At 39.6% G+C, this 124,800-nt stretch overlaps 10 protein-coding genes across 14 annotated transcripts; 3 read left to right on the forward strand and 7 right to left on the reverse strand.

The window, feature by feature from the left end:
- Positions 1–1,336: 1,336 nt before the first annotated feature.
- Positions 1,337–5,131, forward strand: LOC120794305 (potassium voltage-gated channel subfamily A member 7-like). Its single transcript, XM_040135248.1, has 2 exons — positions 1,337–2,023; positions 4,226–5,131. The coding sequence occupies exons 1-2, from the start codon at positions 1,337–1,339 to the stop codon at positions 5,129–5,131; spliced, it is 1,593 nt and encodes a 530-aa protein (XP_039991182.1).
- A 1,941-nt stretch (positions 5,132–7,072) lies between these two features.
- On the reverse strand, positions 7,073–9,117 carry fgf21 (fibroblast growth factor 21). The gene is made up of 4 exons (XM_040135249.1): positions 8,856–9,117; positions 8,643–8,720; positions 8,380–8,483; positions 7,073–8,292 (listed from the first exon to the last, which is right to left on the reverse strand). Exons 1-4 carry the CDS (start codon positions 9,001–9,003, stop codon positions 8,002–8,004), a joined length of 621 nt encoding a protein of 206 aa, XP_039991183.1. The 5' UTR covers positions 9,004–9,117; the 3' UTR covers positions 7,073–8,001.
- Positions 9,118–12,199: 3,082 nt separating this feature from the next.
- LOC120794689 (liprin-alpha-3-like) lies at positions 12,200–32,080 on the reverse strand. The gene is made up of 32 exons (XM_040135942.1): positions 32,000–32,080; positions 31,729–31,912; positions 29,084–29,185; positions 28,447–28,611; positions 26,917–26,991; positions 26,734–26,793; positions 26,387–26,515; positions 24,982–25,074; positions 24,532–24,584; positions 23,819–23,912; positions 23,514–23,648; positions 23,197–23,280; positions 22,942–23,073; positions 22,785–22,847; positions 22,440–22,519; positions 21,863–22,007; positions 21,559–21,752; positions 21,139–21,382; positions 20,859–20,998; positions 20,594–20,742; positions 20,352–20,448; positions 19,952–20,033; positions 19,509–19,709; positions 19,307–19,369; positions 18,809–18,835; positions 17,329–17,504; positions 17,020–17,117; positions 16,727–16,902; positions 16,454–16,522; positions 15,782–15,944; positions 13,202–13,270; positions 12,200–13,074 (listed from the first exon to the last, which is right to left on the reverse strand). The coding sequence occupies exons 1-31, from the start codon at positions 32,062–32,064 to the stop codon at positions 13,218–13,220; spliced, it is 3,591 nt and encodes a 1,196-aa protein (XP_039991876.1). The 5' UTR covers positions 32,065–32,080; the 3' UTR covers positions 12,200–13,074; positions 13,202–13,217.
- Positions 32,081–38,716: 6,636 nt separating this feature from the next.
- On the reverse strand, positions 38,717–53,874 carry LOC120793945 (pleckstrin homology domain-containing family A member 4-like). Of its 5 annotated transcripts, none has more exons than XM_040134405.1 (24): positions 52,771–53,874; positions 49,822–49,891; positions 49,615–49,713; positions 49,425–49,497; positions 49,213–49,313; positions 48,684–48,802; positions 48,366–48,578; positions 47,924–48,236; positions 47,318–47,377; positions 46,930–47,076; positions 46,045–46,104; positions 45,844–45,924; positions 45,554–45,706; positions 45,279–45,377; positions 44,890–44,998; positions 43,862–43,935; positions 43,307–43,411; positions 43,136–43,226; positions 42,788–42,843; positions 42,173–42,301; positions 41,657–42,061; positions 40,938–41,059; positions 40,705–40,814; positions 38,717–40,472 (listed from the first exon to the last, which is right to left on the reverse strand). In XM_040134405.1, the coding sequence occupies exons 1-24, from the start codon at positions 52,809–52,811 to the stop codon at positions 39,232–39,234; spliced, it is 4,071 nt and encodes a 1,356-aa protein (XP_039990339.1). In that variant the 5' UTR covers positions 52,812–53,874; the 3' UTR covers positions 38,717–39,231. The 5 variants fall into 5 exon arrangements, with proteins under 5 accessions (XP_039990339.1, XP_039990338.1, XP_039990340.1 ...); XM_040134404.1 differs by having other exon boundaries at positions 40,938–41,071; XM_040134406.1 differs by lacking the exon at positions 52,771–53,874 and adding an exon at positions 50,386–50,569 and having other exon boundaries at positions 40,938–41,071.
- Positions 53,875–58,975: 5,101 nt separating this feature from the next.
- On the reverse strand, positions 58,976–60,718 carry LOC120794690 (stonustoxin subunit beta-like). The gene is made up of 4 exons (XM_040135944.1): positions 60,667–60,718; positions 59,731–59,793; positions 59,482–59,621; positions 58,976–59,386 (listed from the first exon to the last, which is right to left on the reverse strand). The coding sequence occupies exons 1-4, from the start codon at positions 60,716–60,718 to the stop codon at positions 58,976–58,978; spliced, it is 666 nt and encodes a 221-aa protein (XP_039991878.1).
- Positions 60,719–62,222: 1,504 nt separating this feature from the next.
- LOC120794691 (stonustoxin subunit beta-like) lies at positions 62,223–65,511 on the reverse strand. Its single transcript, XM_040135945.1, has 5 exons — positions 65,463–65,511; positions 63,458–63,490; positions 63,260–63,322; positions 63,011–63,153; positions 62,223–62,651 (listed from the first exon to the last, which is right to left on the reverse strand). The coding sequence occupies exons 1-5, from the start codon at positions 65,509–65,511 to the stop codon at positions 62,223–62,225; spliced, it is 717 nt and encodes a 238-aa protein (XP_039991879.1).
- Positions 65,512–67,848: 2,337 nt separating this feature from the next.
- Positions 67,849–69,295, forward strand: LOC120794692 (tripartite motif-containing protein 16-like protein). Its single transcript, XM_040135946.1, has 4 exons — positions 67,849–67,900; positions 68,475–68,537; positions 68,639–68,781; positions 68,867–69,295. The coding sequence occupies exons 1-4, from the start codon at positions 67,849–67,851 to the stop codon at positions 69,293–69,295; spliced, it is 687 nt and encodes a 228-aa protein (XP_039991880.1).
- Positions 69,296–76,189: 6,894 nt separating this feature from the next.
- LOC120794295 (myosin-binding protein C, fast-type-like) lies at positions 76,190–98,358 on the forward strand. The gene is made up of 28 exons (XM_040135226.1): positions 76,190–76,229; positions 80,706–80,723; positions 88,546–88,614; positions 88,735–88,883; positions 89,000–89,117; positions 89,229–89,277; positions 89,627–89,686; positions 89,814–89,980; positions 90,222–90,354; positions 90,977–91,101; positions 91,247–91,352; positions 92,409–92,575; positions 92,986–93,151; positions 93,267–93,373; positions 93,466–93,495; positions 93,619–93,761; positions 94,094–94,253; positions 94,361–94,465; positions 94,634–94,822; positions 94,948–95,082; positions 95,331–95,498; positions 95,697–95,785; positions 96,379–96,574; positions 96,733–96,872; positions 97,067–97,238; positions 97,388–97,524; positions 97,770–97,956; positions 98,285–98,358. Exons 1-28 carry the CDS (start codon positions 76,208–76,210, stop codon positions 98,308–98,310), a joined length of 3,333 nt encoding a protein of 1,110 aa, XP_039991160.1. The 5' UTR covers positions 76,190–76,207; the 3' UTR covers positions 98,311–98,358.
- Positions 98,359–98,639: 281 nt separating this feature from the next.
- On the reverse strand, positions 98,640–105,565 carry LOC120794596 (testicular acid phosphatase homolog). Its single transcript, XM_040135804.1, has 11 exons — positions 105,476–105,565; positions 104,019–104,114; positions 103,294–103,380; positions 102,057–102,212; positions 101,709–101,807; positions 100,584–100,679; positions 99,975–100,107; positions 99,631–99,713; positions 99,435–99,541; positions 98,987–99,168; positions 98,640–98,749 (listed from the first exon to the last, which is right to left on the reverse strand). Exons 1-11 carry the CDS (start codon positions 105,563–105,565, stop codon positions 98,640–98,642), a joined length of 1,239 nt encoding a protein of 412 aa, XP_039991738.1.
- Positions 105,566–118,118: 12,553 nt separating this feature from the next.
- Positions 118,119–120,470, reverse strand: lrrc4bb (leucine rich repeat containing 4Bb). The gene is made up of 2 exons (XM_040135598.1): positions 120,228–120,470; positions 118,119–120,116 (listed from the first exon to the last, which is right to left on the reverse strand). The coding sequence occupies exons 1-2, from the start codon at positions 120,468–120,470 to the stop codon at positions 118,119–118,121; spliced, it is 2,241 nt and encodes a 746-aa protein (XP_039991532.1).
- Positions 120,471–124,800: the final 4,330 nt, after the last annotated feature.

Raw genomic sequence — 124,800 nt, forward strand, 5'->3', positions numbered from 1 at the left:
TTCTTGATTTGTCTTAATGCAATGTCATGTTCTCATGGATTTGTGATTGTTTTGATCTAGATAACAGATATTATAAATTATAGCTATAGAAAAAAGGACTAAAATATTTGTCCTTTATCTTACATAATATTAAAATATTATTAACCCAAACCATGCCAGTATAGATCCGCCATAATAATGTAAATTAGTTTCAGGTAATACTATATATATATACTAGTCATTTAATAAAATAAGCAATTAAATGTAGTAATCTAATATTAAATATTTTATGCTTATGACTATTGCGAGAGTATAAGTTCCATTGGTTTTTGTTTTTAAATAATACACCTTCAAATCAAATAATTTTGAGTCAGTGAAGTACAGTGAGGGACCTCTGTCTGTCAGAGTACCATGCTTGTTAGAGGGGGTCACACCACACAGTGCCAGGCAGGGGTGACATTTGATAGGGAGGTTGAAGGTTGTCTTGCCCCATAGCTAAAATGGAGGGAAAGGACAGGGAGGGGTTGGAGGGGTCTAGTAGAGATTGAATTTCAACACGACAGCATTCCCAAAAAAATTTTAAGGCAGACAACGTGAGGCAGCAAGGGACTGGGCATGATCGTGGATGTTCCTTGAGCAAACAACTGGAAGAACAAGTTGTGTATAACGTGGTCAGAGAGTTTGGCTGGACTGGCATTGGACCTGTGTGTGTGTGTGTGTGTGTGTGTGTGTGTGTGTGTGTGTGTGAGTGTGTGTGTGTTGTGTGTGTGTGTGTGTGTGTGCGTGACTGTGCGTGTGTATGTCAGTTGAAGGTAAGAGACAAAGAACGACTTTGTGTACATGACAGATGGAAACGATGACAGAGAGAAAGACGGACAACCTGATGAGCCATGAGACGGACAATGTGATTTTTCATGCTGCCATTTGTATCTGTCAGCAGCTGTTTTACATTTAGTGAGTAAATACTTTCATCTCATTTACTGGGCACTAACATGGCTTGTTGTTTGTAATTTTTATCCACAGTAATCCACAGATCACCTTTTAAATAAGTAATTATTATTATTATTATGATTATTATTATTATTTCAAAGAGTTTTTAGCAAATGTTGGAGTGAGTGAGTATATTTAACTGTGATTAAATCTGTCATGGAAATTGTAAACAACCAGACACTGCTACAGTATCTTCCCTTAAGCCATTTGCTTCTATTGCCATCTGTAATTCTTATCAACTGAAAACCAAATCCACTGATGGAACTATCACTCAGGTTTCAGACCCGGTTTGCTTTTAAGTCCAGTTGTTCTCCAAATTCTCAGGAGAGTGGTTTGCCACATTCCCTGGTCTGGGGTACTTCAAAGGATGGACAGCAGTGACCCACAGGAGGATGAAAGAGGAGGCAGAAGGAAAAAGAAAGATGGAGAGAAAGATAAACAGCTGAAGAACCAGCTCAACAGTGAGGAAAAAGGAGAGAAGGAGATCAAAGGGAATGAAAAGGAGAAGAAGAAAGAAAGTCGACGTTCTGGGTCTCTATGGAGGAGTGGATGGGCGTTGAGTGAAAGACTCGCCATCAATGTCTCAGGGATGCGTTATGAAACTCAGCTTCGCACCTTAGCCCAGTTCCCTGACTCCATGCTTGGTGACCCCACGCGTAGGTCACGGTACTTTGACCCGCTTCGCAATGAGCTGTTCCTGGACCGCAATCGGGCCTGCTTTGATGCCATTCTGTATTTTTACCAGTCAGGTGGGAGGCTTCGGAGGCCAGCGAACATACCCCTGGACATCTTCATGGATGAGCTGATGTTCTATGAGCTGGGAGAGGAAATCATGAACCGCTTCAAGGAGGATGAAGGTTTTCCCAAAGAGGAGGAAAGGCCTCTGCCGTCCAATGCAATCCAGAAAAGACTGTGGATGCTGTTTGAGCACCCTGAGTCCTCATCCGGCGCACGTATCATAGCCATTATCAGTGTTATGGTCATTGTGGTGTCCATCCTCATATTCTGCCTGGAGACACTGCCTGACTTCAGGAATGAGAAAGAGACACGAGAGGTAGGAGATTTGAATGAAGTGTTGCTGTATGTTCGAGAGGCATAATGATATATAGACTTTTTAAGGGTATTAAAGTCTCCAAATCTCAGGAAAGTCAGGTGAATGGTGCTATGAGGAGGGACGATGGTAAGTATTCTTCATTTAAACAAATTATTTAGTCACCTTGAAGGCATTTATTTGGGTGAGAGAATGGGTGGCAGTATAAAAAGAACTGGGAATGCTATAGACAGAGGAAACTGTGGATTAGATTAAATCAAATCTAAAATTTGTGCCGAGTATGGGATGGGTAGGTTGAAGGTAAAGAATTTGACATTAGAGAAGATATTGTTGGTAGGTCTCTCTCTAGAAAATAAGTCTACTTCTCAATCTTTTTCATATTTTTATATCATGGTTTTATGTTCAATATCACACCAATTAATTCAGTACTATTTGTTAAAAAGGAGACAGTAACACTGCTCAAAGTTTTTAATTTAGCCTGAATCAAACCACCAGGGTATAAGGTCTTTAATGGGATGTGTGTGACTGCTTGGGTGAAAAGGAAACATGATATCATTGGAAGCAGGTGTTTAAGTAAACACACACGTGGTGAGTACTACAGTGTGTTAGAGGAAAAATACTGACATGGCTAGAACTATTGGCCAATATGTCTGGAAGCAGACCAGAGAGAGAGTGACAGAAAGAGAGAGACAGACTGAGAGAAGCTTATGGTGTGATTATTTTAGTCGGCTGTTAAATTTGATACAGGGTACAGGGAGGGTACAGGGAGTAACGGGTGGGGCCTGATATACAAATAAAGGGAGAGAAAAGAAAGACGTAGTGAAGAGACAGGTGTGTTAATGAAAGGTCACACTAGTGACAAAAACACAGACAAAGGTGAACCAAGGCCTTTCAGTGGCTCAGAACCTGAGACTAAAAGGTATCACAGGATGAGTAGCATATGTGGGGTCATGTTAACACTTTTGTCCAGGACTGCTGTGCTAGGCCGGACAAGTGAGCTGCCAGGAAAGTACTGTAACTTGCTCCCGTCCAAAGTCAGCGGTAGACCCACTGAACTCCATTAGCAATGTTACACGGCTGCAGTGGTCAGGGAGATGGGATAGCGACGAAGGTGGAGATGGATGAGGAGCGGTACACCAAAACTCTCTCTCATGTTTCTCTTCAGAGATCTCACAGGGTTATATTTAGTCTTAGGAGAGCCCTGGGAGCAGATTGACACATAGATGTCCACCTTTAGCAATAAACACTGTCACTGACCTGCTACTGAAAGTCATAAGGATTACGCTAGGTTTCTTTATACTGCCCTGCAGCTTTACATGTTACACACCGCCCATTACAGCATGCTGAACTGATCCTTTCATATCCATATCATCTATTTTCATGCTTCTAGCTCGATGTTTTAAATGGCTACCATCTAATGCTTGAATGTAATGCTAACTGACACGGAAGATGGAATGACAGGTGGACTGAAAAAGAGATTGGTAACATTATGATCGAAGCATAAAGCTGCAGTTGTCGGACGCTTTTATGATGCTTCCAAAAGTGAGAACCAATGAGATAGTGGGCAACTTACTAAAATTCAGTGTAGTTCCTTAGGACACCACGAAAGCAGAAGCTCAGCAGTAGTTTGTTAACTACTTTTTATTCAATGTCTTGCTGAGACTTTGATGAGATGGTACTGCTCATGTCTATATGGTAAATACATAATTGGAGCCACTAGCGTGTTAGCCTAGCTCAGCAGACTGGTAGGAGAGGGAAACACCTAGCTTGGCTTTGTCCAAAGTTAAAAAAAAATATTTTCTTTTCTAGCCAGTACATGTCAATTCAGCCTTTTATCAAGGGTTATGTGCCACACAATATATTTTTACATGTTTGGTTTTTGTACAGATTGAAGAAATGAGATATCATGTATTAATTAGAGAACTTTAGAGGTGCTTGTAGGTGGATTTTAAGCTAACTGCCGGTTTTAGGTTCATAATGACCATACAGACTTGAGAGAGGTACAGTATAAATCTTCTTTAAATAAGCGAATAAGCATATTTCCGTAAATGTTGAGCTTTTCCTTTGAGTGGGATTTTATCATTTATTATTTGAAGAACAATTTGCAAAATTGAATTTTTTTTAGTTGTGTATTTTCATTCTTGTTATGGTGATACTGCTATATTTAACATATGTTTTATATTTTTCCTGTCTTCTCCACTTCAGGAATATTTTTACAAGTACCACTCCCAAGCAAAGAATATATCTGAGAACATGCCTCCTCCATACAGTGTATTCCACGACCCCTTCTTCATAGTGGAGACCATGTGTATATGCTGGTTCTCCTTCGAGCTCCTCATGCGCTTCACTTGCTCGCCCAGCAAGATGCACTTCTTCAAGGATATCATGAACATCATCGATTTCAGTGCCATCCTGCCCTATTTTGTCACTCTGGGAACAGAGCTGGCCAAGGATAATGACGCCAGTCCAGCAACATCTTTGGCTATCATAAGAGTCATCAGGTTAGTGAGGGTTTTCAGGATCTTCAAGTTGTCTCGACACTCTAAGGGCCTCCAGATCCTTGGTCAGACACTGAGGGCCAGCATGCGTGAGCTGGGCCTGCTTATCTTTTTCCTCTTTATTGGTGTCATTCTCTTCTCCAGTGCCATCTATTTTGCTGAGGCTGACCACACCAACACAGCCTTTATCAGTATACCACATGCCTTCTGGTGGGCAGTTGTCACCATGACCACAGTGGGCTATGGTGACATGTACCCAGAAACAGTGTGGGGTAAGCTGGTGGGCTCAATGTGCGCCATTGCTGGCGTGCTTACCATCTCACTGCCAGTGCCTGTCATAGTATCCAATTTTAGCTACTTCTACCATCGGGAGACTGAATGTGAGGATCAAACTGAATACACCCATGTCAAGACAACACTGTGGGAGGACGAGGAGCCAGAATGGGAGGAAATAGATGAAGGGGATAGGGATCCTGAGGGAGATTATTATGCCATTGAAGGCATCTGTAACCCTCTGAATGGGACTCTGCTGGGTGGACTGTGTACAGGGCAGAGCACTGAGTTCAGAAGGGGAAATATGTATCTGAGGGAGCCACTGGTCACTCAGGTTTAGGGAGGGTGAGTGTGTTTTGTACACTTGTCAAGACATAGTAGGATGAGACTGTAAGGGAAATAGTGAATAAAAAAGCAAAATGAAGCACAAGTGAATAAAGATGAGTTCACAGATCAGCAGTACAGGTCCTGGAGAGAGAAACTAGCAAAAAGAAAATGACAAACAGAAACTGCTGAATTGTTTCAACCATAATTTTAACACTAATGTAGCTACTAATAACCTTTTATTGCCTTTTCTTGTTCATTTATAGTTATTTACTGCAACACCAGCCAACTAAATGTCACTGAAAAGCAACTTTTGTATAATAGAGCTTCACAAAAGCAAGAAAAAGACAGTTAGTAAATTTTACATTCTCAGGGTCATAATATAAATATAGTATGAGTTGTTTTATTTATTAATGCTATCGGCTTGTGTTTGAGATGAAAATAACTTTCTGAATGTCTGTGCCTTCAAACTATGATGTCTTAGTACTGTCACTTTGTGCCTTAATGTTTGGAGTGGAAGCAGATAGATTATTGGCGATATAGATGTCATGTCTCATCAAAACTCAACCAAACACCAGCAGAGCTGTCATTGAAGACAGACTGATATCTCTTGTAATCCAACCCCACATTCTCAACATTCTTCTGTATGTTATGTACAAAGTTCACACTTGTGTAGTTTTGGCTTATGTGACCTGAAGCGACTGACATGACCTTTATCATAGTGTAATACAACACTGTAGCATTACTTAATGACTCAGTGTTACCTACTGTATTAGTGTTGAAGAGGCATGTTTTGATTGCTATGGCACGAGTTCTCTATTTATCTGCTTATTTATGCGCTCAGTGTTTTTAATAAAGATTATATTTTATTAATTTTCTTAAAATTAGTTGTGTTATTTATGGTTGCTTGTGGTATGGAGTAATTGTTTAGAGAAAAGATTTAACTGGTGCCACTGAAAAAGAAAAAAATTCCCAATCAGATATAGCTGTGTTGTTTCAGTATATGAAATATAAAAAACTAGAGAAACACAATTATACCTAATCCTTCGCTGCTAAGGCTACTGCATCTCTAAGCACAGCATGTAATCAGTGAGGTCTGCCAGACTGAATCTGTGTTTCACTTTTTCTATGGCCATGACCGACCTTTTCCATAGCTACTAAGCCGCTATAAGCAGTAGCTTCCAATAACATTGCTCTCAATTTCAAAGGAACACATAAGTCTTTCCACAACATCACAGTAATGACCCATGAAAGGTATGTAACAATAGCATCGCTAGAGTAAACTGCATCAATAATGTGTTTTAGTTTGTGTTATAGATGTTGGTTTAACAGTCAGTAAAGGGAAGATACATTGAAATAAACTTAACTGTGGGATAAAAATGTGATCAATCAGTGAAGCAACACTGAGAGAAAAAACAAACAAAAAATGCCTGCAGCATTTTCAACCATATTACAAGCAAATTGCCTGTTTTTGTCTATAAAAAGGGCTAAAAGGATGCAGTTATTAGTGTTTGAATTTTTATGTCGAACCTGTTCCTGCTAAACCAAATTGAAAGTTGTCATAATGCAGGAAAAAACAAACACACAAAAAAAATACAAATAGTAGCTACAGCAATTACATCTGCTGCTAATTTTACATCAGAAACATTCATATGAAAACAATATTCACGACAGAAATATCTACAGCCCTCCTCCTCTAACCCTCCTTTTTCAGTGCTATGGAGAAAATAAATAAAAGACCAGTGAGGGTTTTATTTTAAAGTGAGGGTATTTATTTTGAACAGAATTAAGGAAATATGTGGAGGCCTTGACTGAAACACATTTTGGACCCAAGTTAACTCCAGTTCAAAGATCAACTTCAAGTCAAGTCAATTTTATTTATATTGCCCAAAATGTAAAATCATAAATTTGATTCAAAGGGCTTTACAATCCGTTTTTCGACCCTCGTTTCAGTAAAAAATAAAAAAAATATTTGTTGAGTTGTAGCCCTGCCTCTCTTACTAAGTGCAGTGGCTGTATAACTCGCAATAAAGACAATTAAAAAATGAAGACAATTTATGACTGTGGTCCAGAACTATAGAGTTGCAGAATGCAACATACATAGTAGGGAAATACCAGTACATACAATCAATACATATACACTAAATTGTATATATACTGAATAACAACTAAGAAATTTTTTTGTAGGTTTGCCCAACTCAAAGACACAAGACTCAGATGATCACCAGAGCCCATAAGCAAATTGGTTTAGAGAGCATGGCCCGCTTTCCCACATTACTTATTTGTCCAGTAGAGAGCGCTCCTGCTCTCACAATAATCAGCTCATTTCCTCACTCCTCCACCACAAAAGCTGTGATCATTGGTCAGAATGACCATTCTGTAAATATATACTTCCTGGTTTGTTTGTTTCATTGAACTGCTGTGTCGTTGCATGACAGAGGTAGAAAAACGAAAGTGAAATTTATGTAATGTTTATTTTCATTCCAAACCTCTCTCCAGTCTGTCTGATAAACACTTCTTGAATAATACAAACATGAGCTTACTGGACTTTCCAGATTTTCCTCACATACCAAAACATATCGAAACGATGTTGCAATATGGAACATTTCTTCCTCACACACAAACATGCTTTCAAACTACTAACCATGAAATCTCACAACCTGTAGTCAAATTTCTTTAAATAATCACTACAAATACAACACACCCAAACAATAAATAAATAAGTTACAATTCTATTGCCCTCGTAGAAAGCTGTTGAGAACCAAAAAGACCAAGCTGCTCATCTCATAACAAAATCAAGCCTGCAGCTTGTACCTGGTCATTAAAAAGATATGTTTTTAGAGGGTATATATATATATAGTTAAAGATCAGTGCAGTTCATTTTCTTTACTTTTCCATTGAGAACTGAGGACTGACCATAGAATTCAGGCCCATTCCGAGAAGGTCATCAGAGTCCACGTTGAAATATCTCGGACTGTTTGTTGGTTGTTCAGACACACTCTCCCCTGTCAGAGTATTCCTAAGTGGTAGGAATCGAGTGAAGGGGACTGTGTGTCGCTCCGGGGAAAGTTTTGATGCCAGAGACACAGGGAATCCATGGTGCGAGGAAAGGAGACGGGTGTATCCATCTGCCAGCAGCAGCTCTCGGAAGGTGCAGTCAACCTCTGTGTATTGCCTCTGAAAGTGACAAAAGATGTAAACTGTCCGTGAATGACTAGACGGACAAAGATTTTAGGATATTAAAGTTTTCTTTGCTTACTGTACCTGCCCAGTCAAACGGCCTCCACTGTCCGCACAGAGATACAGGGATGATGACTGTCCTTTGATGACTATATGGCCTGGTTTAACTGACTTCAGCTCCAGCACACCTGGAAAAACAGAAACATAAATACATTCTTCTTCATAAATCTCCTGCTGGTCTCAATTTTCTGGGCCTCAAATTATCCAGTATATTGTGTGGATGTATTTGAAAGAACACTATGCTAAATTGGGCCCCGAATGTGCTGTCTGTTACTAAAAATACTCACTGTAAGGTGTCTGAACATCACTTCCTGAAACTCTCCCATCCAGGGTCATTTGCAGATACATGCCTCTCCTGTGGTTATCTGCATCAAGAGGAAAGAAAGAAATCAGCTTAATGAAGAATTCAAGGTGTTAAAGAGCAACATTATCTCATCAATACTCCCATATTTGCATTGTATCTATTCCTAAATTACTAAATTGAAAAATATTATAAATACCTGTGTAGAGATGCCCTTCTCTGACTTGATTATTAAGGGTTAACAGTGGGTTGGAGTCAGTGAGATAAAATGACAGAGAGAAAGGAAGTGGAAGGATTAAGAGAAAAGAAGACAGGTAAGAGAAAGATGTGTGTGGAGATAAATACATTTGGAAAAGAGATTAAGGAACTCTTTAAAGAAGATAAATAAGGAATAAATAAAAATATATAGCTAGATAAGAATATAAAAAAAATAAATAATAAATAGAAAATATATGGCTCTGTACGAACAAGTTCTTTTTGATCAAATTCTGAACAGGAGCGAGTTTTGTGCCCTTATAAAGGAGCTAGGAGAAGGAGGTCCTACTTCATGAGAATAAGGTATGAGTCAGACATTTCTACATAAGTAAACTGTGGTTTAATGCTGAGAGGAACCCCTCTGTTCTCGCACTATGTATGGGCTTCTTCCGTGTCCTATACAGTAAGCGTTGCTTGTGAGGTCGGGTTTATGGACTCTCACAAGTTCAGGTGGGCTTGAATTCTTCCGAAACAAGTGCATAAGAAATGGGTATATATAAGTATGGATTTTATGTTTCCCAGTGATTCCATTATTTACCCTCTTATAGCGAGTGATTTCACATTGCTCAAGGAACTCAGAATAATAGTATGTATATTGTATGTGCAATGTATGAAAACTGATTTCCTTGCTTAGCTATACACAAGCACCTGGGTCCGGTTTCTTGTCAAAAAAGGTCAATAATATCCCTCCTTTAATTGAATTCTCACATTGCACTATTAATTACCTTTTTATCTGAAATATCTTGGTACAGTAACACACCTCATTTTGACTTGTGATTTGTTCACACTGACAAATATCAGTAATTATGTTTTATCATGTATGGACAAAAACAGTAACAGTAAGCTTATAGTAAGCCAGGAATCTTTTCCATCCAGATTTCCGCTTCAAAAAAATATACACATTTCACAACTGCAAGAAGATGTAACCCAAACATATCTCTCTGCGTCATTTGCTGAATATATTTTAACAATAATTGGAAGTGTTAGTGACGTGCTGTTTTGGGGTTTTATGTTGTTTATGTTATTTTGATGTGTGTGTGTGTGTTTGTGTGTGTGTGTGTATGTGTGTGTGTTTGTGGGAGAGAATGATGGAAACAGTGGGTGAAACTGATTTATAAGCGGAAGACAAATGTTTACAGGACTGCAGCTGTGCAGTCACCAGAGAAGCTGTACGTCAGCGTGTGGACTTAAGAATCATGGTGAATCGACAAGAAGCTTTACTTTCTCTTCAAAGTGCATCAGCCCCTTTGTTTTATTTCATTGTGATGCTACAAAAGGGAGCAGTTCATACAAATAACTTTCTCACTTGCTCGCTCATCAATCATAACAGAGTCTATAGAGAGCAACATTCTTTAGGTCAAATAAATTACTCATGATTCTGTTGGGAGAAATTTAAAAATGATGAGAAAAAAAACTTAAAATATCTTCTTAATCTTTCAGGAGTCTAGGATCCAAAGGCCTTTTTGTGCTTATCGTTCACACCGATAAAGGACTGGCATACTCCTTCAAGGTCCAGTCTGTCCAGTTTCTCTGTTTCATAATGAAATAAAGAAACTGGACAGTGTTTGACATTGATTGTATCTACCCACAGTGTTTATGCAACGGCCTCTGCTTGGGTATGGCAGCACTGCTTGGACAAACCACAGGCAAAACTGCAATTCATTGAAATACTAGAACCAGTTGTAACAATAATGGCAATCTTTTAAGTTTAGTTATGATTATGATTACATTACATTGCTTATGATTACTTTGGACGGAGGTACATGGTTGCCTGTCGTAGCATAGCTAATTTTTTTTTTAAATATTTTTTATATCAAAATATTGGAGGGAACATTTTGAGTATATTGAATATTGGGGTTGGTGATGTCCCCCCCAGTATATATATTTTAATTAAGGCCTTGGATCATTGATATATTTCCCAATGTTGTAAGTGAAATACAAACAGAAATATAAACAGAATTGCAGTCATAAACATTTAAAAATATTCCTCCATGTTTATGTTGTGTTTATTATATAATTATGACTGACATGATGTAGCAGAAGTGAAACTGAACAAAAACGTTATTATTCAGCTTGTAAAAGCAAATAAATTCCATGCGATGAATGAAAATGGGATACAGTTCTAAAGATGTAACTGAGCCAGAAGATGGCACTCTCCTGATTATTTTTTCAGCCTCCATGAGCATAGTTGCACAGGAAGTTCCAGCATTGCCACCACCATTGTGCTCTCGTCAAAAACACTTGGCAGAAAATGCCATCTTACACTGAACTCAGGAAAGATTGACATACTCCATTTCATATGCAGTATGACTTCATACATTGAGGATGCGTATGAGAATATGTACAGATAAATTTAAATATTAAAAAATTCCATGTTAAAAATTAATTCAGGTTGCAAAATTACAACTGAATAAATAATTAAAAAAAAAATCCTTCACCTATTCTTCTTCACCTGTTTAGGATAAAAACACCAGTACTATTTATAACCTTTGCCATGCCTAAAAGGCATTGGGGTTTCCTCTTCCTGTTTTGGCTCGTTTCCAGTCCTGTGGTGAACAATTCACCCTTGACTGAGCAAAATCCTGTAGTATACATTGCTTTGCCAATTTCGTTGCCATAATAATAAAGAGCTGAAACTGCCAACAAAGACGCTGAGTTTTTGTCCTCTATATGTCTATTTCCGTGTTTCATATATAGATTCCATTTCATTTTGAGTGAAATAAATATATTCTTACACTTTAGCATAATACAGCATAATAATAATAGTATACACAACACTGCCAACCTAAACTACTGCATACACACTATTAGGAGACCGAATTAGAGGTAAACCAAGAGTGTACCACCTCTCTAAGCCCCCCTCCCCACCTCAATCTCTACATGCCCTGTCTTTTGGTATTTTTGCAGGCCTTAGTTGCGCCCCTTAGCGCAAAGCCTTCAAGCTACTGTAAAACTGACACTTCAAGGACAAACTACGCATCTATGCTCATATTCTTCTAAAAGAAGACTTACAGCCACTTACCTGTGAGCAGTCAGTGTGAGGGGAAATTGCAAAATAACTCCTTCAGTAGCCTTTTACAGGTATGTTTTTTAATTACAGCTTTTACAATCATTATCATTATTGTTATCATATTCAATTATCATCACTACTCTCCAATAATATGAATTTAAATCATAACACAATTCGTTTTTTTTTCTCAAAATGTACACATACAAGTAGCATATCTTAAATGTCCATAATTTAAAACATATATCCTTTTTCAACCTAAAATGAAATTACAGTCAGTCTTAAAACAAGGTATGAAATGAACTTACATTTTAATACACACACATACATACTGTACATACATACAATAGCAGTTATCATAAAAAAATGATAAAAATAAAATACACACATTTTACAAAGTCCTTACCCAAGCTTTCACATCAGTAGATGATTGATATCATGACGTTCACTCTAAAATGGTTGATTTTGGCATGCATATTAACACAAATGCTTAACTCTTTTTTTCCCACTTTGAACAGGATTTTGTCATAAAGCACTTTGCTAATTGTCTCATTGTCTGACCTATTCACATTTGTGCATCTCATGTCTGTTATGGCTTAAGAACATACATTTCATTTACCCTTTATACACTTATATTCTCCCTGTGAACCTCCCTCTCTCCAGACTCTACTGTATTGTTATGTTTCTAGGCAGAGTATGTTCTATTATCAGTCTAAATTGCAGTAGGATCACCTGAGAGGATGTTTGTCGGGGTATCCTTCTCTTGATCTGAACAGGATTGCATTTTCCAATTTAAAAACTATAAATTCATTGTGTCAATATTGCCATCTCACACTCAAAAACAGAAGATGAATTCACGATAGGCGATGGTCACTTTCTACAGAATCAAACAGCATCATGCCACAACTATGGATCAAGATGGAGTGAGAGAGAGAGAGAGAAAGAGAGAGAGAGAGAGAGAAAGAGAGATGAATAAACAGACATTCACTCCTTATTTTTTAATCTTTTCAGAAATCATTCACTCAGTGTCTTTGATTCTTCGAGGCGTCTAGCTCGAACATTGTTTGTCATCTTCTAGTGTCCATTTTTGATTTTGACCCTCAGTTTTTTTCTTGAAAAATTTGGGTTTTCCTTGGGTTAGGATGGAGGTGGGGTCCTGCAAAGTGGAAAAAAACACACTTGACAAACTGTAATAGCTCCAGCTGAGATGTGATCTTTGATTTAGTGCTCACGTAAGCTATTTTTAGCTACTGATACAATTTTCTCTGAAGGTGTTTTCTCACCTGGTGTGCTTTTCTTTTAGCAGGAATATGTTCTCACGGACCCTGACTCTCCTCTTGGACCAGAGTTTACTGAAAGAGAGAAGAAGGTAATTTGTCGATATACTGTATATATGTGGTTCTATGAGACACACAGACCTAAATCAGTGCAGTAGATAAAACTGAAACAAGTAAAACCGAAAAAAAAGGAGGAGTGGAATTCTCAATGAAGATATTTTGCTGCAAATCTGAGAGGCGTCAGAGCTTGAATTCTCACTGTTATGAGTGATAGTGCTGGCATTTGCCTCTGTAAGGTCATGATATGCCTGCTGAGGAAATTAATTTTAGTAAGTTTGTATGAATAAAATGAAAGGAAAACAAGAAACACTGCTATACCTTTGGAGGCTGTGTTGGCACTGGCAACTAACCCTCTAGTTTAATGTTATGGGAAATAGGCTTATTTGCTTTTTTACCAAGAGTTAGATGAGAGTATATATGAAGCTAAAGCCAGTAGCCGATAAGCTCAGCACAAAGACTGGAAACAAGTGGAAACAGCAGGTCTGGCTCTGTCCAAAGGTCACAAAATCCTCTTTAAAGCTCAATAATTAACACGTTATATCTCATTTGATTAATCCGTATTAAAAAAAAAAACAGTGTATAAAACAACAAGCGATGGCTTGTTATCTTAGCTTAGCTTAAACAGACATAGGTTGCTAGCCTGGCTGTCCCCAAAAGTACAATCAGCACATTGTACCAGCACTTCTAAAGCTAGTGAGCTAACAAGACGAGCTGTTTTCCCGTTTCCAGTTTTATGCTAGGCTAAGCTACCCGGCTGCTGGTGGTAGCCTCATATTTATGGTACAGACCTAACTCTGCAACTGGAGCCAATCCCAGTTGACAATCGGCAAGACGCAGGGTACAACCTGGACAGGTTGCCAGTCTATCAAAAGGCTGACATATAGAAACAAACAACCAGTCACACTCACATTCACACCTATGGTCAGTTTAGAGTCGCCATTTTAACCTGCATGTCTCGGACTGTCCTGGACATGAACTGTGGGAGCAAGTTGGAGCCCCCGGACCAAACCCATGTAAACACAGGGAGAACATGCAAACACCACACAGAGCATTTTACCAAAATTGTCAAACATTTCTGTAGGACTGTCAAAAATTTAACTTTAACATTTGGTAGCCAAATGATTACAATCAACTCCTCTTTGATACTCCTCTCTCTCCCCTTATTTTCAGCCTCTTCAACTGTCCAACAAAGGCAAGAACTGCCAAAGAATACTCTTTAAAAAAACATATTTTCCACCCTTGCTGTCACCCTGGTATGTCATTGACAGTTTCCTCGTATTTAACTGAATGTTTACATTAGACTGACTCACTGAATTTGCCAGGCCGGATTACTGAAAGCACCCAGTACCACGCGAATTTCATCAGTCTATTTTACAAACTCCAAAAGACTTGGGAAAATCTGACATTAAAAAAAGCTGTGGGGATGAGAGTTAACTGTATTTCCTATATTTCCTCATACCAAATAGACCAGCCTTTCAGGGTCAAGGCGTCCAAAAAAGTCAGATGATACAGATACACAAGATAGCTGAATGACATACAGTACCATTGCTCCAAATTCAGAGTTTCCTTTTCACAACATTCATGTTTGTATGTTGTTTTTGTCCTGGGTTTAATATTCGCACAACATACGTAGTTCGTGAATACAAAATGGCTGAAATCTCTGACACTGGAGCACCCCACAATTCATAGGAGAGAAAGTTTTCAAAACAGCCCATCTCAGACTCTAAACTCTTACCAGATGATGATAACACAACCACAAAAAGTTCATGTTGATGGATTACATATCCCAATCACAATTTTTAATCCTCGAAAAGCTGGATTTACTAAAACAGATATTGACTTAAGCCAATATGGCAGCCTGGAAGGTAGAAAATGAAAAATATGCTTTGAAAAATGGTTATCAGTATTGTAAATGACATGCAATTTAAAACTAAGCCAATATGGTTGATTAAAAAGTAATAGAATCACCACTGCTCTGCACACTGGGCACCACTGCCTGGTCTAAAATAGTGCACGATCAGGTGTGTTGCCTTGCGGAAAATCGTTTCTTATTAGTTTTTTGATTTTTTGGCTTTATTTCCACGCTAAATCTTGACATCAGCTCTTTAAAATTCAATTATCAAACGCTTTTGACCTTGTTAGAGGATTTATACAGCTTTATAACCAAATGGCTGCTAAGTCGACCATATTGCCATGACCACCTTTCTCACTTTTTCTGTCGCATTTCCTTTGCTGACTTTTCATCACCACTATTTTCACTCGTGTGGAGTGGAAATAAGCAAAGAACATCAGGCTGAAGTAACACAAATTTGCATGCAGCACCATGTTCTAGTGCATTTCTGTGCCACAATTTTGTAATGTAAGTATGTCTGACTAAGTTTGTTAGTATGTCTGGTTTAACATTTCCTAATGCACTTTGTTTTTTTTCTTGCAAATGTTTAAACAGGAAGAAAAAACTGTATACTGCCTGATCCTGCCAGCGCTGCTGTCATGCTCACTGAGCCGCTGTGAACCGCGACTCCTCACCTTCACTCTGGACTTTTCTCAGGGTGACAGAGGGGGTCGAGATGGCGGAGGCACGGAAGTTGGCAGGTAATGTTTCTGAGGAGTCGGAGGTCACGCCGCGGAGGTCCTTCTCTCTGAACATCTTTCTCCATGATGGTGACCGTGTAAATGTTTTCGTGCCATCCTGTAGAGACAGTTATATAACATCAGTGATAAAAAAACAAAACAACGTTCAGAGTAGAGCGTCTTTTTCAGGGTACTATTCATTATGCATTCGTGGGGCTTAACAAAGTAGTATTTGACAAAGCAGGATATGTTGTGACAATATACCACAGTTGCACAGTTTTTAGTCCTACACGCTGTAACTAAGCAATTAGCACTGGTGTAAACACAGCTGAACCACTTTGGCATGCTAAAAATTTGCCAGCAGTGAATGCACTAATGCCATAAAGGCATTAGTGCCTTTATGGCACTTAGAGAGATATTTCAGTCTGCTATTTTACCAGTGGAAAGGAAATTATTCTGTTATGACAGCCGTTCAACAAAGGGCAAAAATTGAAAAGTCTGGATCAAAGGCCCTATTGTTAAGTAAAATAGTCTTAGTTCGGATGGTTACAATCGACACACATTCCCACCTCCTGGCAGGAGTGATTATCTTGATTGATTTTCTATTGACAGTCTGCTTTGTCGTACCTCATCTGGCCTCCTCTCTGTTCCCATGGAGATGAGAGCATTGTACTCCTTCTCTAGGAGCTGCCTCGCCTGCAATAGATAGACAAACAGAGTTTTAAGATCATTATAAGGATAACTTAAGAGTTGAAGATTAGGACTATCTTGGCGACAGGCAAACAGAAGGTTTTGCAATGTGAATTTTTGACAATATTTGTGAGATAAGAGCTCTACGGAGATGCTTTTCTACCTCCAGCTTCTACAAGTTGACAGTAAATGTGGTGTACTGTGGGGTACCTGTGTGTTCTGATTGGGTATCTGGAGGAGGAGGGCTAAGTCAGTGTAGTCAAAGGTGTCATCTAGCGCCAGGAGGGCCCCGTGCACCCCGCTTTCTAGTAGGTTGTCAGCAAACTCTTTCAGACCGATTGACTGCACCCAACACATCACTCGCTCATTGGACCATACCATCACATCTGTGGAGAAGGACAGGTATCTCCGGTTCAATATAGTCCTAGAAATATGTGTAAATGTACTGTATGCTTTGACATCATCTCTGAAGAGAAGATTTGCCCATTAACCATAGAGCTCACCTTGATTCTGATGTTGACTGTCATCCCTCCTCCTCTCCAGCTCCTTCCTGTCGTAGTTCAAGCGCTTCAAGCACATGATACCATAGTGAAGACTCACCCTGTAAGTGAAAATGACACATTACTTTAATTTTCAGTAAAGCCGGTATACACACACACACACACACACACACACACACACACACACACACACACACACACACACACACACACACACCCATGAAGACAGTGCAAAGAAAAAGTAGAGAGAAACAAATAGATCTAATAAGGTGGATAAATGTCACGAGTAACCCGTGAATCTCTCTGTCAGACCTGTGGAAACTGTCCACCATTTTCAGCTGACCCCTCAGCTCTTTCTTGGTCAGATGATCCAGCATGCGGGCATCCACCAGTGACTCCATGAAGTAGGAGCGGTACTGGGGTAGACCCAGGCTGGGCAGCCATTCATTTCCCACCCACTCGTGGTTCATGTCTCCATAGGCCAGGATCTGGAGGACGGAGGGGTTGATGGAGATGAAGACAGACAAGGTGTATGATTTAGTTTACTGATGTTTTGCCAGTTTCCCTATAATATAATTGGTATCATCTATGACAATTGCCCAAATTTGAAACAAAAAATAAAATACATAAAATTTGCAGTTTAGTCTACCATACATAGTAAAAATTGTAAGATATTTGGACTAAAGATACTTTGTCAGTCCTTATTACATTATCTGAGCCTTTGTTATGAAGAATGACATCATGGTTTTTATGTATTTTGTTGCCCTTTAATGTGTCAGACAAGCGGTTTAAAAAGTCCTACCTAATATTGTAGATAGGGTGCTCAAAAAATTTCATGAAAAATGTTTTTTCACAACACAAGTTACACAAAGGATATAAATCAGGCTGTGCAACAGTAAAGTCTGAAGAAAACACAAAGTCCCTCTGTCTACAGGGTTTTCCTCTGCTGTCTCTCCTTTCCTGGACACTGCATATGCACTACTGGCCAGTCTGCCGTCATGCAAAACATCTCTTAGCTGTGCCAGTTGAGTCATCACAGGTAAAAGGAAACATGGGAATTGTAGGAGAAAATGGCAAAGATAACTATCTATAGTGGTACCTTTACAGGGATGTCCAAGAGCTCAGTATGTTAGAGTTAGGGTGGACTTTTGAGTTTAAGATTAAGCACCATTGTCTAGCAAGTCACCCTTTATAAAGGGTTTATGAGCTTTAAGTTTATTCATTGTATTATTTATTAATAAATAAATCATTTAGAGATGCATCAGGAAGACCTGGCTTCAAATTGACTGTTCCATTATTTACAGTTCATAAACCTTTGTAAATTGTGCCTTATTAGAAAGTAATAATTTAAGACTCAAATGATTCTGAAATTTTCCACTTAATACTCAGCTGTAGCCTTATAACTAAAATTTTGGTGATTTTTCCTCAGTTGTACTCTGTGCTGGTGCTTGTGCTGAAGTTTACAACCCATGGCTCTTTATAAACAAGACTAGGTCAAATTTTCGTATATGGCTGGACCACCCTTTATCTGTTTTGCTTCTCTTCTACTGTCTGTGCTCACATACGCAGAAATTTAATACTGTGCTTAGTTAAATGGTGTTTATAGCTCAGGATATTATGATTGTGATTAAAAACATCTTAGGTAGTTTTAATATTTCGTCATTTCCCAAAGTGCCCTGATTAATGAATCTCGTTTTCTCTTGACGTAACACCACTGGTTAAGCCATTCAGTAATAAAGATCCCATTATGCTGTATTATGCAATGGTCACCTGTGTATTGACAGAAACTCACCTGGTCCCAGCTGAACTCCTTCTGCTCCTTGTCGTTCAGGCAGAGAAGAAATGAAAGAAAAGAAAACGGACAGCAAGTTGCAAAGAGAGGGAAAGATCAGGGGGATGAGTGTGTTTGTGTTTGTGTTTGTGTTATGGTGAATGTGTGTCAGGACAGAATGAGAGGAGGAGACGGAAAGCAGAAGGAGGAAGAGTTTTGTTAGTGAGTGAAAATTAGTTGGAAAAACACTACATCAAAACAGATTTTGAGGGAACAGTAAGGGAAAGGTGTAGCCAAACATGCCTAATCAGAGACAAAGAAAAAGAAAAGAGCTTATCAGTATTGGAACTTTGGTCATATTGCTAACTGTTAAGAGGCCAAAACCTGAACCAATTCATTATATTACATGCCCATATACAGAAAATAGTGAAATAGGGTTATGTAAGAACTGTGAACACAAAGTCGATAAATATCCTAAATTCTAAATAAATTTGATATGTAATATAATATCAGTCTTACTGGCTTGGTGGCAGCAGTTAGAGACTCCATCTCAGCATGTGTCATCCAAATATTACTGGTTGACTGTAATGACAGTAAACATATACAACATCTGTCTCCTTTCTTGACATATCTTTATGAATTTCTTAATGTCCCACCTATCTGCACATGCAGTTTGCACACTCATGTTTAGAGTTACATCAAGCATTTTATTGAGCCTTACAGAGCGCGTGCTTGCAGGTGCAGACGGACTAGTGAGGGAGACCATTTCCTGGATGGCCAGGCGGAGTTTGAGCCTGTGTAGAGGGTTGCTGATGCCAATCTCCCTCTGGATCTCTGTGTCCGAGAGGTTGGCCATAATGGCGCCGCTCTTCACGTTGGCACGACACGCTGCCACATACCATGCTGGCATCCCAACCCACAGCTGGGTAAACAGAGAGAGGGCGCGGTACATAATTAATGGCAACACTCAAATGATCAGGTGACAAAAACCAATCTTTCAATGTCACTTTTGTATTTATTGAGTACAGATTGTATAGCCCTAACCCTTACCTGACACTGTTATTAAATTCAACAGGGATGCTGGATACCTATAGTTTACTTTTCACATAAGTATGAGTTCTGGATCTGAACTGAATTGATCCTACCTTTTGTGCCATGACATACCTCAAGCCATGTAACAACAGTTGGGCCGTCCCATGAGGCGAAAGGCAGACCCTGACGACAGGCTTCCTCTAACAGGTCATGCCTGGCAAGGAGAGTGGAAAACAAAAGTTTGACAGAGATTAATTTCTTCATATCTCACCTTACTACCATATCCTTTTATAAATAGAAAATTACACTGAACTTGAGATACAATGACATTTGTGCCTTGCAGCACCACAAGGGCATACATTTTTTAAATGAATGGCACCAGGGGAATAAAAAGACCCAGCCAAGGCCTGGTTAGTGTCATGCTCTACCAACGGCACCTGACTGTGCCATTTACTAAAACACTGTAGCATACGGGAGGGTTCAAAGATCTCTGTATGACACGAGAAGTGTGTGAGAAGATGACTGATCTCACTTCTTTTTGCTGCGGCGGTCTTTTTCCACTGTTCCAGTCCCAAGTTTAGCCAGACCCAGGGGGTCAGCAGAACCAAGGTCATCAGAGGGTGTGGAGGCTGAAAAAGGTCAGAGGTTGAGCATGATAATTAATTCATGAATTGACCTCACTGCGGATAATTCTCTCAATGTCTGCAGATAAAACTGTCAGTGGGACAAAAGAAATGGCTTTGTGAATGAGTAATTTCCGATCGGTTCACTAACCCAAAGAGGCAGATTCGCGGCCAGGTGCACCGATCCTCCCCTTTTCCTTTTTGCCAAAGAGACGACCAATTGACGACTTAATGCTTTTCTTTTTGCTGGCTTTGTGGAGGGAATCCTGGCTAGCAGTGGTGGCACCATCAGCAGAGAGACTAGACAGACAGAGAGAAGAGAAACAACATGAACAGCAAAATCAACAAAGATGCTCATTTAGATGCCAGTTTACGAACCAAACAAGCTATTCATGAATAAATGTTCTTGAAAGTACCTGCGAAATTCACGGTGGTCATCAAGGCCTGCGCCTGGGTGGGTGTGTGTCATTCGGTCCAATCGTAGGGCTCGGGGAACAGGGGGAGGGGTGGAGTCAATCAGGGCAAGTGCTCTGCATTCTTCTCCATCTTTGCTGTTCTGCAGGGTGGAAAAAATTCAGTAGACTTACAGAGTGTTCGTCAGTTTAACTTTGCCTTGCCACGGGTCTTATCTAAATCACCCACATTTAAAGTGCATCTGTAGCTCATATCACAGCTTTGACACCCTCGACATAGTACCTGTCTGTCAGTCTCCCTGGCAGGGGAATGTGGCAGGCGGGGGGTGGAATGTCCAGAACTGGGTGGTGAGGGAGATGCTAACGTGGAGGAGGTGATGGAGGGAGTCATGTAGCCCCTCCCGACACTGTCCCGTCCTCCCAATGATGAAGGAGGAAGAGGTGGGGCATCAAGAGCCACGCTGCTGACCCGGCTTTCAATCTCCTCTGCCCTCAGCTCTGTGCTCTCCTTTTCCTCCTGAATCAGCCTGAGAGAAGTGGAAAAGAAGAAAAGATGATTTGTAAATGGTTTTGGGTCTATAATCCTATTATTATCTCAGGCTCTTGGGTCTTTTAAACAGTTTGTTCAGGGTGATTCCGGCCAACATTTCTGTGGGTGAGACAGACACAAAAAAATCAAAACTGTAACAGACACAGGACTTACTTAATCTCCTTGTTAATGGCCTCCAGTTGCTCCTGTAGCATGATGGCCAAAGTCTGTACATCTGTCTGTCCGCTGGGAGAGAGAAGCTCTGATCCAAAAAGAGTCTCCCTGTCCTCCTCATCATCCGAGCAGCTTCCCTCCACACCGCCCTCAAACCCGGGACCCAGCATAGTGCCACTGTCCCACTCTCCATACTGGAAAGAGGGAAAAATGGTGGGAAGGATGCAGGAAATGATGTCATCTTAATGGAAAATTCAACATCATCATCACAGTCATCAACATGATCTCGGCTTGAGCTCAGCACCTTGTTACTATCATCTCTAGGAGGCCCCCACCGGCCGCGGTGCGCCCGCCTGACCACCACCCCACTAGCGGAGCTGCCGTAGCCTGCCGGGAGCGAACCTCCACCCTGGGGGTACCGGAGCTCTGAAGCGCTCCCTGGAAGAGATCTTCGAAAAAGGGTGGAGGGAAGTGAGCTCACGCTGCCCGCCCTATGGTGAGATCCAGAAATCATTTGTTATGCCACAGTACTTGAAAATTACAGTGTCCCCATTTTCTGGGTGTAAAATTACATCAAAAAAGTCTCTTTAAAAACATATCATATTAACAGAATTGCATCCATATGAATTAAGGGCATACATATTATTTGCATATTTATCAGCCAGAACAATACCCTGTAGGTACAGTATCAATAATTACTATTTAAAATAAATTTTAGTGGAAGTATATTAAAACTAAACAGGGGAGTAAACAAAAATTTGAAGAAGGGGCATGTACACATAGTATCCCTTGGGAGATTTTGTTTTTGTGTGGGCAATCATAAAATGTAGGACATACTGTACTATATAAATAAATTGCCTTAAAGGTTCTCTGTAGCTAACCTGGAATAAGAAGAGCCAGGCCTGCCTCTCAGCTGATCCAGCTCCAGTTGGATTCGCTCCAGCTCAGCAAGCAGCTGCTCCTAAAGTACAGAGGAGAAAGGCTATAATCTGCCTTTTTTTCAAGGGGAAAACTACCCCTATTTGTTAAACATCACGCCTCTTGTTTGTAGGGAAAAGTGCAACAAATCTGTTTCGAAAAACTGGAAGTTTTATAACCCTTTTAGAACTGAATGTTGAGCAAAAATGTATTTTCCATATTTTCACAACATGAACAAACTGCCTTGACTCTTCACACACAGAACATGTGAATAAAATAATAAAGTCTGTGAAAAGGGGAATGAATACCTTATTAGCTAGAAGATCATCCTGGATTTTCTTCATATTGGCGAGTTCCTCTGAAAGAGCATTCTAGCAGAGCAGAAAAATAAATATATTTTTAAAAAATTCTTATTTTCCATTCTGTCCCAAAATATACTGCACCACTGGTTATTCTTCCCCTTACTTTCTCCTCTAGTGCTGCCATCCTCTCTTTGAGGTGGAGCTGAAGTCTCTCATTGGACTCAGACAGAAGCTTGTCCACTGTATCTGAGAGACGCTTGTTGTGTTCGTCATTCATCTTCTCCCTCTGCCTCGCCTAAAATGATGAAGGCCACAAGAGAGGTGCTCAAGGTGCTCAAGGTAGAAATGAATAAAATAAAGTTTTAATTTCTCTAATAAAGCAGAATGTAGCCAAGTAGAGCAAGATAAATGATGTTACCCTCTGTAGTTCTTGGTTCTTCTCCTCAAGTTGGGCTTCCATTTGCCGTAGTCGCTCCTCAAAGTTTCCGTGGCGCTCCTCTGCCTACATCACAAGGAACACCAGAATATTTCCAAATGCTCCAACAAGTCTGTTGTAAGAATTATAGACGCAAAAAAAAGCTAGAGGATTTTAGTTCAAAAGAGCCATGATGATCTGATTATTGGATCAACTGATAGCAGCTATGACAGTGTTAAGGCCCCTTTAAAAGGAATCCAACCTTTAAATGTAACATTTAGTACATTAAACAGTATTTTATTGCCCCAAACTCAAAGTACCTTGTTGAGAGCAGCAACTCTTTGGGCAAGCTGGGCCTCAATCTCAGGCAATGTCTCTGCCCTCTGTAGGGTCTGCTGGAGCTTCTGCTTGGCTTCATCCAGACGTTCCTGAAGCTGTCTGTTCTTCTCTTCACTCTGGACACACAGACGAAAACACATGTGCATAAGAGCTGCAGCCGGAGAAGTCAGTCTACACACCAAATGCATTGACATATTTCTAAATACTACCACAACGCCATCAAGCTTAGCAAAAGCTGAAAATTTCAACTGTAGGTAAATATGAGATCATTGCAGACATTCCTTACCTGTCTGTGCAGGGACTCCTTGCTGGCCAGCTCATTTTCCAGCTTGTCTTTGATATCATGGAGAGAAGTCGCCTCCCTCTGGGCACTGAGGTACCTGCACGCAATACAAAGCCACCGTCGAATGTAAGATTGGTGCTGCAGTTCTTGATATGTCTGATTACATGATTGAGGTTGTCTGATACATAAGAAACAGATGACTAATCTAAAAATAAAAAATGCAAGCCAAGATTGTTCAGCAATGGCAGGAATTTTAGACAAATGGATATTTTTTAAGGACATAGATACCTTTTGGTTGATTACATTTTACACCAGTTGGTAAAAGAGAAAAATGTGACAGGAGCTGATCTCAACTTCTTAAGAAACAGTTTAAAGTATACTGGTCCAACTTTAAGCACTGATGATAAATGTTTATATTATACATTTGACTGGAGGGGTAGGACATCCACAATCAGTTACTTTCAATCTTTCACACACACCTGAATTCTTAATAAGAATCAAATTGCAAATCTCATTATGTAAAGCAACCTTAGACTGTATCAAGAGGCTTCAGGACACCATTGCAAAACAACGCCAGCCAACAGGTGAAACATATGGTCGTTCTGCAATTTTCAATACAGCTGATGTAGGAAATTCAGGTTCACAAAAAAAAAAGAAAAAGACAAAAAAAAAAGAAAAAACATGCGAGTCTTCACTAAAACTACCGCAAAGGTTACCTGCGTTCTAGAGTTGTAATCCTTTCTTCCATGTCCTCCCTTTGGCAAAGAGCCTGAAGGAGACAGCGATATATCACAAAACAGGATCATAAACAGGCAAATCTTTCATAAAATACATGATACAACAGTTTGTATCACACAATTATGTGATAATGGCCAGGGAAGAGAAAATATTCATTTGTGTATGGCCTGCATAAGCAGTAAATTTTAATGCCATGGTAGTCTGTTTACAATTAATTCTGCATTAATTTTAAACTTCCAAATCTACAGTAGAAGCAACAAGCAAAAATCCACCTCATGACTGTTTAATTTATCTTAATGTACCTCTCCTTACAAAATAATACATATTAGTACTTCGACAACATATGCCCAAATATAGCAAATATGTAGCCCCGGGAGTTGAGGGAGCTCAGGGTCTTGGCCAGGAAGAGACAGATTGGCCCGACAGACCTCTTTCACTTCCCTTTGGAGCTTCTGATTGGCCTCCTCTGACTTCGTCACCTCCCTCCTGGCGGCCGCAAGCTGTTCCTCTATTTCCCCAACCTGACGTGACAACGCGAAGGGACACAAGATGACACAGATTGAACCTATGTGAGTCAGTGTTGACTGACAGCACCAAGTGTAAATAGACACGACAGTGATAGATTACAAATGTCTGTCTGGTCAATGTAAGACATAAGTGTAACATGCTGACTTGAGAGTCTGACACAGCTAACACACAGAAAGTGCCTCTTAATGTGTTTCTCTTATCTCTTCAGTCCTTTTATTCTCTCACCAGGCATTCCGGGTTTTGTACAGTAAAACATTTTGTCATAGTCATCTTCATCTAAATACTTTTGACAAAAGTTTACACAAAACATTACACAAAAGTTTACTGCACAAGGCCAGATACAGTAGGTCTACGATTAAATTCAAAAGCTGTCTTATTGTGCGCTACACATTATAGTTATGGCTTTTCAAAGCAGCTGTAATAGTCTGATTGGCCACAAGAGGGAACAGTGAGACCAGTAGACATACTATACATTCCCCTCCTCCTTGGGATATACTGTTGGAAATGCTTGTGGAGTAGATTGGCACTACTTAAATCAGTACAGTGAAGGAATTTTTTTACGAGAGCCAGTGTTCATTATATTAATTTAATTAGAAGACAAAATAGGAACACAAATGCACAGACAAAGTACAAATACGCTTGTATTCCTATACTTGTGACGACCCTTATTGACTAAATCCAGTATGCTGCTAACCAACCCTATAATCTTAACAATCGGCACTAACCTCAACCCTTACATTACCCCTTACCTTAACCTTAACCTAATCCTTATACCAACCTTAAAAATGGAGCATAGCATTAGTTCAGGCAGAATGCTAAAGTGGAGATTGGCTACCAGCTGACTAGTAGCATCCACTTATATTCCTACGGCTGTACAGCGTGGCCAATATAACCTGACACTTCTCAATATTGCGCTGCTGATATGCTCAGGCCAATGTGGTTTACTGCTGCAGCTTCTTTCACCACCATAACCTCATTTCTAATATGCTAAGGTTTTGGTATTAATAATTTAACTAAGATTTAATGTTCAAAACAGATTTTTCACAGTCAGCTTCTTACTATGAGCAATGAGGCCATACATGAACACATAATTTTGTATGCCCAGGTTAGAACAATATATTTAACTTGTTCTACCTAAACTAAACTTTAACTAAAACATTTCAACAGTGATTTCAGCTTAAACCCTGGAGTCAAATGCTGGCTGTGGTAAAAATGTCTTTGCTTTTGAAAATGATCATCACTCTAAAGTTCAAAACCTCATATCGGTCTTCACCACGACAGACATACAGAATCACACGCACTCACCTGCCGGCACATGAGGGCCAGCCTCTCTCTCAGCTGGGAGAGTTCAGCTCTCTGTCGCTCTATCTCTCCCTCTCTCTGTCTTTCCAGCTCGCCATCCTCCAGGCCAGAAGAGGGACCATTGGGTAGTCGCTGGAATGATGACAATGTAGAAAAAAATAAGAGTGATGATGAAAAATAATCAGTTAGAATCTGTTAAGTTTTTGCAGCTAAATATAAATGAGCTGTAGATGAGATGAAATCACACTGATACACCATGGAACCCGTACATCTAATATCTACGGACAATCTGGACGCTAACACATACACAAACACAAACTGGAACCAACATGCATATAACCCTCCCTTACATCTTTCCCGCCGTCCACCCCTTGTTGACGTCTTTTAATTTGGTCTCTTAAAGAGATTACCTGGAAAGAGAGAGACATAATGGGCGAATGGGTGATACAAATGAATGTTTTCTTCAGTTCTTGGCATTCTGCACACAGAGCTTAAGTATCACACGCAGATAAATCATTTTCATTGGACTTTACCTCTTGAGAAGATGCTGCAAGTTGATCCTCTAACATGGACACCCTCTCAAGGGCCACACGGAGCCTCTCTCGCACCTATGCGGTAAAGCAGCAAGGAGTGATATGACTTGACTGGCTATTGTGGGGTTTGCAAATTAAGATTCAAGCTGCATTTGTATTGCTAAAATGGATTTGCCCTTTTAATCCCCTAAAGTAACTACATCTTCTGACCTTTTTGATGAGCCTTTTAGAAGGAGCAAGAAAAAGTTTGAGGCAGTACAGCCCATTAAACAGCTCATGAGAGGCTAAAACACTCACACCATAACAGAACTTCTCCACAAAAGGTATTTCCGTGCACTGCATTGCCATTCTCTTAATCTGATAGGATTTATTTTCCTTTATCAAACTTCTAGGAATGCTCTAAAGTGCGAACTTAAATGTTCTTCAGTAAGAGCAAAAAGTAAGAGACATTCATAAAGTAACCTACTTCTACTTGCAACGAATTGTGGGAGAAATGTCTTAGAGCATCTGTCAGGTTATCTCATGATCAGTCACTTGCATGTGCAGAGCAGGAAAAGCAAATTAGATGCAAGGATTTACCCATCATCTGCCCCATTGTTAATTTTTTAAATTTTGTTCAAATATGATTTTGAGTTGTGTAACAAGCAAGAGCTTCAACTTGTGAGCTAAAACTAGCCTATTCAAATTTATACATATCACTTAAACGTGACCAATGATATATTGTACAATCAATCCTGTCAACATGTGCTAAAACGTGCATGTGCATGTCTGTACTGCAGCCATCTAGGACCCTAACAGGTTACAAACATGGAGATCTCTTAAATTTAAGGGTCAAAAGAAGCTGTATAAAAAGCCTTTCTTCCTAAAGCTCCAATAACTGATTTGTTGGCCAATTGGGGGCAGGACCAAGTTGTAAACACAACACAGACATATTAACAACATTTAAAACAAAATGGCTAACTTGTTAGCAAACACCGTATTTACACAACCAGTAGTTATGGAGCAACATTAGCATTAATTTAGTGTTGTGTTTCTGGTCACCTGATGAACATAAATCCAATATTTACTCTCTGTTTAGCTCAGTTTTTTGGTCTCAACCAAGTCCTGAGTGAAAAATAAGCTCTTTAGCTGCTAAATGCTCTACTACACTCATCGGATAGCCGCTAACTTTGTCTGTCTGCTGTTTGGTTTTAGCGCTTTTTCAAACAACAAAACAGCTTTGCGGGCCAGAAAACCTAGAAAACCTAAAAAAAAAAAAATAAAAAAAAAACTGAGCTAAATGTTGCTAAAAGCTCTGTAGAGTTGATGGTAACTGTAAAGTTGTGTGATCATTCTGTTTGGGTTTGTCAGAATGTGAGAGCCCTTTCACATACAAGCTGTCATGTGATCCATTGAAAATATAATATTGTTAATAGCCACTTTAAGTTTGTGAGTAGGACTAAAAGTGAAGCATTTTTACCTTTTGGCTTTTATCAAGTTTAATACATACAGGGATTGATCTACAGTTCAAAGGAAAACAGTTTGACCAACCTTTTCATCTAGGGCCTTGTGGTGCTCAAACAGAGACTTTAGGGCCTTAAGGACTTCCACCTCACTGGAGACCCCTGCGGGGGACTGGGCCTGTCTTTTCACCACCGTCATCCTCAGACTACGCTCATGGCGAGACACCAGACACTCCAGGTGTTCCAGCAACAACTACAGGAATGATTGGTTTGAAGGGGAATGAGATTGGGAGGTGACGGGAGAATGCAAAGGGGTGAACAGACAGAGGCAAGAAAGGGAGTTTGAAGGACGGGGACACAAAGGATGAGGAAGGGAAAGAGAATATGAGACAGAAATAGAGAGAGCGGGGGGGGGGGGGACAGAGAAGGCTCAGAGGATATGCAGAGGAGTGAAGGGTTTTAAGAGTGACAATGAGATGATATGTATTGGTGAGAAGAGTGCAGGGTAGCAAAAAGGGACGAAGAGTGAGTGGGTGAGATAAGGAAAGCAGATACGGACAGAAAAGGAGTCACGAGAAAAAAGAATGTGGAAGAGAAAAAGGAAGAGAAGGAGGGGAAAAATAGCAAATGAAACGGTGTCATACCCACACAACCACAATGGGTGAGGAAGATAACACAGAGGCGGTTACAGTGCTAATAAGCAAAATGGCCGCTAAACATCTTACACGTGTGTTGTTTCTCTCCGCCTTGAGCTCAGCAATCTCCTCCTCCCTCTCCAGAAGCTGCTCCCGGCAAACGTTCAGCTCTTTAGTCAACACAGCAAACTCCTGTGGAACACACAAGCTGCGTTCAGGGGCAAAGCAAACAAACTGTTTAAAATTATGGTTTTAGTAGTTTAAGTGGTCTCCGCGCAGCCACTTGAGCTGCAATGATAGTTTAAAGGAACAAATACTAATTCAAGCCAGACATAGCCAAATCTAGTAACCCTGAAAATGAAATAGAATTGACTGCTCTCAGCACACACACACACACACACACACACACACACACACACACACACACACACACACACACACACACACACACACACACACACACACACACACACACACACACAATGCTAAAAATAGCTATACATAGCTAAAGCCCTCCAGAAACACACTTTGTGAAACACCTGAGACCAGGGACAAAGGAAGACGCACATGATGTAAAACTACATAATAATCCTGTAAATCACTGACACAGTTTCCACTACCACTCTCTCTTGTGAACTCGCTTTCATCGATGGATTACATCACACTGTTACACAATGGCTCTGCACTGCAATGCACGAGAGAGTCCCCCAAAAACACAGCATCGATATGTTATTTACGACACTGCTGGCGATACATTTGCAAATCGTGCGCTCTCCAGGAGAGCTGATTTTATTTAAAAAATTAAACAGCGAACAAAACCCGTAGAATCAACGGCCAATGATTTCTTTATGTCTCCCTAAAACACATCCTAGGCTTCAGCCTAGAGGCAATTGCTGTTTATGAGAATGACGATGCGCAGATGTTTACAGTCAGGATTACCTGCTTTATGATTCGAAAACAGTTGAAACTGGACACGTGAAACGGGTCTGTGTTTGCATGGAGGAGGGAAGAGAGAAAGAGCCAGAGAGAGATCTATACAGATGGTGACACAGTGGGTCCATTGGTTTCTGGCCTTATGGGTTTGTTTCTTGTTTGGATAAGGGTCAGCTTCTCAGTTGGCTTCCCTTGTCCCCTTGTCATTTCGTTTTCATTTCATCTCACCCTATCTCTATAGGCTATGGCCCCCATTCATTTAAGTGAAATTGCAGTGACAGTCTATGACTTGGATGGAAACTGAGTTATACAAATAGGAAATACAAATTTGAAAATGCTTTTGCCTTGCATCTCATGTATAATGTTGTACAGGTTCTAGACACAACTCCAGTACATTAAAATACAATCCAATAATGTACTGCAGCTCTTGAACAAGTACTAACAGTGTGAATCTTATCATTTGTCGTTGTGTTTCAAGACTGTGTCAGAGAATTTTTTTGGGCTGCAACTGACAGTTATTCTTATTATCACTTAATCTGTTGATTATTTCTTGTGTAATCGATTAATCATTTAGTCTATGAAATATCTGAAAATAGTGAAAAATACCCATTACCAACCAACTGTTTCAGCTCTAGAGGTGATAACTATATAATACTGTAGTTTCGGTGTTGTTTTTTCATTACCTTGTAATATGTAGCATATTTAGAGAGAAATAGGAAAAATATACTAAAAATATACTAAACTGTATTGTATTCCAGAAGTTTTTATTTAATTGTATGACATTGTATCCACTCCCTGTACACTCCTCTTTTGCACATGTTCGGTTTTTACCAAGCGTGAAAATATTATGTGCTGTACAGGAATAATGACAGTAGGGAAGAACTGGGGACTAAATATGTTCAATATGATTTAAAAACACAGCAAAAATACCCTTATGATTCTCCTTCAAAAGTTGAAGTAATGACAATGACTAGGCTATATCTCTTGATTATAGATCGATATAAGATCAGATGAGTCAGAGCCGATATTTAAAGCACAACATGAGCACAAGGAGTCTGAAAGTGATAAATTTGTGCAAGCACATCACAAGCTGGAGAAAACATAAGGGGGCCTGACATATTGTGCTGAAAGGACAGAAAAGTGTGACAGCAAAATATACATACTGTAAACACAATACATAGGTTCAGAGTTTGGGGTTTGTCCCGGTGGAAAAATAAAAGCTGTTCATATTATAACTGTAGGATAAATTCTTACAATTCCAGTCATTATTAATAAGCAATTTCACCCTGTAAACTGATGAGAATTCCTAGAATATCAAGTATTCCTTTAAGTTAAGATGAAGCCATTAACAAATATTACCTTCCAGTGTCATTAATCATCCACCAACAACATGGTCAACAAACATAATAAAGCCTGATTATACAATAAGGGGAAAATTGCGGATGCAACTTAGACTAAACAGCCAGAAGATGATAGGAACATAAACCCACTGCATTAGTGAGGAAAACTGAAGAGGCAGAGTGGGAAGTATTTAACATCCAGTTTCTAGCTGTGTCTCTCTGCATGAACTGTCACAGCAAAGGCTTACTGTCTCATGAGCTCGCTTCACAATGACACACACTACGAAAAACACACTCATACATAACTAGACTCTGATAGCACAGGGGTGTAACAATGTTACCTCACAAGGAGAAGTGTTCCTTAACAGATTTGCATTGCCAAAACACATACTTTCACTTTCAAACCAGACTCCATATACATATGCATAGATTGTGAATACAGCCATACACACACAGTTGTACCTGTGGCAGAGCAATAGATAGCTGCCTCTGAAGTGACTCCTTTTCATGGCCAAGCTCACGGAGGCGGAGCTGAGCCGTGCCCAGGCTCTCCTGTGTCTCCCTCAGGTTCTCCAGCAGCCGCTCCCTCTCTGTCAGCATGTTGACCATTAAGGACTCCAGGTTCCCCGTGCTGCCTCCTTCATCTCCTCCGCCTCTGGGCTCCCTCCCGCTGAAGCCTCCTCCTCCCATCGCACCTCCGGGGCCTCCGACTCCTGCCCCGGCAGGTGAGGAGGGGCCCCCGCCAGTCCCACTTCGCCCATCCTCAGAAATGGTGGGCATCACTTCACACATCATCATGAGACCGTGGTGTGTGTGTCAAGTTAACAAAAAAAACTATACGCGTGATTGTATGTGCAAAATGTCTGTCTCAGTGCCTTGCGTTTTTTTGAGCTCGTACTAAAAGTTTGATGTACAAAATATAAATCTTTACATCTTCAGATTTCCAAAAATATCATTCCTTTGGTCATGTCTACGTATCTTCCTGTGTTTATTGCCTTTGCGTTTTTCTACAGCACTTCCTTCTGTATGTCTTTTCTCACTTGTCTTCCTTCACAAAGTCCCAAACTGCATGGTAAATGATCAGAATTCTTATGTGTTCCTGTGTTATGCAAGAAGTATCTACAGGGGGATTCCGTTCCGTGGGTGGCTAGGATTGGCGGAGGGTGAGGAAGGGAAGGGGGTAATGGATAAGGAAGGGATAAAGGAGATTTGATACTCCTAAATTGTGTCCACGAGTCAGAGCTCCTCACAGCACCACAGGTAAGAGCTGAAAAAGATAGCAGGCATTGCATTAGATCCCCCTCAATAAACTTCACTGTGCACATAATAAATACGAAAGTTCGCTGCAAGCAAGAGTTGTAGACAAAAAAACAATACAGACTAATGTAACTTTATGGAGATGTGACAGTAATATGAACTGATGGTTTGTAATTAGCATTTTGACAAAATAAAGAACATGTTGACTTACTGCATAATAATGTGATGACAACTCCAAAATCCCTGAACCTTTAGAATCTCAATTTACAGTGAGTGACATGAAAGATGTATTTAGGTAGCATACACACTGAGCTGTGCAATTTGAGGAACATCTTGAGGAGAGAGGAATTAAATCATTACTGTTCAACTCAGTGATGGTCCAAATAACACAGAATGATACTCAAAAATCAGTTTGTTGAAGTAGTAGTCTGACATTTTGGGAAATATGCTCTTTCCCTTTTTTGCCTAGAGTTAGATGAGAAAATTGACACCGTTTTCATATCTGTCCATGAAATCTAAAGCTACATCCATTAGTTAGCTAAGCGTAGCATAAAGACTGAAAACAGGGGGCAACAGCTAGCTTGGCAGCGTGGCTCTATCCAAAGGAATCACAATTCACCAAAACCTGTAGTTTTCACATCAAAAAAAAAAAGAAGATTACTCCATGTTAATTAGTGAGCCTTTAGAAGTGATGTTAGTTGGATTTAGTTGCCTTCGGAGAGAGACAGTTTTTATGCTAAGCTAAGCTATTAGGCTGCTGACTATTCTCATATTCAACGCACAGACATTAGAAAGGTATCAATCGTTATGCTCTTGATCAAATCAGTGTGACTCTAGCATTCATAAACGTGTTAAATTGCTAATCTCAGTGATTAGCAATTACAACTTGTTGACATTCTCAGTTTTTCAAAAAAACAAAAAACAAAGTGAGCAACTGTGATTCAAAGATGTGATGTTATCTTTCTTTAATCAGTTTTGTTGTTGTAAATTTTCCGCACATCTTAAATGATCTTTTTTTTTTTCTTTTTACGGAACAAGGGCCTCTGTCTCACCCTGCTAACTGTGGGACAAAATTGTTTGGATTCAGGCAATCAACATTATTATAGCGCCTCGTGTCCCTCTCTATTTTTTCCTACCATAATCTTCACTGTCTAGTCTACAATACTCAAGGGCTTACACTGGCCTTTATACTTTTAAGTGGTTTGGACTGATTTAGTGCCCCATGCAGGCTTCTTTACGTCAGTGAGACTGGGCAGCACAATAAGGAATTTCTTTGTCCAACCAAAATCATCCATTTTGTGAATCAAAGATATTTAGCACAAGTGATCCTCAGCACTGGTGAAAATAAGTCTCTGCCAGTGGTCTTATTATTATTATAAGGATGTCCAAGACCAAAGATGTGGACTTCTAGCTGGTACCTGGAGGCCTGATAAAGCTCTGCTTTAGCTCCTCATGCTGGTAAGCTGGCTAGAGCACTTGGCATCCTCACTGTGTGTCCCACTAAAAACCAACTTACTTCCTTTCTTGCTCTACTGATGGATAATCACTGATGCAAGACTGAACTGGCATTCAACGCATTTCCTTCAAATTTCTGTTCTAGAGTTCAAAATGAAATCAGTTATAAGAACCGTTTTAAACTTCTCTGCCACATTGATGGCTGCATATATAGTAGTAAATCATGTCAACTTAACCGTTTGCAAATTAACAAAGGGGTAGACTTGAAAGGTTGAGGCCCTGGCATCATCAAACATCATGAAGTGAACATAAAATTTAGTGATAACCTGCTATATAGTTGAAAAGGATCTGTGAGTCTTTAACAGTCACATGGAGGATACTTGAATTAGACCATGCTAAAGGTCTGCTTAGCACTGAGGCAACTGATGCTGATAATAGCTGATTTTGATTAATAACATTTTTTGGTGTCTGTTATTATTGCTCTCAAGAGGTGATTTTTCACCACGGGGAGAATGGTGCAAAAATGTACTGAAATTCACTTTTTGGATTGTCCAGAATCAGGATGATATGTATTTTTTTTTGCCTTTCAAAAGCATTCTGCAAGTATTTTATACAAACCAAAGTTGTTCATTAGATCTATACCTTTTTATAGGGCAAGAATATCTTTGTGGTGGAACAAATTTGCCCTTGTGTGCACTGCTCTGAGTGGTTGACTTGAATGTGTCAACTAATGTGCCTCTTTTAAAAAACACTCTGTTGATCAAACTATGTCAAGTAGCTCTGATGTTTACTCAGACTGCTTCCCGAGGGTTCTCGTAGACCAAAGACTACAACAGCTTCTGATTGTTACTTTGTGATCCAAACTACCCAAAATATCCTCCCTAAATTAATTGGAGTTGGTACAGGACCTTGAAACACCTTGAAATACTCTTGCCAAAGTATAGGGTGACCTGTAAGCAAAACTTTCTACCATTCATCTCGGGATAATCTTGGAATTGCTCATCGTCATTGCCAGCAGCTCATCATTAGCAAAGCAGGGCAACAGAAAATAGGGTAATGTAATAACTGCAGACCATTGTATATATTGCAACAATCACTGCACAGCTCACAGTAATAGTTCCCTGTATTCCTACTGTGTCATTATGTTAAATCTGCGCTGTAAAAACAAAGGATTCATTGCTGGAGTCCTGATTCAGTGCTGGCAAAACATAACTGTGCAGCCCGCAGTTTTGACTGAAGCGTCAGCTGTGAGGTCACTGGGCCTCAGGACCTGTGTGTTTGTGAGTGTGCGGAAGAGAGAGAGAGCGAAAGACAACTTGAGAGCAAGAGAGAGCACTCCATGTCTGGTGCACTGTAGACATCATGCCATAAAATTACAGCTTTGCGAGCATTATCAAGACATCTTCATTGAATTAACTGCTATTCTTACTGCCAGAGAAGTGAGAGCATGGGGATTGAATGAGAGGCAGCATGGAAACAATGAGCAGGTGGTAACATTTTTCTATAAAGCAGAGCTATAGTACTGCTACATTATCAAGTAGATACATTAGATTAATTGGTTTGATGGGTGAGCTCGTGCCACATTGTCACCACACTGAAATCGATCAAGTCGGTGTGCATGTGTCTCCGTGTGTGCAAATTCTCTGTGTTCATATTATGATTGCCCACATCATCATCATCATCATCATCATCATCATATTCGTCATCATCACAGTCACAATGAATCCTGCTTGTACGCTGGATTGGACAGACTGTCTTTACAGTATCTGCTTGCTAGATGACCAATTAGGATTTGGCCCCCAGTTAGGTGGTGTATCATGTTACTAAATATTCCCTGCCCCCGAAAAATGGGCAAAGGCAAAATATCGTATCCTTGTGTGTGTTGTGTGTGTGTGCGTGTGTGTGTGTGTGTGTGTGTGTGTGTGTGTTTGTGGGTGTGTGTGAGACAGAGAGAGAGAGAGAGAGCAGCAAAAACAGCTCTCCTCCACCAGACACTGGGGCGGGGAGAGGGGTTTGCAGGCCCCCACAGCCGCCGACAATGAGAACTAAAGAAAGAGGGGTCTCTGCGATCGGTTTTACATTCAGTTAAGCGTTAAATTGCGGTCTCAACGAAAGACTGCATGCGCGTCGGATGCATTCTTGGCATTTCAATAAAAGCAGAGCTTATAGCGACTAATAATGAACGACCCCCCCCCCCCCCTTCCTCCTCCTCCTAATACCATGAAACGGTACCCCCTGGGCAAGAAACGCATCATTGGAATCGATAAATGACTGTCTTCAGCTGGGTAGAGGGGATGAAAAAAGCACAGGGATTCGGACTAACACGCTTTTATTTGCATTGGCATCCGCGCTGCATACCGTGCTATTTGGAAAATGACGCGGCTCTCCGGATGACAGGTCGACTCGTCTGTGGCTACCTCCATTTCTGGATGTATGGAGGAAAGACCATTCCATGACAGACGCACGAGTGCGCGCGAGCACGCACGCACATATCTACGTTCGTACAGTAAAAAGCTTGGTGGTTGTGCATTGGAGTGGTCTCGAAATCGGCCCTTTGAGCGTCGAAATGCCCACTAAAGCAAACAGGGGGGAGATACACCCGCGTCTGCTCTTTAGAGAGCTTGGTCGACTGAGGCTGTGGAAAGCATCACGTCAGAAGGATGGCCCAAAAAATGCACATCGCACATTTTCAGCAGTGGGCCTGCCCTCTCCGGACATTATAGAATTATAAGCAACTCCACAGGCCCGGTAACAGCAGTGAGACGAACTGGGAGGTTTGACTACAAAGCTCCCAACGGCAAAGGGCTTAGTTACAGCCATGATTAATTACTAGCAACACATAGTAGGCCAGTATACAGTAGCATCTTATGACCCCCCCCCTCTCAAGAAGCTGTCCTCTCACCTAACTGTATGGAGCGCGTCCTAAATAAATCGTGCTGTGTGCTGCCAACACACCTGTCAATGCGTTACAGTGACATAGGCTCCGAGCGTTGCATAGTCTATCTAAAAAAAGCCATTTGCTTCTATTCAGATAGTACCTCCCTCCCTCCCCTTCTACACACACACACACACACACACACACACACACACACACACACACACACACACACACACCACCCTCAATCCTTCACAACACAATGTTAGGTAGCCTACTTGTTATCACGCGCGCGCGCACGCGCACACGCACGCATTTATCGTTACATTGGTGCTTGTATATGTCTCCTCTGCGCCTTCCACTGAATATTATTTCCCCTTCCAGCGGACACTGGGGTGCGACGGGGCGGTGTGAAGTTGCATCCTTACCACAGTCATCGCGGGGAGCCTGTAGTGTCCATGCTAGATGTTAAATATTCCTTAGGTCCATCTCCGCGGATCGTGCCTCGGTGTCCGTGCCCCTCATCCGAAACCCGAGTAAAGCTCCCAGTACGTGTTTTTTTTCTTTCTGCCTCTCTTTCCCACATGTAGACGGCGAGGAGGGGACGCGGAGAGAGACGATACGCCACCTTACCACAGACTCCCCCTCTGTCGGATGGGAAGGTAATGGGTCTTAAAGAAACATTCTCTCAGCATTCTCCGCATCTCTGTGATTTACGCGCGCGCCACGCACTCACGCGCACTCACAGGCCAATCAAACAGCTGATTAATTATACAGTGTGTATGAATATCAGAGACAAGTGCAAACTAACTGACAGACATTTTACTTGCAACGATCCCGTATTGTCTTTTTAGCTGCAGGTTGGGCCCAAATTCACTAATTAAAAAAAAATATATATATATGATAAACAACAAGCACAGAAATTTATGTGTAAATGATAAACCACTGTTATATCTGCAGCGCATTCGTGCAGAAGAAGGCTCGAGATGTGTGGGATGATGCTCTGCGGGCCCAACTTCAGACCATCAGAAAAACTCACGTGAGTACCAGACATGATATCCAGTATTGAGCTATAACTGTTAAAATGTGTCAGTCATCCACTTCAATGTGAGACAATATTAAGGAAGCAGTCTCCATAAATCACAGTTGCTCACATATTTTGGGATCACATTGCCTCCATTCTGTTACTCACATACAGTATGTTTAATGTATGGATACTGTATTTCAACAAAAGACACATGCTCGTATTTAAAGTCTATGCAGGAATTAATTTACTGTCTCAGGTGTGGTAGAGAAAACATGCCACTACTATTCAATCATGGCAGGAATGTGTTGAAAATGATTATTATTTCATTTAATTGCCAACTTTTAATACGTCTATGGAAATGGGCAAATCTATGGAGACTGTCCTTACTGTAATTAGCATCCATACAAAATGAATTCACCAGTCCACGCATAGAATTTGATCTCATAAAGGCCGTTACTAATATGCATGTTGATACTGATATCACATTTGTAAACAGATATGCAGGTCTCTCTGTGAGTGTGTATGTGTGCATATGTATGTGTGTGTAGCTCAGTAAACATAAGGTGGTGCTGTCTTTAAGAGAGAGAGCCTGGAAAGGGGGTGATGTAATGTGTTCTCAGACAATGATGTCATCGACTGAGACACGGCAAGGATTTAAAGTGACAAAGGCATTTTCAGTGGCTCCATGTAATTCTGCACCAGGTCTGGCCAGAGAGCAGCACCCAAGCACCCCGGGGACCTTCATTGAGGAAAAAAAGGATGCACGAAATGAGGGGGAAACATAAATGTGTATCTTGCACATAAAAAGCAGGAGTCGTCTCGATGTAGCACACAGCATTTTTATTAATCAGGATATTTGAGATACAAAACACATTTTATTACAGTAGCAATAGCAGGGTTATGTTGCCTTCCATACGCAGCCATCATCTATAGTTTCTTTGTTATGTTAGATGTATATTTGGAGAGGAATGAAAGTGTTAACCTCAAATTCTGGGCATGTATTTGACTGCAACTATACATAAGATATTTGATGTCTACCAACTTTAAGAACAACACTATACTTGAGTACATAGTTTATGTTTGGATGAAATTTTCTTAAGACTGTTTTATTTGCATCCATTTCAATCCACATACTATGATTAATGGAAATGTTGAAGTTTACCAAAGATTATGTCCATTTCTGATATTTAATGTTCCCATTTTAACACTTCTAATTCAACTTAGGAAAGTTTCTTTCCATCATTCTAAGTCCGCCTCCTGGGGCATTTTCCTTTACCATAAATCCCTTAACTGTTCTTGTCCTTCCCAAGTTCGTTCATTTAAGCTCCTTAAGCCACCACTGTTCTTGCTCCTACAAACTTGTCCTTAATACCGTTACTCGTGCCTTCCCAAAAGACGCACGCCGAATCATGCTTCCGGCCTCATACACAGACCTGAGCGGCGTGACGGAGTTGTTTTCGCCTCGTTTTTGGACTGTCTCTTTGTTCTCCTCACTTGAACTACTAGATTTCTTCAACTCCTCAGATCTCCCTTGGTCCACCTTGCTCTCTTCTGACTCTTTCACCCAACTGTGTTCTCCTTTTGTCTTTGCACATTCGTCCAGGGCCTGGCTAGAATCAGCATCTTGGGCAGGAGTTCCATGATTAGTTTCTTTCACTTTCAACAGGCTCTCTTGCCTTGAGGTGGCCTCACATTCTTTATGTTTGATCTCTACATAAACACGTGTTTCTTTTGCTGGACTGGCTGAGGTATTTAACGCTACTTTGTCCCGGGTTTCCAGGGTTGAATCTTGGAGTTTGTTATCAGTTGAGAAGGTGTTTTGATCAACATCTGATGGCAAACGTAGGCTGGAATCCTTGCTCTCTTGGTCAGGAGATCTCCCAGCATTACTGGTTGCATCATCACGTGCAGATTCAGCGATCAACAGTTTTTCTTCCTCTTCTGGCCTACATGACATTTGGACATCGGTATTCCCATCATTCTTTGTTATGTCTGTGTCTGAGATACTGATGTCGCATGCAATCTTATAAAAGAGTGAATGGTTCTCTTTCATTTTCTCCAAGCTTTCACACACTGTGGGTGACATTTCAGTGGAATCAGTCCCGTCATCAGTGCATGTTGGTAGTTGCTCGATGTCTCTTATCTCCTCATTGCACAACGAGTCTATGCCAGGTTTCTGCAAAGGTATGAACCCCTGCCACTGGTTGGTGGAGAGGAACCATTTGGTTCTCAGATTGGAGGATGGAAAATTACTTTCACTGTCATCAGCAGCAGGTTCTTCAAGCTTTTTCTCCTCTTTAACCTTGTAACTTACAAATCCTTTGCCTCCATCTTTTTGGTAGACAGTCATAGATGAGATATGATATGGTGAAGCTGGGCATTTGATTTTAGTTCTGGCAACCCCTGTTCTTCCACTGTGATCTTTGTGTTGTGTTTTGTCCCCAAACTTGACTTGACTTTGAGATTTTTTCACATGTCCATCTCTTTGTTCTTCATCCTGAGATGTCCCAATGGAAAGCCGAGGTTCTGCAGGACTTCTCGTGTTATCCTCACAGTCTCCGCAGCCATCGTAAGATGGCTTGTTTTCATTGTCTGAAAACATGAACAGAGCAGAATTTGCCAATAAGTTAGTGCATAAGTAGCCAGCAGCAGGTACTTCTACTGATATAGAATTCTACAGTAAAAGCTAGCTTTCCTGAGCAAAAAAAGGAACTTATCATACAAATACAACTGAAATCAGTTAAACTCTAGTCTCATTTGAGCAACTTGATCTCAGTTCCAATCATTGACTTACGGATTTTGCATTGGGAAATATCGTACATACCTGATTTCATCCTTTGTTTTCTAGCTGTGTTAGGGGGCACCTGGTGAACTTCCTGCCCCTCCCCCCTGATTGGTAGTTGATTGTGTGTAGTAACACTCTCTCTGGCTGCGCTAATAGATAGATAGGTAGATAGATAGAAAATAGATAAATAGAACAACCAGTTTCTGAGTTGAGAGATGCACATAAAGCATATATACATACATTTAAATATAAAATGACACAAAGTATCCCACCTTCGTATGACTCTCTCCCGTATTCGTTCCACACGTCGGAGTTTGGCCTCTCTCTGCTCAGGGGTCAGACAGAGGTCAGGGTCCATGTCAGGGGTCAGGAGGGCAGGGGGTTGTTCCTCCACCTGCTCAGGCAGCTTCGCGTTAGAATGCGCATTACACCACAATGAACTTATCTTATGGGATGACTCAGTGCAATTAATCCTTTTTAATACAGTAATGATAAACAGCAAATGATGTGATGGAATTAACATTATAACTGATGTCATGACAGTTAAGGCTGTTAAGGTTCTGTTAAGGGTTGTGGAGAACCTCTTTAACAGCTAAAAAAAACCAGACTTAACTTATTGTTTTATTCGCTTGTTACTTAATGGTTTTTCTTAATTTGTATGAGAGTTGCTTAAAAATGATTTTGAACTGATGGCAATTTTCAGAAATCCGCTGCAGAAAATGATAAGGTATATAACGATAAAGTCAGAAGAAAAGCAAAAACATGTTTTTTGAATTATTAGTGTTATTTTCACACGTACAGAAGTTGGGTCTGTGGGGCCCTAAACACTGAGGAGGTAAAGCCAATGACAACAGTACACTTGGGTTAAGTTAGAATGAGATAATATCAACTATACTGGACAAGAAAATCAGTTGTATGGTATCATCTCTCTGACTATGTTGTGCTCTAATCGTGTAAATCTTTTATTTAATTTCATGTCATTTTTTCTTACCCTAATGTCCGAGCTCAATCTTCCATTTCCTAATCCTGCATGGTCTCGAACTTGATTCCGTGAGGTCTCTGTAGACTCTCCTCTGCTCATGTCCGGCCGTGACTCTTTCATGGAAGACCTCAATACTCCCAGATGCTGCTGTCTGCTTGTCCTTTTAACGGGCTGATTCTGGTGCATTTCTGCCCAAGACCGGTTTTGATCAGGGCTCTCCGGCAGCAGACGCCTAGGTGGCTTATTCAACATTTTACTCTGCTCAGCCAGTCTTTGCTGCATCTCAGGTGGGATTTGCTCAGGCAGTGGAGTGTCAAGCTCAGCTGGAGGATCCTCAACAGAAACCCGTCGGGCCACAAGGGATGACGGCAGTACGGCTGTAACAACTCGTGTCACCCTTAAAGGAAAGGGGGCCTGAGGAAATACCAAGATAGATAATTAAGTAAGTACAATGAGTATGAGTGTATTGGTATATAATATCATGTAGTGATTCAGTCAGTTATAGCGATTAATGATTTGGCGAACCTCCTCTCTCGTTTCTGAACTTTGACTCTGGGCACCAGGGGTGGGTATGGGAGGTTTCTTCCTATTAGTCAACCTCTCTTGATTTCTCTTCATCCTCTCGATCTGCTCTTCTTCACTCATCTTCATTTTCTAGAGAAGATATAGGCTGTTTAGAATATGAGTCATTTATGAATTCTCAGCAATACGCATATAGAAAAGGTAAATCAAGTAGCAAAATCTCCCGATTTGCATATCAAAAACACGGCTAAAAAAAACCATTCGATTATTATTAGGGCTGTGTGTTCTGTCTGTGCAGAGACGTATGTGTGCAAGAGTCTTGCATCTGTGTGTTCCTATGTGTGTGTGCATGTGAGAAAGGGGGGTTGGGTGGCAGAAGTGAGAGGACTGAGCTACTGTAGGGAGACATGAGCCTCTGCCTCCCCCTCTCGCCTACAACAGTCACTGCAACGTGCCCTAATTGCACGGAAGATGAGAGAATCAAAGAATCGGAATTTGGCTGTGATTGCAATGAGGGAAAAATCAGCTTTGACTGCTTCTATATTTGGAGCATTTGGATCATACTGCATACACCCAGATATAGTTAACCAGCAAACATAAAATTATGAAGAATCAAACCTTGGTTGATTGGTTGGTTGTGTCCGGTGGGTTCCACTTTGAACCAGATTGAGATTCTAAAGATGAAATGAAAATATAGGAAAGAGGAGGAGAAGGATATAAGGAGAGAGAGAGAGGATGGGTGGGAGGAAATGGTGACAGGAAGAAAGAGAAACAGGATTTATGAGGGTGGAAGCCAAAACAAAGCCACTGGGGACTAATAAAATGATTTAGCATTTTGCACAAAACACCTATTAAAGCTGTTTAATATTAGATGAGTCAGAAAATATTAATCTGCTGGCCACTGTATAAATATCACTCTTTTCATGTACTCATGTATTTGTAACGAGTATATCTGAGCCAACCAACCGGATGCGTCTCTCTGTGCTTTCACATTAAGGAGGTCAGGCTGGCTGCTCCCCCTTCTATGTGTAGGATCAATAGTGTGGCTGTAGATTCCCTGAAATATAAGCATAGAAAAACATGAAAACATGTTCAAACCTGATGATATTCGACATAAATACTGTCAATATTCCCAACCTCATATGGTGACTCTGTATAGCCATGGCCCTGGTCCCTGCTCTGTTGGCTTTCCTGTAGCTCCTGGGGTAACGCTGGGCGAACTGGTGGCTCTTGTGCCGCATCCTGTTGGGATCATAGTCAAAAGGAATGTAATAAAAACTGTGAAGCAATGATGGGAGATCCTTTTGTATCCATACCAGACTGATACTACATGTCTCAACATATTTTAGGGATGTAGAAGCAGTGTTTAACGAGACGACAACATTAATTGGAGGCAGAAAATCTTGTAGGTAATTTCTGTCCTGTGCAGCTCCTGCCGTTCTGTTGATACAGTGCGATAGATTTTTACTGATTCAAGGGCTAATATCATGAATGCTCCAAAGACATACAGTATATCACAAATGCTGTCGGCATACTGTAAGCAAACGCCTGTAGAACTCGAGATCTAGTCATCAGAGACCAGTAGATTGATTTAACCTTTAACTTGAGGGGACAACAATTCCATGTTTGTTCTTAAGCAGACAACAAACATCATGGGGTCACTGACAAAGGAACAATGGGCAGGAGTCATACCATTGGCAGTCCACTCTGCAGCCTCTCTGTGGGAGAGCCAGGGGATCCAGGATGTGGGGCTGCCGGCTGGAACACTGAGGGGGAGACAGAAAAGGTCACAGTGTTTACACTGTTCTTCTGTTGTCAGGTTTCATGTGCATAATCAAGATGAATTGGGCAACTTTGCACGTTGGCGGCCCCAAATGGCAGCAAGGAGTGAAGTTTTTTCAAAGACTTCAAAGGCAAAACCAAGATACACTGTACAGTATGCAGTGCGACATTCGTACACTGTTCAGTCCTTAGGCTTTGATTTCTTAATGGCTAGTGGAGGTGAAGGGGATGAAGAGATTTCGATTTTTCTAAGTTTTGATTCACCATTTCCTGTTTGAAGAGACTATTCTTTTGCAGTTTGCTTAGCTGAGAGACTCTTCGGTAATGAAGCCCTGTGCATTAGGCTGATAGGATGGCTGTTTTTGCATATAATATGGCCTGGTGTAGCTTGTATTAATTTACTTAACTGCACCTTTTCACCCATCCAGGAATTCTTGAGCGATAGATCTAGTCATCCATGTGTATATATGAAATATTCATAGATCTTAGTAATAGTAGGAGTGTGTTGTACAATACTTTGTTGTTTAATAGAAGATACTCAATTCAAAACAAAGGATAAATAAAACATTTCACTTTGTACTATACATTTATAAGATGTATAGAACTATGTAGAATTTCGGTTTTTGATCTGCCACCACACCAGTTTTTTTTTTTTTTATAAGGTAAAGTTCTGCTTTTGTTTTGTGTTAAATATGGCAGGTAAGGCACTCTGAAATAAGGAGACAAAGCTCGGCTAAAAACAGAAAGGTACATTAAAACACATCACCATATTTCCACTGGTTTAAGGATGTGTTGGTAAATGATGACACCACCTCCGCTGCAACACACTGAATCAAAACCTGTGTTTTGTAAATGGTCATAACCCTGCGGGCATATACAGTATTAACGCCTTTATGAGTCACACACTAAACATTACGGTAGGAGTAGCTGATCCTTACTGTGGTGCCTCTGTGGTCCCAGCAAGAAGCGGAAATGTTCCCTGTTCACCTTCAGTCCAGCGAGGATGTCCTCCATCATCCAAAGCTCCCTCTGAGCCTGAGACTGCTCCTGATAAGAAAGAAACAAAGGATTTTACTCATGAAATACAGAAGGACACTTTTGACTTCAGGGTGAATGCTTAAACACTGTGAACACAAGCACAGACAAACGGAGATGCCCTTAGTTAGACTTAAAAGAAATGTTTTCAAAATTCTTATCTCCTTTAAGGGAAAGCATTCACAAAAGTACGAAGCTTTGTGACAGATATATATATATATTTGATACTGTAAACATGCATATTTTTTATTTTTATTTTTTTAAAGTATACATTTTGTAATTTATAAAATACCTGTGGTATTCCAAAGTTACAGATGTGCTGAAGGTGTGAGCGTATAACAGACAGTTCACTTTCCATTCTCTCATATTGACTCCACACCCTCTCCATTTCCTGAAAAAAAATATAGAGACAGATTTATAAACAATAATCCATTATCAATACAAAAAACCCCAAAGATCCCTGATTTCTGCTATTAAATTAGAAAGATTGGCAATTGCAGCAGTCCTACTCGTGTAGTGCCATTGCTTGTCTCATTTGGGTTCACTGCCACCTGAGTCCTTACATACCAATGATACGTCACACATTCTGGCCCGGATTGTGACCAGCTCTTCCTGGAGCAAAGCCTTCTGGGTCAATGCCTCTTCCTGGGCCCGGGGCCCCTGGCTCTGCCAGTCCTCCAGCTGCAGTCTGGACACCTCTAACGCACACTGGACACTATCCTGTAAAAGCACACAGGTATTTCAATTTGAGAAGCAGTCACAATATTTACCAGAACAGACAGAATACAGGGTTATAAATAAGTAATTAAAGTGTGTTTTCATGGGATGGTTGGAACTATAACCATTCAATTACCGACCTTATCCATTTGCAGCTGTGCCAGTTCAACAGACAGTGACTGTAGCAGCTTGTCACACCCGCACAACCTTGTCAACACAGCCTGAGGAGGGAAAATCAAAATCTAACTGATGTCTAGTCAGAGAGAAACATTTAATGATAGATGGCTGCATCATACTCTGGTGACTGTTATGAGCCGCATGGAAAGGTTGTGAACACTCACATCTGCACCACTTTGAAGAGGTCTGATTGGTGGGGTTTCCCTTGAGTCAGGCTTTGAGGCCTGAAAAGAATCAAGGTCATAATTTTGTTAAATAGTACTTAAAAAAAAAAAAAACGGCAATATTGGATATATATTTTTCCTGTTCACAAGCATTTAATATATGAGTAGAAATCTGTGTCTTCACTAAATATTTTTAAAAATCTTTCTAAATGAAATCCTTTGTGCTCTCCACAGTTAACACATATTTATGGTATTGTGTGTGGGTTATTGCTGCTGCTGAATGCAGCACAAGCTTCAGCGCTCTGGGTGAGACAAACTGAGACACTACGGCCAAGTATTATAAGGTTGGTCGTGAATCTGAGTGAAAATTATTCAAAATGTACTTACATAATATGCATTTGTGATTTAGCAAACAGCAGCTTCATGCAATAGTCATTACACGAAGCAAAATTATGGTAGTACTCAGCATAATGCAGACGAAACACACAGATATATAGATTTAATGTCAACAGATATAACAGCACAATTAAACACAATAACAATAATAATAATAATAATAATGAGTGCAATATATATTTTATTAGTAACAAATAAAAATTGACACTGCAAATATTAGTGACAATACAAAACAGTGACATGGACATAAAACAAGTCAGTGACATACACATAACAGTACAGAACAATATCACAGGATCCTAAAAATATTGTTGCTAATATTGTTATTGAGTCCTTTTGGTAAAAGCCTACTCAGTTAGACAACGCTACAACACCAACACAGTTTTTAAAGGCGACATAACACAAATTTAAAACACCATGACACCACTAACAGTTCTGAAGTTGTTCCACACAAGACGCCACAAGAACACACAGCAGAGTGGGCTGTACCGTAGCTGGCGGTAGAACACAAACAGATAAATGGTTGCGGTGATGGTGATGATGGTGGTGGTGGTGTGGGTGGTGGGGAGCATGTGTGGCTCTCGACAAGGGGGGCAAAGGGGGCAGTAAGTCTGCATGTGCCCCTGTAGCGTAGCTCTGAAGGAAAAGACAGCATGTAGATGACATCAAGTGAGAAAAGTAGTGAAAACGTGGTATTACAAGTACAAGAGTAGAATCCAACTTACTTCAAGAATTTCTTTTAGTAGGTTTTACTAAACAATAGTGGGAAGTTATTACTTTAAACAATAGGTGCGATGTGCTGCACACTTGTCTGGATGTTTTGCTTTAACTTTGTTTTTCATTACAGTGCTACACTAAATGACACTATAATGATCACCTTTCCTAAAGGTCTTCTCTCGCACGGGATATGATGAACTGAACCATATGTAGGTGTAGGCTGCAAACAATGAAAAAGATAAGATGTGAGAAACAAAGCTCCCCACAGAAGTTATACAACAGTTTTCAAGTACACAGAATTTCATGTGTAAAACTGTTGTTTTCGTGCTGCTGTGTAAAGTGCCCCTTTAGCTGAAACCCTCAAATTCTCATCCTTGAGTAAATGGAAAAGGAGTATTTGAATATTTTGTTTTTAAATAACAGTAATATTAATAAACAGGCACACATAAGACATTGCTTAATTTTAGCGAAATTAACATATTTAATTACATTTTCCTGATTATGTTTCATGTTTGTATATATTTAAACACGCAGACATAATAAAAGGAAATTATTTTTTGACCTAAGTGTTTTGTGATTGTTAAAATGGAAGTAAATCAGAACTGTACCTCTCATTTTCTTGCCCTTAAGACACATTATTATTGACAAATTCTCTTGAACACTACTTATTACACAATAACGAGAGCTATGGTAGCCGTTGTATCACATAGTGTACCCAAACTATTTTAATTTTGCCAGTTTCAAGACAAACTAAACATGTCCTGACCTTGCTTAGGTTCTGCCACCTTTCTGAGACAGGGGTATTGGGAGTGGATTTGAACTCCAGCTTAGGTGAGGGAGGTGCATAGTATAGGGTCTGTGGCACTATGACTGGGTCATCGTGAGGTCGAATGTCAACCCTTCCCACTGGTGTATGAGGTCGTGACCCCAGCTGACCTCTGGAGGACAAATAACCTGTTCCCATAATTTCAGTTTGCGTGGGTGGTGTGTTTTGGCCAGGAAGGGAATCTTCCTCTTGATCTGGACCACAAGTTCTTCTTCGGCTGAATTCAGGGGGACTGGGTGTTCTGTTTGAAGGGCTGTGAAGACATCAGAGAAAACAGAACAAAATGTCAAAGCTGGGACTTTCTCAGATGATATTTCCCCCCTTTAAATAAACCACTTGGATTTAAATATGTCCTATTCATACACTGAGATTACTTGACAACCTGCTGTTTCTCTGACGCACACTCCGCCTCCCCCTCTGCTCTGAGTGCGACGTCCCCATCCTCCCACCAGAGAGCTGACCTGGTTCACTCAGAGTCCTGCTGACGTGCCTGTGTTTTTGGGAGGGACCCTCTCCATCAGAGGGGGATTTAGGAAAGTTCACTGATTCACTGCTGCCACCTAACTGCGTGAAATCCTGATAACTTGAGCAGCGCCTGAAAGGATCAGAGATGTAGCAAAAAGCGCTCGGACAGTGCAATCATTACAATATTTGACTTTCATTGCGTAACACCTCTTGTCCACAGTGAATAGTGTTGTACCTGTTCATGGAGCTGTCTGGCTCCATTGCAGCAGACTGGCTAAGGGCCCGCACCCAACCCAACATATCCTCTTGAGTGTCCGCGCTGAAATAATAGGAGCGCATTCCCTGGTGCACCACCTAGTTTTACAGAGATCATTCACAATGTTATACTGTTACTGTTCACCTCATAAATTATCAATGGCAGTTGGTGTTTTAGTGATACTTGGTTTTGGTGTAGTTAAAGGTTGAATTAAAGTTATTGAATTGAATAAACCGAGTGAGGACAATACTGAACCCCAGTTCAAATAAGGTCAAGATAAAAAGTGTTTTAATTTGGCCTGATTAGATGGGTTGCAGTAATTATATGTAGAGAGGAGCCTACATTTGGAGTTAACATGGAGTTAAAATCGTTAAAATATTCCTGTAGAATAGTTTATTTTGTTAATCCATATTGCTTTAAATTTAACACTTCAAACAACATTTTATGTACACACTGTATGCATAATCAGAAAAAGGCTATGAATAACACTTTAACCAAATGAAGATACCTTGAAGGTGAACTTCCTGTTCTTGCATTCTCGTGGTGTGCAGAACAGGATTTTGTAGCTTGGGAGCGGGATGCTGCCGAATACAGATTCTTCTCTACTGTCTGATGGAGGACGGGAAAGAAGCAAACAAAAGAAATGTGTTGTTGTACATCCAGAGCACATGAAAGAGTTCATTCCAGACATAGTGCCGGGATACAAGCTGTGCTCCTTACCTTTATAGTAAAACAGACAGTAGTTGGAGAGGACAAACCATCTTCTCTTCCATAGCTTCAAACCAGAGCTATCCTGCAGAAGGAAGATTAATTAGGGGCAGCTCTTTGCTTAACTCAGTCACACACTCTTCTACATGCAATGATGAAGATACAAAATGTGACGCAGACCAGTATATGTTTTTAAAATTACTTTTTTGTTGAGCCATCCTCTAATGACCACTGGGCAGTTGGGGTCTCTCTTGGCAGCCTGGCATCTTTTCCCAAATGCTTGCACCTTTCCATCACTTTCCTGTTGCCCAAAGAGGGAATGTTACATTTGTATGCATTAACGGTGTCACAGAAAGCCTTCCACGTGTGAACATAATGACACAATAGCCATGCAAACTGGAAAACAAACCTTTATGACAGGAAAGTAGGAAATGGTGGCCACGCTGGAAGTTTGGCTTACTCTGTCCTGGTCATCCATTCTGCAGGGAAAGAAGAGAATTCATATACAGGCTGCACATGAAAAAACCCTGGATAAAACTGAGAGGGTGATGAGAATGAGAGGATGATATACATTAGCGAGAGGGAAAGAGTCACAAACAGTCACAAACATATGTCAGACATGTCACAGCTGGATGAAAATGTTTAATGTAAAAAACATTGTATTAATACTGATCCAAGTTTTTACAGTTTTGTACCAAAACTAAAGTCTACTGCTACTGGCAAACTTCAACCAGGTATTTCTATTATGCAGGTGTCTTTATGAGTGAGAAAGTAAGTCAGAATTACTAGTGTTACAAACACATAAAAGTGCACAAGAAATCCCAATACTAATGGATTTTTCAGATCAGATGATAAAAATATCCACATCTGTACAATTAGAGTTTAACCCGACCTCTGAGCAACCTCTTGAATTCACATACATTTGAATGAACTAGCTGAGTCTGGTTAATGTGGCTAAGACACGAGATCTTACCAATACAATACCAATACCAGATTCTCTCTCTCTGTAGAAGCAGTCAGTCACTCCCATGAGCAGCACCCAGTAACCTCCGAGCACACATATGCCACATTCTTGTATAGTTGAGATTTTTTCCTTGTCAACTGTTCATTCTTCCGGAGACTTGGTGTTGTGCTCTCCCACTTCTAGCTTAACTCTCCCACTATTCTATTCTGAGCCATAACAGGCCCATGTGCATCCCCACCATGAAACTGACAGGTGACAGCTGCATCGCCGTGGAAGCAGGGAGGGGCCTGGGACAGTGTGAAAACCAATCTGGCAGCAGGGACGGGCTGGTATGAGAGACAAGATTTGGAATGTGTCCCAAACTGCAGAACTGCAGCGTGGATTGCAGAGGACGGAAACCAAAATAAATGAATGTGGTGCCGGGGAAGTAGAGTGGCATGTTGAAGACAAATGCGTAGCGAGGGGTGGGGCTCACTGTGTTAGAGGTTTGTGCTTTTCTGTAGAGTCATGCTGTCTCATCAGGATTCATCAGCATATTTGGTTCTGTACCTCAGATCACATGGTAGCATGTGTCTTGCACCTGCACTTCCTTTATGGCCCAGTTCTCATGTTTCATATAATAAACTTTGTTATTATTGCATGTTATTATTAAAAATTGTACCCTGATGGCACTCTATTATATAATCGCATTTTACATTTAACATACAGTTTAAGTACCTTGATGCTAGATAAATATTTAATAGATGTACAGTATATAGTTGTTTTTGTATTTTTTTTATCACTTTGCCATTTTCTAATAATGAAATTTCTAAAAATATGCATAGGAAATTAGATTTTGTCTATCTTCTTAAATTCCTTATTTTCACGTTTTGAATTACCATGCAATTATTTTAATGGAGTCACCAAGGATCTATTTCTTAAATTTTCTACTTAATATGCAAAACTACTTCCTTACTGTATTTCTGTATGTATTTAGAAAAATAATTATATATATATGTATATATATATATATATATATAATTATTATATATTAAATATATATTATATTATATACTACTAGCACGACTATATAAAGTACCACTTTATTTATTTATGAAATATGACCTTTCCTTACTTTAAATTTCTACTCTCTGCCAAACGATTTGCTGTATGTACTGTATTTGCACTTTATATTTATGCATGTATATATGTATATAAGTTTATGTTTAACAATAAAATCACTCCAGGCACAAACTAACCTGACTGAAAACAATTCTTTTTCAGATTTTAAAATTAATCCTAAGCTTATTTAACTTCCACCTGCTGCAGCCTCCGTAACAAAGCTTCATTTTACAGTTTATCTAAACTGTAGAGTTATTGTTGACCTTCATGAGACAACAATAGAGATGAATTTGAAGATAAAAATTCATGAGAAACATCTCACACGGAGCCTCCACAAGCCCTCGTGGGTGATCCAGAGGTTTGACATGGTTTGCCATCCACAGTCTATGTCAGTATCAACCACAATCCCAAGCTAGTGAGACACGGAGTAAATGAGAGAAAACAATCAAGTCTTTGTCAGAGATGAGAGCAGATACAACCTCATAGCTGCTGGGGTTACGTGGGTGTTGTGAACTATTTGGAAAATCTCCTTCTTAATCAGTGGGGGTCACTTGCTCTGGGAGGAGAAGACTTAAAATGCTAAAGAGGGATGAAGGGGAGGACAAACAGTGGGTTTGTGTACCACACAGAGTGCGCTTTGTGGCGCCCAAGGACTCTGGAGCATCATGTGAAGTTGGACGCAGAGCATGTTGAATGCATTGGCTGGGGAAAAATCCTCCCTCTCCATCAACAAAAACATTTGCATGTCTCCGATATTCTCATGCCTTTTAATGTCAAAAAAAAAAAAAGACAATACATTTGACCTTGATAGGCAAAGTTGTGACGTAAGCCACTGTCTCAACTACACATTTGACTGCCTGCAAAGCTTTTCTAACGAGGACATGGGACTGCTTTATACAGTATATTTCATACGGCTATGAAAGTAAAGTTGGGCTTAGGAGACAGGAAAGTTGCCGGGTAAATACAGCTGGGACAAAGCTTTTTCACAGCTTGGCAAAGCTGAGAAAAAGTCCCCCAGTGGGCCTGTTATATTTCAGCCACAGATAATGCATCACATCAGCCATGATTCTTCATAATACTGTTCACCTTGAGCAACAGTGGTCTTTTTGTTTAATGAATGGAAAATTACTGTAAAGTTATCAAATGAGTGGAAATACAGATATTATATACTGATATACTATTCATACTGAAATACACTCAAATATCTCTCTGAAACAGTGCTGTTAAATTGTTCAAGTGATACTCAAAATTAAATAAGACATAAATCATAATAAAGATGCCATATTGCTTTACCTGACTAATTGTGCCTGCCTGCTGGCTGCTTCAAGCTCCATCACTTGGCATGCTGCCTCACAGCATCTCCTCCGGCTTGGCTGCCCTCTTCCTGGCTACCACGAGCTCCTGTTGCCCAAACAGTCACAACGCTCTCCTGCTATACTCCGCTTCTCTCCTCGTACGTGTGAATCTCCCTCTCTGTTTCTCACTGTTTCACTCCGTTCGGACTTGTGGCAGCAGCGTTCGACCGGCGATCTACCTACGCTGGCCGTTAACACGCAGTCCTCTCCTCTGTCCTCTAACAGTGCACTCTCTGTGAGCCCCTATTCCCCCCTCTTCTTCTTCTTTTTCTTCAGTGTCCCTCCCTCTTACCCTGCCCTTGACAGCCTCTCTGTCTTTAGCTGAGTGTGGGTTTGTGACTTAGGAATTTACAAAAAACAGCTGTTCTTTCATTCTTCTGCTCTGCCCCTTGCATTATTAGAATTTCATTTCTCAGGATCTAGCTTTATAAAGATTAAAGATTTGGATTCCAGTCTTGAATTATCACCCCTGATAAAGGCCTATCCATTCCGAATATGAACAGCTGAGTTCAAAGGCTTGAAGGCTTTGTTTCGCTTGCAAACTGAGAAACAGAGTCTGTATAATATAGCGAATAATCAAATCTAGATGCAAAGTATATATTGAAGCTGTAATAGAACAGTTTAATTCAACATTTCCAGTAAACTTATCATTTGTGAGTATTGAGGAAAAGAAGAATTTTGAGTTAAAGCAGCAGGAAAACAGAACAAAATAGCATATATCTATTTAAAGTTAAAAAGTATAAAGTAAACTCAAAAATCCTTACAGTTTATTGTAAAGTACACGCAGAAAATCTACTTACAAGATACCTAATGTAACATTTAAATATCAGACATAATTCCACTGATTTATAATTACTCAGTCTAGACTTCGATGGTCTCCATAATCGAGCAAAAGCATTTTTCCAGATGGTAGGCTCTTATTTAGTTTTTCTGCTGCACTGAGTCAGCGTCTTGTGGAGCTGTTCTTCAAATATTCTCAAGATAGAAACTGAAGTGTGCACCAATGCACTTGACTTGCATCTGGTACACAGGAAAGATGGTGCTCGACTAATCCAGCAGTAAGAAAAAAACAGCTGTGCAGCGCTTTAAGGTGAGAGGGGTGGGAACATTTCTAGTCATGAATAATATCAAAAATCTAGACCGAAAGCAATCAAAGGAAAAGTGAAAGCTGACACTCAGCAGCGGGCCACTACACATGCCTCAGGAGAGCTGGCGTAATTGCTGTACAAGAGCAAGATATCAGAGGCATTTTAAGTGCTATGAGAACAGGGAAGATAGGGGAGAAGTCAAGTCTAAAATTGGTCTTACGGGATAGCAGCCTATAGTCCTGAATGGTTGAAGGCACACTATTCAAATATAACTACTCTGACACAGACCCAAGGCTGTGTATAAAACGCTTTTTTTGCTCAAAATCATACAGCCCTTGAAACACAATGCACTGCAGGTATGGCACAAAACACTCAGGCCATTGCTCAGCGCTCAAATTGTAATCATGCCATCTTATAATTAGTATCTCACATGTCCAGGCCATTTGCTTTCAACCAGGAAGGTCGTGACCTCAGATGCCCAGGATGTCAGGGTTCTCACAGGGGACACATCAGTCTGCCTACAGATATTTACGACCACTCCCATTTAGCATGCTTCACAATAAGCCCTGTTGACTGACAGCTGCGTGGCTACTTATTATCTCCTGTTACACACTGAACAGCCTGTGGGGCGCTCTCATTCAGGAAGCAGGAACAGCGGCTTCAAGGCTCATGGGAAATGTGGTTCCTGACAAAAGCCACTTAGCTGGTGCCAGAGCACAACAATAAATAACGGTCCACATTAACCTGTAATATATGGAGCCTCAAATTGTTCAGTATTAAATGGATAAGAGATTTTGTAATAATTTTGTAAAAATAAGTGAAATCCTGCACTACACACTGTGTTTTCAAGTATGCTCCAAATTGATTTTTCAAATCAGCATTTGTGATTTTCAGTCTTTAGCAAGGTTCTGGTACAATGAACTACAAGGTAAAAAGTTATTCATTGCAATTATTTTGATATACAATAGATAAAACTGATTAGTTGGATTAGTCTAAAAATGCTATGTAAGATGAAGAAATTGAATTTGATATAATAGAAAGTCATAATATTTGTAATATTTTCTTTTAATATTGAGGAAATTAATGATTCATCATTACTGGAAATTGAACGTTACTCCGACTTATTTACACGCTGTAACAACATTTCCATGTATCATGTTTACTTGAATGTGTTCCAGATGGAACATATATGAAGGGGAGAATATTACATGCAGACATTGTCAAATCCAAGTCAACATACTGTTCATACTGTGTACGAAATGGTCAGGCCTCTGTGCTGTACTGACAGCAAGAATCCAGCAGGTGGCACTGTTTAATAATTTTGTACATCACATACAGCTCGTACTGACAGTTATAATTAGGAAAAAATATTAAAATTAAAAAACTATTTAAAGTAGAAGGTAATCAATATATCAAATTGGCTAAAGTACACAGAAAAGCTTTATAATGCACAACTGGCCAAACACGGTTATTCACAGGTGAACCAACAACCCAGAAAGACAAGTTTGCAGTAGAGTAACAAGTGTAATATTTCCAGAGTTAAACTATAAAGTAGCATTAAATGCTCAAGTACCTCAAAATTGTACTTGAATATAATACTTAAGTACTTCGATTTCTCCAAATGTGTACATAAATATACAGAAATGATAAACCAGTGAAGTTTTACCAGTGTCCACATGCATTATTGTTTTTCAAAATAGTCTTCATGGATTAAAGGCACAATCTGTGATCCAAAATAAAAACAGCAGCCCCACTTTCTAAAATACTGTAATTACACAACAGGGAAAACCAGTTATTGCACTTACATGTGTTTTAATACAATTACTAGCTCCAGACACTTCAGTACGGCTTGGATTGTGTTTTTTGATAATGTTAAACATACGGTATGTTTCCGTCAGTAATGTCTGGACTTTTGACGATTTATAGGGGTTAACATGTAATAGATTTATATTTTGTATCAAGAGGATAAAGAAAAAACAAAATACAGAATGTTCATTTTTATCACTTCTAACACTTCTATAATATGCATGAGTAAACTTGCAGTTAATATTTGAGGTTACACATAAGAAAGGCCCAATTTTGGTAACTGGTGTGTTGTGTTTAAATTAGTACACACAGAATATGCTTTGGGCAACCCATTGTAACATTTGCAAGGTTTCTCATTTTGCTTTTCACATTTGATGGTTTGCTGAAAAAAGCTGGTAAGAAATCAGTCAAATCACCTATTGAAATGATTTGCTTTCACTATTTACTGTATATGGTTCGCTCCCTTCAGTACAACTAGTTTGAAATGGTACAGGTGTTGCAGCAGTAACCCATAAACAGGCCTTAAACCAGTATATCAGTAGACATATGCCTATGTATATATATATATATATACATAGGCATATGTCTATGAGAGAGGAACATGTAACTAATGCTCCCACCAGGCCATGTTAGACTGTAGACAGTTTGAACGTTGGCCAGTGCCTACATGACGGTAAATCTGCTGGGACCAATAGTGTTAGAGTAAATGAGTGCTTCATATCATTGATAGAGTGGTGTTGGACCAGATGGGAATAATATCAAGGGAACCCACTGAGTAGATTTAAGTTAGAACCAGCTACTGAACGCAGCTCATCAAGCTGCCGCACAAGTGTTCAGATGGTGTTAAATAATAAAGAAAACATGTCAGTGCCCTCTCATCAAACAGAGAAAAACTGATATTTATCTTATAATGATGTTATGAAAAAATACTTTTGCCACTTTATTTATTTCACAGTCAAATGTTGGTTCATAAGGAAGACAAGAAAATGCTCTGTTTTGCTTTATTTTCTGTAAAACAGTTAAACTTTGATTCTGAGTTTTTGATTGTATTCAAAGTCTGTATTGTTTGCAAAGCAGCAAAAAGTGGGACACTCTCCCCTACATCCTACATGTGCTGCTATATGTCACTTACTAGCTCATACCACTTTGCTCATGACACGGGCTTAGAGTTACCACTAACTCACATGCCTAGCATAAGCTCACACATCCAGACACAAACATGTAGGGCGCTGGTTCTCTGGGTGTGATTATTCTTGGATCATGGTCTCCAGTTTGTTCGCTTCGTCCACGATGGATGTCTGTACCTGTCATATAGGTTTAACTGTCGAGCTTATTGACTGTAAATCTTCACTTCTACTCATCATAGGAACCACAGCATAAATCACATTTAGTTGACCCAGATTACCTAGGACCAGAATGATGGGAAGAGAAGAGTATGGAGAAGGAAAGGAACGGCTCATGATCTGAAGCATTCCACATCATCTGTCGAACATGGTGGAGGCAGTGTTATGGCATGGGCTTGTATGGTTGCCAAGTGAACTGGGTCACCAGGGTTTACTGATGATGTGACTGCTGATAGAAGTAGCAGGATGAATTCTGGAGTGTACAGGGCTCTACTATCTGCTCAGATTCCACCAAATGCTGCAAAACTGATAGGAAGGGTGTTCACAGTACAGATGGATAATGACCAAAAACCTACTGCGAAAGCAACCCAAGAGCTTCTCAAGGCAAAGAACTGGAATAGTCTTCGATGGCCAAGTCAGTCACCTTACATCAGACCAATTGAGCATTTTTTCCACTTACTGAAGACAAAACTGAGGGCAGAAAGACCCACAAAAAAATCAGCAATTGAAGGCAGCTGCAGTAAAGGCCTGGCAAAGCATCTCAAGGGACATACAGCATCTGTTGATGTCCATGGCCTCCAGACTACTGGTAGACATAGACTGCAAAGTAGTAAATCACAACTTGAGTGTTAAAACTAATCCTTATATTTAAAATTATGTTGGTTTGTCCATTTACTTTTGACCTCTTAAAATGAGAGACTGTGTATGAAAATGGCTGTAATTCCTAAAAGATTAGTGCGATATTTTTTTCAAATCCCTTGAATTAAAGCTGAAAATCTACACCTGCATTACATCTTTCTGGATTTTTCTCAAATCCATCGTGGTGATGCATAGAGGCAAAATTACGAAAATAGTGTCACTGTCCAAATACTTATGTACTGTAAGTCCAATGTTCAATCTCTTCTAGCTCTGATTTTGGGAAATAGTTTTTTCAGCCAGACATGACCTTCATTGTACAATATGTAAGAGAAATGAGAGAGGCTCTTCTTGTAGCTTGTTAAATGAGGTTGCATGAGGCATTGAATGTTTTGTGTTTGTCCGTGTGCCCCACTTTAAGTCCCCGTAAAGCTTATACTTTAGGTGTGAAGGCGGCAGGAGTTGAGGCCCACCTCTCAATGTAGGAAAGTGATCTTCAAGCTGGAGCCTCTCACATATCAAAGTGAGCCCCTTTCACCCAGAGCAGAGCGAATCTCACCCCTGCTTCTTTACTCAGCTAAATCCAGAGAGGATCAATGCTGTGAGCACTTTGCACTGTGCGCAGCCTTAATTTAGCAACACAAAAAGGCTTTCATCCATTTGGGAATGATCACAGACACACAAAACTGAAGCAGTGAATGTGGTCAAATGCAATTTAATTTTAAATTGTTATCAGTGGAAAATTTGCACGGAATTCAGTCAATTTCGATGCTTTATCTGTGTGAAAGTTTTGCAATATCACAGAAGTATTAAACCTTAAATATGACAAAAGTGAATGTGTACAGCTATAAATTATAAAAACAATAAGAGAGAATATTTTGGTTTAAATAAATATTTTATTTCAGATTTCATAAGGTCACACAACTCTCAACTTTCATAAATATCCTTATCAGTTTATAAATATTCAATATGAGACTGTAGAACCACGCATAAAGTATATAATACAGGTGTATTGGACGAAAAAGTAAACAAAAATAGAAAAATATTTCTCAAGAAACTATGACAACTATAAGTACAATAAATGTTTTTCTTTTAACAGCTCCCACAAAGAGAATAGAACTGATAAATGTTTTATTAACTGTGATTACAAATCATTTCATGTATTAAATAAGAATGACAGGAGTATGTGAATAAAACATAAGCCAACCAAGTGTCAAAACTTGACTGTCGCATCATCAGCACAGATTTGTTCAGTTTTAGTTACAGCACTTCATTCTGTTTTCCTCAGTATCGTGCATGAGGACTGAATTCCAACCCAGAAACCAGGAAGAATCTTCTTCTCGATAGTAGTCTTAACTTTATGCAACAGCTTTACCTCCCTCTCTGCTCCCTCACCAGTCACAGCATAAAAGCTTATAATCCCTGCAGGCTGGTCGATGTAAACTCCAATTGTGGAGCAATGTGGGACATTGCTTATGTCTTTGTTTAGACCATTGAACCAGATCTGGTAACGTGTTCCTGACCAACACAGACCCCAGGACTCCTCATTTTCTCCTAGGCCACTTGGCCCAGAATTTGCCCTCCTTCCTGCTCCTTCATAGGTGGCTCCAATTACCACCCATCCTGAGTATTCCACCTCCCAGTAAGCCCTCATGTTCCAAAGGCCCTCTTTGCACACCACCTTTGAAGAAAATAAGAAAAAAAGGAGGAAACAAGATAAAACTCGTTTCTTAACCAGATAGCCTGTAACTGTCGTTGTATTATTTTCTATCTTACCTGTGGAGAGTACTCATATCTCTCTGGTCTATCCAGGACAGGACAAACCTCCTCAGTTCTACGACACACCTTAGACCCGCTGTCAGAAATCCACAACATCTTATTGGCAGTCTTATCATCCAAAGACAAATTCATCCAGTCTACAGGAGAAAATTAAGCAATAATAGGTTTTTTTCCGAATTAACTATCAATAAATCTTGCAAAATATATCGAGCATTAAATTATTTGAGAAACAAAATCTGCTCGTACACTTCATGAGCTCAGCTCTGCTTGTTGGATCTTGGATATCCGGCACATAAACTGAAACTCTTTCTGCAAGGAAAACAATAAGGCTTAAATACAGAAAGGACTAATGCTCTCATAAGCATTAAATCATGAAATCCATACCTGTATTTGTCTGTTCATTCTTGCTGGATTTCATTTTCTTCCCTAAAAAATGTAATGGCCAAAGGTTAAACTGCAAGAAGGTGTAGAGTTGTTTCCTGTTTCATACAAACACATGCCACAACCCGCCAGCAATTTTCGACATAACAATGTGATGAGGAATTTTAGCATTTAAAGAGGCTATATGTGAGTTTACTCTTGATATGCTTCTATTTCTATCACTTCTTTTCTTCTACTGAAGTTAGCATGCTAACCAGCTAGCCCTGTCCTGTTCCATTTTGTCACTTTCTGATAGCGAATCACTGTAGAGTCCAGTCTGCCCCCAGTCTAACATGAGAGGATGAAGAAGTAGCTCTTCTCACAGGGTGTATTCTAACCTCTTGTCTGGTAAATGCAACAATTGTTGGGGCTTTTGTCAAGCGACCATTATCAACACCACCCGCTCCCGGCAAGAAACCATGTTCGGCGACAGAGGAAACTCACATGTAGCACTTTTAAAAAGCATTTTTCCCCCCCACAGAATATAGTGTCTAAGGTATTCCAAATTCTTTTCAGTAATTGTAAGTGAGGCCATTGATATGACACAACTCATGTAAAGGTGTAACATGGCAATGACATGGATAATGGAGGAAATATCACAACAAATTGTGCTATGTCAGGCATTTTAATGCTGTAAATGTATGAAGAATTTGAGAAATTTGAAAACACACTACTACATTCTATGTTTGTTACAATACAAATGTATTAATTTTCATATTAAATGTAATAATCTTGCATTACATTGTACAAACGTTGTTGTACCTGGTTTGCTGGTCTCGGAGAGGATTATTGTAGAATTAGGGCTGGTGGGCATCTCAAGGCTGTGTGCTAATAATCCACGTCGAGATGCTTCAAAATCCTTTGATTCATCCAAAGTGAAGGTGCAAAGTCTTCTTCCTCCACTTGACTTTTATACCCTCAGTAAATATGGGGCAGGAGGGCTTTTGGAGTGTCTGAAGGAGGTGTTGGGGTCAGTTGAACAGCTCCTCAGCAGGGGGTCAAGGGATTGGATGCACTTGACTTTGACATATGGATATGAGTGAGGCTAACACATCCATCTGACACCTCTGAAACTTTAGGAGTCTGTTCAAAAGAGCAAGAAGATGGACGCAAACATGACTGAAAGTAGAATACAGAGACTGGTCTTGTCAGTGCTGTCAGCACGAGTGGGATAGCTGGAAGCAGAATCCATCAAATGACGACCCCTCAGTGAAACTAAATAAAGAAGATGTTAAACTAAGAGACAGATAATGATCTCTGGCCCTCATGATTCATCTATTTTTAATTTCTACACCTACCAAGACTCTATATATGTGAAAAGTGAGTTACCAGGTCTTGCATCAAGTTCATCAATATTTATTTGAAAAGTAAAACCATATTTTAATAAATAGGATTTATTATTGCAACATTTTTCACATGTATCCTCAAGTTGAACACAAAGACCACCATAAATCACATTGAAATCTTTGCTGGTGCCAATATGGAGATTCACAGGAGGATAACGGGTGCTTGGTTGACTGACACCAGCTCTGTAGATGCAGGAGCAGTATGTGAGCAAAAGTGGGGTTTAGTGCATTTGTTTGTTTTTGTCAAATACAATTATGCATCAACTATGCACATAGTATGTGATGCTAAGTGCCCACTTTAAGGAATCAAAATGTGAGCTTATGCAAAATATCTGTCTCCTTAATTATCAGTGTTCTTTATAAGTCAACTGATAAAGGACATGAATTCAGTACATTGGCAGCACTACTTTTTGGCTGTCACAATGTTAATATTTGTATAAACAAACCAAGACGGAACATGTATTACTCAGTGTTTTATTATTTATTTAATTTTTTGCATATTTGACATTCTGCATACATTCATACCAAACTAGGAATCCCTATACATACTTAGCAAACAATAACAATGGAGAAAAAAATCAATATATATATATATAAATATATCAGTATAAACCTTGAGTGGTCCTGTGCTTGCAGGACAGTCCAAAAGAGTGGAAGTTCAAAGGGGAATCCCTACTTGATTGCACTTTGTTCCCTTCATTGAAATGCACTAAACCATTCAATGTATATGTGCCCCAGAGACACTTTATATGAGGAATATATCTAATGTATACAAATGCTATAATTGTGATGTGCATAGGATTCATATTTTTGTAAGCCTATGCTGTCCTGGTACATGTTCCAATGACATGTAAGACAAATGTTGGTGGTGACCAATGTTGCTATCTTCTAGTCATTTCATGTTTAAAGTTGCCATATTGGTAGCTTTAACACTGACTTTTAGATATGATCTAATAATGACAATCCAGTTCTTTAGTCCTCCTTCTTCGTGATCAAACAGTGAGATTGTGTCCCCAGCCAGAAACCTGGTATCATTTTCTCCTTAAAGGAGCTCCTAACTTGCTGCAAAAGTTTAACCTCCTTTCCTCCTGCGCCCTCCTCTCCCTCCTCCACCTCCCCCACAGCATAGAAATTAAGAATACCAGCAGGCTGGTCAAGGTATACACCAATTACAGAGGACTTGGGAATCTCCCTGATCTCCATACTGTGGCCTTTGTGCCAGGCATGATAGCTGGAACCACTCCAGCCGAGACCCCAGGACTCCTCGTTCTCTCCCAGGCCACAGGATCCATCACTGTTCCTCCTTCCTGCTCGTTCGAAAACGACCCCGACTACAACCCATCCTGAAAACTCCACCTCCCAGTAGCCTCGGAAGCCCAGGATGCCTTGTTTGCAAAGAACCTTGTGGAATGTGAACGGGAATGAGAGCGTAATTTAGAGCTAATCTAACATAAACTGTGATTTATTATAGTCTGCACTAAGAAGAATTTAGAGTAGCCTCACTTTCTCTGGTTTGCATTGCCAAACCAGTTGACTTAAGCTTTAAATAAACACAGGGGACGGCCCTCTGGTCCGTAACAATGTTGCCTGCATTTTACAATCACATCCAGCTACACCAGCTATAGCATGGCAATATGACAAGTTCATGGCACTCATAATATTTTACACCATCGTTCTTGAACGTGGTAAATCAAAGGAAAATACATTTTAAATACTGTAATTTCAGACGAAAATAACATAATCCTATCCTCATACTGTACCTGTGGAGCATACTCATATCTCTCTGGTCGTTCCAAGACGGGACATGCGATATCATCAGTCATACGGGCCGCTTTAGCACCGCCCGCTGTGATCCACAGCATCTTATTAGCTGTCTTGTCATCCAGGGAAAGGCTGATCCAGTCTGAAATTCAAAAAAACAAAACAGGAAGAAAGGATGATTTAATGAGAAATCGCATTTGGACCAAATTTTGAAATTGTAAAAACAGGTAGAAGAGTGCAAGTCTCACGTTTGATTAGATCAGCTCTGCATTTGGGTTCAGGGATATTTGCCTCGTAGGCTGGGATCTTCTCTGAGGAGCAAGTGACAGAGCAACAGTGAAATATCAGACAAGGTCAAGAGAGCCATTGGTGGAAGGGGATTTATAGTACAAAATATTTAAACATCAAATACTGTGATCAAGCCTGTGGTAAGGTGATTGTCTTACCTGTCGGTGAGTTTCCAGCTTTGACTTTTTTTGCTACAGGAAAGAACAAAATCAAAAATGTGTTTTCACGAGAACAACTTGTGTTAAGATCAAACTAGTCAACTGTTATAAATACTGTAGGCTAAAGTATGTGTAAGGTGTCTCATAACAGGTGATGAAGTGAGCCTCTGCAAAACGGTGTATACTTAGAAAACCATCTGCCTCTGTCAGATCACCACATCAGCAACTGCATGCTCTCTGGAGCCAGTGGTTGATTCATGTCAAGTGGCTGGAATTACCAAGACCACCTCACATGCTGCAGGGTAGGCTTCAGTCACACTAGAGCGCAGCGTGAAGCTCAGAGCAGTTTATCAGATGAAAAGAAGGAGATCATCTGCTTGCACAAATTGGAGAAGTTGGGGATGAAGATCTATCACTTGTTTGATGCGGCAAATAACAACTAGGCAGGTTTGGGAAAGTCATCAAAAAAGTGAGAAATTGCATTTTAAATTTTGTCTCAAATCAAGAGTGGCTGTATTGCAATAGAGTTAATGCAAAAATAATGAATTGTAACACATACAATGTGTTTGTTTTTTTTAGTTAATAATGTAGGGACTCTCTCTTATAAAAAGAGCATAGAAGAAATACAGATGAAATATAATTAATAATCTGTCGGCATATAGATTTCAGATGAATTTTGATTACAGGCAGCTGTATTGTGTCATAATATTCCTTGAAGTAGAAAGTGATCAATTATGGTTACATAACTGGCTAATGCCAGTTTTGTAACTAATACTTTGGTATCATGTGTGAGCATTGTGGTATCCAGTTTTTTGTTAAGGATGGAAATCAAGCTGCAGAGACACTTAATCCCCACAGCATTAAGGTGTCAACATCGCCTAGCATAAGTAATGTGTTTTATTTATATCAACAAGCGTCACCTTCAAAATAGAATCTATCTCATTCACACAATCTGTTTCATTTACACATTGAAATCAGCTCAGAACATTGATGAAATTTACTTTGGCAAGCAGAGAAAGTAGCAATGGCATGAAATTTAAGAGACCCATTAAAAAACATTAGTGCAGATGTTGTATGGTACTGTAAGTGCTGACACAAAGAGTCCAAGGTGAGGCTGTGCTCTCCCGCCGCATATAAATCTACTTGTCATCATTAGTCACATTTTTCAAACTTAACTGTTATTTTTACACCATACAGTATGCGTGTCACGTCTAAATGAGCTGATATTTATCTCTCTGTTGACTGGAGGCTGAAAGAGACCAATGCGAGAATGTTAAGCCACCTGTCTGGGTATAGCACAAGGTGATGAAAATAACTGCTTTGTTTGGCCTCATTACATCCTGACACCATACAAAACATTTAAGCTTAAACATAGCCTCACCCCCACTGTGGCAATCTATGTGGGGCTTGTTAGTCAAGTTTTGATGGGATTTGACTGAGTGTTTTTGATAATGGGTGATACCACAGCTGTTCTGGTGGTAAAAATTTGCAGGACTGGCGTTATACTGTATACGTAGCATGTTAAAAACATATAGTACAGCATGTGAAATATTTTTTAATGCAGATGAAGTTGACACCTGCAGACCCTTGCTCCCAGGCCATAAAACAATTATACACCCCTTATAATGACAAGCATGACTTCAGTCAGTGAATTATTGTGTTTTCCACAGAAACATAAACTCTAGTGACTCATTCACTCTGGATCTGCCTCAGAGGAATAATAAAAGCCTCGCTGCTGTATACACAGAATGAGGTTATTAAATCAGTACATTTAAAGCATTGTTTATAATGTTTTCCGTATTAGATGCACCAACTAATGCATTCTGCAAAATGTTTAAAATGTTTAATTTGACAGAAAAGGGGATGAGCTTTGAAATATTCTAAAGATCTGAAATGGGTCATCGAGGTTGTTAAAAAATGTATGAGATTTGGAAGGAAAAACTAAGTATTAAATATCAAAAACCAATGATTCTATATTGAGTGAAATGCAGAAAATAAAGTTCACCTTTATCTGACTTCCGGGTGTCAGAAAAGATTCTCGTTGTTGTAGGCATCTTGATTCCGACTTGAAGTTGGATTAACTGTTTAAGCTGCAGCAGAGAGCCTGTTTCAGCCCTGATGTCACTGGTCTCTCTGAGTATGATGAGTCTCTGTTGGCTCCAGTGTGTGACAGCTTAATGCCACTCTTATATACCTTTAATGCAGGACAAGGGTTGAAGGACTCAGAGCCAGTGGCATGAGAAAAAAATGAGGCTTGTAATTGGAGCTGTGTATGTATGTTTTTCCTTAAAAAGGTTAGATGGATGCTTTGACGTCTGAAGGGCAGCCCCTGTTACCAAGTAAACCCCTCCCTCTTCGCACTATATCAATACCACTGTTCTCTTCACGTTGCAGAGTGACAGCATTGATGCATTGATGGTGGATGGGATGCAAACACATATACACACACGTACACACACACTCTGAGTATGCAGCTGCAAAGATTTAAATCTGCATGGGAGAATTCCTGATGTTAGACGTCAAGCAGTTCTAGATCCAACAGGTGCAAATGTATACCACAATAGCTCTTTAACAATGTAATGATATTATTATTTTTGTCAAGCTTCCATTGAATTCCTTACAGCTGTATGAATATCTTAAGAATAAGTTACATACATATGAAGCTTTGTTATAGGTTTAACGTAATATTCTAATATTGTATCAATAAATGTTTTTTTAATTTAAAAAAACAAAACAAAACATTTGAAATCATTACTTTTACTTGAGTGATCACGTTCAAATAGAATATTTGTACACGTATAAAACTTTAAAAGAGAAATTTTACCTTAATTTGCAGATTTTAGATAATTTCACTATAAAACACACATCAATATAATTGTACATATTTGTATACACACAAAATTCAATTAGTATGAATTTGATCAAGTCAATTAATTACATTATATTTATAACATCTAATAATTAAACACAAGAAATGTAGGGTAAACAATAACCAAAATCCAAATAAACATATAAATACAAATATAGCCAAGTGTAACCTAAATACTTGGACGACTAAGTCGCTTGACTGGAGGTTCCACGCTTCATCACACCAGGCTTAGCTGCGCTCTTGACCTATATTATCAAATCAACCATGCACCATCACAAATGCCTTAATGCACATGCCCAGGGTTAAAAGAAAAAAGCAGTTCGCTGGTCATAAATCCGTTCTTGTGATATGCTATGCACTTCAGGCTGCGTGTCTGAGGTGTTTACCATCTTCGCTACCCTGCCAAACCTTTAGTCAAGGCTGCCTTGTCCTTCTTTTGTTCCAGTGCAGCCAACATACTAGACAGTTCATACCAGGAACTATAGAATTGGAACAGTCATTGACTGTCCATTGGGATTTATTAAAGGAGAGGTGGATGATGGGTTTGCATGTGTACCTATCTGAGCTCCTCCAGTTCTCCTCTCCTAGGTCCATCATAAACCATCGACACTAGACTTTGGGAACACTGCAGACAGACAAGCGATCTCTGCCAAAAGACTAAGCTGTGACCCTGTTCAGTGGCTGTTCTGGATTTTCAAGGTCATCACTTTAGTTTTTAACCTTTCAGAGCGTCTATAGGTCTGAATATCTTGCATTAGGGAGGAACTATCTTTGACATTTTGATTCAAACCACTTCTTTAGGGCAATTCAGTAAATCAATAACCACTCATGAGTTAATTATAAATGACTAATTAACTATTAGAAGCGCAGGGAATGCCCACAGGAACAGTATATTGTAATATTCTGATATGTAAAGGGAAAACATGCTGTGATAGTAGCATTTCAACCTCTCACTTTAGTGTCTTAGCACAAACATTAAGAGAGAAAATCGGGTACATTTTCAAAACTGTTTCTAAAGGATTATATCTGAACCTTGAGGTACTTTTCTTTACAAGTGCAAATAAAACCCCAGTGAACCAAGTTTCTCTTCTCTCCATCACCATTTCTTAAAGGTCTCAAAGTGCAGTTAAGTTTCCACTCTTATATAATACCTCTGTTCTGTACAGGATGTCCACAGTCCTGCAGGTATCAGTTTCCGAGATGTGTGTTTGATTACAGAGAGATGACAGGATAATTGTAAAAACTAATTCAGAACTACTCAGATAAATATGGGTCAGCGGGTCAGGTGTTGGTGCTGACGCGCACATCCTGGTTTGGCAAGCTCCGTGGCACGCCCATTAGTGAGCTCAATATCACTACATACCTTACCAAAATGTCTCTTAGGGACCCCCAGGGGCCGCCCAAAACCTTTAATACCCCCTTTCGGGGGTGTATATAAAGAAGTCATTTGCATCATCGCAACATTACGCCGCTGACAGACGCAAACATTTAGGAAACCTTAGCAGAGCAAGAAGCGATAAAGATGCCAACCAGTGCTACCAGTATGAGAATCATGCCTGCAACCGGCAGGCCTGGTGAGAGAACTCCCTTTTTAGAAGATAGTGCATGATAATGTTAATTTGCCAGGAGTACAAATTGGTGTTCAGTGCTGCCATGGAAAGTACAGGTTTATCAGAAACTTTTCAGTAAAAATTCTCACTACTGGAAGAGGCTGTGTCCATTTAGATGTACATTTTAATTTTTTAGACCTGTTTTTTAACATGTGTTAAGTTTGACGATGTTAACAGCTGTCAGATTAAAGAATTGACAGTTCTTTCTTAGCAGATTGAGTATATTGTTAGTATGAACTTTTCTTACATTGAGACTAAAGAACCAATAAAACCAATAGGTACAGAACAACTGGCAGTAATACTTCTTTTATTTTTACAGGCACAAAATCCAGATATGCGGCTTCGCCTACAGGTGAGTTTTTAGGTAGATCTTGAGAAATGTATTACTTTCATTGCTTTAAAGAGCAAATTGAACACACTGAAGGTTTTATCTCTTTACAGTCTGGGTTTATTTCCTGCTTTAGCTTGTTATCATGTTATTATCCTCTTGTATTCACTTCCAGCTTCCCTCCTTAATGTTGCTTTTCTCGTCACTCAGAAAACATCCCAGACTACAAGCCAAACATCCCTGAGCCCACATGCAGAGCTGATCTTCTAAAATGTAAGAACAGTCATTTGACCTTTTTCTGAGTTTTTTCCTACTGTTATTTCTGTAGTTTCTCTTTCTGAATGTCATGGCTGAAAACTCTCAACATCCTACAGACTGGATCAACCTTTCCCTGGATGACAAGACAGCCAATAAGATGCTGTGGATCACAGAGGGTGGATCCAAGGTGTCACGCATGACTGATGATGTCACTTGTCCCGTCCTGGACAGACCAGAGAGATACGAGCATACCCCTCAGGTAGGTTTTACACAACAGTCATGAATCTGAATTTTAATCTTTATTTTTTATGTTCAACCGATTTTTATCCTCTTTTTTATTCAAGGTTCTTTGCAAAGAAGGCGTCCTGGGCTCCCGAGCTTACTGGGAAGTTAAATATTCAGGATGGGTGGTCGTCGGAGTCACCTATGAAGGGGCAGGGAGGAGGGGAAGCGACGGACCCTGCGGGCTGGGAGAGAATGAACATTCATGGGGTCTTGGGTGGGGTGGATCCCATTACCAGTTGTGGTTCAATGCCATTAACACAGAAATCTGGGATATTCCCCAGTGCACCACCATTGGGGTGTACCTTGACCATCCAGCTGGTGTCATCAATTTTTATGCAGTTGAAGAGGGGAAGGAGGGAGAGGAGGGTGAAGGCAGGAAGGAGATCCGACTGCTGCAGAAGATTAAGAGCTCCTTCAAGGGGAGAATGTTGCCAGGGTTCTGGATAGGACAAAAGTCATCATGTGTGTTTGTTGAACAAGAGGAGTAAAGTGAAGAGTTTGTTTTCCATTTCCATTTCTTACATTTCCATTCAAACTTCATTTACAATACATATCCATTACTAAAAATAAGATACTAATAACAGATACTCTGGGATAATTGAAATTAACAAAGAGATGCATAGGTCATGTACACAAAATCTTTACAATTTGAAATATGTATTTATCAAGAAGCTTCCATTTGTTTAAGTGTCTGTGTATACATAACATGTTTAGTGTGTCAAACTGAATGATAAATATTGATAATTAGTGTCATGTATATATGTATCGTAGCATCATGTACTTTATGTTCTGGCAAGACAAGTATAATCTGCACTTTTTAAATAAAATAAATTATTCTGCTGGACTTAATCTAAATCAAAATACATTTAGAAGTTTGAATGCGATCACGTCATCATTAGTTTACATGGTAAACATATTTAAGAGAGGACAAACAAGACACATTCTTTTGCAGAGCTTCATTGTTTTGTGTTACCCTCAGCTGATAGGTCATGATTTATAAATACAAGCTCAATGTACAGGAACATTAATCCATCAATGTCATGTGAAGCTTTCAAACTTTACAATACCTTCAGCTGCTCTGGCTCTTTCATTCTTCACCTTCCGCTGTTAACACTGAGCAGGGGGGCCAGAGGATTAGGCTGGTGACATGAAAGCAGATCCTGAGAGGTAATAAACAAGGTCGCATGTGAACACAAAAAACTGGTCCAATGAGGGAGCATGGATAGAGGAGAGGAATTGATGAAATATGAAGCGGAAGATGCAGGAGTAAAACTCAAAGCTAAGTTAATTTACAAGAATGACACCTAACAATTTTTTTTTTACTACAATAGAGTGAAGAGATCAGTACATGTAATGACGGTTTATCACCATCTGGGGACACAGTTGAACTGTATATGGGACAGAGGGGATAAGAGTGAAAACCTATTGCAAAATCCTAACAAACAGATTTTTGGGGGGTTTTTTTTTTTTTAAAGGTATTTTTCGGTATTTTCTAGGTATGGCTTTTATGCATAACATACACTGAGTGAGTGGGTAAACTTCTCCAGTCAAAATAACTTCTTGAAGGTGTTACAACTTGTCATGATTGAAACCTGAAATTGTCTCTGATGATGTGCAGTGGGGCTAACATTTTACCAGCTGTAACCACCACAACTGATGTCATCAGTATGAGTGTTGAAAATAATCAAAAACAGCAAACATACACAAAATAGTATGCAAACAACGAAGAGAATTTCAGAAGCAGGAGAAACTATTAAATAGTAAATCCACACAAAAATGATTTTGCACTTTAAAGCGATCCAATATTTCACAACAAAACACCAAAACCAAAGAAACTTTTTTAAATATATGTATAAAAAATATTTGTCCAATCCCATGATTCATAATAAAGCTCCCACCAAAGTTATATTTATTTGTTTGTTGATTTACTGTTGTTGACTGTGGCTCTCAAGTCACTTCTCAGTTTCACGTCTGCTGGTTGAGATGTGAGCCAGACTCGTCCTCTAGAGAAGGAAGACTTTGTCTTTGTTGCCCCCCATTGAATGTCATCAGTATAGCAATGTTTTTGGCCTCTCTAAAATGTACTGTTGCTTTCTTTCAGCAACGAAGGCAAACCAGGGCCTCTTTTCGATCCAAAATAGCCATCACTGCAATTCTAATGTAAATATTTAATAATTTTCTTTGTCACAAAAGAGATGCTTTTTATGTCGTTGTTGCAGCAGTGTCTTCACTTGGTTGTATCGAGTTTACTCAAATGAGTGAAACAGCGCCCCTCTGTGTTGTAACAGTTGCTGAATGTCAGTTAATCTGTGTGGTCAACGATAGCATTGCATCCTTCCCGAAGTCTACCGAAGGGAACAAACATGAAGTAAAGCTAAGTATGTGGTCACTATTCAACTGCAAAACTGTGACAGGACTCGGGGGAAAAAAATCTCTGAAGTGAATTGTGAAGCCTGGCGCACTCTGGCCTCACAATAAACAATACAAAATTAACAACCCTATGATTTAAATGAAACAAAAGAGACTTATCTAACATTAGTTTTCCAGTGTTGCCAATGATATCAGCTAGGGTTAGGTGTTTTTGTGAGAGTAATTAACTATCAGTAAAGGAGAGAAGAGATGAGGAATTCTTTGAACAAACAAATAAGCTGAACATCACAGAAACAGGTACAGTGCTGGAACATTATCTCCAACTAAGTGAAGAGGGGGGTGGACTTCGGCATCAAGTAAGGATAAGTTAGATACAATCTCTCGCTCTGTCTGTGTCTTGCTTGCTGATTTCTTTCCTGATGGTGATCGATGATGTCTATGTGTATTTCAACAGCTTGCTTCTTATGTAGGTGTTCCAGTGGATATCTAAAGCTGCTGTGATATCCTGTTGGAATTATATTTTAATTTACACTAGGTTTGACAAATGGAAGCTGCTTAAGACATCACCACACATGCAGTACTTTCTAGAAACGTGAAAACTGACAGAAAAATGCTTCCAGCTGAGGTGTTGCTTTGTGTGTTCGTGTCTGAACTGTTGTGAAATGTAAATGAAATCATTCTGTGGATCAACAAAATGACACTAATCACTGATGTAAATATAATCAGCTTTGTCCTACTGATATTTAGTGTATTTGCGCATTTTTTCCACTGTTAGATGTGTTTAAAACACAGTAGCAAAAGTGTATTATGAAATACTGTTATCCCAGTTGGTTTTTAGCACTTTTTGTGCTGCGTTATGTGTATAATGTGACAGGAATGAAGCCTTTAGCTATGCAGTTTTACGACATGCATTTCTCATTAAAGTACAAAGGACATTTCACTTCAAATCTTTGATTATTTATTTTAATCATTATTACTATTTTCAGAAAACATGACGAGCACATCAACTTAGGAAGAGTTGTTGAATGAAGTTCTTCCTCGGTGAACTTAATAGAACTTCTTGATATGCCCACAAGATGGAGTCATGGTGTCATATATTAATTCAGGATCGACGTACTGAGGGCTACAGCTAGTAACTGTGCTTTCCTTTCTACATTGACTTTGAATTGCTTTAACTTTATGTGTAAATTAAAGGATTTATAATAAACTTTTATTTACTATTATATGCATTTGTTCATTGGGACAAAATTGATTACAGTTACTTTTCCCTAAGCCATGCTAATTCACAAATTATTCTCCACATCAAAATCTTGCTGGACAGGTCTGATGAAAACCGGTGGTTACTCAAGTTAAAAAACTGGAAAAACATTTGCTGTCACCACAAGAGGAAAATGTGTTGTCTTACATTACAAACATTTAACATAACCTCCAGAAGACTGATTGTCTGAATGGTCTGGTGCTGTAAAAATACCGTTATAAAAGTTTTAAAACCCATTTCAAGTAGAAAATCCAATTAAAAATGTATTAAATGTAGATGTGATGGAATCCGCCTTTAGTCATGGCAGGGTGTTCATTAAATGAATACTTGTAATTTAACCATAAAACCATTATAGCTCACTAATTCTAGCTAAAATGTTGTGCCATGGGAATTATGATTTGCAGGAAGCATTTACAAGTGAAGCCACAGAAGGAACAAATAATACACATAATAAAACCAGTCTTAGAGCACAGAAAATAAACTTAATATAAAAACGCTATAATACTCAAATCAAATGGGTATATCTATAATGCCCACCAGACAGTGCAATAATTGGTCAGTCTTTAATGTGAATTACCAAGCTGTGGCAGTGGAGAGACTGTACTGCTGCTGAATTTCAGGTTTAAATTAAGCCATCTAATTGCAGAGGGAATAAATAAGACTCTGATCCCTCTGCTCTGAAGTTTGTCCAATGTGAAGGAGGAGCCAGAGAGTATCAGTTCCTCTGTAAGTCAAAAACGATTTTCGTCTTTCAGCACATGACACTCATCGTTTCCAGTTATTTGGGTGTAGCTAAGAGCAGTAAGCATACTGGGGTCACTCACAAAGCTGCCCTCAACTGCAATAAGCACATCTAATGCAATAAAATCTGGTGTAATCAGCTGTTAAAATATTTCATTTTCTGTAGGGAAAACAAAAACTACGATATTTCTGAGCAAATTATCTTTGTGACTGTATCTGAAGTTTGCTATCAGTATAGTTGCCCCCCAATTCAATTCCCTCATGAGACACAGAGTCACCAACAACACGGTCAAGTCTTCTCCTAGAAGATACGACAAAATGCCAGAATCATCTGCAAACTAGACTAAATGTCTGTCTAAGGATTTGCTGTGGCAGACACAAATATGAATGGAAGGATTACAGAGGTGGAGGAACAACAGCAACCCAAGGGAGAGAGAATACATAAAAAGAGGAAATCTGAGCACCAGAAATGTCCACAATATAGCCGACAGTGTCTAGATCAACCTTGGGAAATATGAAAGAATAAATTTAAGATAAGATATTGAGTTCATTGGCAACATGAAGATAGCACTTCCCCAGTCAGCATGCAAACTCTACGTGTGCTTCCTTCTCCTGGATTTTGTCAGTTTTTAGCTGTTAAATGCTGCAGACCTGAACAGGAAATTTCAGCATTTCCTTTGAAAATACTACATCAGCTAGAATCCCATTCCATGCAATGCAAGTTTTCAGTTAAATTCAATTTAAATGTGTACTTGTAGACACTTCATTAAACTCTACCTTCACAGATTCTGGAGTAATCACTGACTAATCACATTAGATACACTGGATGCTGACTGGGGAAGTGCTATTTTCATGTTGCCAATGAAGCTTTATCTCATCACTATTACAAATATTTTTTTGAGGAGCTGAACTGCTCGGAGTGTTCTGTGAGACACTTAATATACACACCGCCCTTCCCCATCTGTCTCTCTTTCTTTGCCCACACACACAATCATGCACACATCATATGTACGTATGTATAGACACACACACTCATTACCGTGCTCTAAACTTTCTTTGTGATCCCATTTTCTTTTTTTTAGGATTATTTCAAATTCCTCTCCCTACTTGCCATATATGGTATTTACTGTTCGTGACTTCACTTCTCTAAACCAGCTCCAACTGTTATATCGATCTTCTCATATAAATCTCGACAATAAAGTGAATATGTGTACTTCTGAAAGATTATAACAATTCCTTTTCACATTTTTGCAATACATTCTTGCAATGGTGGCAAAAGTATTCAGGTCCTTTGCTCAAGTAAAAGTATTAATACCACACTATAAAAATGCTCCATTACCTTACTTATCTTGCTCAAGTAAAAACATGGAAAGATAATCTGTAAAATATCATAGCCATAGCTCATCTATCCCTTATATACTGTTGGGCAGTTTAAAATCTCACATCTTATTTTACACTTTGATCATATGTTTTTTTTTTTTTTTTTTTTTTTGATGTAAAATCTTAAGCTGTAAAGTAACCAGTAGCTGTAACTGTACATCGATGTAGTGGAGTAAAAAGTAAAAATTTCCCTCTGAAATATAGTGAAGTATTGGTTTAAAATGGAAATACTCTCAAAAACTGTGCTTAGGCACAGTACTTGAGAGTAAATGTACTTGGTTGCATTCCACTACTGCATTCTTGTGTGCCTATGGTACTAGCATAATAGATTATAGTCATCTCTCTTTTTCTGTCACTGTTCTTTTTCCCTGAGAGATTTCAACCACTTCGGCTACAGATACACTCGTCTGTTGGTCCCTGTAGATTGACATGCCCGCCCCACTTCACAGATTCACACTTTGACCTAAGCAGCAGGGGAGTTGTCTCCACAGAGACTCTGGCCGTTGACACAAGCACATTTCTGATAAATGACAGAGGAGATGACAACAGGTAATGAAGACATGACTCTAATCTACACTATGAGATGCCAGGGAACAGGAGGCAGACACTGCTGCATGGGGTAACACTATAAAAGTCCACTGTTACAGACTGTAACAATTACTGACTCCTTTTTAGAAGTAAGCTAAACTACTTCCTGGCACTACCTTCACATTATCTGTACAGATGTGAGAGTGGTATCTGTCGTCTCCTCTAACTGTGCCAGAAAGCAAATAAGTTTATTTTACCAAAATGTCAAAAATTTCTAAATACTTCCTTCACCTCTTCCAAAAATGATCTTGCACATTTGAAATCTTCAAATAAAGGTGCATGCAATTTTTCACAGTGCTTGAGATCATATGTTTGTAAAATTAACAGAATTCAAACAAATACAATGTACCATGTTTTGGTCATCACTTTAACTTGTTCCTTAATTAAGGAATGGATACAAAAACTGCTTATTAAAATCTGCTGAATGCCTGATCTGACAATGCAGCTCAAAAGTGTCAGGTTAAGCACCACTAACAAACAGTCTGATAAATTAACTTTCAAATAGTTACATTAGTTGTCTGCGTCTACATTGTCTTGGATTCACTCATACAGCCAACCTGGCCCATCTAGTATAGTATCAATTGATGTGTACTAAAAGAAACCACAAAAACTACTAGCAAATACTTGTTGATCCTGCTTTTAATGTGGGTGTAAGAGTTGATGACTGAAAGATTAGTTTGACACCACAAGGTGCGAGATAAAGTCTAAAAAATTTCAGTCAGTTGTTGGTCAGCTCAGTGTAATCCGTGTTTGTCCTGCCAACATTAGAGCGCAACAGGTTGAGTCATTCCAATAATCTCATGATAAATGCTTGGAACCCTTTTTAGGCACAACCTCAGCCTCTTGTCTCTTCAACTCATCATGCTCTCACTCCAAGTGCTTCTCTTCTTGAACTCCTTAAGGGTGTCGTCAGTCTCTTCTGCACTCCTCGCTCACTGGAGGGTGTGGGTGACTTGAGTGCCAGGAGAGCTTTGAATAACAGAGAGAGAGGGGAGAAATAAAAGGAATAAGCACCGCAAGCCCTCAGTCTTCCAGCAAGCAAAGAGAAGACACAGGAATAACCATGCCTGAGCCAGTCCCTGCAGGTATGCAGATACTTTTTGTGAAAGAATAATTAATTGTAATTAGTCGGGAGAATGGCTCTCAGTGGCAATTTTGAGGCTTGAATTTGGGTAGTCTCGTTTGGTTGGAGTCTTTGGTGAGGTTCAGTATATTTGCTTGAAATATTTTAAAATATATCAAAATTGAAACATTAAAACCGGTGACTGGTTTTAAATTTAGTGTCATACCAGTGTATATAGGATATAGAGGATGTTGCCGATAGTGATGATCTGCATAAAATGTAATTCTATTTATATATATATATATATGTATATATATATATATATGCAACAATTATTGTATTTTTTATATGTGTAAGATCAATTCATTATTTAGTATGTAGTGCATGACAAAAAGAATGAGAATGATTATCAACTGAAAAGTGACATATTTATTTGGTTTTGAAGACGAGACAACAGTACTATAACTGGCATAAGATACAAGCAGAGGACAAAATCTGGTAGAGATGACGTGGTCCAGTTTATTGCTCAGTCTACCATTCTGGAGGAGCAGTGATGAGCTTCAGGGGGTTCAGACTAACAAGTTAAACCCCATGAGACCCACAGTGTTTTGCAGCCCGACTGAGGTCAACAAAAAATATCAGATGATCTCATCGATCACTGTAACTGAAATGCACATGCTAAGTAGAGTCTTCAGTGGTTGCTTTGCTCAATTCCTCCACATTTGGTAGTAATATCTGTAGTGAAGGTGTCACAGAACAAGATGCTCTAATGCAGAATTAGATAAAACTAAATTATCAACTGTTAAATATAACAAAAAGGTAAAATGTTGCAACAAAAACAAACCAAATCCTTTAAAATATGATCTAAAAAGTAATGATTCACCCCAATGCCATTTAAATTACAGATGCTTAGCAGATTAGGCGTCTCAAAAAGACAAACATTTTGCCTCTTTGCCTCCTTGTCATCCGTCCAAAAAAGAGTATTTGAAAGGTCATAAATGATAACATAGCCAGCTGCCATGACATCATCAGGGTCAGTATGTTCATGACATCAGTCCAGAAACCGCCACCTTACTGACTAAACTGGAGAGCTTCCAGAGACAGCTGAGTTAAAGTAGGTATAGCAGGTTCATAAGTGAACACTGTTACTGGTATATGCGTACCGTGCTGTATGAAGGACTTAACCTATTTTTAATGCAAGCTACTGTAACTGACTTGCCTCATGTACTCTGCAGTAGTTAAAAGCAGATCACGGAGGTCACTTTTAATGCAACATTCACAGTGTTATTATTAATGCATTGATATTACATTACTATGACTTTATTCATATTCTATGACTCATTTTTCTGGAATACCACATGGAAGTTTTTCATCTTTTTTAGCAAAAGTCAACATCAGAAGGCTCATGTAAACTGTTACATTAACTGTGACCCAGAAACCTAAATTCTCAAAAAATTAGCTTTTATACACCTAAAAACACATTTTTCTCCCATAAAAGTTCACACTTGTCACCTTTAGGTGGATGCTACTTTCTCATAAATAGTTGTCTTCTGTCCTTCAACCCTGTGGTGCCATCTGTCCACCACTGTCACCCAGTGGGGCTCTAAATTACTGAACTGACAGAAACCTAAGATAAGAGACTGTCATATCTGATGAGTCTGTTTTTCAAGCCAAGATTGTGGGCAACATGTTGAGCCTTCCAAACCCCTTCATCTAATTTCTACACCGACTGTCCTGTGATAGTGAATGTAATAGACTTTGGTCAGGTTGTTTGTGCAGTGGCCTTAATGCTACTTTGCACTATTTTAATTCTTTTTCTCTGAATATGACACTGAGTTAATTTTTTTTTAAAGGTCTAATTTGGGCCATTTTTATTTTTATCCCAGAAACATAATCGGGCACTACTTTCATTCACCATATGAAGAGTTGAAACATTTTCTTTGCTGCTTCACCTAGCAACCACAACCTGCCGTCCGCTATCAGCCAAAAATACTCTGTAATAACCCCTGACCTTTTCGACTTTGTTTTTTTATTTCTCATAAGTTCATAGAGTTACACACATGCAAGTGTATCAGGTTTTGCTGTAGGGCTTTCACGGGCCCAGCTGAGATAAATCATTCTGTAATCTGTCACTTTCATCCAGAAGGGTCCCTCATGGTCAGCAGGCCTGATGCTCCTTCCTGAATGTGATGTAGCTCCAATGTAGTCAATCAAGCGCATGACAGTTTTCTAGTCAGTGGTTGGAAGTGATCGTATGATTCATGGTCATAATTCCTTCCCTCATTTTGACCTGATGAAACACTATAGGGGGACGTTGAATCAAAAATGCTCTGGGAAGTTTTGCCAGTCCCCAAATGAAGTTTATCTTCTGCAGGATACAGAAACCATGACATGGAACGATGAAATTCTTAATCTTCTCTTGGTGAATACACAATGTTTTTGAAAAATCACTCTTAGGTACACAGTCTCTGATCCAAAACCTATACAGAAAAAGCCCCATCATCAAAAATCAAACACTGGATGGGAAACTGTTGTCACTCCCAGACTGAATCACAGGTCTTTTAATATTTTTTGAGTTTTCCTAGTTAAAGCTCAAACTTTTCAACTCTGAAACAACAAGCATTAAATTATGTGTTGATGAGATATCTTCATGAACTTTTTTGCATGCTGTCTAGAGTCACCCGGGTATCCTTAGAGGTTTGAAAAGGTCAGGCCACCTAACGCCTTTCTTTATGTCTGGGTCAGTACACAGACAGTAAATCAAGATGTCAGTGGTAAACGTGGAGAGGGTAAGCAAACAGGGAGGCGAAGACCTGCACTACATAAACTGACTATGAAAAAAATTAAACATAGAGAAAGTACAAAGAGCAAAATATATTCATAACTCATGCTTCCAAAAATAAACCACAGGTAGCTGAGGACAAAGATATACAGTATAGTACTAAAGGGAGCCTGTTTAGCCTTGTAGCAAAAAATTTGTTAGTACCAAAAATAATGAAGAAAATAAAGAAAGAAAAATACCCTAAGGAAAAAAAACAACTCTGAAGCAATGTCCTTTAAACCCTGCAAACATACCTTGCAAAATCATGCCAACCAGACATCCACCACAACTCTGACAACTTTGCCAATAAATGAAACCACAGACAATCTCAGAGGGGAACATTTGAGCTGTGAGGAACAGCTGTTCGGAAATTCATTATCCTGCTTTATCACAAACTCGTTGAAGATGACTGAAGATTCTCACCCCAAGTGGATTGATTTAGCAGATGCTCATGCAGATTTACACTCAGTGCAGGTGTTAAATCCTCTCACAGACTGTATAAAGTATTAATACCAAAGACTTTCTATGTAGTGTGCAGCATTCCAGTTTGTTTGTCAGCAAATTTTCTCATTTTGTACTGAGAAACTAACGAGCTACAGCATGTTAGCTCTTTTGCGGCTTCACTTACAGCTCAGAGACAAATTGTATCTTTGATACAAAAAGCCAAATGCAGTCTACAAATGTAGCCGTAGCATTAAATACGATGCTAATAAGATATCACCTGTTTGCATGAGGACCCAGCCTTTAAATACTATGTGAAATAATTTCTAATCCATATAACACATTTAACATCATGATTATATGTTTTTTCAAAGCCAAGTGAATACGATGTAATTTCATTACACCTGTTTTAGCAAAAAAATTATGACAAGCCCCAAGTGAATAGTAAAACAAGGAGGGTCAAGTTGGTCTGGCTATTCAAGGAAACTCTTTTCAACTTAAGAGAACATGGCCTGACTTCAGGGAGGTCATAAGACACCATCCCTGGCCTTTCCCAGCTACTGTGACCCCCATAAGGACACTCAGGAAGATGAGCATATTATATGCCTCTATTTCAGTTGAGAATATCCTTTTACCAGATTTAGACCTCAACAATTACAACGACAGCGCTTCACACTCAAAACAAATTGAGTATCTGTGTTCCTCTGAGGCTCCGATGTGGCCACAGAAACATGTCTTCCAATCAGTAACGATGATGTGGCAAATTAATAAAATGAGCAGGTCAGAAAATAAACCTCAAGTCACTGAAATCAAGGTCAAGATATGAGTTTCAAAGACTTGTCCCAGAGGTTATGCAGCTTAATAAAAATTTCAAAGGTTGCCATTTTATAGAATGTATACTCTTACTTGGTGGGTAGTATTTTAGATTTATGGTCCAAGATTAATAGCTTCATCATGACATCAGATATGCTCTAAACATTCCTGAACTAACAACTTTATATAAAGCAATCAGTTTCAGACAAACATCCAGCTATATATCATGAACCCAGTGTAATTAAAAGAAAAAATATGGTTTAGGATCCATCATCACTCAAACTCATCTAAGATATGGGACGTTCTAAATTACATCCCAAAGATAAATCATATGTTTTAATATGTTAATATGGTCAATTGTGTACATATTCTGTGTGTGATACATGTTTCTAATTGTCTTCTTGTTCTGTTTCTATTTCTCAGCTAAACCGGAGAAGGGGGGTAAGTCAGCTGCTCCACAACACTTGCCTACTGACCTTTTGTGTGCCTTACATTATCACACAGGGACTTGATTATCGCTCTCACGTTTTCACTTTTCTCTCACATATCCTCTCAACTGCCTGTGTCAACCAAACACAAACTCTGACCTCTGGGGGGGTGTAATCAGTATGCACCATCTTCATTTAGGAACTTTACTTTTTGTCAGGATCTTAGTTTTATTCATGTATGCCAGCATGCTACCATATATGTTCTATATATTTTTTTTAACTTCAGGCATTTTCACTGAGAATCTGTTATACAGTACGTTGTCAGATTACTGAAGCTGTTGGCTGTCTTCAAATTATGTAATAACACGGACGGCACGATGAGAAAAAAGCTTTGGTTTTCACAAGTCGCATGATACGGTTCTGGATTTTGTGCGTTACGCACTGATAGCGTCCATTTGCTCAACTGTTGAAGTGCCTTTAATATTTATTTTCCAAATGGGCTACCTTGGTGTTGCTTTTCGTTTGCTATGTCTAACAAAAATCCACTAATTTTAGCCCAAGAGGAGCCAACTGAAGAGGGTGAGGGACAACGATTGTGTTTTTTCTATTTTGAGACTTTGAGTGATTTCGTGCATTCACCCAGTGTTAATATGTGACATGGAGTGGGTTTGAGTTGAACTGCGTGCAGAAAAATGCATTTGAACTAATCAGTCAGGGTAATTATCTGAATAGTACAGAACAAGTGGTTTTGCTATAGATAATAAGTTGAGCAATTACCGAGTCAATAAGATAGGCCGATAAGTCAATCACATCATTTGAGACAACATGAAGCTGCTGAAGGGGATAATGCAATTATTATGCCACTTTGAATCAGTGTGTTTCCATTTATTAGCTAGCCTACAGCATACGTCACATACATCCAGAGTGTTAGGTAAAAGACTTTATTTCCTAATTGTATTCCTCATGTACGATCTAATGTCAGAAACCAGTGAAGTGATGTCATGCGCTCTGCACATGTTTATATTATATATCACATCAACAAGTGAACTGGGTTTTCTTTCTGTTTTGTCGTCATATTTTAACGACCATTCTAATGGTAATTAAAGGTCCTTTTTCCGTTTCGGTGTTTGGTGCTGGCATGTATACCTTTGGATTGTAGATGGAAGATAATTATGTATGACGCACACAAGACAAACCTTCTGTGTGGATTTTAATACACACTGACTGACTGCAACTGGGTGCATTTTCCACGAACGTGAACTCTGTGAACTCTGTTTCTCACAGCGACCTTTGTTTATCACTTCACTGCAGGCATGTAAAGAGTGAGGGATCTGCAAGCGTTCTCTGTTTATGTGATTGCATTGAGTTTATCCAGTTCTTGTTTTGTCTTTGCGATATTTCCAAGTTCACTGTTGTCCATCTCTCACCATCTTTCTGTTTTCAATCACTTTACCATGATTTTTATTCACCCAACCAAACCGCACCCAGAGGAGGATGGTAGGCACCTCTAAGCTTCAGGGAATAATACTCACCTTCGACTGACTTTCTTCTCAGCTTCTTCAATTATGACTAAATATAGCGAATGATTACAGTATGCTGTATATTGGGACTCAGGCTAATTTTCATTCATTTTCCTTAGATTTACCCCCCGCAGATGGAGGTAAGGCAGAATGCTGAACACTGAATGCTCTGGTTTAATATGTCCGTCTTTATAATCTACCTAATGTATGCACCTATGAGTGCATACATGTGATACACAGTGTGGAAATGACGGCACCTGCATGACTGTGGTTGCTCTCAGGTGACTTACATTATGATTTGTTATGTATTTTTGTAAAACCCAAAAATACATGAATTTATATCAAAAATTAATTTATTTTATTCAAAGGAAATGTATATATTAGTGATTAAATCAGTGATTACTAATGCTGCTTTGAAATGGATAATAGGATTATGCATTAAATGTTGAATGCCTTGTGTTGTTTTCCGTCATTGGACTGATATATACATATATTGTACAGGTATATTTTATGTGTAGATTTAACCTTTGTTTGGTTTTACTGCATGTGCAAAATATGGTTATGTAATGTACTGTCTTATTTCCAAGTACAGTATACAACAATATAGTGCTACGTTCTGTGTTTCTACTGTAGGCAGTTTATGTATTCTTACGTGTTCTATTTATCTACGTATTTATTTCTGCATGCAGTAAGCCTGAACATGTCATGTCAACATGTGAATGCAAGGTGGATTGGATTTGGGTGATTTTTTTTTTTTTTTAAATCAAATATGATGGTGGATGATGCCTCTGTTTTATGTATTGTACTCTGTTGCAACTGTATGTCTTCTTGTGGAACAAGTGTTTGCTTCCTAGCTGCTTTTTTTTTCAGTTTTGTTTGCTTCCTTGTCTGCAGCAGATTCAGATGCTGACTGGGATGGTAAGAAACGAGCAACATTGATATTGACATGTCTGTTGACAATTTACTGTTGCCCCTCCAAAAGTATGATTTGAGTGTTTATAACATTATGTTTTGTATAATTTTGGTATTATGTGATGGTCAAGATGTCACATAATATACAAAGTGTTAAGTGGGTCTATTTTATTATTTGAAATCATTTTCTTCACTTCAATTTGGACTGATTTTTACAATTTTTAAAAACAGAATGTTTACCAAACTCCATAATTGTATGTAAGCCTTCCTTGGCTAGACACTTTTATGAAAACAAGGTTCTTACTTTGTGACTTCACTGTCACCAAGGACAAAATAACACTCGTCACCAAGTGTCTTAACAGTGTCTATCAGGCTGCTTGATTCAATCATTTTGCAAGATTTAAAATGTAAAATATAATATAATCTTGCAGGGCCTGCTACAGTAATCATATCTTATTGATCCTATGAGAAATCACCCTCAGGCCTTGGAGCTTCTTGCAACTTGGTACCCCACAATAAGCCACACCTCAGGCCTACGACTCACCAGATCCTTGGCTGTGTCAAAGAGAAGACAAAGCCCTGACTGGAATGGTCTCATGGATAGTTTAGTGCGTGCTGCTATCCTTGTTGCATTCACCTGTTCTGTTCTCTTATGCTTGTATGCGTTGATGATGGCAGACAACTCACTTACAAATTATGCTGTTTATGTTCTTTCAGCAGTTCAGAATTTGTTTCTCCGTGTGAAGAGTGTTGCCCTTCCCGTCTGTTGCCTATGATACCAGCTCTCTTTTGCTTCTGTCCCTCTAGCAGTTTAAACAATAAGAGTGGAAGAGTTCATGTGTAACAGTCATTGTGAAACAATGGCAGCTGTTTCTAACATACCAAGTGTCATCTGATGCAATGACACTTTTATAGTTGCTTCTCAACTTCACATTATGCTGCAAGGAGAGCTCAAGTTATCAAAGAAATCATTAGTCAGCACATCAAACTCAGTTCCTTCAAACTACACAGGTGCCATACTCATGTTCACATCTCATCCTTTATCTGATGTCCAAAGGCCTATAGATGGTTTATTAATTACACCTTGGCTGTGTATCACAGCCATCAGTATGATTCGTAAGTCAACACTCTAAAATTTATTGGGGTTGCACCCCAACTCAAGTTTTACAAGTGAAATTCAAGAGCTGTTATTCCTGTTACAAAGTTGCTCCTGTCTGCCACGGTCTTTCAGGGGCCCAGCTCCCAGAGCGATGAGTTGGACGTCTGCTTTATTCTGACTTACAAAGATTGGATTGAACGCAGAAGGGTAATGGAAGTGTTAAGGCTACAGGGAGCTGAAAGCTGATGTTTCCTTGTGGTGGGGGAACACAGACTTTAACAAGCTTTTCCTTATCCCACGCCTGGAATAAGCATGGACACCAGGGTGAGATTAACCGCAGGCTTTTGTGACAACTGAGTAGTCCATAATCTTCACATGTTGAGGAGAAATCTGTAGCTTCCCGCAGCTCTCTAGGTCTCTGTGGTGACTTTACTACATACCCTGGCAGGCCAAAGTGTCCATCATGGTTGCTTCCTTTTTGGGCTATTTGGCCAGTGCGGTGAGATGTGGATGATGGACTTGGGGGTATGCAGAGGAGAGATGAATAGTCACAGAGTCCTCCAAAGGGGGCATGGCTGCTTTTTGTCCTCACAACAAGACTGCTATCTTTGGGAAGCTGGCTGCTGAACTGAAATTTGCCCTGATATATGGCCTGCTGAGCCAAGAGAGTGGTCAAACAGCAAAGTGAGGTCATTAAATGTTAACTTTGGGTACTGCCCTGGATATCACTTCCATAAATTCCTTGGGGAGTGGATCCTGTGCTGCAGGTCGTACCATAGCTTCTTCCCATCTGTTTATCTCTTTGTAGCATTTATGAATGCACAGCTCATCATCCTTCTTGCCTGTCATTAATGCCCATCACTGAATGTGGAACTCAGAAAGCTCCTCCTGCTGTGGCAGCGGTCACAGATGTTCCAGACACAGCTCAGTGTGAGCTATGACACATATAGAAGAGAAGCAAAGACACGCACAGTGTCAGAGCATGACCAAGGGAAAACTGAAGCATAGGCCAAAGATGAAAAGGGGACCAGCAGGTGCAAACTCTGCAAAATAGAAACACCAAGAGGTTGTTACTATCAGCCATGTGCCTGCTACAGTGGGAGAACCATTTCTCTTGAGCATCCACCATGTTCTGTCCAAATGTTAGGTGGTTGGTAGCATGGCTAAAAGCTAGACCTAATCCAAAGACAGCCGCTGAGGAAGGTCCAGATGGAAACCTAACGGGATGGACTTTTCTTTGGTCAGAACTCAGCATAGTTTGGATGCCAAAACATGCCTACTCAATTTTAGCCATGGGAACAGACTTATACAAAGACTAATCTGCCGTTTACCTTTAGTTTATTTTTATAAAATCATGTTTTTTTCTTTCAACGCTTGTTGGAGAGTAAAGAGAAAAAGTACAAAACAAGGTGAAGGTGCTTTATTACTTTAGCAGCTATATGAACCCGGAAAAGAAGCTTCAGCAGTTTCGGAAACTCAAATATGTATGTGATAACTGCAAATGCATAAAATGAAAAAAACTTTTTTGACCTGATGAAGATCAAGCCGCTGTCTCCTGGTCGAGTTGTGAATAAAAGTTGCTGTGCAGGAGGTACTCTTGAGATATAATTTTAATTACAAAGAATCATATGCATACTGTGTAGGAGGACATTTTAGCAATTGGTTTGGTTTGATTTTTCATATCTACCATTTGTTTGACCCCGGGTCCCGACTCCAGAGTTGGTATTGCACCACACTGAGTATGATGTCAGTGTGTCTATTAGAGTGGAATTTCTGTGTGGGAAGTGTTTATCATGCCAAGGCTGTTTAAAGCCATACCCATGGGGGTATAGTGTGTGGGGGGGGTATCATCACTTCGCCAGCTGCAGACTGTTTTGGGGCACTTGCACCATATTGCTTATGAATGTTAGCAAGCAGTTACTGACATTTCTTCAAAGAAAAACATTTGAATGCTATAAGAGCAAAATGTGCAGAATGCCTGTAGTTAAATTATTCTCAGGGTATCCTGAGATGGATATACAACAAACTTTGATACAAATTATAATATTCGCTACACATCAATGTGCTGAACAAAAAATCATCAGCAAATGTCATACTTGAGTGGTTTGTATAGGTGGCCTGGGGTGCACATGGTCTGTATGGGAAAACACAATTGCCTCCTTTGTGAGAAGCAGCCTTGCAAGATCAGTCCAAAAGAAGTAATCAAGGTAATTTCAAATAATTATTTATTCCAAGTTTGCTGATTAAAAGTGCAGTAATCAACACGTTTGATTACTTTCTGTTTTGATTGATAACAGTCATGATCTTACCTTCACGAAAAAATTCGTTTTTGATTGCATTTCATTGTGTGATGTATTAATGTAATAATTTTACAGAATAATCATTCTGTAATTGCTGTTCACTTGTCCAGTCTTAGTTTAGAAATTTGCACTGGCTTATGGTACAGTATAACAACAGATTGTTATACTTCCATATGTTAAACCGGAGTATTTGTTTTGCCCGGCTCAGTCAAACCATGCAGAGGAGGGTAAGGGCGAGCTGAAGGCAAAGTGCTGGACTGTGGCAATTCACTGCATGCAAAAGTGACGTTATGAAATGTAGATGTATGCATTCTATGTATTGTTATGTGTTAGTCAAATATCGTACTCAGTGAAGATGTCATATTTATGGAATGGTTCTGGTGTGGTTGGTATATGGCTGATTAATAAATTGATTGGATTTGTTAGAGCTGGGTATAATCTGCGGGATTATTTTGAATATATAAAACTAAACAGGGACTTGCACAGTATAGTAAAACTTAATTTAGATTCAAACGCTAATGCATAATACTGTTAACTGGATACAGCACACAGAAATTAGTTGCTTTAGCTAATTGTACATGAACAAAAGTAGAAATTCTGAATAGCGATCATATAATATGTCATAATAGATTATTCAAACTAATAATAAAATAAACGAAGTAAAAATTCTAAATTGGATAAACTCAAAGCCTAACCTTAAGAAATTAAGTTAAATAGCCTAACTAAAAGAATTTTTTGAAGTTCGTTGCCTTGAAATTTTGAGTTTTCTCAGGTTTTTCTTTTTTACAGTGCACTGATTATATATCACAGGAAATTTTGCTTGCATGAATATATGAAACATATCCACACTGCTCTCTTGTCCTTGTATGTGTTTTGAGCTGTGGACATGGAGTGTTTTACTGGTCAGATGAGTTTGTGTTCTGTTGTTGTAGAACCATCATAGGTATAGTTTGTCTAATGCAATGGTCTCATTTGCTGTAATTATTTTTGCTACTGTACATACAGAATAACATGGAAAAAAAACCTCAAAAAAAGAGCTCAGCTGAGTCTTTTTTCTTCTCTCATGTGAACAAGTCACAATGTTTAAAAGAAAAGAGTGACTTTGACTTTTATCTGTTATGACTGGGGAAGACAAACACCATTGCTGCTCTGGTAATGAACAGGAGAAAACAGCAGTTCTGGCCAATCCAAATGTCCACACAGTACAGCGCAAAAGTGTCCTGTTGCCCATAGCAGTGGCAGTGCTTAAAAATCCTTATGAAATAATCTTTCAGTTGCTATTTTCTAACCTTTAACAAATCACAAAACAATACCACATAAGAATTACTTATCAGTACTGACATTTTCAGAAATTACTATATTAGACTGATGAAGACTGACTGAGGAAGTTTTAGAAATGCACATGTTATTAGTCAAGAAAAGCCAGACCATGGCTAATTGTGCTTAAAATCAAATCTAAAACTGCAAGAAGTAAATACATTCATGATAAGCAAGACAAATACATTAATAAGAAAGGAAGCAAACATTGCAGTTATACAACTGGTTTTGATATATAGTCCTGATATAGCTTAATCCTAATTTGTGATTTTATTGAACATTTGTTTATCACAATTTATTGCTGGAGCTAAGCAAGTAAATGTAACACAGGTTTAATGTCAGTATGTTGCTCATGTTTACAGGGACAAGAGTTTACTTGCCATACTTCCTCTTCTATCTTTTAGTTCTTTTAGCCAAATGCTGCTGGTTTATTATTTTGTGGTTTTAATGTTTCATATGTACTATATGTGCACAGTGTGCAGATGTGACTCAGTTTTTTTGTGGTTGCTCAAAAAAAGAACCAAGCATTTCACTGTGTCCCTTGCACTTTGATTTGTTGCACACTGTGGATGTTGCCAATGTCATTTAAGCGCTGATGTATGCCTTTTTTTTTTTTTTTTGAATCCATCAAAATTGATTTCAGAATTGCCAGAGCAAGTGAACTAATTTTTTTCTCCTTATCTTCAGAGTCTGGGTCGACTGAACTCACTGGCCTCTTCCTTGAGAAGCCTCCAGCTAATGTTGTCGCAGTCACAGGTCAGAAATGCAAATGGATGGATGAATAATTGCCAAGACAGAAAGGAAAGTGTAACAACCCGTAAAGTGCAATCTGATTAGATAATGTTATATGATTTCACTGTTGTTTGTGAATGGCAGGAGCGGAAGTCACTTTCATAGCCAAGGTTGACTCGACCAGCCTGACAAGAAAACCCAACATGAAGTGGCTGAAGGGCAAGTGGCTGGACCTTGGCAGCAAGGCGGGGAAACATTTACAGTTCAAAGAAACATATGACAGAAATACTAAGGTGTGTGCATGTGTTTAAGAAAGAGAGAGATGCATTTTCTGCACTGTGTAATCTGATCCTCTTCTTTCAGAAATAAAAAATTAAAGAAGTAATTTAGTAATTTTTCTCTCTCCAAGATCTATACTTACGAAATGAAGATCACCAAAGTGGTCCCTGGAGATGCTGGAGGCTACAGGTGTGAGGTGACGGTAAAAGACAAGTGTGACAGCTCCAACTTTGAGATCTCTGTTGAGGGTGAGTGAAAATGGACTCTGTCCCGCTGAGGCTGACACAGATTCCATACATGTCTTTTTTTTTATCTGATCCAGCCCTAATTTGCGTTCTCTGCAACTTCTCTTATTACAGCTGCACAGCAGGGGGAGCATGAGGATATTTTGTCTGCTTTCAAGAGAACGTATGTGCATTGGGATTTGTGTTTCAGCCTCTCAGTAGTCTATGTTTACATATCTAAATACACAAGAGGGAAAATGCATACGTAGACTATTTATAATGTTTTGCAGTGTGTGTGTGTGTGTGAGTATGTGTTTATGTGTGTTTGTGTGTGTGTGTGTGTGTGTGTGTGTGTGTGTGTGTGTGTGTGTGTGTGTGTGTGTGTGTGTGTGTGTGTGTGTGTGTGTGTGTGTGTGTGTGTGCGTGTGAACGTGTCTTTCAGCACATGCGGTATATGATAGTATAGTAAAGTTAATGTTGTGCCATGTCAGAAGATATGCCTGATCTTGGTATGTCTGTTTCCATACACACAGGGATGCCGGAGAGGACGAGGGTGATCTGGATTTCAGTGCTCTGCTAAAAGCCACTAAGAAGTGAGAAGCTACTTGTTATTTGGCTTGATTATCAAGTACACCGTATGATTGTTTCCTTAAAAAAAAAAAATCCCTTATTACTTCTCCAGTCCTATTTGCAAACATATCCCTTCTCCTTGACTGACAGGAGGAAGAAACCCGAAAAAGAGGAACCAGAAATAGATGTGTGGGAATTGCTTAAGAATGCCCATCCAAGCGAGTATGAGAAAATTGCCTTTAAGTATGGCATCACTGACCTGAGGGGCATGCTGAAACGTCTGAAAAAGATGAAGGCCGCGCCCAAGCCTAGCGAGGGTAAGTCGGGTCAGGTGGGGGTTAAAGGGAGGGGAAGAAATAAAGAAGCATTTGAAGTAAGAAGGAAATGAACTGGGAGGTAAGATTTTACCTCAAGGGGACTGGATAGGAAGGGACGGCACAGAAGAGAGGTAGGTAAGAGTAAGGGCACCGTAAAACTGGACAGAGAAAATAAGGAAGGTATTTTGTGGACTGAAGAGTTGTTAATTCTCAAGTTTTCCCTCTTTGTTTGTAACCCCAGCTTTCCTGAAGAAGCTTGAATCTTGCTACTCCGTGGAAAAGGGCAAGAAGATTGTCTTGAGGTGTGAGGTGTTTGATCCCAACGTCCAGGTCAAATGGTTGAAGAATGGCCAGGAGATCAAACCCTCAGCCAAGTACATGCTTAAAAGCACAAACACACACACACACACACACGCTAATTAATGTTAGTTAACATAGACCTTTTTCAGTGTCTTTTTTCACCATGCTAAGCCCCATGCAGGACATTTGCTTAATAAGACAGTTGTGTTCGGCTGTATCATATTAATCATCAAGCCTAGATGGACCTGATGGTCAGTGCTTTAAAATATCAAGTTAAAATTATCTGTGCCATAAAGTCATACTTGATGCTGCCATGAGCATGTTTTATTTTTAGGCGGTCATACGAAGCCTCCCTGTGGGTTAAGTAAGTCGCACTGCCAAGACATCTTATGCCCCGCGTAGACTAATGCAGATACACCCCCAGGACAAAGACTTATTTTAAGGTCTTAATGCGAAGAAAAAGCTATGGCCCGGATGAAAACTGAAATGCATAAACTGGATCTGTTGGACAAAATTCAAATCTTTCAAAAGTGTTGTCAAAATCACCTAATGTTAAACTTTAAGTCGCAAAAGGTTTGTTAGATTTAGATATAGAGGGGTTTTTGAAGGGTAAAACCTTAGCTCAATGAAGGAACAGTTCAGCACTCTGTAGACTGTATGTTCTGACATTTACCCTTTTTTTAACCACTTTTCAAGGTACATCATAGAGTCCACCGGGAATATCAGAACCCTTACCATCAATAAGACGACCCTGGCTGATGATGCTGCATATGAGTGTGTGGTTGGCGAAGACAAGTGTTTCACAGAGGTGTTTGTCAAAGGTGCACCATCTCTGAGTTTATCAGCAGTAAAAATCCGATATTACAGCAAAGAGCATTGCTTGCAGTGAATTTGTAATCGTTATGGCATTTGCATTGAGTTTCTGTTGAATTCATGAATTTTAATGTCTCCCACTGCTCTGTCCAGAGCCCCCTGTGACAATCACCAAGCTGATGGATGACTATCATGTGGTTGTGGGAGAGAGAGTGGAGTTTGAGATCGAGGTGTCGGAGGAGGGTGCCCACGTCATGTGGTCAGTAAATATCACTGTGTTTAGCGTTACGGGATCAACCTAGCTTGACTCAGCTTCAGGACATGGCTTTATCCCTGCCAGAATACAGTTAAACTACTTCATGTTCTTCAAACAGTAAAGTAGTTTATGTTGTACATACTGAGCTTGTGGACAACTGCTTCAAATCAGATAAAAATGTAATGTACACTTGGAGCCCTCAGTTTGTTATCTGATGTGCTGATTGCATAAGATTTTTGAATTTCAGAATATTAAATCACTTGGCTTCTTGTACCGAAATAAGACATCATCTATGTATATAATTATTTGCATCAACCTGCTTTCAAAAGCCTACCACTCTGTTATAAGAGCCATAACTGATTCGTACTTTTGTTCTATATATCACTGCACAAGATAGAGTTCTGTTTCTTTTCAAATCAAATCAAATTTAAATGCATTATCTTCTAAGGAGATCTGGAACATGTTAAACTAAATCTGAAGACTTGCTTTGAATGCTGAATAGCTCAGAAAGTCTGCTTTCAACAACAGAATTTAAAGGTTCAATTTCTTGGATTTCTTTGCCTTTGTTTTTTTTACTGTGATTTTAAAATTCTTTTTTTTTTTTTTGTATTTGGTCTTGATATTTTTAACTGTGAGCATGGCACACTTTCATTCAAGGTCTCTTTCTTTCAGTGTGCCTTTGCAAGTATAAACAAAGGTTGAAAGAACAAATAAATGAACATCAGTTAGCATGTGCTAGCAGCAATCAATGCCAAGCCAAATAGGGGGTGAAAATTCTCAAAGGTGATGTAAGATTTCAAGGTGTGTTTGTGATTTTATTTCACTGTTAACCAAAAAGTATCCCTTCCTTAGCACAGACTTTATTTTTATAATTTTTCATTGATGAACACAAAGCCCATTCATATATTCCAAAGCAATTATTAGCACTCACTGAATGGTAGAAATTTAGATGTGGCAAGTAAATTCACATCAGACATAGGCTTACTGCTATGATTTGGAATTAAAAATTTATCAGGGATGTCTTTCAAAGAGAGATGCTCATTTAATATTCATCTCCAGGTTCTTTGAGGATATAGAGCTTCACAGAGAAAAAGATTCCAAATTTCGCTTCAAGAAGGATGGAAAGAAGCACACGCTTGTCATCCAGGAGGCTACGCTGAATGACATTGGAATGTACCATGCTTGGACAAATGGGGGCCATACCAAAGGAGAGCTGGAGGTGGAAGGTACCACTGGAAAATATAATAATCCCATTCAGCTTTTATTCCAATTTTGAGCAATTTAGCGAACTAAAAACCAATTATAATAATGAATGTGTTTATTTTTGATAAGTTTGATAAAAGAAAATACTAATCAAAGATGTTACACCAGTGTACAGACTGTATTTTATATAGATTTACTATATTTAGTCTGGGTTTTCTGTCATTCAAATGTATGATGTTCAGTGCTGCGGAAGGAGCTGAATTTAACAGCTGGCCCAAGGGCTTAACACCTCTCTTTATAAACAAACTAACAATTCAAGGCAGTGGGTGTCAGGATGTTACCGTCATGAACATTATCCTCCCTCTCACCCTACCTTCACATACTCTGGATCCTGCCTGATCTCTTCTCCTGTGGTTTCCAATGACTTATTCAGAAAAAGAACTGGAGGTGCTGCAGGACATTGCTGATCTGACAGTGAAGGCAGCAGAGCAGGCTATGTTCAAGTGCGAGGTGTCTGATGAAAAGGTCACAGGAAAGTGGTTCAAAGATGGAGTGGAGGTCTTGCCAAGTGACCGCATCAAAATGACTCACAGTGGAAGGTACAAAGATGAGGGCAAATACATTATTATTAGGATGTTTTTAAAAGTAAGAAACAATGTGGCACATGAGGCACGTGTTTTCCCCACAGCACATCTTCTCTGTTGCTTGTTTCAGGTTTCACCGGCTGGTTATTGATGATGTGAAGCCAGAGGATGCCGGTGACTACACATTTATTCCTGATGGATACGCTCTGTCACTTTCTGCCAAACTCAACTTCTTGGGTGAGAAAGACAGAATGATTACAAAGGTGCTTTTGTGGGTGCATTAATCTTCAGCAGCCTGGATAATAGTGTCTTATTTTCTCTCTAAACAGAAATTAAGATCGACTATGTGCCCAGACAAGGTAAGTAGCCTTAAATTACCTCAGTTTACACTAACTAAAAACTTTTGAATCTTGTGTATAGTTCATACTGTAAGAAACCCACTTCTAGATACTCTCTCTCTTTGTATCTTTTACATTAACCAGATCCTCCAAAGATCCACCTGGACACCACTGGAAACATGGTCTCCCAAAACACTATCATTGTGGTGGCGGGCAACAAGCTCCGACTGGATGTGGAGATCACAGGAGAACCAGCACCCACTGTTGTTTGGACAAAAGGAGATAAAGTAAGTATGACAAGATATAGTGACAAGCGTCACTATATATTATATCACATGGCACTCAATGATCCATATGAATATGAATATGTTCATATTTAACATAGCAATGCCAAATCAAAGTCTGTCTGCTTAAGTGCCACTCTGGAATATGTTGAGGGCATAAATGAACCCTAACTCTAACCTTTGTAACCCTAACCTTAACTCTTTGTTACTCATAAACCCATAAACGTTAACTCGGAGCTATTTGAACGAAATTGGTGTATTGTGACAATTTGCGTTACTTGTGAAAAGTTACACATCATGTTGCTGTTAAGCCACAACGATGTCCTGCTTGTTAGGAAATCACGGACTCTTCAGGGCGTGTAAGGGTGGAGTCCAAGAAGGACCTGAGCTGCTTCATCATAGAGGGGGCAGAGAGGGAAGACGAGGGCCGGTACACCATCTGTGTTAGCAACCCTGCTGGAGATGACAAGGCTGTACTGTTTGTGAAAATTGTCGGTAAGTAAAGATTATACAGTATAACATTGGCAGGTTTTCAACTATTTTATCTACTGTATTTTAAACTTTTCTGATCTATTTTAAAACTAATTGTAATCTTATTTTAGATGTGCCTGACCCCCCTGAGAATGTCAAATGCTTATCCGTGGGAGAGGACTGTGCCACTATGACTTGGGATGCCCCTAAATTTGATGGTGGTGCAGCAATCAAAGGTGAAGAATGTTTTTTTTTTCTCTCCAATTCTTGACACTTAACTCTATATATTGTAGCATATGGAACATATATGAAATTTATAAACAGGAAAATATCTAAATTTAAGAATTTTGTCTTGAATTATTATTCTGCTCATCTTTATGCTCACTGTGTTTTTATACCATCAGGTTATTTCATGGAGAGGAAGAAGAAAGGTTCCTCTAGATGGACAAAGCTCAACTTTGATGTATATGAGTCGACTAAATATGAGGCTAAAAGGATGATTGAAGGCGTTTTATATGAGATGAGGGTGTATGCGGTCAACAGCATTGGCTTGTCTCAGCCAAGTCCCACCTCCAAACCCTTCATGCCTCTTGGTATGTTTCACAGCCATCTTTACTTGCTCTTTCCCAGGTTCTCCCTGTCCCTCCCTTTGTGCATCACCCATCTACAGCAAGCGCCGTCAGTGATTCTCATGAGTCTCTCTTTCTGTAACCCTCAGTCCCGACAAGTGAGCCACTGCGTCTGACAGTGAATGATGTGACAAATACCACATGCAGCCTGAAGTGGCTCACCCCAGAGAAGATCGGAGCTGGAGGCCTGGATGGTTATATTATTGAATACTGCAAGGAAGGAGGTGATAAGACCACACATTATGCATACAGTATAATAATTTTAACATTCATGGACCATTTAAAAACATTCTCCAAACATATTTTCACTTAAGGACCTTTATTTAATAACTGGAGTTTTTCAGTATTAAATATGGCTTATATAATACACTTACAATGAAAATATATAATAAGAGAACAAAAACACAACAGGTAACAGGATTCAAATCCCACTCACTGTGATGTACTGCATGTAATTCTATTTTTATTTTAGACACTGAATGGGTGGCTGCAAACAAGGATCTTTGTGAGAAACAGGGATTTGTGGTACGTGGCCTCCCTACGGGAGAAAAGCTCAGCTTCAGGGTGGTGGCAGTAAACCTCGCTGGACGCAGTCTTCCTGCTAAACTACAACAGCCTGTCACCATCCGAGAGATTGTTGGTGAGAAAGTCAGCTAAAGAGTACTTCCAAATATATTTTATGGATTGTTATATCATATTCAGTTATAGCATTTGAGCCTTTTTAACTGATTTTTTTTCAGTACTTGTTATAGGCTAATGCTTTATGCATTCATAGTATCGTACAGTGTCTTTTAATGGGATGTCTCCTGTGTTAATGGGATGTCTGTTTCTGCTTCAGAACATCCAAAGATCCGCCTTCCTCGCAACCTGAGAACAAAGTACATCAAAAGAGTAGGAGAAAAGATCAACCTGACCATCCCCTTCCAGGTTAGAAAGGCTGTATTAACACATACTAAAATATATAATAAAAAAATAAAATGACCAACTGTGGGTAACGGCAGCAAAAATAAGGTCGAGGACACTCGACCAAGGCACTCATTTCTTGCAAGAGTGTGCCATGATGTTACACGTTGTTCCAGCATTTTCTGATGATGCTGTGAATGGCGTTAAATTTAAAAACATTATCAGTGAGCTGGAGGGTTTGGTTGCGCTGTTAAGCATTGTTTCTGTAAAGTAACTGCAATGACAAATCATTTTAATCAATTCTTTCAAATGATACTATATACTCGTTATTGCAATTTTACAGAAATTGTGGAGTGTCCTCTTCATGACCCATTTCACTTTAATTAGATGCCAAGGACAGATCCTGAAACATTTTTTTTCAGTGTTTCTGTCTCCATCTTGCCTCAAACTGTAAATATAAACAGTTACTGATTGTAATTATCATCATCTATCACTAGAAAAAGAAACAGTTGTTTAAACTTTGTGCCATCGGTCTTTTGAAAGGGGAAATTCCATATCTTTAAAAAAGCAACTGAAGCAAATCTGCTGTAACAAAGGATCATGCTTTTGTCTCATAGGGTAAGCCACACCCTGTCGCAACCTGGTACAAGGACGGTCAACCCATTGACCCCAAGGTGGTCAACATCCGTAACTCAAACTTTGACACCATCCTCTTCATTCGCTCGGCAGAGAGAGAGCACTCTGGAACATATGAGCTGGTTCTACAGATTGAGAACTTGGAGGACAGGGCCAATATTCACATCACAATTGTTGGTAAGGTGGTCAGGACTCTCAATGACTTATCTCAGTGAGAATTTTTAATTTAAGAAATTATTAATCAAAAGAATAATACATCTTAGACCACGTGAAATTCATCACAGATTTAAACCTGGATTGTACTAAAATATGACAGTGATGTTTAATTCAAACAGAAAAGCCTGGGCCTCCAATCAATGTAAGGGTGACAGATGTCTGGGGCTTCAATGCAGCACTGGAGTGGGATCCCCCGAAGGACAATGGCAACTGTGAGATTACTGGATACACCGTCCAGAAGGCGGACATGAAGACCAAGGTGAGAGAGGGAGATCTAACCCTGATCACCCCTACCGTTACCTGCTAAAATGTCTAGCTAGTGCCTGTTGCTCAGTAATAATGTTGCGATTTCCCCCCACCAATGGTTTGACACTGACTTATGGCTTATTCTGTACGCTCAGTTTGTGGTCTTTAAGTTTTTAAAATATTAATTTCACTTTTTTCTCTTTCCAGGAATGGTTCACAGTTTATGAACATAACAGACGGACAAACTGCACAGTTTCAGATCTGATCATGGGCAATGAGTACATGTTCCGCATCTACAGCCAAAACTTGTGCGGCCTAAGCGACGACTCGTCCCGCAGCAAGAACACAGCTGTCATTGCTAAGACAGGTGTGACAGTGTGTGTGTGTGTGTGTGTGTATGTGTATATACAGTATGTGTGGGTTGTGGGTGTGTGTGTTTTTGGAGTAAATTTCATTTTAACTACACCTTTCTGCTCTGATTCAATGGGGTCGACTAAGTTTGCATGCCTTTCCCACCCTTCTCCACAGACCTGGCAAACAAAGAAAACCCCTACAAGGAGAAAGACATGTCCTGTGTGCCCAAGTTTACTCAGCCCTTAGTCGACAGATCTGTAGTGGCTGGTTACAGCACTGCCATCAGTTGTGCCGTCAGAGGCTTCCCCAAGGTAAATGTGCATCTTAAATTAGCCTGTGGAGCTTGATTCCAGGAGGAGGCTGACAGTGCCACTTATCATAAGCTAATTAAGATCCAAAGTTTGCTTTAAGAGGGACTCCTGTACATAGCAACTTACACAAGTAGTTTTTTGGGGTTTTTTTTATCAAGCAGCCTGACACAAAGCAAAAAAAGAACAAAACAAAATCTGCTTTATTGGACCATATTTTTTATACATTTGACTTTTCCATATCTTAGCCTAAGATTATCTGGATGAAGAACAAAATGATCATCGGCGAGGATCCTAAGTACTTGATGCAGAACAACCAAGGAGTGCTGACCCTCAACATTCGTAAGCCGAGCCCATTTGACGGAGGCAAATACTCCTGCATGGCTGTCAATGCGCTGGGCCAGGATGAAGTGGAGTGCAAGGTGGACATCCGAAGTAAGAACAAGGGGCGAGGAGAGGGATGGCTGGGAGATGGGTGGAAGGGGAGGGATGAAGGAGGAGGAGGAGTCCTGGTAAATCGATTGTTCGTCTCTTTTCGTACTGAACAAAGACCATTACTCGATGCTTGGTTTTGATTATGTTATAGACGCTCAAAACTAAAAGTTGACTGTGTTTATGATGACAGCTTCAAATAATTAAACTGGTTGAATAATGATCGATTGATTGATCATCTCCAAAATATATTATAACACAATAAGTCCGATTACATTTGGGCTTATTTCAACAAAACCTAACACTCATCATCTGTCCTGTCATTCCACAGTTGCCAAAGACTCGGAGCTGAAGTGAGAAACCGAACAGCAAAGAATGTGAAATGATATGAGCCAAGCAGTGAATGAGCAGTGAATGTCGCTATGTAAAGTTCACACTGTCAAGACTGAATCAAATAAAATTTAGTAATGCTTACTATAAAAAATTGTTTATTGTGAATACATTTTATTTCTCTGTTGAATTCTTTCCATAACTGTTCACAGACATACTGCATATTCTTTTAGTCTTCTAAACATAATTCATAGTATAAGAAGTAAAGAGCTCGTTAACCTCCCACACACACCCAGTCAGGATCTAAATTATCAAAACACATGGCACTGTATTATTAGAAGTCAAAGTCATCTGCATTACACCTCCCTGGAGTAGTGTGATCTCCTCCTGTGGATAGCCACTCCTATGCTGAACAACAGCGCCACTGCCAGGAGACCCACAGCCACTGCAAGAGCTGTAATGACACCTGTGGGAGAGGACAATCCTGTTTAGGTACATGTGAATGGAACATTTGGAAGATTTCCAAAAGCCCTGACATTTTTAAATCCAACAGTCTGTGCTGAAAATCCGCACACAGGGCCCCAAAGTGAATACAGGAATAAACATATTGCACTGAAGTGTTAACGATGCCAAAGTGTGTGTTGAAAAATAAGAGCAAACAGAAGTCAGTGCAAGCAGGAGAATATACAAAAATCTTCTTCACCTGAGCTTGAAAATTTTGTCTTAAACCCGCACTCAGCCTCCCAGTCCTCTGCCACCACGTCCCGCACGAGCTCACTGAACAATGACAAGGGGCAGGGGTTCAGTCCGTTGCATCCTGGCACAGAGTTGGGGTAGGGTTCGCGCCAGGAGTCATTGCGGAAATACAGCTCCAGAGAATAGGATCTGTGGAATTATTTGGATGAATACAATGAGATTACACACAATTATGTCAAGTGTGATGTAACTTAGTTTGTGTCATGTGCTAATCTGGCCATTGCAGTCCTGGATCTCTACAAGATTTTCATCAAATTGAGAAGGAAACCACAAATGTAATCGAAGGGTTTGTTGCAGCTAAACAGTGGAATGCACTTACTCAAAATTTGGTGTGTTTTGTACTTAAATATGCAAAGAGGAGAGTGCATGAAGTGACGTCGTAAGGAAGTCATTACCCATCATACTCCTCGTAGAACTCAAAGAGCTGACAGGCAGCATAAGGAGGAAGGAGGCCGTTGTACACGTCCAGAGCCGCCTGGAGGGTGATGAGCGTCGAGTCATGCTGGAATGAGAAACAGACATAAGCTGCGGAGATATGGTATGCGAAACAGATTTCACAATAGATTATAAATGCCCGAATACTGAACTTACAGCTGAGTACACAATGAACTTAAGAGTGCTCCCTTGCTCTACAGCCTTGGAGAAATTCCTCAGGATGGCATTCAATAGGACCCCTGGTAAATTAACACAGTGTCAACAATGCAAATGAATTTTTCCCAGGCACCAACACAATCCTTTTGACCTTACTGAGCATTTTGTCTTAGCGCTGGGACCATCTTTGTCATTAGATCATATGTGCCAGCAAATTGCACTGTCTGAGGCATAAACAAAGCCTCATTCAGCCGTCACAACATTAGATACACAGAGATTTTTTTTGCTCTAATAACATTTTACAACAGTGCTTCAAATTAAATGCCTCTATTGTGATTCCGAACCTCCTGAGAGCCTGGCCTTCTCTTTTCGCTTGTGACTGAGGATGCTGTACGTGACCTCAAAGGATACTATTCTCTTCAGGGTGTCCAGGACGTCTTGGGAGGCCCAGCGTGGGAGAGTCAAGTTATGGATTCTCTGCACAAGAAAATAATATTCACTACCCTGCATCACGCTAATAATCACATTACACAACACATGAAGCACAACAGCCGGTTTAAAGGGCTGTATTTCATCGTTTCTATTATCCCAGCTATTTTTAGCAGTGGTCTGAAGATAACAGATGCTCATTTTGCAAGTGTGAATGAACATATTCAACCTGGCCTAGAATCCACCCATCTCACAAGGCTTTAATTATCATTTCAATATGTTGTCCTATTCATGTCTTACTGTATGTATAAAAATGATTACCCCACACCCCCACCACCTCCACATCCCTCCGCAGATGTGTTGAAGACAGCTCTTTTCGCTCTTTCTGTTTGACTCGCCCTGCTCTGCAGCTGCCGTTTGTATCAGTAACTGAAGCACTTTTAAAGTGCAGAATACAGGAACTATACAAGCTTCATTGTGTTTATTTGCGTGTTGATATGCTTGCCGTGAAATATCAATTATACCTGACAGGTGAGAGTGTCATAGACCCTCCATGTTTTTTTGCCAACCAGTTTGGACACAGGGTAGCCAGTGTGGTTGGAGAGTCCCTCAACAAAGTGCTGCATGGTGAAGAAAAGAAAAAGGAAAGTACTTTAAACTCTCACAAGACTTTAATTACCATTTTTACAAGTAGTATTAAACTTTTTTGTGGTTGTTTTTTGCAGTTACACTAATAAAATATATCTTATTTGCTGTTTAGAATTCAAAATTGCACACATTAGCTGCTTAACCTAATGGATATAGTTTAGTGATTGTTCAGTGATTGTTGTAAGTTTAACCTTTGGTAAGACTACACAATGAAAAGATGGCACCATTTTGGTTCTTGCATGTAACTTGCAGGTACTGTGCCTCCAGCAGAGGGTGTTAAATTCAAGCCAGGAGACCCTGTCCTGATCTCAAACACCACCTTAATAGGCAGCACATGGGACTCTGTTTAATTAAAACCTTTTCATTGTAATTCTTAATCTAATTCAATCAAACCGTTAATTAGTGTCTCTGAGAATGTGAGAGAAATTGCACAGTGCAGCTTTTTGTGGGCACTGGAGTCACCGTGCCTGAGAAAATCACCAAGGGGACACGATGTCTACAGCATAACTAACACATCCAATGGAGGTGCTGATAGCTTTGGCACCAACAACTGTGAAGTATATATTTCACTCTTTTACAGAAATGTGCATTTCACAGTGTTTGCTAATTTGCAAATCAAGGCATGGACAAGCAGTAAAGATATAGCTGAGGGTAGGAAAAGCATTATGCATAGCAGCTTTGATTATGTAATTCTGATAATATAAAACAACAGAGTTACAATCAAGTTTTCAGTGGTTAACAGGCACATGACTCACAGAAAAGTGATGTTTAACACAAACTGTGCTGTGAGTAGAACGTTCACGTCATTGAACAGATGCTGAGAATGAGCTACAGTACAGTGTACACTGGCCCTGAGGGTCAAAACACAACAACATTCCACAAAACACAACGTCATTTCAGATTACGGAAAGGGTTGTGTTTTCTGAAATATTGTGTTTTGACCCCGGGGCTACTGCAACTGTGTATTTAGAGGACCGTATCTTTTCTGTGGTTTGTCCTACCTGGTGAGCTCTTAGAAACCTCTGGTAAGGCTCACTTTCAAAGGTCTCCGTCATCAGCGCTCTGAACCTTGGACAGTCTTTGCCTGGAGACTTCAACAGCTTTAAAAATCAAAAACAACAGCAGAACATTAGTGGAAATAAATTCACCGCAGGTACTACAATTCTTCTGGGTACAATTATATGTTCATTTCACACTTTAAAACTGTAGGGAATTTCAGTGCGTCCACGGCTGAGGTGAACACAGACAGCAACATGAAGCTGCAAAGAGACTAAAAATGAACTGGTACAAGTTTCTATTCAGTACAGCTGCTGTGTGAAAGGAAATATTTATGTGGCTCAGCAGCCCACCTTGTCCTGGGCTCTGGGGATGGTGTGCACTGGAATAGGCCGCCACAGTAACTGGGGCACGATGGGAGGCGGGTGTCTGGCTGGGGGGAACATCCCAGCAAGGCAGGCCTGGGCGCTCATCAGAGTGCGGTCGTAGTCAGTACTCTGCACATATAACTGTCAGAGACATGGAGGGAACGTGGTGTTGAAATGCATGCATAAGTGTGTACTAAACTTGTCACTCATACCACGGTCTGCTGTAGAAAAAGGCAATGGATTTTGGAAACTCAAAGGGATTACATCTGCGCAGTGGAAATGCACATGTTTCATTTTCTGTTTTTATTTTATAAGGGTGCGAATAAATGCACCCAGCAAAGCTGAAGTGTATCATGAGTGAGTTGCATTTATCCCACGTTAAGTGAGGTATCCTTAACATGAAGAGGAGGGAAGTCAGGAAAGATCGAAATGGATGAGAGAGGGAGGGGGACAAAGATCCGTCTTGCTGGAATCTCTTCTGACATCAGCCTTCGCTCGTCTATATCTCTCTGTCACCCTGTGTCAGGTTTTTGCACACAGTAAATCATGCTGATAAGGTTGGATGTTCCTGTGATGCCGAGAATGCTTTTTTTTTTCCTCCTCCCTTTGTCAAATTGAAACAGACATGGCAGCACTGGGAAATGTACGGTACAAGTTGACTGAGACTTTGGCGACAAATCGGCGATGACAGGTAGTACTGAGAAGAGTTCTTATTTTTGCGGTAATTGCGTGTTATTTAAGAGACGGAGAAAGGAACTCAATGCAAGGATGGAGAGAGAAGGGGGATGGGGTGAGGGAAGAGAGAGCGAGAGAAAAAAGGAAGACGGTGAGACTAAAGGAAAAAAAAAAACAGGCAGGAAGAAGCGGAAATCGTATCTTTGTAATGAAAATGTGCTGAGCCCGGGGGCATACTGAACTAACATGCATGCTGCCAACTGTACTGTACATGGAACAAGATTACCCCACATGTCACAGCACATTGCAGGGCCATGCCCGTGATATCACCAGTCTGAGTCATCCTCATTAACTTGTGTGGTTACAGCCATTACAGACTATTGCTGGCCGGACATGAACCTGATTTCACCTGTTGGAGCGAGGGCACACATGACAACAGGATTAGGTGACACTGAAGCACACAGGCTCACAGGGGGGTTCAGCTAACCAAAGCCAGAGCGCACACACGTACTGCACATATACTGTAAGAATACACAAATGCACTTACCTCTTTGTTGTCGTAGTCTTCTTTGAGAAAGTTTCCATAGCGCCTCCTCAGAAACCTGCCCAGCTCAAACTGTTGTTTCATGCCCAGCTGAAAGGAAAATGGCCATCGCTGTTGATTTTTTTGTAAATCTGACCTTTTTGTTGAAGATTTGGCAGAATTAAGGACAGATTCAACTTATTTATATAAAATTACAAATTTCACCCTTTCTGCAGGGCTTACAAAAGCCTCAAATAATACTGTATTCACTACAAACTGGCTAATTGCCTGAAAGCAGAACCATGTCACACTAGGAAGGAGTTTAATTAAAACTCGAACTCTAAGCTTTTCTTCCATCTCAAGGCTTATTAGACACTGATTTTATAATGTAACATGGTAAGTGAAGTATACTGCAATTTTTGACACCACATAAGATCTCAACACAAAAGGAGCTTACTCTGTAAGTACCCTTCTGTAAGTCACATTTTATACGGGAGTTCTATTTTTAATTCACATTTTTCAGACTATGGGCCGGTTCAATGTGTCACCCCAGTTCATGCTGGGATAGGCTCCAGTACTCCAGCCCCCCATAAGCCTGTACAGGATAAGCAGGTATAGGAAAATAAATAGATTGATGGATTTTAAAAAAAACTATTCACACCTAAAAGCTCCCCGTATTTGCCTGTTTTGTTTGCCAAATCTTGCTGGACAGAATAATAATTACAGACACATAGAGTAGCATCTAGTACCTCAGTCAACTGTCCAAAGCCCTGAGCCCAAACCTCCTCCCCATGAAGGTCCCTGGGATACGACTCTATAGGCGATCGATCACCGTGTCGGAACACCTTAAAAGTCATAACAGATTATGTCACTTGGATGCAGATGTCATGCGGCTGTGCCAGCCATTACACTGTGTACTTAAGGGAAATATACACCCTGAGACAGGAGTCAGAAATAGGAACCTATGATCTTGGACAGTTCAGTCGGGATTGAAGACACAGAAGAGTCATTCTGATTATGTCATCAAAACACAAAGGTTGGAGCTGCTCAGTTAGTATGATTCACCTGCGGACTCACTTTCTTAGCAGTGACATGGCACACAGGTTGATTAAACTGGATTATGGACACATCTGATTCACTCCTGTTAGCACCACATTGATTTGAACTCATTTGTGGGAAACCTCAAGAACAAACAGACCACAAAGTCAAGTCAACAAAGTCATGGTTTGCTTTTAGAGATAATTGTTCTTTTGATGCCAAACAGTTGCTCGAGACTAGGACTAGGATTTAACACTGAACTGAACTTGAACTTGACAAATAATATAAAATAAAATATTACAATTCATATGTATTTTAACAGCTATCTAATAATTCATAATTAGAAATATCTTATTAGAAATTTAAGTAAATTATTTTTTTTTACCGAAGATGTAAAATCAAGCTGCTTTTGTAACATTATTATATACAGTTCATTATTATCACTTATTAGTTCATGTGCATCACTATGATGTTAAGTTAAGTTATAAGGTTAAGGTCAAACTAATTTAAAATACTAATCTGAGATGAGACACTTAACTATAAAGCTTCACTACTAGATATCAATTAGTAAACCTAACCCTAACTTTAGTTACTGTAAATGGTAATTGTCAGGCTATACTTCAAGTTGTAAACTGCCAATGTAACGTAACAGACATCTTATTATATAATGCAAGTCAGTGGTAAGTGACAAACACACTAGCATAACATGTGAGGATAAAGATAAGGTGGCTAAAAGAAGATGAAACAGAACTTTGTCACATAATGGGGAAAATATTTGTCACTTTTATTTAAATCCTTCAATCATCTTTTTCATTCTATCTTTGAACTACAGTGTGAAAGAAAAATATGCAAAGAGGTTTATGAAGAAAGCCGTGGTGTCTGGGTGAGATATGCTTGGCACTGCTGGAGTTTAGACTCAAAGTAATACTTTGTCACATAAATGTGTAAATATTATAATGCTCAAAGAGCAGAAAGATAGAGTGTAATCAGCAACAATGTACAGGAGTATCACACTCATGTGATCTAAAGCAGCTTCCTGATTATTTTATAATTCTGCCCTTCAATAAATGACCCTGGTCAGTAATACTACAAGAACATCTTGCATGTGATTACACTGTGTGACAGTTCTAACACAATCGAATATGAAAGTGAAGCTGGGTAGACTTACAGCTACGACAAACTTCAGCACCCGACACTCAGTCAAGCAGATACCATAGAGAAGGAATAAACAGCCCAAACTTCTCTGGAACTTCTGCATCTTTTTGACTTGTGGATCGCTACCTCAGCAGTTCCTCTGCTGATATGAGGGAAAATGTATCAAAAAACTTTAATTCTAAAAGGCCGTCGGCAAAAGAATATGATGGATACTATTATTTCGTTTTTTCTAGGCAAAGGTTGTGCAAAAGTTGCCTTTTACATAAATTAAATAACATATAAAATCAGTATTTTTAGTCACATTTTTAAAAATTCTTTACTTAGCTGGACTGTCCAGAATGTACATCCTCTTGAGTCAAACATTCATTCAGAATGTAGGAATGCCTGGTCATTTGCAGTGGAGTACATGCACAGAAAAATGCCTTGTCAAAAAATATTTAGCAGATTTTATAAATGAACATATGCACTTACCTCAGCATACTTGTTCACACATTTAGCTGTTTTAGTGAAGCGATTCACAGGCAGGGGCGGACTGCTGTGCATCCCAAATCTTCAGTCATACCCAGATTGACATTAAGTGCATGTTCCAGTAAAGGAGGCAGTGCTTTTATAGCCCTCCTGCCTGACCTCGTCTCGCTCTCTCTCCCCAGGGATTTCTGGTCCCAATCTACTTCATTGTCGACTGGAGTCCAAATCACTGTCTCTGCCAATTCCCTGCCGTGCAGTGACATGACAGCCCACCCTGGCAGACGTATTTGAGCCAGCTTTTCAACTCAAGGATATATGTTTGGCCCCTCAAAATGCGGATAACTCCACTTTAAAGCCATAGTCATATATCCTTAAGGACTTTCTGGCTTTAGAGTAACAATAATTCAAAGAAATGGGTTAAGTTAAGATGCACCCACCTTCTCAAATTGTACTCCTACATGCATAAACACACACATACACAATTACACACTGGCCAAGGGCAACAAACACTCATTATAACGTGCTATGTCATGTGCCATGGGTTTAGCCCCAAAATTACAGGGCCTGGAGTGTTTTCCCTGACTCCGCACACATGTAAGTATCTGTTAGTATCAAAGCAGCTTTATGGGATACAATGGGATTAGTGGGTGTGAAGGTTTAGAGCTATACAGCGTTGACATCATATTTGATAAGTATAAGATAGGATCTATAGCAATACGTAATACACAGTACGGCATTCACAGAGATGACTTTTCAGTGCAACATGTCAATTGTAAACATTAAATTAAAACTTCGTCTAGATTTATCTGCCACAATTGGCAGCGTGTATACTGAACAAGCAGTGGAAGTATTCACTGTAGCTTAAGATAAAAGTAACAGTAACGCAATGTTAAATCATTCCGTTACAGATGAAGCGATGATCCAAATATAACATAAAGGAAAACTAAGGCGACATTCTAGTAGATTTTATTCTGCATTACAAAATTCATCATCATTCATTCATCTGCTGTAAATGCGTACAGGTGCACCAAATCTGTAACTGAAAATGGTCCCCAACAAATACACTGTTTTCTCTGAAAATACCCAGCCTTCTTTAAAAGTAAATAAATAAAACTATGTATTTGTATCTGTTTTTTTTTTTTTTTTTTTTTTTAGATTTACCCCTTCTGTGGGAACCAATGAGTTTCAGGCTTAGAGCACCGGATTGAGGAAATGATGGAAATTATTAAGAGCTTGACAACAACAACAGGAAATTATACCGATCTATCAAAAGTACTAATAATGCAAACTGTCTGCTTTTGTAACATTACACAGTTCATTATTGATTGTTACTTATGCATTCATGTGCAACACTTTAATGTTATAGAAAGTCAAGGTGGAAGTAATGACTTTATATAGTTCTCAGCATAATGGTGAAGTAAAAGTATAAAGCAGCAAATGGAAATAATCAAGTACTGTAAGTTAGGAGTAAATGAGTAAAGTTACTCAATTACTTTCCACCACTGTGCAGATTTCCCTCTGTCCATCTGCCTTACTCTGTCTTTCTCTCTCTCTCACAGCAGTCTGCAGTAATCCTCTCACAGTCAAACATACAAACACACACAAACACACACACAGGCACAAGCGCATGTACACGTGTGGTACTGTAACTGGTACAGGTTGGCTTTGATACACCTGTACAAATGGGTCAGTGACTCCACCTGTGCTGCTCAACAGAACAACGTATATATATATATATATATATATATATACTCAAGTGTCTGAGGGGAAGAAAAGTTTCACCATATGAGGCCAGGACGCACACACGCACACACATACTGTACTCACATGCAGTATATGCACAAATACACCAACATATGCACATTTGCTGCGGTAAACGCTACAGTTGATACACAACAGTTCAATGAAGGGTCACTAAACACGTATGCTCAGACTCAAAACTGGATCTCTCTCTCTCACTCACACAACCATAAAACACAAACACAAACACAAACACACACACACACACACACACACACACACACACACACACACACACACACACACACACACAAATACACTTCATCCTTTTTCCTCCCTCTCCCCCAAGTGGCTGTAGTGTTTTTGTCTTTGTTGAAATAATTGCAGTGATTTTCACGACCGTTGTCATGGCAACACAGAGGTTGATGCATGTTGACAGAATCTGTTGCAGGGCAACCAAGAGACTGAAAATGGAAGATAAGAGGTGGGAGGAGAAGTGATGCTTGTGTAGGTGCATGGGTGTGTGTGTGTGTGTGTTGGTGTGCGTGTGTGAAGGTGAGGATGGTGGTGGTGGTGGGGGCTTACATGTGCTTCAGTCCATATGATGAATGGAGATGAGCAGTATGGGACATCTCAGCCTGATAGAACGAGGCCCAAGATCAGGAATGAACAGTTATGAGTGTATTGTGAGCGGAGGAAACAGGGAGAGAGAGAGAGGTAGAGAGACAGGGAGGAAAGCGGGGTTCTATTTTAGTCCGGGCGTTGTCATGGAAACTGCAGCCTCACTACAAATGGAGACATCCAGAACACATGGATCGTCAAACAAATGGCGTGCGTAGGGCCCAGCGTGAAGCTACGCCATGGCTGTGCAACACCGTGCCATCTCAGTCGAACCCACCCCACCCCCACTGGCACCCACCCCTCTAGCCAGATAACACTGGCGTCTTCTTCATCGCAGAGACTGAATATCAATGCGAGGGTAGCTTCTAGGGGGGATGGAGGAGGGGGAAAACTGCTTGGAGTCAGGGACTAAGTGACAGGCAATGGTGTCCATTCAGGCGGCCAGTCAGACTCACTAGCTCTCTGTCTTTTAATTAAGTCTTTTTCCACGATTCCTCCCCTCCTTTCCTCTCTTCTCCTCTCCTGTCTACCCCTTCACTCTCTGTCTGTCTCCCATCCTTTGCCTCTTACTCTCTGCCTCTACCCCCCCCCCCCGCGCGCTCTGAAGGACGGAGGTATTCCCACATTTCTCCGTTGCTATAGTAACACCGCAGCGAGAACAGGAAAGAGAGGACGCAGGCTGGGAGGAGGAAGAGGAGGGGAGGGGGATGGAGACATGATGGAAGAAGGGGTAGAGAGAGAGGGAGGGAAAGGGGGGGAAGGGGTGTGGAAGCGGCCTAAGTTGAGGGGATGTGTTAACAGTGCTAATGCTAATGGTAGCAGCAACAGCAGAGCGGCAAAATGTTGGTGAATTCCCCTGTCATCGCATCATGCTTGGCACAGACTCAAATGTCACATCCACATTTGCATAATTGTCTGTGGGAATCTATTTGCTGTTTATGTTCCTATGGTCATTGATATCACGAAATGATACATGAGGACCGTGTCCGCTCAGCCATTTGACTCTTCCTTTTCTCTGTGACATTGACCAGCTCTGCAGAACCTGTATCCAATTTCAGTTGTTTCTTGAGCGTCATTTAGGATTAAAAAGAAACAAACCAGCCTTCTACCTGACATATCGCTGCATGGTAGGCAGTTTGGGGCTCAACTGCTATGTACTTATTTTCTAGTGATTCAATCAGCAAAAACCAATGCAGGTCAAACGACCCACTAGACAAGAAAATCTAGCTATCTATGTGGAATGTACATGGAAGCCATGGGAAGACCAGGGCTATTTCATATCGATGTCATCATCCCATTCAATCAGGACAGAACCCAATCTCATTATCTCCTCATATATATCGTAAGGCTTTAGAACAAAGCAGTGTTGCAACTATTTCCCCAACATGTAAAGATGTGTAGCGAGCAGCAAAGCTCATGTGGCCTGCAGAGGAGACGAGTGCCCATGTCCTCCTCTTTCCTCAATACACGTTTGCCTGTTTGACATGTTGTATAAAACTCAATAGATACATATCAGCCTAGACTGAAATAAATATATTCCCTCTTACATGCCACAGACATGTATGAATGCTTATGCTGTTTGGTACCTGAAGTAATCTGCTGCATGTCAACTGTCTCGCTGTCCTCTCATCGCAATCAATAACTCATCTCTTGACGTCAATATTGTTATCACCCATGGGACAAAAATGTCCTTCTTTAGGACAAAAGGAGAATAAACAAGAGAGAAGGAAGAGGATGTGAAAAATAGAGATGAGTTTTTTTGTGCATGCAATCGCCATGCTTTTTCTGTTTCTTGGTCAGTCTCCATTAAAGTCCTGATGTGCGGATCTGCTCCTGGGTAGAGCAAAGCCAAAATAATGTTGACAAATGGACAGAGCAGTTTTTTTCAATAATTTGAGACACTTTACAGTACAATACAGTGAGTGTATTATGAAACCACAAAGGTGATAAAAACAACAGAAGCTCTATCTTTTTGCTTCCAGTTATTGGCAAGGATTTTCCTCTGAATCCATCTCTGAGCCACCATATTATACTTGAATACATAGTGGGTCAATATGACATAGAAAACCATATTTTTTCGCCTAAAGACCCCAAAATTAAAGTGTTTAGAATTACATGAGCTGATCGATACCACTCTCATATCTGTACAGTAAATATGAAGCTATAGCCAGCAGCTAGTTAGCTTAGCTTAGCATAAAGAATGGCAATTTTACACTTCGGTTTTCGTACAGATTAAACAAAAGAGATATAACGTGGTAGAGATGCTGGTAGGCAGATTTCGTTAAATTTGGATAACCAGACCAGCTATTTCTCCCTGTCAATCTTCTCATCTAACTCTTGGTAAAAAAAAAAAAAAAGAACAAGTATATTTCCCACAATGACAAACTCTTCTTGTAACAATTAGTGCCTGAGATGAATATGTGACCACTACTGAAGCATCCACAGAGTAAGTAAAAGCTGCTAAATAATTCATAGCACCATTAAAAGCCAAAATTGCCACAACATTAACCAAGCAAAGTAAAAAGATTGCCCCTATCTGCAGTGTTGGTAAATCAATACTCAAGTAAGTGTAATAATCTAATAACAACATCAGCACAGTGCCTGAAAAGTGTGTTTGTGTGTGGGAGGGAAAGCAAGGGAGAATAATTTGCTACATACCTTACTCCAGTATTTACATGGGAAGTGTCTGATTATAATGTATGCTTGAAACAAAGTATTCATAGGAAAGTAATTACTTTAACTTTAAGCCTCCACCACAGGCCTACAGTGTAACAAGCACTATTGGTGTGATAGTTATGGGCAAGCTCTCTTTCTTTTTGCCATTTTTTGTACAGTGCCATGTATAATGATTAGAAAAAGTACTATAAAGTAGCCCATTATGTATTGTTATATATGCCATGTCAACATATACTACAGGAACACATGACGTGAATACATAAATTAACAAATAAAGCTACATTCAAAAATCTAACATGTGGAAACCTACTTTATCAATCTTAGCCCTTACACACATACACAACAACAACTCTTTTCCACACCCACCTCAGCAGCATTTAGTGGAAAGACAAAAAAGCATGGGCTTTTTTCCCGGGTGACATATCATGCTGGTCAGGTAGAGTGTTTTATCCCCAGAAGAGGCGAGTCACTGTCTGGGGTTACAAGGCCTTCTGATTTCTTGCCTACAAAGTACACTGCCGGTATAGCCTCCCTATAGTATGTCTGTGTATCCTCTCTCTCTGGATTATTAATAGAGATCTTTGTGTGAGGAAGAAAACAATATTCCCAAGTCAAAGGATCTGCTGCATGACTCTTAATGATATTGGGAGAAGAGAGAGAATCTAAATATAGACTGAAGCAAAACCAAAGTATATTCAGTGCAGTATGAGAAAGCCCTTTGAGAGCAGTGGTAGTAAGCTTGTAATTCGCCAACGTAGTTTCATGTAATAACAGTCAAAAACGGAATGTTTAAACAAAGAGCAGACTTTAAATTAAGCAGCTTCTGGTTTCTTTTTATGCATCTTACACGAGTCCAACTGGGTCACCAATCATCTTTTCCTCATACTTTCCATGATACTTGGGATTCTCAGTCCGAGCTAAGCCTGCTAACTGTTCTGTGTAGTCCATCTTCATATAAACAATGCATAAATAGGCCACAGGATCTATACTTAGTTTTAGCTAAGTATAGATAAGTTTAGCTGTGACTGCAGCCCACACAGCCGTATCGCACACACACCACTCTCGTGTTAAACACATGGGTTTTTTGCTGCAGCCTTTAAAGTGTGAGGAAATAAAAGGCTTTCTCATTTTCATGGTTCCTCGATCAGCGGAGATGCAGCCCACAGACTCTGACACCTCTGCTTCACAGTGGAGTTTATGTTGTGTCAGGTTCCCCAAAGACTCTGTAGTCTGTCTGTGGGCCAGGGGAGCTGGGGGAATCCCTGGAGAAACATACAGCTGGGAGGTTATTGAATTTGAAGGAAAAAAGACAGCATGGGGGAAAAGGAGAGGATAGTGCAGGAACAGTGGATTTCTGGAAAATAACTGCACCATAACCATGCAAAGGGTATACTGTATGGGGGGGTATACATTTTCCAAACAGCAGTTTTCCCTCTTTTCTTTTGAACACAGGACATAGATTGGAATTACAAGTGGTAATTTATGTTGATATATATACCTCCTGTGGATTATGGTTGCTTCTTGCTGTAAGGGCTGAAACTAGCATTTTTAAATTCCACCTTTTCTAGTTGAACATTACCCTACTCCTTCCCATTATATTCGTGCCAACATTACAGAATGCTCTTAATGCAGTTGCATTTGAGCGTCTCTCTTTCATCTTTGGTGCATATTAATGTACTCTTTTCTGCTGCATGCACAGTCTTTGCCCCCCCCCCCATTTGAGCAAAGGACAAGGACAAATTGAAGTCTTTTCTATGCATTCACCATATGTTTGCTCACTATTAACACAAGCTGAGAAACAGCAAAAAGTTGCAAAACACAGGTATTAATATCTACTTGAAAATAAGTCATCTCATCAAAGTGTTACAGATCATTTGGTTTGATTGCATTTTTTTTTCTTTGTCTTCAGAAAATACTATGACGTACCCATAATGTACTGTAGCTACATTTTCTAATGGTATTTCTGTGTGCAGGCCCTTTAACATTATGTCCAAGAAATCTCATCTCTCAGGTCTCTGGAGACCAGAGTACAAGCCAAGTACAATTACATTCAAGAAAATTAGTTTACATAGTGCCCCCTAAGACATTTCAAATACAGTCTCCTTGCTGTAAGACCCAAACATTTTATCCAAACATATTACTCAAATTCAATGTTATATTTCATGGCTGATGTATTTGTTATAACATGAATCCATGAATCCCTTGAGGTTGTTGTTTTTAATGTGGGTTGGACTTGTACTGCGCAGTGGACATCTGTGATAGTTTATACAACTTCACCTCACCCCAGGGTTCAAAATAAGTATAAAAATATCAGATCTGGAACATGCAGATGAACTGAAGAACAGAATACAAGAGTGAAGCAATGGAATCAAGCTCTGTTTGTTAACCCTTTTGAAATAAGAAATAGTGATAATGATGTATAGTAGAAGCCCCAGTGGGCTGCACATTTTTATCCAGCATAAAAGTAGGAGTTTGTCCACTTCATCTGGAGGTATCAGCAACACAACCCAAATCCACTGAGTTGCTTTTATGCTTGCCTTGCATGGAAATTGTCTACTACTCACCAAAAGGACCTGGCCTGCTTGTTTTCCTTTTTTTCCCCCCTATTTGTCACATTTGCAAATTCACAACATACTGCGAGCTTATAATAAAAAAATTCAGTGCAGGGTAATACACAATTAGCCAATGTAACATGATGGAGCATTTGATTTATTAAGGTGGTTGCCATGCTGTAGTGATTACAGGATGTACTAGTGTTGTGCTGAATTTGCTAGATTAATATGACTACTTCTACAACCGCCCCTCTTAATCAATTAGTCAACTCATTTGTTATCAGGATTTCAGTCAGCAAACACTAATAAATCAGATCAAGATTTTTTTAATCCCTGGAAAATTATGAGCCCACCTCCAGCATTATAATTCACTTTTAGAAGTTTCTGTTGTTTAATAAAGTCAATTAATTATTTTTCATGATTACAGATATTTACAGTTCAAGAAATCTGTTTCAGGTATTTACAACATCTGCAAATTGTTCGACTGTTTGACAGTTTGTTAGCTGCTGGAAGTTTTTTAAGATTCTGTATAGCGACATTTTCTACCCGCTATGGCAATATAATTTTGCACATAGCAATACAAGTACAAGGTGCCACTGTGTCCAACCATAACCCAATTTTAAAAGTTTGTTTCCTGTTTCCTTATTAAAGTGTGAAAAGAAGAATGAAGTAAAAAATGAATTGACAAAATACAGTGTAAACACAATTATTGTTCAGACTTTTTTTCATTTTGTTTTATAAAATATCACGCAATAACTTATTTGAAACATCATCGTGGTGAACTGGTTAACTTATTTCTCATTTAGTTAGTCGTGGTGCTCTGTAGGATGAAATCACAACAAAGAATAAAAGTGGTATATGTTTCTAGTAGCAAAATAACTCCTTACAGCTGGCGGAAAACTGAATCGCTAAAATAGCAAACAGTGAAATAATATACCTCTCAGTCATTGTATGACAGTCACTGAAGTGCAAGTTCAGCACATGTTGATTTTGCTATAACTGAAAAAATACACTTTGCTGCCACACTGTGTACCTGGATGGATGCGTGGAAAAAAAATGACATTTAATGACAATACATAAAGACCCAGATTGATAAAATCACATACTGAGATACCAACCACTGGAAAAGAAAAGAAAAAAGAAAAAAAGAAAAACACAAAATGACAATATTTCCCTTTTTTTGTATTAAAGAAATCTAAATCTTACTAGAGCCTTACACAACGTCCCTCATTCCTTTAAAAAGCTTTCAAAACAGACCCTGGTTTTTTAAATGTGTGTGTATATATATATATATATATATATGTATATATATATATATATATACATATATATGTATGTATATGTTGTTTTATCAAACAGAAAAGCTTACCTTTAAAGGACCAAAAGGTCAGTTCATTTTGTTCTCTTGCAATTTGGTGTCTCAGATACGACAATCCATTTCATTAAGGAGTTTTGCTTCCGACAAACCAAGAAATGTCATCTGGGCTGAAGCATCCATTGTAAGCGACGGCAGGTGCAGAGGATACATATATGCCAGTACTCCATCTGTAGCCAGACTGCCAGCATACAGCCAATATACAGAGAGGTACAGTTGCCCAATCTGCAGATATTCAGATTCCAATCTCAAACTTGTGATCTTCATTAAAAGGTGTCACATGTTTGTTAGCATTCCTAGAATTAGCCTTCTTTTAAAACGCATCAAGTATATGTACAATAGCAGCCACTATACTAAGATGCAACAAAGCTCTCCTGCATTTCCTCCAGATGTTAATAATAATGATGATAACTGCGCACGGTTCGTGTTATGGATGTCCAAAGATATGAAAGGAACATTTCTGTGCTGATTCGGTGAGCCACTTTCATGACAAAACATTGCTACAGTAGTGTTAAAGACAATTTGTGCCATCGTTAAGATGCATAAATGTACCCTCACACAGAGCACACAAGGAGGTATCTAATATGCTCTTTGAAATCTGATGACAGAACCACCGTATGTAGCACATCAAGGGAGCGGCCATATGTTGTGTCTTTAGCCTTCATTTATATTCTATTTGTGTCTCAGTGGGGCTACAGTTGAACCCTGCACACTAGATCTGTTGGTTGGGTCGCAACACATTTACATTTACTATGAGTGTGAATGAGATTCACAACCAAAACCACTAACGCCAAGTTGAGAAAATGCATGGCTGCAATTTAGACAACCTGAGTTATTTGATCAGTCTGTTTACATGTGGCATTTTTCGGACATATTTCAAAAGATGGCTTAGATGTTTAGCATTAAACAGGATGAATGTGCTGTGCATTGATGTAAAAGATGTTCCTTTCATGGAATAACCTCTGTGACAGCACAGTCTGGGTTTTCCCTGATATCATCACTCATATTATCATCATCATAATCATCATTATTATTCTTCAGTTTTCCTTTTCTTCCAATAAGTTTGGGCTCATTATTGATAAGAAACACCATCATCAGTCACATGAAACAGCTCCTTTAGTTTATATGTGTGTGTGTGTGTGTGTGTGTGTGTGTGTGTGTGTGTGTGTGTGTGTGTGTGTGTGTGTGTGTGTGCGTGAAGGTCTGAGGCAGGGGTGCAATTTGAAAAAAAAACAAACAAAAGAACAAAAAAAAAAAATACAAAGCTGCATTACATTCAAAAACCTTGTTGATATGATTTTGATAATACTATCTCAGGTACATCTATCTGGAATAACTGGTCTCATGTCCAGTTTGTGCTCAATTGCAACAAACATTTTAGATTCCTACTTGATAAATACAGTATGTTATCCCAAAAAAGGTAATTTATTCAAATTATTTCTTTACCTTAATTATCTTCCCATTTCAAAAACACTGCAAAAGAATTGCCATGGTTGAACTTATTGACGGCTAATTTCAGACAAAAGCACCTTCATTAAGAACAAGATCATCTAGTTCTGTCAAAAACACAAATTTTGCAAAAAAACAGTGGTGTTTGTAGAACATCCATAGAAGAGCGACTAAAAGCCTGTCCAAACATGGTAATAGACCAGATGGCACCTATCATTACCAGAATGACTGATGGCTAAACCACAAACCATGCATTCAATCCAGAGGCCTGCATAATGTCTCGCTCTTTACTTATGTGGTTGCCATATTGACCCGCCACAACCCAATATATGATTGATTTATTTCACACGTAATGATACATGGCTAGACAACTGTACACATTATATCAAACTAACAAAAATAAAGAAATACATAGTTGAAACGCAGGAAGCGTAAATGGCATTTAACATATGAAAGTTACACTGTAAAAATGTTGATCTTACAATTGTCATACAACCAGACATTATTATTATTAATATACTGTACATTTCCATTCATTCCAATCATCCTAAGATGGATGTTTAATCCCTTCTTGAATGCTGCTGCAGATAGATGTCTAATCATCCTTATGACAGCATTTTATGGCATGATTATGGTAACCATGAGCAAAGAGGTCATATCAAATTCCTGTCTAAAAGCAAATATCTGGCTACTGATCTGATTTAAATGACACATTGTCAACACTTTATTTTACCCATACAGATCTTTGCATTGAATCACCTTTCCATGTTTGTGGAACATAGTTTTACCATTATTTGATGCTGGCATTTAAGTATCAGAATTGTCAATTCAAATACCAAGTAGCTGGCTTTTACAAAATACATAATACACTTTCAGAACACAAAAAGTTTGTAATGATTATTACTGAAGCAACAGACAAAAGTTTGTCAAACAGAGATCTGCATTTACTGTTCTACAACCTAAATGGACTTTATGTCACAAAGCCAATTCAAAGATTCACAATGAGTGTTGCAATTGAGCCCTTATGTTTCTGAGAAGTAGCCAAACTTAAAACATGTATCATAACCAACCTCCACTGTCGCCACCCCTGATTATTCACAAAGAAACAAACTATACCAGCTTATACATCCACCCCAAAATATCTCTGCATCGGAGTCTGCAATGATACATATTTAAATGAAAATATATTTATATAATTTGTGGATTTTTCACAGTAGTTTGTACTGCACTGTACCTTTTTGTCCATCTATTTATGCCTACATAATTTTCACCTTGAGGGAGTCTATTGAGTCACTTGAGAGAGAGTGTGGCTTGTGTTTTGTGTGGAAGAAAAATGTCTCTTGGATTTTGTTCTGTAATATCTCCGATCTTCTGTGTGGTAAGTGCTGTGCATGACTTTCATCTCTGCTGGCCAACAACAATTTTGGGACTGATTACTCTGAAGGGCTAGTTTTTCCCTATGAGAACACAGCTTGTAGAAACTGCAAAAAACATTTGCTTTGGCACAGATTTACATTGTAGCAATGTCCATTCCTTGATCTCCATGGCCATGATCGTTACTACAAACACAAGTGGCCCATTGTGGTAATCCTTGGCTCAGTACACTGCCACGGATAAGTCTATGTGTTTGTGTATTGCCGTGTCAGTCTATCCTCTCTCCTGGTGTAATGTCAATGCACTCTAGTGTCTAATCATTCCGCGCATCAACCCAACATCAATCCCCTCTCTGTCTCTGACTCCTGCTCACTCTCTCTCTATACTCTCACTTTTGTTTTTTAGATTTGAGTCTCTTGAACGTTTTCCTTCGAGCTCCCCTTGAAGAGAAGAGGCTCCATTTGGGGATTCTGGTTTTGGCCCATGAAACCCTTGATTGATCCATGTAAGCCCATAGTAGGCATAGGGAGAGACATTGGCAGCGGTGGGGACATAGAATTGGGGTTGGTGTTGGTGCCATTGCCTGATGTGGTAAGCAGATTAGATGTAGAGATTGGGACTGAGGTACAGGAAATGGGGATATCCTGACCTTGCTGGTTTTTGTTGCTGAGGATCCCTCCTGGTCCCATCCCTTCGGTGCCAATACTAAGACCCATCACGTTGTTGTTGAAATGATGGGTCTTATAGTAATGGTTGAGAGTATCTGTACGGCCAATGTTGGGAAGGTTGACTATTTCTGGATGATGTATCCTTAGCGTTCCTTCTCCACCTGTGCCAGAATTCATTGTTGAACCACCTGAGATGCCACTTCCAGCCCCCGCTCCAATTTCATCTTCTACATTGACAATTTCAACTGCTCTGGCTGGGCCGTGATGCTTGTGTAGCTGGTGCTGCTTCCGGAGTTTATAGAAGACAACCAACATTACAGCTGCCATAAAAGTAATGGCCACGAAGCAACCAATGATGATCTTAGTTGTTTTCATCACATCATCCAGGCCTGGAATGTTAGTTACATCCATTATGGACACAGTCACTGCGTTTTCAGTAGCTCTGTTGGCTCGTGGGGACAGTGAGGAAAGAGAGGAGAGAGAAGGCGATATAGTGATGCCAGGTCTGCCCTCTAACACCCCTCTTTGAGCAGTAGGATTAGGGAATTCTATGAAGGTCTCATTAATATACTGTCTTGCCGAGTTCTCCTCCTCTCCTCTTACTGTCTCTACTGTTTCCACAGTGACAGTGGTGAAATAACTGTAGCTGTTGCTGGGGTCTGACGCAGACACATTGAGCACGGCGGTTGCAGTGGTGTTTCCAGCAGAGTTGGTTACCATGCAAGTGTACTGCCCAGTGTCTTGCACGGTCACATTTGTGAAGTTCAGTGTTCCGTCATGAAGCACTGAGATCCTAACTCGGTACGATCCATGGGTCATGAGAGTGCCATTGGGAGTGAACCAATTCACGGAGGTCATTGAGGTTCCAGTGCGACATTTCAGCTCAGCAGCCATGCCCTCAGTGACATTGAGGTCAGTGGGTGGCTCAACAATCACAGGGGCATAGCAGGTAAAGTGGCTCTGGTCTAGTTCCCCAATGTACTTGCCCTTTAGAGCTGGAGGCGCATGGCAGCGAGCACAACATGTGGTGTTGCTGGGAACTGTTTCTTTCAGCCACCAGCTGAGCCACAGAACATCACAGTTGCACACCCAAGGGTTGTGGTTGAGATGCACCCTTTCCAACTGGTGCAAAGGGGTGAAGAGGTCATGGGGCAGGGAATGCAGGGAATTGTGGGAAAGGTTGAGCTCCTCCAGATTTTTGAGGTCATCAAAAGCATTGCGTTCAATGACTGACACTCTGGAGTGCATTAGCCACAGCTTGCGAAGTGACACTAGCCCCTGGAAAGATCCAGGCCGGACTATACCCAGCTGGTTCCCTGACAGCTCCAACTCCTCTAGTCGTACTAGTGGGGTGAGGTTAGGGATGTCCTTCAAGCCACACATGCCAAGATTCAAGAAGCGCAAGTTTACCAGACCTTCAAAGGCAGCCTCTGAGATGAAATCTAGCTTCCTGAGTTCCCCTAGATCGAGACGGCGTAAAGAGGGAACACGGTGAAAGGCAAATGCAGGCAGCGTCTCAATGGGGTTGTTTCGTAGCCATAGTTCCCTTAGCTTGCTGAGGTAATCAAAGGCTTGTGACGGTACCACTGTGAGACGGTTGTCAAAAAGCTCCAGCGTGTTGAGGTTGGGAAGGCCATTGAAAGCTCCCACCTCAATCTGTCGGATGTGGTTCTTGGAGAGCTGGAGGATTTCCAAATGCCGCAGGTGCTTAAATGTATCGGACTTGATCACCTAGTGTAGAAACAAACACATGGAGGCACGTTGTAGCAACATTAGAATTACTGCAGTCGACATTTATTCAGTCTGAATGTATGGTCTGCTTGTAGATGAAACCATATTTACCTGAATTGAGTTTTCTTGTAGATTGAGGTATCTTGTGTTCTCTGAAATACTCTCGGGGACTTGATCTAAACTCTTCCTTGTACAGATGACACGGCTCGCCTGATTGGAGCAGGTACAAGGGGTGGGGCAGGGGGGTGCTGCCTCTGTGAGCTGAGGTCCATGGTTGTGAAACCACAACAAAAGCTGGACCAACCAGAGGAGGCTGGAAGGGGTACAGGGGCTGGTCACCATGACAACACGCATGGCAACTGAGTCATGACCCACCCCTATTGCTATGATGTTGATAAGTCACCTCCAAACAAGGGAATTTAAGTGCTTATCTTGATGTTCATATTCGAAGCTCTTATGCTGTATTTTATCCTTCAAGTAGTCACTTTAAAAATTGAGAGGAAAAAGTGTAATGTTATATTAAAGACTCTATTTAACATTAATAGATTCTTATTTTACTTTGCTCATGCTTCTTTGACTATCAAACACCTTGTTCTTTTCCACATGTCATTTTAGGGAACCCTGAATTTTTTTTGTTCCCATGACTATCATTAGCCTATAAATCAAATTTGGGGGAGGATTTGCTCTTGAATGTGTTGTCTCTGTGGAGGCTGTTGCTTCTCTCTGTAGGGGGAAGAGAGAAAAGCAGAGAGAGGAAGAGGTCAACCACTTGCATAGTGCAATAGCTTTAAGATATTAGCCTACCACATACATGCAAGTATTCCCAGGACTGGATTTATATCTCAAAATATTACAATGTCTTGTCACCAGAGCACATGACAAGCTGGGTCAGGCTTTCTTTTCTAAAGACGTGGCTCTCAAATTGAGGCCTGTAGTATAACTGGTGAGTCAGCTGCCATTTTCTTCATAGGTTCAACTTAACATCTGGGTCATGGTCTGAAATGGCCACAAAATTCTAAAACTTCAAGCTGCAGGATACCCATTAGGATGACATTCTCATCACCCACTTTATGATACTGGTATGTGTCCAGTCAGACACATACTGACAAAAGTAGAATCTAACACTTAAAAGAAAGCAAAGTTGTTGAATGCAATTGCAACTGCCAGTGGTACTCATCTAGACCTAAGGTTAATGCAGAGATTCAAGCAATCCATCATGAGGCAGTAGCACAGCATTACAAATGAGATAACAAATGACGCCTGCATGCAGTAATTTAGCAGCTAAGATATGAAGGAATGATTATTGACTACTAAAATTTTACTGCAATGCTTATGCTGTGTACAATAAGTAACACACAATCAGACTCACTCCCCAACCACTGAAGGTGATAAACCAAGCATGAAAATGACAACTAGATTGTGAACAAAGGGAAAACAATGTTGCTAAATACTTTCATGGCTTTTGTAATACATAAATGCATATTGTGTGTGTCTTTGGTTAAGAGAGTGTCACATACTTCTTGAAACAGAAATGGCTGCAAGCATCAGCAGACTCCCTAAATTTAGAAATGCTTGGGCTTGTTCCCTTCTAATGATTAGACCAAAGAGAAAGTGTTCATTATTTTTCTCAAGCTCGACACTATGACTGTAGCAGTCACAAGCCTGTGTTGTCCGTTGAAAACAAACAAAACAAGTGAATCTTTGTTACCTGTCATATTATATGACCACTGTGTTACCACTGTTAATATTCTATATAAAATAACTCTAAGAAACATTTTCCAAATATTTTACTCTCTAATAAGCAAGTTATTTCTTAAAAGCTTCCATGGCAGTCCTTAGCATCTCCACCTAGAAACACAGTTGCTGTGGCAACCTGCTCACTCACCATCTTGTGTTTTACTGTCCAGTGCCCTATTCCACATTACTGTGTTTAGCTGAGCTTGATGAACAATTGCTGTTCAAATCTGATCAGCAACACCTTTATGGTCTAAATCAGCATATATTTGACTTAAAGCTGAAGGTTTATTCCCTTATTACCAGATATACAATCTATGGTCTTTTGCTCAGTAGACACCTTTACCCAGGGGAACAAAAACTAAATGTGTAAAATCTATTTTTTTATATGAAAATATATATATTTACATAAGTGCAGGGAAATCTGACAAAGCATACAGTTGAACCTTGGCCTTCAATATCGAAACAGAGGGAACAAGTCTGCCATGAATCTTAATATCTACAAGGTCTGAGGATTAGGTCAACATCAGTCTTTATTTAAAAACATAGCTCTGAGAACTCTTAAAGCAGCTATTAAGAAAGCTCATAAGGGAGTGTATGCTAAAAATAGACTTTTTCAGATGCTCTGCACATCCCACAGACTCTTTCTCTGACACATACACACACATACACACTTCCATATCCACAACTGTCCTAGGTGTAACTGCCACAGAGTAATAACAACATGTTATCCATCTCCGCTTAGAAACTAAATGTAGATTTATTTATACAAATTCCCAAACCCACATGTTACAGTATGCAGCCCCTTTGCAGCACTGCTCATTATGGTGTTCTTTACACTGCTGTCCTTCCTTGAGGAGTCTCCCTCTCATCCCCTTTCAGCAGGTAATTATGCATTTCAATAATTTGACTGAGTTGATGAAAACAAAATGCTTCCAGCTCTGTCCCAGACGTCAGAATTGTATCTGATCCATAATGGTGGTTTGATAGTTAGAATGATAAGCCAGTCAGAAAATAATTCATGGAAGTATCAAAACACAAGATTATTAATATTCAGCTGTTCAAAGAATTGATCATACCAGTGCTCTCAAACAAGAAATTGTTTTTGATGCAGTGTTTCATGCACTGATACTTAGCATTTATTATTTTCTTTGTTTTCTTATGGATGTATGGAAAATATTAGTAGTTAAATGTGATTTCCTAATTTTAAATCTAATGGTGAAGTTTGCTTTGCACTAATAAAAATGTGAGAAATGTGCAGTTGCATTCAGTGAAAATACATTCTGATGCTGCTCTAAAAATTTAGCAAAAATGTACAATTCGCTTTCGTTTTTAGCTTTAATGTGTTTCCACCATTGCATCATTACAGGAGAAAAGCCTTTGGCAGCAGTCAACAGTGAGCTGTTGGATGCATTTTTTTTTTATTATTGTAATTGAAGGAATTGAGCATTTTCTTTGCATTAAGTAACAAAAAGTCACTGGGGTGAGACAGTTAAACAATCTATCTAAAACACCACTCAGGGTAAAATTGCATTATGGGGAGAGACCTTGAATCTACAAGCAGGAAGCCTGTTGCCTTGACCTCCCATCTTCAAGTGCTCCACCACATGAGAGAACAAGAACAACAGCTTACACCGACGATGGCCTTTATTTTGAGAATATTGCACCTTGACTCAGTCACCAGTGGCCTTCATCCTCATCCTTGTGCAAAATGTGATTTCTGTGGGTTTACGGCAGGGTTGAGACGTCGGCTGAAATGAATTTTTTCTAACCAATTTCACTCAGAGGTATTTCTCTTTCTTGATCTTCGCTGTATTTTCATGTCAAGAGCAGATTGCAACCATGTAGATATTGATTATTCGATCAGGCCTGAGAGAGCGCTCAGTCGTGAAAAGACAAATTAGCTGCAAGCTGCTGACCAATTGCTACAAACCAATCACATCATCGTAAGCGCCTGATTGTATCAATGCCTTGCTCTCCACAACAGAGTCATTAAGGTTTATGAAGAGGCAAAAACCGTCTTGTTGTTTTCATTAAACATCGAGGCTGTGGGATGTTTCCTGTATGCCTACACAAGGCCCAATTAGACCTCATGTATTTACAGATGGTCTAGATGAACACAAAGCGACACAGGTGCAGCAGGGCCAACATCATCTACTGTAACTATGACAACACTAGATTGATTCAGGACGTGGGAATCAGGGTAGGATGGGACGCATTTCACCAGTATAGTAACAACCATTGCTTTTAGAGGATGAAAATTGCAGGTGGATGCCAAATATTTTCTTCACTTTCAACTGATGAAAAATGGATTTTGTCATTTCTGTCATATCAACTCATGAAAAGGGCAAAACAAAAAAAAAAAAAAAAGAAAAGAAAGAAAGAAAGAAAGAAAAAAGACATAACCTGTCTATTTTCTCCTGCAGTCGCAACCTCTAGTCTGCAATCTCTCCTCATCATATAGCCTCTAGCATAATATCTCCTACAATTCAACAGAATGGCCTTATTCATCTATGCAGCTGCGCTCACTACGGCGCACCTTCTCGGGAACGCAATTGAAATTCTGAATAGGCCTAATTCTGCACATGCTGCATTACAAAATGGCTTGCATCCATTCTCTCTTCAGGGTAATGACAACATGACTGCACCCAAAAATAATCCATAGGCTCAGTATTTTTTTGGAAAATGTGTGTGGACATGTGAAACACATAGGCTTACGTTAGGAACCATGTTATTTTCAAACATTTGCAATGAGCACCACAGCTTTATTCCACTGACAAGACTGTGTCTTTGGCAGATATGAATTATTTACTGAAATTATTATGTATCTGTGCAACATTTGCACATTTCATTATTCAGTCTCTATCATCTCGTGACTGATTTCAGCCCCCATGCATATTAGGCAACAAATGCGATAATTACGCCGGCCATTTCAGTCACTTCTACCTGT

This window comes from Xiphias gladius, chromosome 9 (genome assembly GCF_016859285.1).
Source record: "Xiphias gladius isolate SHS-SW01 ecotype Sanya breed wild chromosome 9, ASM1685928v1, whole genome shotgun sequence".
Classification (NCBI taxonomy): domain Eukaryota; kingdom Metazoa; phylum Chordata; class Actinopteri; order Istiophoriformes; family Xiphiidae; genus Xiphias; species Xiphias gladius.

Excerpts from the sequence above, each read along its gene's own strand:
- LOC120794689 (XM_040135942.1), bottom strand. The coding sequence starts at position 32,064 with ATGATGATGTGTGAAGTGATGCCCACCATTTCTGAGGATGGGCGAAGT. Across the intron at positions 26,794-26,916 it reads TTGCAGCATCTTCTCAAGAG|GTAATCTCTTTAAGAGACCA; the intron begins GTAAAGTCCAAT and ends CTCTCTTTCCAG. Across the intron at positions 23,649-23,818 it reads AGGAGTCCCTGCACAGACAG|AGTGAAGAGAAGAACAGACA; the intron begins GTAAGGAATGTC and ends CTGTGTGTCCAG.
- LOC120794691 (XM_040135945.1), bottom strand. The coding sequence starts at position 65,511 with ATGCCTACAACAACGAGAATCTTTTCTGACACCCGGAAGTCAGATAAA. Across the intron at positions 63,154-63,259 it reads CAGAGCTGATCTAATCAAAC|ACTGGATCAGCCTTTCCCTG; the intron begins GTGAGACTTGCA and ends TTTGAATTTCAG. Across the intron at positions 62,652-63,010 it reads GATATGAGTATGCTCCACAG|GTTCTTTGCAAACAAGGCAT; the intron begins GTACAGTATGAG and ends ACATTCCACAAG.
- LOC120794690 (XM_040135944.1), bottom strand. The coding sequence starts at position 60,718 with ATGCCCACCAGCCCTAATTCTACAATAATCCTCTCCGAGACCAGCAAA. Across the intron at positions 59,622-59,730 it reads CAGAGCTGAGCTCATGAAGT|ACTGGATGAATTTGTCTTTG; the intron begins GTACGAGCAGAT and ends TTTCTCCTGTAG. Across the intron at positions 59,387-59,481 it reads GATATGAGTACTCTCCACAG|GTGGTGTGCAAAGAGGGCCT; the intron begins GTAAGATAGAAA and ends TTTTCTTCAAAG.
- LOC120794295 (XM_040135226.1), top strand. The coding sequence starts at position 76,208 with ATGCCTGAGCCAGTCCCTGCAG. Across the intron at positions 89,118-89,228 it reads CTTTGAGATCTCTGTTGAGG|CTGCACAGCAGGGGGAGCAT; the intron begins GTGAGTGAAAAT and ends CTCTTATTACAG. Across the intron at positions 93,374-93,465 it reads TGCCAAACTCAACTTCTTGG|AAATTAAGATCGACTATGTG; the intron begins GTGAGAAAGACA and ends CTCTCTAAACAG.
- LOC120794305 (XM_040135248.1), top strand. The coding sequence starts at position 1,337 with ATGGACAGCAGTGACCCACAGGAGGATGAAAGAGGAGGCAGAAGGAAA. Across the intron at positions 2,024-4,225 it reads ATGAGAAAGAGACACGAGAG|GAATATTTTTACAAGTACCA; the intron begins GTAGGAGATTTG and ends TCTCCACTTCAG.
- LOC120794692 (XM_040135946.1), top strand. The coding sequence starts at position 67,849 with ATGCCAACCAGTGCTACCAGTATGAGAATCATGCCTGCAACCGGCAGG. Across the intron at positions 67,901-68,474 it reads GCCTGCAACCGGCAGGCCTG|AAAACATCCCAGACTACAAG; the intron begins GTGAGAGAACTC and ends CTCGTCACTCAG. Across the intron at positions 68,538-68,638 it reads CAGAGCTGATCTTCTAAAAT|ACTGGATCAACCTTTCCCTG; the intron begins GTAAGAACAGTC and ends AACATCCTACAG.
- fgf21 (XM_040135249.1), bottom strand. The coding sequence starts at position 9,003 with ATGTATTTATCTCCACACACATCTTTCTCTTACCTGTCTTCTTTTCTC. Across the intron at positions 8,721-8,855 it reads AGAAGGGCATCTCTACACAG|ATAACCACAGGAGAGGCATG; the intron begins GTATTTATAATA and ends CTCTTGATGCAG. Across the intron at positions 8,484-8,642 it reads TGATGTTCAGACACCTTACA|GTGTGCTGGAGCTGAAGTCA; the intron begins GTGAGTATTTTT and ends CTGTTTTTCCAG.
- LOC120794596 (XM_040135804.1), bottom strand. The coding sequence starts at position 105,565 with ATGCAGAAGTTCCAGAGAAGTTTGGGCTGTTTATTCCTTCTCTATGGT. Across the intron at positions 99,714-99,974 it reads GAAGGCCAGGCTCTCAGGAG|GGGTCCTATTGAATGCCATC; the intron begins GTTCGGAATCAC and ends TTAATTTACCAG. Across the intron at positions 99,169-99,434 it reads TTCTACGAGGAGTATGATGG|ATCCTATTCTCTGGAGCTGT; the intron begins GTAATGACTTCC and ends ATAATTCCACAG.
- LOC120793945 (XM_040134404.1), bottom strand. The coding sequence starts at position 52,811 with ATGGAGCTTGAAGCAGCCAGCAGGCAGGCACAATTAGTCAG. Across the intron at positions 46,105-46,929 it reads GTGTTCTACCGCCAGCTACG|GCCTCAAAGCCTGACTCAAG; the intron begins GTACAGCCCACT and ends GATTCTTTTCAG. Across the intron at positions 43,412-43,861 it reads TGCAGAGTGGACTGCCAATG|GATGCGGCACAAGAGCCACC; the intron begins GTATGACTCCTG and ends TGATCCCAACAG.
- lrrc4bb (XM_040135598.1), bottom strand. The coding sequence starts at position 120,470 with ATGCGTGTTGTCATGGTGACCAGCCCCTGTACCCCTTCCAGCCTCCTC. Across the intron at positions 120,117-120,227 it reads TACAAGAAAACTCAATTCAG|GTGATCAAGTCCGATACATT; the intron begins GTAAATATGGTT and ends TTTCTACACTAG.